The 144179-nt window shown below is 43.1% G+C and overlaps 2 protein-coding genes across 6 annotated transcripts; both read right to left on the bottom strand.

The window, feature by feature from the left end:
* Positions 1-11549: 11549 nt before the first annotated feature.
* Positions 11550-118049, bottom strand: NMNAT3 (nicotinamide nucleotide adenylyltransferase 3). Of its 5 annotated transcripts, XM_053599442.1 has the most exons (6): positions 117716-117833; positions 70922-71190; positions 64636-64785; positions 24328-24511; positions 18884-18966; positions 11550-12768 (listed from the first exon to the last, which is right to left on the bottom strand). In XM_053599442.1, the coding sequence occupies exons 3-6, from the start codon at positions 64742-64744 to the stop codon at positions 12386-12388; spliced, it is 759 nt and encodes a 252-aa protein (XP_053455417.1). In that variant the 5' UTR covers positions 64745-64785; positions 70922-71190; positions 117716-117833; the 3' UTR covers positions 11550-12385. The 5 variants fall into 5 exon arrangements, with proteins under 5 accessions (XP_053455417.1, XP_053455415.1, XP_053455418.1 ...); XM_053599440.1 differs by lacking the exon at positions 70922-71190 and having other exon boundaries at positions 117716-118023; XM_053599443.1 differs by lacking the exons at positions 64636-64785; positions 70922-71190 and adding an exon at positions 28829-28896 and having other exon boundaries at positions 117716-117777.
* LOC128591745 (60S ribosomal protein L6) lies at positions 37563-38426 on the bottom strand. The gene has a single exon (XM_053599445.1). The coding sequence runs from the start codon at positions 38269-38271 to the stop codon at positions 37588-37590; it is 684 nt and encodes a 227-aa protein (XP_053455420.1). The 5' UTR covers positions 38272-38426; the 3' UTR covers positions 37563-37587.
* Positions 118050-144179: the final 26130 nt, after the last annotated feature.

Below are 144179 nucleotides of genomic sequence, written 5' to 3' on the forward strand. Positions count from 1 at the left end.
ATCTTTAGAGACAGGGTCTCACTCTTGCTCAGGCTGGTCTTGAACTCCTGACCTCAAGCAGTCTACCCATCTCAGCCTCCCAGAGTGCTAGGATTACAGGTGTGAGCCACTGTACGTGGCTATACTTAAAAGTTTTAAGCACAAGAATGTCACCACGAGCCTAAGGAGAAAAGGAGAAAAATGCAATCTTATAATGGAGCTGTGTGAGTGAGCTTCGGTGGCAAGCTAGCCTGCCCAGAGGAGCAGAGTGTGCTGTGGGGGTGCAGCAGGCAGGGAGAGGAATGTCCTGCCTGCCAGCAGATGGCAGGGACTGGACACGAGCAAGTACAGGAGTCTTGTTCCTGTGCCACCTGTGCCTGGACTATAGGGTTGAGAGTAGGGTGTAGATGTCCTCTGCCCACCCACCCACAACTCACCATCCTCAAGATACAAAGAATTGTATCTTTTCAAGTCTTAAAAGAATTATATCTGCAGGTAGGCTCCCAGGGCTCTTGACAAAGTATTTGCCTTTATTTTTTTTGGCAGACCAGTTAGTGGATGTGGAATAGCCTTGGACAAGATATAGCAGCACTTGAGTAATAGATTAGGATATAAGCATCAAATAACAGCTCAAAAATTGTCCATCCAAAAAGACGAGGAGGAGGATAGACCCAGCCACTGTTTAGGTGGTCACTATGTAACATCATATTGCAAATGTTATCTAATTTATTCCTTGAACTATACTGTGGGGTATGTATTCTTTTTTTTTTTTTTTTGAGATAGAGTCTCACTATGTCACCCTCAGTAGAGTGCGGTAGCATCACAGCTCACAGTAACCTCAAACTTTGGGGCTTAAGCAATTCTCTTGCCTCAGCCTCCCGAGTAGCTGGGACTATAGGCACCCACCGTGACGCTCAGCTGTTTTTCAGCTGCAGTTGTCATTGTTGTTTAGCAGGCCTGGGCTGGGCTGAAACCTGCCACCTTTGGTGTATGTGGCCGGTGCCCTACTCACTGAGCTATGGGCACCGAGCTAAAATCTTATCACGCCTATACAGATATAAACAATAAAATCTAGAGAGCATAAGCAATTGGCTCAATTGCACACACATAGCTTTAAGTAAAGAACATGGTTCTCACCCAGTTCTATGTGATTCTGAAGCCCATACCCTTTTCTGTTGTTGCTATACCGTGGAGTCGTTTATTTGGGTTGCCTCTTGGAGGCATGGGATAGGGTGTGATCTTTGTTGAATTTACAACTTTCAGTTTTACTTTCATCAGTCTGGGATCCACCCGAGAAACTGAGGATGGGGCTCTGGATGCCTGGCAGCCACGCTGGGTGTGAGGGAGTACGTACAGTATAGCCTGCACAGGGAGAAGACAGGAGCAAAGAAAGGGGTCCAGGAAGGACAAGGCTGGTTGGTCAACTCTGGGCATAGGTTGGGGCAGGATACCAACTGTGCCACTGAGAATTGATGACGTGGGCTGGAGACTCTGAGAGTTCACTCAGCATTGGTCTGGAAATCAGCTGTAGTCCAGCTACCTGGGAGGCTGAGGTGAGAGGGCCACTTGAACCTAGGACTTCAAGACAAGCCTGGGGACCAGCCTAGGTGCTGTAGCAAGTCTCTAAAAGAAAAAACAACAGAGTTGGTCTGGAATCTGCCCACTTGACCCCCACACCCTACACCCAAGTCTGTCCCAGTCTTCCCAGGTCAGGCATTTTGAGTGGATTTCTCCTCGTCAACCCTCTGACATTCCCTGATTCAGGGACAGAGAACCTCTTGTCAGCCTTGACCATACGTACAAAGTGACACCAACTTGAGTGCGAGGTCAGAGGAGGGGAGCGAGAATGGGGAGGAGGAGTGTTCTGGAAGATGCGGAACTTGAGATGGTCTCAAGGACAGATCTGTATTAAGAGACTGGGGAGAGAAGGGAGGGCACTGGGGACCAAAGAAGTGGGCATCTTGACCCTACCCTAAGTCCAGAGGTTGGAAAGTGGGAAACACATGATTTGTTACAGCGACAGAGAAGATCTCTAGCTGTCAGGGGAGGGAGTTCACGGAGAAACAACTGGAGACCGGACAGGAGTGAAAGGGGCTGATGAGACTGAGAGGCACGTTGGCTGGGAAGCTGCTTGAAGTTTGGACACAGAGTGACACCAGAGTGACACCACCTGTGAGGATTTTTGGAAGGAATTATCCTGGGATAATGGATGCATTCCCTCCTCTAAGAGCTCTGCGGTCCTGCGGGAGGCCAAGTTTGCTCCTGGTACTCCTCCTCCCTTCTCTCAACTCCCAGTGTCTCCCAAAGAGAGAGACTGCTCACTTCGGAGCCCTAGGCATTGTTAAAACTCAAATTCCTGGGCTTGTCCGGCTCGCTGAATCACAGACTAGATGGGCATGGCTAATGTCATCTTTGCCGAGCTCTCCCTGCTCTTTGGGGCCCTAAGCCCTGACATCTGTGTAGGTCAGTGACCCTGGCACCAGAGAATTGCTGGGTGCACTCTAGATCTAGGGAGGCTCTCCCAAGGGCCTGGGAGCAATCTGAGGGCCGGGGCCTTGGCGTTCCCGTCTATAACAGAAGGAGCTCAGTAGTCATTGCTTCCAAGGCAAGGGACAGCACAGGCCTGATGACATCTGTGAAAGCTGAGAGAATTTCCTGAAATCATTTCCATGGCTGGCCCAGTATTAACACAGATTTCATGCCTGGACTTGGCCTGGCTATTCCACGAAGAAAGGATAGCCCATCATGGTCATGACTACCATTGTCCCCTTCTGTCCTGCTGATGGTGGCCTGCCAGCTAGGTTGTGGCCTCTCTCACTAAGGGTTTGGGCTAGTTTTCCTCCTCTCCTCCATCCTATCTAAGTTGCAGCAATGACACAGATTCTGGAGAACTTAAATAAGAAATTTTACTGGAAAGATTATAAAGACAGGGTGACCTCATACTAGAAACCGGTTAGGACACAGCCAGCAGGACAAGTCCAGTTTTCTTATCTGCTACTGTGCTCCAGGTCTCGATTCTGGAGGTAGCATGTGGAAATGCACCGCCAGGTGAGGAAGAGACGCTCTTAAAGAAACCCTGAATGCTGTTAGGAAGGGGGAGTGGATGCCAGCCCCTCGCTGGACTCCCCAGAAGCCCACTCCAGGGGGCACTTGGTCTGGGCACTGTGAGGCACCGAGCTGATTCCAGCACAGCCCCTGCCCTCACCAGGTGCAGACTACTCCAGGGAGGTGTCCATGCAGACAGTGCACCAGGGTACCAGGCAGGGACATGTAGGGACCACAGAGGAGAGGCTACCCTCCAGCTTTGGTGGGAGGGAGGTTGGGCAATGTCAGGGGAGACAGGTCTCCAGATGAGACGACATGGTGAGACGAGAGGGAATCCCCCTCATGAATATCCATTTGTAGATATTTGCCACCCAGTTGAGTTTTAGACAAATTAGGAATCTCAGAAAATTTGGGAGGGACAAGATAAGGCCGTGGCGCTGCCGCAGCGGACTGAGAGCCTGCCCCTGGCTCAGTGCTGCAAGTCCTTTGTTCGACACCTCTTGGGCAGGAAGACCCTGGCTCTCTGCAGAACGGGGCTGAAGACGAGATTCACCAGCTGGCTGCAGTCCCTTCACTCTGCTGCCCCTGGTGTAAGCCAGGCTCCCCTGGCCGACTTCTCTCAGGGCTACAGTGCCTGGGCCCGGAGGTGCTCCCTCCAGCTTCTGCCCCACCTCCTCTACCCCAAGTCCTCGCTGCCCACATGGAGGGACGACAGTGGAGAGGAGTGACTGACACCCCATGGCATCACCTCTAAGCTTCCCTGTCTCCCTCCTGGAATGTGCTTCAGCCACCAGCATCTCTCCCAGACCACCACCTGCAACAAAGCAGGAGCAAGGGGGCATATCCACCGAGTGCTGGCTGCTCGGGCTGCCTTGTGATTTTATGGGCACTTAAGTGTTCAAAATGCCCATTAATCCCTTCCTTCCTGCCCACCCTTCTCCCTTATAGAAACATCACTGCCATAGTTTGAAGAAGAAACATGTGATCTTGCCCTGCCAGCTATGGCTACCTGCACAAGTTTATCCAGGACCAGTGTGTGTCCTTGGGAATCTGGAATTGTGCTACTGAGATGCGGGGTGAGGAGGGAAGCTCACCTGGGCACAGGAGCCAAGGCTGCTGGTCAGTGAGCAGCTGCTGAGGAGCAAAAAATCCAGTCTGGATGGAGAGAGGGAGGGGAAAGAGAGGGGAGGGGAAGGAGAGAGATAAAGGGAGAGAGAAGGAGGAAAGAGAGAGAAGGGAGAGAAAGAGGACAGGGAAGAGGAAACTTTAATATCTTCTTTTATTCCAGTTTTTCCTGAAATGTGTGTATGTGTCCTGTCCTGGATCCTTCCCATTCCTGACATTGCTATGGCATCTGATGCTCCCACTTCCCCTATTTAGGCTACTTTGAAGTGGTCCTTTTTGCCAAAAAGAAAAAGTAATCCTTGACTAAGGCACCCCGCAAACAGCGGGATCAGTGTCTACCCATGAATTGATATGTTTCTTTCTGGCACATGAGTTCCTGAAAGTCTTCATCACAAATTAGGTTCTGAAATAAGGAAATGGATTTTGCTTTGGCAAAGGAGAATGAAGGTGATTCTCTGAAAAGGAATAAGAAAATGAGAATTTTAGTGGCTCTGTATGATTCTGCTTCTTGAAAAAAAATTCAACTTAAAATCTAGTGTCTACAATGTAGCAACATCTTTTAGAATAAAAAGTACGCACACCATTTGACCCAGGAAATACCACTCCTGGGAATCCCTCCTACAAAAGCACTGGCTTGTGAAAATTCATGCGTAAGGCTGTTTATTGCAGCATTGTTTGTGGCAGCACAAAACTAGAAAAAAATTTAGATAAGAACTTCCTAAACCGCTCCTCTGAGTACAGTGTTCCACATATTATTAAGTATATGTGTATAAAAAGAGATTTGGTGTGCAAACATTCTTCAAAAACACTAGTTTACACAAAGTTAAAGAAGTTTGTTTATCATGGGCTTCTCAGGACTATTCAGATGCTTACTGAGACATTATTTTATGAAATATTTATTGAGCGCCCACTGTGAGCCAGAGCCAGCTGGGGGACAGTCAGCAATTTCAGGAGGTAAGAGTATCACAAAAGGAAGGGCAGGGGACTTCCTGCAAGAAGGGGTTTGTGGAGGAGAGAGCTGGAGAGGAAACAGGAGTTTGCCCAAAGCAGGGGAGAAGAGTGAAAGCAGGCCACCCCCTGGATGGAGTAGGGAGGGAAAGACCTGCGGGGTGCAGCCAGCCACCCTCGGAGGAGTGGGGTCTTCCCTCCTAGGCTGAGCAGAGGAAGGCCAGGAGTTTTCTTTTAAACACTTTTACTGAAGTGTAATTTAAATACCACAGACCTACCCATTTTATGTGTAGTGTTTGAGCTTTAGTAAATTTATACAGACAGTTGTGCAGCCACCACCAGCACTAGTTTTAGAGCATTTCTACCACCCCCAAAGTTCCCTCCTGCTCACTTGCAGTCAATCCCACTTCTATCCTCAGGAAGCCACTAACCTGCTTTCTGCCTCCATTGTCTTGCTTTTTCTAGAAATCTCATATAAATGGAATCGTATAAGATGTCCATCTTCTGTTTCTGGCTTCTTTCGCTCCGAGGACCATGTTTCGAGGTCCATTCATGTTGTTGCAGGTGTCACTAGTCCTTTTTAAAACTGCCGGACAGTATCCCATTGCAAGGATATAATACATTTGCTTACACATTAATCAGTTGTTGGAATCTGAATTCTGTCTTTCACCACAGCAAATAATGCTGCTATTCATACTCGCGTATGTCAGTCTGAGAGGACACGTATTTTTAGCTCTGTGGTGTAGATACCTAGGAATGGAATTATAGATTGCTTTTTTATTTTCTTTTTTTTTTATTAAATCATAACTGTATACAATGATATGATTATGGGGCATCATACACTGACTTCATAAACCATTTGACACATTTTTATCACAGTGGTTAGCATAGCCTTTCCAGCATTATCTCAGTTACTGTGCCAAAACATTTACATTCTACATTTACCAAGTTTCGCAAATACCCCTGTAATATGCACCACAGGTGTGATCCCACCGATTCCCCTCCCTCTACCCACCCCCCCCCCCTTTCCCACTTCCCCCTATTGTTAAGTTGTAGCTGGGTTATAGCTTTCATGTGAGAGTCCCAAATTAGTTTCATAGTAGGGCTGTGTACATTGGGTATTTTTTCTTCCATTCTTGGGATACTTTACTAAGAAGAATATGTAGATTGCTTTTAATAGTTCTCATGGCACCTCACTGTGGTTCTAGTGTATGCTTCCTACTGACATTGAAAGAGTTGAGCATCTTTTCCTGTGTGTATTATCCATATTTCTGTATAGGGATCCATGTATCTTTGGGGAAATGTCTTCTTTGGAGGTTCTGAAGACCTCACAGGCAGTTATCCCCGGGGCACTGGTTATTATGGGGAAAGGATTTGAAATAGCAGGTAGAAAAGTGTTTTTCAACTTTTTTTTTCTTTTTTTTTGTAGAGACAGAGTCTCACTGTACCGCCCTTGGTAGAGTGCCGTGGCGTCACACGGCTCACAGCAACCTCTAAGTCTTGGGCTTACGCGATTCTCCTGCCTCAGCTTCCCGAGCAGCTGGGACTACAGGCGCCCGCCACAATGCCCGGCTATTTTTTGGTTGCAGTTTGGCCGGGGCTGGGTTTGAACCCGCCACCCTCGGTATATGGGGCCGGCGCCCTACTCACTGAGCCACAGGCGCCGCCCGTTTTTCAACTTTTTTTATCTGATGGCATGCTTGAACCTATAATTAAACTTCCATAGCACACTTAAATTATGTTGATCAATAAAAAAAAAAAAGAGTAAGAGTATACTTAACTGTGCTTTCAAAAAGTAAGAGTATACTTAACTGTGCTTTCAAAAAATAATCAATGATCTTTACAAATTTTCACAGCACATCTAAGATCCTCTTGTGGCACAGTGGTTGAAAATCATGGATGCAGAGTGTGGAGGGGTCCAGGTGCAGGTTTTCAGCTTCTCCCTCTGGGGGCAGAGGCTCACATTCAACATGCTTCTTTCTCGAATGGTCAAAGTTAGCAACAGTGTGCATGGTCTCTGCCCAGGGGAGCCTGCTGGAGTCTCTGAGTACAGGAATTTTTTTTGTGGCCTGGTGAGGTAGGCACTCTCTGTCACATGACCAACGTTGATTACTGAAATTCTAAACTCTGAGAAGGAAAGCAGGTGTTCATGTAAATCACACTGTTTGTATAAACAGTCTAGGCTGGCTGGTGCAGCAGGATTCAGTACCCCAGGAAGACAAAACAGCTGTATCAGTTAGAAACACAGGTAATGTTCCCAAAGCCAAGTTCTCAGATGCCAGGGAAGGACCTGCCCCACAAGCAAACCCTTCTGAGGATCACTAGGCCTGCTGTGTTAGCCCTCTCCTGCACATCTAGTCGCATCTTCAGATCATTTTTTAAATTGGGTAGTCTTTTTATTTTTGCTGCTGGGATTCTTTACGTATCCTGAATATGTCATTTATCAGATAGGTGTTTTGCAAATGTTTTCTCCCAGTCTGTGGCTTGTCTTTCCCTTTTCTTAATGGCATTCCTGGAAGGAGTTTGGGAAGGGAACTGATGAGCACACACACATTGGCTCTGGCTCCTATGTGGAGAATGGATTACCGGGGTCAGTGTGGATCAGGGAACCCTGTTAGAAGGCCGTTGCAGGAGTCTAGGTGAGAAAGATCATGGGAGCTTGGATGGGAGGTGACAGGAGGAAAGATTTCGGAAAGCGGCTGCATATGAGGGCCGTGCAGAAGCTAACACTCACTGGGCACGCGAAACGCACACTGCAGATTTCCGAGAACGAAAGGCAATGCTCCCAAAGTTGTCCACAGAACACATTATTATTACCGTTTTGATAGTGAAACTCCTGTTCATTTGCAGGATTTGAGTGTTTGGTAATTTGGAAATGTGGGACCTGATGAACTTTAGGGTTCCCCTTTGTCCTTACAAATGTATAGTGCCACATACAATCTTTTTTTTTTTTGAGACAGAATCTCACTATGTCGCCCTTGGTAGAGTGCTGTGGCATCACAGCTCACAGCAACCTCAAACTCTTGGGCTTAAGCGATTCTCTTGCCTCAGCCTCCCGAGTAGCTGGGACTACAGGCAGCTGCCACAACACCCAGCTACACAAACAATCTTTAGCGTTTACTTTAACAATACTAAAATATTCGGAGGCACAGGGCTTGGTGTATTGTTAGAGATTGTTTGTTAGTCACACATGTATATCTATAATGCCAAGTTTTGGCCCAAGAAAATAACTTCATGCCTGAAATTGCACACAATCTATGCATGAAGACCTTTGCAGAAAGGAAAGGCAGAAGCATTGCTAGCAGAGAAATCATGAGGATGGGGATGAGGAAATTCATATTCATGCATTAACCCAATTACCAGACATACCTTGCAAATCTGGACTGCTGTCAGCTTAATATGGGATTTCACATCATTCCATCCCTAGTGACACAGATGGTATTATAAATGAAAAATCCTGTCCCCAGGCTAGATCCAGAGCTGCTCTTGTTTGGGCAGCATATGCTATCACAGAAGAATCTTTATTTAAGGCTGGAAATTCTATTTACCCAGGAGCCCAAACCGCTTTTTTTCAGTTCTTGCAAAATAAACAAAACACCCTGCAAAGTAGATGCAGAGAAGACCTGAGGGAATGGAGAGGAATGTGAAATCAGGTGTGCGGGTCAGTGTCAATGCAATAAATCAGGAGTGCAGCCGAGAAACATTTTTTCTCCTCTGATACTAAAAAAGGGAGGCCCCATGAATCAGTGAGACAAAGCAAGAGTATAGAAATTAAGATATATTTATGCACATCTATTTTTAATAAAGTAAGTTTCATTGTATTGTTGTTTTCTTTTGAAAGAGACAATGGAAAGGCTCTGAAATTCCTGTTTTGCCTGGTGGGAGCCGCATGATACAGACATGGCTCAGGCAGACACAGGCATCACTCCAAGCCTAGTTCGGCCTCATGTCCTGAGTCTATGGAAAATTTGGACAGGAGGTGGTGGCATTCAGGGACATCTGACTCTCCACTTGCCACTTCCTCAAGGAGGTGCTGCCCAAGGCCTTTGTACCTGCTGCTCCTTCTTCCTGAAAGCCCCTTGGCTCCGCCTATCCCCACGTCTTGTGAATTCCTCCTGTGGGTCTGAGACCCAGTGTCATCTCCCTGTTGTCTGCACTGTCATCAGGGAGAATGCATTTTAAGGAATATAAACCTTATACGATGTTGAAGGCCACTTTTCAGAAAAAGAATGATTATATAAATTTAAACTTAGATAAGCAAATAATTAGGGCCCTTCTGGAGCACTGGAAAGGGCCTAGTGGGGGAGACTGAGGCTGAAGTTTTGTTAGCTTTGCAGTGAACCCACTGCCTCTGGGGCTCCACGGAGCACTTGCCCCCAGAGTTTGTAATCACATGTGCACTTGTGTCATTATCTGGTTCCTGCCCACTGTCCACAGGACTATAGTTCTCTTGAGGGTGGAGATTGTGTCTTTTTTGCTCACCATGTTTAGTCTAGTTCCTGGCACAAGGAAAGTCCTCAGTAAATGTGATTTGAATCACTAAAACCTGAAATTTAAATAATAATAATAGTAATAATAATAATAACAACTGGCTCCCATTCATTGAGACTCTCCACTTGCCAGACCCTGGATGTCAGTACAGAAGGTCAAGAGGGTGTTGACTCCTCAGCCTGTAAAAACATGGACGAGAAAGCCACTGAGGGGACTTGGGATGAAAGGGAGCGTCCAGCGGTGGGAAGGGTTGCCTGTGACTCCCAGAGGTGTCTTCTAATTCCTACTGTGGACAGCACGGTGTCTTCCCAACCCCAACTAGTCCTTTATATAAGGAGACTATGCTAAAGCTGATGCTTCCTGATTTCAACCGTGAAACAGAACCCGGCTTACATACACTCTTCACAGCCATATCCTTAAACCAGGGGTGGTTATTTGGTGCCCTGCATGATATCTGGCAATGTCTTGGGGGCATTTTTGATGTCATGATGAGGGGATACTACTGGCATCTGGTGGATAGGGCCAGGAAGCTGTTCGGTACCCTAAATGCACGGGATGGTCCCATAGCCCATGAGGTCAGTACTGTGGAGGCTGAAAACCCACAGCCTCCCTCTTTATCCTTTTTCTGGACATGACAACTATCTGAAGTTTGTTTTTTTCTCTGCCTTCTGTACTGAAAAGCGGGGCGATATTGCTTTGAGGATAAGGGAGAAGATATTTATTGGAGTAAATATCATGTAATTTCTTTCTTTATTTTTTTTTTTGGTGGGGGCTGGGTTTGAACCCGCCACCTCCGGCATATGGAGCCGGCGCCCTACTCCTTTGAGCCACAAGCACCGCCCCAATATCATGTAATTTCAATTGTACATTCAAGTAATAAAAATAACTCTAATACTTGTAATGGGCACTGTTCAGTGAGTTGTATTAAAACACCGGTTCCAAGTCAGCAGGGTCTGTGGTGGGGCCTGCATTCTGCCTCTCCTTCTAGCTCCCAGGAATGCCAATGCTGCTGGCCTAGGGCTGTGCTTTGAGTAACACATTTCTAGGCACGTGGGCTACATCAGCCAATAAAACCAAGATGCCCTGAGCTTGAGAAATTTCTAGTCTGGTTAGAAGTGTGCTAGACTCAAGGAAGGCTAGATAGGATGAAGTCAGAGGCACTCAAGAGTCTTAGAAGATCAGAGCTAACAGAGAATTTGGAGGATGTCTAATCAGACCCCCCATGGGAGAGGCAAGGGGAATGAAGCTCACCGTGGGGAAGGGAGTTGGGCAAAGGCGCACAGCTGGCTGTGGCAGCTTAGGGACAGGGCTGTCAACTTCCTGTTCTCCAGAATTATCCTTAGTGACCTCTTGGAGAGACAGCTCAATCAGGGTAGGGAATGGCCAGTAGCTTTACTAACTGCAGGGACGGAAGTCTGGGGACATTGCCCCACTGCTCTGGATCTAGGAAACTCGGATATTCCACTTTGCTCATCTATTTCATGACACACACGTGAACCCTGAGATATTTTAGGGGAAGATACTAGATTCTTTTCAACTGGCCCTTTGTTTTTCTTCATGATTAAATTTGGATGAAACAGAGGCAAACTACGGAGAAGTAAGTTCTGGATGTATTCAGTTGTGTGGTCAGCAAGGGTAAGGAGTACGCCAAACAGAGTGAGGCCAATCACAACCTTTTCTAATCTGGGAGTAGAATGACAAAACCCGAACCCTCAAGAGGCTCCTGTTCTCATCTTTCCAGTCCCACCTGGAAAGAGCTTGGATTAGAGCACAGTTGGCATGGCAGTGAAAAGCAATTGCTTCCTCCACTTCGACTACCTGGGAACACAAACTTTTAAATTCATATCCACTTGACTCAAACAGTGACAAATGTCACGGAATAGCTAAAGAGAAGAGCAATAGCTGGCATATCGGGCATTAATAATATAACAAAAGAAGAAAACGGAGAAACTTTGCATTAATACTTTTTGATGTCAATTTATTATTCATCCTTTTGCCAATATTCAAACAGGCAGGCAGTCATAAAACATTCAAAAACATCCTTTAAAAGAGGCATCTGTTTTACCTCAGTTCCTTTGTAGAAACCTGGAAGTCGAGGACCCTGGCATTTATGGTATAGGCATGTAAAAAATAGTTGTTATTAATCTATCAAAAATATTGCTTTAGGGTCACTACTTAGAAAATGTTTTGTTTAAATTTTATGAAAGGCCAGCAGGCAGTCAGACAATGGTTTGTAAGGGAAAATTCAGTGTAAATCAGCAAGGTCCTGTTAACAAATTTTTGACTCCTCAGTTAATATTCTGTTAGAAACAAGAGTGTTGACAAAGCCTACTGCTCAGTAATTAGCATCCTGTCAAATCTCTCCAATCAAGACCAGCTCACTACATCTGGTCCTCGTTAAAAAATGCATCGTGGGCAATTCTGAGCTGACCTTCGGGGCCCCCGCCATGCTCAGAACCGCATTCAGCGTGCACGCCACGGTTACCATTTACACAAAATAAGAAGGCCTCTTCATTCAGCAGTGCTAAGGGATTTTGCCTAATCCTGACGATCTGCCACACCATTTTAACTTCTTTGATAAATGTCTATCCTTGTGATGTACACATTTTCTGTCCTCATAATAAGGTATCTGTTCCTGAGACAGACAACTCCTCAGAAGTTAAATCATTGTAGAAATAAAAGAAATGAAAAATGGAAAAGCAAAAATCAAAGCAAAACAAAACAAAAACCTTGACTGCCTTCTCCCCAGCAGGAGTTTGGTGGAGGAAGAGTGGCTGGCATCCTGCTGAGTCTCTCCCTAGCTTGTTTTGCCCTCTTTGCTCTGGGTGCTTTTGCCTTTCCGGGAGCTGTCCTTGGAATAGAGGTTGTGGTCCTGGATGTAGGCGATGACAGCATCAGGGAGCAGGTACTTCACGCTCAGGCCCTGGCCCAAGGCTCGCCTGATGTACGTGGCGCTGATCTCGTTCTGCACAGGCTCCCTGGCTAGGTGAATGTTGTGCTGGTACCTCTGCAGGATGGGCGACTCTGCGATGTATCCCTTAGGGTCATAACCCATGCGGCCCACGCACACCAAGCCAAACTTCTCCACTATTTCCTGGATGTGTGCGTCCTTCCAGAGGTGGGGGGTCTGGAAGGTCTTCAAGAAGTCTGCCCCGCAGAGGAGCTTCAGCTCAGGCACAGCTGTGAAAACAAGGATGGACCCAGCAAAGTTACAAAAGGGTCACTGCCGGGAAAGATTAATCACATTCCGCTGGAAAGTCCCACAAAATGCTTTTTGTGGAGTGTATTGAGAATTCAGCATCTCTGTGTTCATGAGTTAAAAAGAATGAGCGTGCAAACGAATGTGGAACTACTGTAGGGAATACAGTTGAAATTCATAATTTTATCAATACATAGTTTGTTTAATATTGACAAAGTGCCAGGTTATACGAAGTTTTTTTTTTTTTTTTCAGTGTCATAGCAGAAGTCTGTCTGTAATCATTTGAGCCGTGCCAGAGGGCTCCCAAGGTGGCTGTGCTTCATCCAGAACCACATCTTCTGATGGAAGGTAAGGTTCTTAAAATGCTAAGACCAACAAGCTGTGGGTCGCAGACAAGTGTCTGCCCTATTTGAAATCTATTTCAGCCACTGTGTTACTGAACAGTACTAGTACCTGGTACATTTATATAAAAACCTCATCATAAAGATTAACAATAAAGGCTCTTTGGATAACCAGAGAGCTGGTGGCCTTTTCATTTCAGTTTCAAAAAAAAAAAAAGAAGGTCTAGAACAACTGATCAATGTGGATAATCCTTTAGAATTTGTTCTAAAAGAATGCTGATTATGATGCTAAAATAATACCTAACATTTACTGGTGATTTTTATGGGCACTATTAGCAAGTACTTTGTGTATATAACACGAAGAACAGTTTTATGAGGAAGGTATTCTGTGCCCATTTTGTAGAGGGGAAAACTGAGGCCCAGAGAGGCAAGTGGTCACCAAGCCAGGATTCAAACCCAGGCAGCCTCCTGCCACCCAGGGCGTTTGTAACTGCTAGGTTCTGCTGCCGCCTGCTGGTAAGAATCTGCACTTGCATCATAATCGAGAAGCTGCCCGGGGCATGCTATGGACCAGACTCTGATTCTCCCAGCATGGTTCCTGTACCTCCTTAGTGGATTAATCTAAAAAGGAAGAATCAAGTCCACTGTAGAAGCAAGCTGCAGGTCCTTCCAGAGGCTGCTTCCAGCTTCTGTAGATGGCAAAGGCTAGGCTCTTAGAGCACTGACATGACTCAGTCACTGTGAACTCTCGATAAGGAGGGCTTCAGGGCTACCAACACTGTGGAAAAGCTTGGTGTAAATGGATTTACACCGAGTTTAGGGTCCCTACTGACCTTAAATGGGCACATGCTGCTGTGGGACCGGAGCCAAGACTTTTCTTCCTCTGGGCCTCAGGTTCCCCACCTGTGAGATGATGGACCCTGGACTCACTTAAAGCAACAGATGTAATGATGGAAATACAGTTTGAAAATGCTCTGGAAGCATGATATTGGTATAGTAAATGACATCCAAACATTCCTTCATCATTCACATATGAATTCTTAGTCGTTACTATGGCTGTAGAGCTAGACACCTTAGAAATTCTGGTTCTGCCATTCAAAAGCATGTGCGATCTCAACTTTAAATGAGGATTATTAATAGCACTAACCTTACAGGGTTATTTCAGAATTGAATGAGTTTATAAATGTAAGGTACTTAGAACAGTGCTTGACATGGAATGTGATGTGATGTTAATCATTCTTCCTTCCTTCTTTCACATATCCATTTACTCATTTATCTACCAATCTATTAATCAAAACATCCATTCAACATTTATAAAATATCTCTTTCAGTATATGGCCTTTTAAAACCACTAAAATTGCATTTACAGTTAGTCAGCTGGGAGTTGTGGCTCCCTCCTGTACTCCCAGCACTTTGGGAGGTTGAGCGGGGAGGACTGCTTGAGGCCAGGAGTTCAAAACTAACCTAAGCAACATAGTGAGACCCCAACTCTATAAAAAGGTAGAAAAATTATCCGAGTGTGGTGGTGCATTCCTGTATCTCAGATACTCAGGAGGCTAAGGCAGGTGGCTTGCTTGGGCAGGAGTTTGAGGTTGTACTGAGCTATGATGATGCCATTACACTCTAGTCTAGGCAATAGAATGAGACTGTCTCAAAAAAAATTGTTCAGTAACTCACACTTTTCACTAATTTTAGATGTTCCTATTGCTCACAGCACATATGTAGATTTGAACAGTTCTTCATCTGTGAGATTTTACTCTAATTTCTTAATTATCCAACCACTATAGTAGACAAAAGACCAGTGTTTGGCTTCTCACACAATTGGGCGGTTTCTACATGGTCCTCCTGTAGGGGAGGTTCAGTGACATGCATTTAATTTCAGGGTCTGCTGGGGCCTGTGGTGTAACCCCTCTGTTCTCACAGGCCAGAGAACAGAAAATATACCATTTTCTTCTCACAGTAGATTTTTTTTTTTTTTTTTGTGAGAACAATTTCTACATATCAGCCTCTGTATTGAGTACCATTTGATTCATGACAGTGACAGTAAGGAATACTATTCACTTTGAGCCTTGCCTGGAGGGAACAAATGCCCACACTTCCCTGGCTCTCCCAAATCAAAGGCACATTTGGGAGGCTGGTAGTGCCTGTGATTCCATGATGACTGTACTGTGGGCTGGATCACTTCTCCTACGGCAGCATGTGCCTCAGACCCCATCTCTAGGGAGTCTTATCTTCAGGGATCACAAAGCATTCACACATTTCTTCTAAGTCCATTCATAACATGGCTACGGAATTTTCAGACCAAGTGATTCTGTCCGAGTCCAAAGTATGTAACTCCAGAGTATACAATAAAGGCCGCCAATACAATTTTTCCTAACAGTGAAACAGTGACATAAGCAGGATGACCTGTTTATATAGGTATTGGGGGGCAGTGTGTCCTGTCTTTAAGGAGCCAAGGGCTTTAAAAGCAGATAAAGAGGAAATTTCCATAGACTGTGAAGAAAAGGCCATCGGGATCTTTTATTTGAATGTTTGATTGTCCTAATTCTATGACATCAAAGAGCATCAATTTTGAGGTTAGATGGCCCTGGATTTGAATTTTAGATCAGTTGGGACCTTGGGAAAGTTCCTTAGCCTATGGACCTGTTTCTTTAGCTGTAAGATAGGGCTAATAAAATCTACTTGGAAGTTATGAAAGTTGAGTGATGGACAGAATGCAATGTAAATTTCTTGCCTGGTGCAGCATGTGGATGTGGCCACCATGAGGTCTGTCAGGCACCTCACAGATACCCTCAGAGATGAAGCATCTGCTGGGTGACACCCACACTAACCACACAAGGCCACCTTGGGATAGTCAGTGTGAAATGGAAACAGGTAAATTGCCTGTTTGTGTGGAAGAGAAATTCTCTGAACATTGCTGATCTGTGCTCAGCCCCATCAGTCAAAGCTGGGGGCCACCTTCACAAAAGACAATGTTGGGCTGTTAAGGGTGGGAGGCATCATCTATTCCAAAGTGTCATACCCAAGCAGCCCAGAATTTAGCAATTCATACAACTCTGGGTGAGTCCAAGGAGGACTGAAAATCATAATGGTGATGGGTAGAGGCAGGGCTCTGCAGCCATCGAATGCTGAGTTCATCACGTACTTTGCAACCCCAGAGTGTATCAGCACAACAATAAAATACACAGCCCACAGAATGGTCCTGTGAAAAGATGCCACTAGTAACATGCATGCCATCTTATCAAAAGCCAAATGTGTGCTAAAAAAATCCTTGACCTTCCTTTTTTTAATTGTTCTAGTTTTCTCCAATCACAAACATGAAATCTGTGTTCGTTATGAAATATATGGAAATATGTAAGTACTTGAAGTAGGAAATAACAACAATAATAATTCTGATTTTTATAAAACCCCCACATACTTTGGTGTGTTAGTCTTTTCTACATATTTAGATATGCATACAGATGTGGAAATATATTCACATTTTTACATACTTGAGATTATATACATTATTGTATCCTGACTTTTTCCCACTTACTTTATAGTGTTCATCAAAAACTTTATTTGGGTTCTTCATCCTATGCATACAATATAATTTACTTATACATCCTTTTCTATTTACTTATTAAGACTGAGTCTCACTCTGTCACCTTGGGTAGAGTGCCTTGGCTTCATAGCTCACAGCAAACTCCAACTCCTGGGTTCAAATGATCCTCCTGCCTCAGCCTTCTGAGCAGCTGAGACTACAGGCATGTGCCATCACACCTGCCTAGTTTTTTTTTTTTTTTTCCTTCTATTTTTAGTAGAGATGGGGGTCTCACTCTTGCTCAGGCTGGTCTTGAATTTGTGAGCTCAAGCGATCCATCCACCCTGGCCTCCCAGAGTGCTAGGATTATAGGTGTGAGCCACTGTGCCTTGCCCTCTTTAAACATTGAGTTTGCTTTTATTTTTTGCCACTGTAAAAACTGCTATAATAAACATCTTTCCGCATATATCTTTGTCCCAATTTCTAATTCTTTCCTTAGCCAGATTCCTATAAGGGAAATTTATCAAGAAAAGATCTCAAAGATTTTTAAAGTCTCTGATATATTTTGGTAAATTGACAAGCCCGCTTTTCATTCTATGAACTTCCTTTTTTAATACTTACTTCAGAACAGAGCATGGTAAGTAGGAGTGAGGGTCTGAATAGAGAGAAAGAGATAAGGGACAAATGCTCAACAATATAGGGCCAAACAGAACAGGCTTGTAGCTCCTAGGAAAGTATATCTGAAAAGAATATAGGAAGGGCTTTGGCAGAGGGAAGGAGCCCATCCATATTAATGACTGCAGCTGGGACTGGTTTCACAGGGAAGGTAGATTCGGAACTGGGCTCCATTTACACCCCATCTCCAGCTTGGGGCAGGAGTCGATTGTTCCTGTTCTCAGCCTGAGCCCAGACCCTGTCCTGGGAAGGTGCTCAGGGAGTATCTGCAGAATCCTTTAAGGAGTGCCTGCTGAGCTGTAGGTGATGCAGAAAGGAGGCAGAGGCTGGGAATGAGCCCTGGGCATAGTGCCCATAGGGGTGGGAGGGAAGGAGCTTGTACTTGACTTCTGAGAGCAGACAGAGAGACCAAAGGATACAGTAAATTATATGTGTAGATAGGAGATTCTGTAGCTCCTTCTGAGACTCCTCTAGCACACAGTTCCCAGAACTGGCTGTAGAGCAAATCCCCAGAGTGCTTATTAAACATCCAGATTCCTGGGCCCCACCCCCACTCTGGAGGTCTGGAAGAGGCCTGGGAATCAGGGTTCTCAACAAGCCCTACCTTCTGCCGTGTGTCATCCTTTGGCCAGCATTTGGGGATTGCTGCAGGGCACCTTTAGGGCCTGGTGGCGTTTCCCACTCCTTTTAGAAGACTGTTTCCTAATCATGTTCTAGGGAGCACTGGTTCTCGGAAATACTAATAGGCATTGAAAAAAAATTCATATAATGCATATGGCCATAGGAAAGGCTCTGAAAAGTCCTGAAGCAAAGAAACCATTTTATATATGATTAACCTTGGCACTCCTGAATCTTTCTGATCTGGAAGTAGTGTTCCACCAACCAAAGTTGTGAGACCCTGCTGTAGGGAAACTGCAGATGGGGGCCTTCTAGAATCTTCCTCCTGAGACCACACAATGCTCTTGCCTATTTGCCTCAGAGGGCTATCCATTTGACCCCAACATCAAGGTAGCTCATAGGCTGAAGTCACAGCCAACAAGCTTCCATCAAATGCCAGGAGATAAGAACAGGAGAGAAATCCAGGCTTACAAATTAAGATAACCCAAATTGATTTTAAATCCCTTTAAAAACAGGTTTCCTCTCCTGAGCAAACTATTGAGTAACACTGCTATAAAGTGTTAGTCTCTTTGTTCAAGTTTTATAATGGCATAGTTTATACTCAAAGGGCTAAGGCTTTAAAAAGAACTCTAGCAGCGCTCATTAGTTTATCCCTGTGTGGTTCTGACCGTAATCCATGTCATAAGCACACGTCACAAGGGTAGGTAAACTCCTTTGGGGCAGAAAATCCCAAATTAGCACAATAATTTACAGTGGGTAGTAGGAGATTGTTTAATCTGACCTTTCAACCTCAGAGATGTCACCCAACCAGGCAGGCCTCTAATGCCTTTCCTGTGCCCAGAAGTCCTGGGCTCAAGTCCTCTGCAGCTGTGACCCGACCCCCACCCCAGGTCTCACAGAATCCCTGACATCTTCTACAGACAAGGGGGTCGCACCCACCTGCATGGCCCGGGGAGAGTGCCTTGCCGTGGTCTGGCCCTTCTGTCTGGGGTGGAGATCTGAGCAGTTTGCTGTGATGATGCCTGCATTGTAAACACACGGCTCAGGGTGTCTGTCCTCTAGCCTTCAAAGCCACCCAGGGCTTGTCAGATTTTAAGTCTCAACCTGCTTTTATCCATTCTAGTTTGCTCCTTCTGTAAATACTTGTTGAGGGCCTACGAGGTGGCAGGCATCGTGCCAGGTGCTGGGATAGAAAGTCACCTAAGATCCAACTTAGTTCACTGCCTTCTGTGCCTCCTGCGTGAGAGCAGGGAAATTAGATCATTTCTACTCTTTTTAACATTTTCCTCAATATTTTTCACTTTAAATAAAGGAATCAGTATTGAGTTGGGTTTAAAGATGTGGCTATGAGACCTGAGTTCATAGCACACGTTTTTGTTTGTGGGGCGTGGATAACACCACCAACTCCTTTTAGACTTCTGTGAAGGCAAACACAGTACGTGCTGGCATAGCACATGGCCTACTGCTGGCTCCTAAAGAATCTGCTCACCCTTATTAGAAGCTAGCTCTTCAGGAGGCAGTGGGTGATGGCCAAGCAGGGCTTGGAGCCAGATGGCCTGGGCTGCATCCCTGATCCCCTACCAGTTGGCTGTATGACCGTGGGTGAGTGATTGCAGCTCTTTATGTGGAAGGTTCTGCGTCTGCCAATGAGGAATCGTGATCATGCCCACCTCTGATGGGTGGTCATGAACACTAGAGGAGTTAACACCTGCCAAGTACACCGAGCATTTCAAGTGTGGTTAGACTTACACCAGTGTGGCATGCCCAGCGTTTAAAGTGATCTATGTTCTGCAAGTCAAGAGACGCCTGTGCTTTCTTTTCTTATCAAACACAGGCACTCACCATGCACCCCTTGTTTGTATCAATTTGCTTTTCCATCTTCCACTTACTGTATTATGCTGTTGCTAGAGCTGTATTTGGGAGGGAGCAGTGCCTAGCGGAAAAAGCATACACTTTTCAGGCAGATTGTGTGGGTTCAAGGTCAGGCTCTCTTGCTTGAAATGATCCTGGACAGGTCACTAACATTCCAAGAGGAGAGGCTCCCTGGCCTCACCTACACACAGTATCACAAGACTGATGACAAAGTGCTTCTCCCTGTGACATGCTAGGCAAGTGGCCTGCTGCGGACTGTTATTTGGGGAGGAGGGCGCAGTGCAGATGCTAAACTGTAGAATTACTGTCTGGTTCTAATTAGTGGCTGTGGAATCTTGGGGTCTCCAGTTTGCCTACCTGTAGAATGGAGGGTAGTGACAGTACATAACCCAGAGAGCTGCTATGGAGATCAACTGAAAAGCTTAGCACTGGCCCATCCAGAGAAACAGCCCAGTCAATGTCAGCTGTTATCATTGCCATTACTCGCAGTCTGTCTTCCCACCACATTGTGAACAGGGCCCTCTTGAATTCATCTTTACATTCTTAGCACCCAGGAAAATGCTCCCCTCCAGTAACAGGAAGGACTGGACGCGTGAATACATTTAACCTGCTCCAGAGCCCTTCCTGATTATCTCACAGGAAGCTTCTTACACCCTGGCTGGATGCTTGCTTTAATCGTTGTTTTATTACTTTGGTTTTGATAAGCTTCATTTCTGAAGATTCATTCCTTGGTTGTGTGGGCTCTTCTGTCAGACTGAAGTACATTTGAGTCTCACCTCCACTCTCTAAAATCTCCATTTTCTCATTTGTAAATGGGGCTGCATCCACCACCTCTCCAAGTTGCTGAGCTGACTAGATATAATACACGTGAAAGAGCTTGGCACATAGAACAGATGATCTAAAGGGTGGTGACTGGCATTTAATTTACTTACCTGGAAGCTTCTAGCTCAAGTTGACCCTACTCTGAATACTAGCTGAAATCTCTGACCTTCGTTGTGCAAATGATCACTTTTAGTACAAAATGCACCCTTCCCACAGACTTCCCTCTGCCTCTCTGAGGCAGTGGCCACTGCTTCCTCTTGCTGCCTGCCTACGTGATGCCCTGGGCCTGGGGACTGACACTAGGAGCGTGTTCTCTGTGTTCTCTGCAGCCTCTGTGGTCTTGACCCAGTAAAGGGTACCTGTGGCAAGAGCAGAGTCAGCTGCGTCATGTCCCTAGTCTGCAGATCCCTGCTTCTGAAGATGGCCATGCCTGCAGCTTCATGGTTGAACAGATTGGGGCTTCACCTCCTCCTTATTCGTTGTGTGACTGTGATTAACTTAGCCTCTCTGAGCCTCAGTGTCCTCATCTGTACAATGAAGACACCATAAGACCGTGTTTGCAAAGGACACATGAAATAGTGATGATGACGACGACGACGACCAGCCACATCAAATGGCTTGCGAAGGCCTTCTCCCCACGACACGGGACACGGATAAGTGAAGTAAGTTATCAAATGGCTTGTGAAGGCCTTCTCCCCACGACATGGGACACGGATAAGTGAAATGTTATCAAATGGCTTGTGAAGGCCTTGTCCCCACAACACGGGACACGGATAAATTAAGTTATCCAGTGCCCTAAAGGTAGGAAAGTTGGCTTAGAGTTTAAAAATTACTATAAAACTAAACCATCTGACAAAGAGAAAAATAATCTTCCATAAGCCCTGCAGTGAATTTATATCCTAGAGAGATCTGCTATGGTCACTATGATGGAGATTTGCCGTGGAATTTATCAAAAGAATATTAAATGCAGCAAAGGATGGCGTGAACGTCTACCACACTTCTAAAACCACCTGACTACAGTTTTTTTTCCTTTCTTTTTTTTCTACTGACAGGAATCAGACCAATTTACTTGACTACAATTTTAATCAGGTTTTTGATCTCAAAAAAAAAAAAACAAACAAAACCACTTTGGGTAATTTTAGGAAAATGTAATCAAACACAGTTTCTAACGTGATTGCAATCTTTAGAGATGCATCTAATGAAGCAAGATGAAGATGAAGCTCACTCTAAATAATAAAATCTTTTTTTTTTTTTTTTTTTTTTTGAGACAGTGTCTCACTTTGTTGACCGTGGTAGAGTGCCATGGCTTCATAGCTCATAGCAGCCTCAAACTTTTGGGCTTAAGTGATTCTCTTGCCTCAGCCTCCGAAGTAGCTGGGACTATAGGCATCCGCTACAATGCCCAGCTATTTTTTAGAGATGGGGTGTTGCTCTTGCTCAGGCTGATCTCAAACAGCTGAACTCATGCAGTCTACCCTCCCCAAGTGCTAGGATGATAGGCATGGGCAACCACAGCTGGCCCTAAATAATAAAAAAATCTTAATCAGCTATTTGGTAAAACTGTGTTTACAAATTTATATCAATGATTTTTAACCTTGGCTGCACAGAATAAATAATCTTGGGATCTTTATAAAAATAGTCATGTTTAAAGCCCACCCCAGACAAATCAAATTCTCTGGGGGTAGGGGTGGGAAAAGGTGAACATTTAAGAAAAGCTTCCCAAATGATTCCTACAGTTGGGTTTGGATGGTCTCAGTACTAACCGTAAGCCTCATTCACATACTTGGCAACTGAATCTGTGGGGACCAACCCCTGCCATACATTAGAATCACCAGAAGTTTTTAAAAACCTGATGTCCCAACCCAGACCAGTGACATCTCAGTCTCTGGGGTGAGACCCAAACATGAGTACTTTTAAAAGCTCTTTAGGAGATTCCAGTGTACAGCCAGCATTGAGAAGAACTAGACTAAAGGATATAGTAAAAGAAAAAAAAAAAAAGATTGTGTTCAGCATAATCTTCGTTCACACCTACATTTTGCAGCAGAAAGCGCCAGTAACCATAAATGGTATTATGTTCAACTCCTATCCATGAATGGCTTCTTTGCTTTAAGGACAAGTGACAGGCCAGGGTTGGGGATGCAGGGAAGGTGGCACGGACCATGAACCAGGTGTTGCCTGCATCATCTCATTTAATTCACGCAGTGTCCTAGTGAAGCAGGTGATATCATTTCCATTTTATTCGGTGAGTAATTGAGGCTCAGGGAGGTTAAATCACTTCTATTAAGTCACTCAGCTAGTAAATTGGCTCCAAACCCTGTGCCCCAGGCCACACTGCTTCTCACGGGGGGAGGAAAAGTGTCTGTTTCTGCCTACTTACTAATGCTGAATTATTTGTTGTACTGTCCATTTCTTTTGCTTCTATTCCTCTCTCTCAGCCTAGAGAAATGAGAGATGACTGTATGACTCATTCTAAAAGAATGGGTATCAATAAATAGGGTGTCAGTGTATTCCTTATGTAATTTTCAGTAGATGAGTCTTTGCTTACATCAATGGGTAGTTTAAAAAATAAAAGGAAGCATGTAGCCTAACAATTATTTCATATTTGCTTTCCTTTTAATTTGGCAACAGGCTCTGAAGCAGAATTATAACTGCTGAATGTTTCTGGCTGGCTCTTTCCCTAGTAAAAGTCAAGTAATAAGAACCAGAATATGGAAACTAAATGTTTGCTTTTACTAAAAAGGTAAACATTTTTCTCCCAAGTGACTTCGAAGTAAAAAATGAAAACCAAAACACATTATGAACAAGCCTGCCAATAATCACACCTTGCCCTTTAGGCCCCCGGTTCCCTGCCAATGCAGGTGCTTCCAGACAGACAAAGGACATGGACCACAATGTGCAATCCCCTCCAGCGGAGCTGGCTGCCATTAGTGATGAGGGGCCTGCCTCACAATCCCCTCTGACAGCCAGGGCAGGTGGGACTTTCTGCATCTTTGTCAAACTCTCGTTGTCCTAATGTGAAGGGATGGCTTAGGGGCTCTTAAACAGTTACTCTACTTATGCTGAACACTAATAACAATTCCAGAAGAAAAAGATAATTCTAAGTAATTATTTCTGGATTTACAGCCTTTTTTCCTATTTTACATAAAAGCTTGGATTTATAAAAGCCAGGAATTGTATAATTATAAAAGATGGCTTATTATGTAGATGCAGTTTTCAACTGAGACAATGATAAAAATATTAAGCGATCCCCCTCATTGAACATTATTACATAATTATGGGTCAGGAAAGTTATTTACATTTTAAAAATCCTCATTAGATTTTATCATCCTCATTTTGCAAACGAGGAATGTGTGTTCAGAGAAGTTAAATCGCTTGTCTATAGTCACACAGTCATTGAGTGGCTGAACTGAACCCTGATGCCACAGCCTTCAGAAAGAAGATTGAGTGTTTTGACAAAGGGCACCTTGAAAGACAGCTGTTTATAATTTCTTTTCTTTTCTTTCTTTCTTTTTTTTTCTGCTTAGGGATCTCTCTGAGAATGTGAATCTTTTGGGTCTTTTTTCTCTTAAGTACAAGTGCTTCCAGGATCTTGGCTAAGAAGGCCTGGCTGAAGCCCTTCTCAACAATCTGTTCTACCTTTCACCTGTTGGCTCTGCAGAAGTCTCCCATGACCCCAGACCCCTTGTTACCTCAGCACCTTCACCGTCTCCATCCACTGTGCCTGCTCACTCTCCCAGGGATCCACCCGGATCCAGTTGGATGTCTGCAGGGCCAGATGGGCCATGGCCACTCGGTGATGGGAAGGTGCAAGGTCTTTCTTCTCATAGCTGTCGTTGACAGGAGAGATGATGCCCTGGACCACCTGGTACTTTCCTAAGGCAAGGGAGAACAGTGATGTTACACATGTGGATAGATGCTTGTTGCCTGGCAGCTGAATTCAGGCAGGTGCTAGAAATCCCCATGCCTCTTGATGAGAGCAGTTGGTGGCATTCTCTCTGGGGGTGGGGGAGGTTTGCCTTACGCAAGAGTAAAGTCACTACTTCAGTGATCACATGCCTCCCCTCTACAGTCTTCTACACCTGGGAGTGGCACTTCTCATGAGAGGGTGGTTGTGAGGGTGGAGCTCAAGCAAGGGTTCCCTATGGCAGGGTGGACAGTTAAGGTCAGAATGTGCTTGAGGAACATCATGACTGCCCTTTGAGGGACTTAACAGGAGCACTAGTCTTCTCTTCTAATTATGTGTGCAACAGTATTTATAGTAGTGTCTAAGCCTAAATAGAAATTTTAAGTATGAAAGATGAAGGGATAGGATGTAGCATGAGCTAGGGTTGGTGGATGATGGGCTGTAGGTGAACTTTGCAGGCCACCATTGACTTTGGAAGACTATGCTGCCAGTGGGATGGTAAGATCTACTTTGTAACAGGTGTGGGTTATGCTGATTAGCCATGGAAACTGCCTTATACATCTCTTGAACCTACATGAGATTTATCTGATGAGAGATTAAATATATTAAGCCCTTGAAATTGAAAGATTTATTATCATAGCTAGCCTACTCTGCTTTAGCAAATATGTTACTTTAAGAGACATTCCCTATCATTCCTAGTCTAAGAGCTTTTGTCAAAAATGAATATTGAATTTTATCAAAATTTTTTTGTAACTCTTAAAATGATTGTGTTTCTCCTTTAGTCAGTTAATATAGTGAATTGCACTAATTAATTTTCTAATCTTAAACTAACATTGTATTCCTGAGACTGAACCAATTTGGTTGAGATATATTATCTTTTAAATGCATTGGGTGGGTTTGCTTTGCTAATTTTTTATAGAAAGAAAGAAAGATCTATATTTTTCCTTTCTCTTAACTATCCTAGTCAGGTTTTGGTATCAAGGTGATGCTAGCCTTAAAAATGTGTTGAAGAATTCCCTCGTTTTCTATGCTCTAAGAAAGCTTGTGTGTAGGGCTAAATTATTTCATAGAACTCGTCAGTGAATCTTAAGAGGTTAGAGTTTACATTATGTGAAAAATTTTGATTACTGATTTCTTTATTGATTATAATTCAGACTTTTTTTACTTCGTTACAATTTTGGCAACTTATATTTTATAGGATTTTGTTCATTATACATAAGATTTGAAATTTATTGGCCTAAGATTCTTTATAATATTCACTTATCTTTTTTTAAGCATTTAAATGCTTAAAAAAATGTACATTCTGCTGTTGTCAGAGAGCTCCATACACATCAATTACAGCTGTTTCTGATTGTTCATTCTTTCTGTATCCTGGCTGATTTTCTGCCTAGTAGTTTTATGTATGAGTAGTAATTGCCAAGAGTAGGGTATTGAGGTTCCCACCTATAATTGTGAATTTCCCCGTTTTGGTTTTCACCTATATTAGTTTTGCTTCATGTATTTTGAGACCTATTGTTTGGTGTGCACACAATGTAAGATTACTATGTTTTCTTAATGGGCCTTCATCAAACTTTCAATTTTGTTTTAGTCATCATTTTTTAGAAATTCTGAAAGGTTCTTCATCACATCTGGTGAGTCATGTTTTATAGTTTCCTTTTTCTTCAAATGTAACCGTAACTTTTAAAATCTGCATCTGATAATGCACATTTTAAAATCAGAACAGGTTATTTCTGCTATCTGTTGTTTCTTCTAGTTCTTAGTCATTTTGTTTTCTTTTATGCTTATTTTTGAATAGTTGCTGGTCAATGTCAGACTGTGTCCATTATTTCACTTCCATGAAACAGTCAACAGTGTCCATTCTGATTCTCACGTCCAAGTTTCAACTTGCTCGGCTTGTTGGTGTTGCTGTGGGGGCTTCATTTGTTTCCATCCATGTGGCTTTTACGTTTCTTGATTTTTGTGTATCTCAAAACTTTTGTAATGACTCATGTAGATATGCCTTCCTCCAGGGAGCCTTCATGTTTGTTTTTGTCAGGCACTGGAGTTGTTAAAAGTCATGGATGAACTTGACATCAAGTTCCCAGCTTGAGCTATTTTGGCTAATACAAGCTGAGGGTGACAAATCTGAGCAAGGACCCATGTGTGGCCTTTTCTTCCTAGGATATTTTATCCTTTTGTTTTTCTTCTCCTGCTTGTCCAACACTAAGGCGCCAAGGCTTCTCTGAAGTCTTCTAGGATTAGGGCGGTGGGTTAAGACCTACTTTACTCTGGCCCCCAGGGTGTAGTTCCTTGGAAAGGGGGGCATTTTAATGTGGGGGAAGTCAACTATGAGGCTCCTCAGCTTGGGGGAGTTCCAGCCTTTGGATTCTGTCCCGCCTGACCTGGCAGCTGATTTCAATCCCCAGTGAGCAGTTCTGGAAAGAGCCTGCAGGGCATCAGCACTCTGCTGCCCCAGTAGCCTCATCACCTTCCTGGTTATAAATGTTTATCTCTCAGCTTTTCAGCTTTGAAAGTGAAGTTTGGGAAACATTCTAACCACCACTGCTTGTTTTTGTTGGAGAGCTGATCCTAAGAGTGTAGCCTTGCCCCATGGAAGCTGGAAGTTCACAAATGCATTTTCCATCCCTAGTAATCCTAATTAATGGGGCCCTCCTTCCTGGGGCTGAGGTGTCCATTGCTTCAAGGGCATGGCAGAATCTGGCAGAATCTAGCCGAGAGAGGTGATGTTCAGCTTCTGACTTCTTTTTTTTTTTTTTTTTTTCTTTTTTGTAGAGACAGAGTTTCACTTTATTGCCCTTGGTAGAGTGCCGTGGCGTCACACAGCTCACAGCAATCTCCAACTCCTGGGCTTAGGCGATTCTCCTGCCTCAGCCTCCTGAGTAGCTGGGACTACAGGCGCCCGCCACAATGCCCGACTATTTTTTGGTTGCAGTTTGGCCAGGGCTGGGTTTGAACCCGCCACCCTCGGCATATGGGGCCGGCGCCCTACTCACTGAGCCACAGGCGCCACCCTCAGCTTCTGACTTCTAGAACTGACTCCTAAAACTCATTTCAGAGGCAATACTTGTGAAGGGTAGAGCTTTCACTGATAAGAGCCAGGCTTTGTTGAGAGAGATACGGTTTATTTAATTTTTAAAAGTTATCTTAAAAGAAAATCAAGGACCAGAGCCCAGGGAATCAGAGTATACGGTTTAACTAAAATCTAAAGAGTAGTAAGAAGAATACAGTATCACATGGAAATGAAAGGACCTCTTTGGGTGGAGGGTGGGTAAGGGGGAAGAACGGGCACCAGGGCAGAAAAGATCTTGAGAGAAAAGGGCCATGGTGACAGAGTTTGGACACCAGTTAAGGCCTGCTGCCTATACTATTCTGCTCTTCAGAGATAAGCCTCGTTTGTGTTGGGGCTGGGAAGGGTAGAGTTAAGAGGCCCAGGTAAATGTGGAAACAGTACAGCAGACAGCCTTATATTTTGCATTCCACTGGAGTTCGGGGAGGAGGCCATCTTGCATTGCTTGTGCAAATAGTGAACATGGCAATATGGCATGCACAGGCAGAGGGGCTTTGGGACACATCCCTCCTTCAGCTGCAGGAGGGCCTGGCACAGGCTCCTAGAGAGGAGTCATGAAGGAGGTTGAGCACTAACAGTCAGTAGGGTTACTTGGCAGGAGGTGCGAGAAGTGCAGCCCAAAGCCAGGGACTGGTGTTGGCAATACCAGAGGGAGCCTGGGCACAAGCCTAGACGGTGGGGACATCGCACCTGAGACAGGAGAAGCTGAAGAGGCTTCAGTAGTCGAGGCAGAGAGAATGGAGGCCAATGCCTAAGACTGAGGCCAGACCCCTCAGCTAGAGGGTAGTGAGGGCCAGCTGCCCCTTTTTGGCTGCCAGGATGCTAAGCTACCTAGGATGCTTCAATTCCCTCTTGGGGAGGTAGGCAGGAAAAGATAGACATGATTGATAATTGGCCTATAAAAAACTAAGCTTAAAATTAGAAGATATTTCACAATGAAACAGCAAATTGTTTCACCATTCATGGAAATGGTGCTTTAAGAGCAAGTTCAGTGTTATAGAAAGCAAATTAAGTCGCATTTCTGTACCTCTGAGTCCTATGATGTCATACATGGGACATTTATGCTACTTCTCTTTTCCTCTTTAAAATAAATGAGGGATGGGAGGGCTAACTCCTACTGGCTACTGACTCTCTGGGCAATTTAGGAACATTTAATCTTCATATTAATTTCTGTTTTACAGGATGAAATGGGATGGGAGACAGGGGCTTGTCCAGGTACCTTTGTTGGGCATCTTGGATACCCAGGTGTCACTTGTGATGGTTTAGCTCATCTTGATAGGACAGGTCCTGGATGAGAAATCAATAGCACTCAGGAGAAGAGAACCAATAAAAATAACAACTTGAGCTGAAACTTCATCTTGCCCTCCAAATGGTTGTGAGTCTAAGCCTTTTCCCTTCCCCATTGCTCCTGGCCACAATGCCAGTGAACACCTCCCTCTGCCTTCCCCTCATTAGGTGCAGGTACTTCTTCTGTGACCCTCTGCTACCCTGACAGCACTTGTATGAACACGATTTGTCTGTCCTTGTCTTTCCCATGAGACTGAGAGCCCTCTAAGGACATGAAATTGTTTTTTAATTCTGGGTAACATGCCTAGCACTTCAGTTAGCATGACTACCTGCCATCGTAAATGGCAACAGAACTCCTTATTTATCTTCACCCCTCTGAAGACATAATACAATGGCAATAAAGAAAATTTTTAGAAAGTATGAAATCATAATGGCAAAGAGTGAGAAAAGAGAGCAATAGTTGGGAAAAGTCAACAACATGTTAGAACTGGAAGAGCTGATAAACAATGGTAACAGACCAGGCCAAGCCTATAAACAGAAGGGGCAAGCTGTACATTCAGAAGCCTGGAGTGGCTCACAAACTGCAGGAGCCAGTAACTGCTCTAGGTGGAGGTGCCAGAGGGCCTGACAATTGAAGGAAAGGTTGAGAGTTGGCCTAAGGAGACCTTACATCCATCCAGGCCCTAATCACCTACTTATTCTCCCATCCTGGCAGAAGGCCAGATAGCTGCTTTCTGCCTAGGTTGGACCAGAGAGAACTATGACTCCCAGATACAGGCATAGCTCAGGGAGGGGGAGTAACATCTTTAAGATAGGAGGATTAAGTTTGTCTCCCAGATACCAGATCAGGGTTGCCTCTCTGGGGAGCAGACCCACCCGGGAGAAGACGTCCACATGTGCTCACATGTAGGGGTCTTGATCCTAGGGACTGATCGTGTGGCCATGGGGCCCACTAGCTTCCCCTGCACACCCAGGGGTTCCAGCTTGGACTTAGGGCTTGATCCACAAATACGAGTGGACAGCCTAGGAAGGAGCACCTTTTAGAAAAGTGCTACCATGGAAGATAAAGACTAAAATCACCACCAGGAGCAAAGGAACTTGGAACACAAAGGCAATGCAGAGAGCAACAGGAAACTTCAAACACCTCCCATAACATTGTCAGAAATTCGCAGAGATAACATCCCATCTGTGAAACAAGAATGGGGTGTTTCACAGAGGAACAATGAGGGAACAGGAAGAAGCTTTTATAAACTAAAAAGTATTCACTCATTAACAATATCCACCAACTGCCTATTACATGCCAGACACAGTGTTAGATACTAGGGAAATACAGGGGTGATAAAACACACCAATTCTTGCTCCCCTGGACTTTACATTCTGGCAGGTGATAGCAGCAATAAAATCAATCAGTGGAAGAATTAAAACATTAATTTGAGAGAATCATATGCTAAAAAGATAAAGTTAGAGGTCTGATCCAAGGGATGTAACATTGAACTAATAGAAATTTCTGAAAGAGAAGAGAAAAATAGAAAGGAAATCATCAAAGATAGAAGACAAATATTTTCCCAGACTAGAAGGATACACATTTTCAGAATCAACAGCCCTTTGATATAAAACAACACTTAATATAAAAGAAGGTCCACACAATGGCAAACCATTATATTAATAAAATTCCAGACAACAAAGAGAAGGTCCTAAAAGTTCCCAGAGACACAACCAGAGGTCAAATACACAGGACTGGAAAGCAAGTCTGGAATTCAGAAGATAGTGAAGCAGCTTTCAAAATGTTAAAGGGAAAATGATTCCCAACTTAGAATTCAAACTACCAATCAATTAGGACAGGGGTTGGCAAACTTTTGCTATTTGGGTAAAGATAGTAAGTAGTTTAGGCTTTGTAGGTCACATACAATCCTTGTTATATATTCACTCTTTTTAAAAGTAAAACAACATTCAACCATTCATTCATTTATTTAAGATGGGATCTTGCTATGATTCCCAGGCTGGTCTTGAACTCCTGGCCTACAAGTGATCCTCTCACCCTGGCTTCCTAAAGCACAGGGCTGTGTCTCGCTAACAACTTTTAAAATATAAACAAACTATTCTCAGCTCACAAAATGAATAAACACATGCTACAGGCCAGATTTGGCCAGTGGGCTATAGTTTACTGCCCTTTGAATTGGGCATATGGCAAAGTTGTGTTCATATATACAAGGTGTCATAGAATTTACCCCCTGTATTTTTCTCTGAAAAATGCTGGAGATGTACTCTACCAAGACAAGTTAACAAGTAAACCAAACAGAGTGGAAGGCATGGGATCCAAGAGACAAGGGTTTGAATCAGGGAAGCCCAGGATGCTAGTGGGAGGTAGACAGAGAGAGCCAGCTGCCTCGATAGGGGCTGGAGGGCTCCAGCAGGGATGTGAGCAGAACAAAACTGAACACACAGATCGGCCCAGGAGCCTGGACTAAGAGGACTTGTGGAGATCTTTTGGAAAATTTGTGGCTGGATTAGTGAGAGGTATGAGGAACTAAGGTAAAAAATGAAGCAATTAACTCTAGAAAAAGCCAGGTATCTATGAGAGACCAGAATCACAGTGAACTGCGTGGTTGAGTTCACACTATTTACATCGAGGTAAAGGTAAACAATAAACACCAACTGAACCCAAAGCTGTGAGCTAATCAGTCTGGGAGCATGTTGTGGTGCTGAAGTGTGAACGTGAGGGTGGAAGTGTGAAAGAGCTAAATCCTCATTTTTCCTAATTGGAAGCCAAAAAAGATAATAGCTAAATCTCAAAAATCAAGAAACTACAGGATAAGCTTGTTATTTAGAAACAGGGAGTCACGTATGAGAGGAAAGTCAGTTTCTAGAGCTGAAAGTCCAGTGATTGCTCTGGGAATCAGGAATGGGGAAGGATGAAAGAAATAGCCATAGCAACTTATCTTTTATAATATAAAAGTTTATATACATATAAAATTAGTTTAATGCACACGGCAGAAATACTGCAATATTAAGAGTAGGATTTTCCATATTGAAAAGCATAAGAGATCAAAAGTTGGTCAAACCTATCTAGGAGATTAATATTGCTATATTTCAGTTCATTCCCTTTTTCTTGTGTATTTCCTTCATATAATGTAATTCACTTTTATATCTTCTTTATTTAGATAATACCAGTGTTTTTCTCGATTATTAGCACTCTTGAAAACATCAGTTTTAATGGCTGCATACTGATGGAGATAAAAAATAATTTTTTGGGGTGCTAGAATCCATATAGGACCATCTTTATAGAATTTGCTTGCAATTTTTAATATTGAATAATACAGACTATTAGGAAAATTACTGGCTTTAACATTTTGGGAGCTTTGCTCCATCTTGCTAAACTGTTTTTTAGAAATTCTGAACCAGGGGAAAGAGACACTGGCGTGAAACATTCCATGTCACGGCATGCTGGCCAGTGTTGGTTCCACTCATTTAAAAACATCTTTTCTAATCTGTAGGAATTTTTTTGGTGGTTTCAAATTTGCATTTAGAATTTCTTGTATGATTTTTATTACTTATTGGACATTTATATTTCTAGCTTTGTGAACTACCTGCTCACATTCACTGCTTATCTATCTACTGATACGTGTGAACTCTGATTAAGACGTGCATTTGTCCTTCAGTATCCACAGGGTCTTAGTTCCAGGATCTCCCATGATACCAGAATCCATGAATACTCAAATCCCTTATATATAATGGTATAGTGTTTGCATATAACCTACATGCATCTTTCTATATATTTAAAATCATCTCTAGATTACTTATAATATCTATTACAATATAAATGCTATGAAATAGTTGTTATACTGTATTGTTTTGTTTAGGGAATAATGACAAGGAAAAAAGTCTGTACACGTTCAGTACAGATGCAACCATCCATTTTTTTCCCCTAATATTTTTAATCTGTGGTTGAAGACAGGGATGTGGAACTTAGGGATGTGGAGGGTCAACCTTGACCATTATTATTAACATCGATTGTTAATAATTTAGGCCCAATAATAATAATACTAAAGGCCTAACAGACCTTTTGGCAACCATTGAGAGAGGATTCTCTTCCAAATCCTGGGTTTCTCTCCCCAACTGCTGTCTGGCTGCTAGCAATTAAGCCCATGTGCTAGATTGACTAAGTGTCCCTGCTTTATGTGAAGTGAAGCCTCAAGTGTTTGTCTTAGGGATTACTTCTGTCATTTCTTGGATTGTTATTTACTTCTCTGCTCTACTGTCTTGCATCAGTTTTCTGTGTCTCATTTTAAAATCTTTATCTCCTTATCTTTTTCTTGAGTTTTAGAAGAATTCTTCAGATTGGTGTTCCAATTCTCTATTTAGTGGCTAGAAGTAACTTCCCTGCTGCCCTGTCACCCTTGAAAACTTAATTGGTCAATGATGTCATTCACTCCAAAAACATTTCACTGTCCCCAAACTGCTCCCTTTTCACCATGGGCTGTTCTTTCACCATTATCACATTCTCCTCTTGAGCCTCAGGGTGAATCAGAAATTTAAAAATTTTATCTTCGTCTTAAGTAGAGGGCCAATTGCCCCAAATCTACAGCCTGGGCGGGCTTTGAATTCCTTTGTTGTGTGACCTGTTATTTTTCTCTCACTGGTCAGCCTTCTCTAGAAAGGTATATCTAGTATGGGCAGCTGGGTGACCCTGTCAGAGCCTGGGGAGGTCTTGTTTAACTATTTTATTCACAGCAAAAAGATAAAGGCAACTTTTAGGTTTACTATAATAATTCTTTGCATCTGAGAAATACATTGCCTGTGTAGTTCAAAGAGGAAGCTGCAGGTTAACAGGAAATTCTATCCACTTATTGGTTTTATCCGTAGTATTTTACTGAGTGAAATATATGAAGTAGGAAATCCAATTGCTTTTTTTCCTTCAAATACTTGTGACTGTCTTGTTTCCTTTTAAGTAATTCCCCCCCCCCCTTTACTGACTTTTTGTTTTTCCCTTGTCATATATTATCCTTTTATAAGGACTTTATGTTCCATTATGCTCTCTGGGAGTCAGTATCACATTCATTTAAGCACTTTAAAAAAAAAACATTACAGTATAATATCTGGGTGAGCCTTCTGAGACCTGGTTAGTCTTCCAGAGAACCTCAGGATACTTTTCCTAAGCTAACTAAATAAAAAAAATACCTACCCATTGGTGCTTCCTCTAGAAAGCCAATCCAGCGATGAGTGTTGCTGGGAGGAGCTGGTCATGTTTTTATTTAGCCAAGTTTCTTAGCTGAGCAGCAGAGCTGCTGTCCTCTGTGCCCTTTACAAAGCTGGCTCAGGGTAGCTCCAGAACATGCGTCCTTGGCAGTTTCTCTTGTGAATGAGGTCTTTCTTCTCATATTTTATCATGTATATGTATTTTCTTCAATGCATTGTATTACAGCTGTTCTACATGGTGCAGGAAACCCTGTACTTTGGCTACTTTGAATCTGGGCTATCCTGTTGAACTTATAAGTTCTATTAGTTTTTCAAATGCTTCTCCTTCATTTTCTAGGGATATAGTAAAGCCACCTGCAAATAATGAAAACAGAGTCTCCTTTCTGCATTTCTCATTTTTAAATGATGACATTGGAAAATGAGCGTGGTGAGTAGGCCTTCTTTTCTGTCCCCTGGCTTCTGTGGGGATGCTTCTGAAGTGTTATGCCTCTGTGCATCACACTTAACAGTTCTAATTTACTAAGAGCATAAAAAAAATCCCTGAGTAGATGTTGGATTTTATTGAATGACTTTTAAGTGTGTATTGAGATGATGATTTAGCTTTCATAAAAATATATTGTCTTAGTAATACAATATATTAATAGATATCTTTATGGTATATTGTCCTTGAATACCTGGGATAAATGCTACCTGGTCTTGTTGAATTATTCTTTTATTAGCAATTTGATAACCTACTACATTATATGGGTATTTTGTACCCCAGATTATACTGTTAAACACTAGCTGTAATGCCACAATATCCTTATCCAATTTTCTTTGTGCTAGGAAATAGCTGTGGTTAAGTGAATTATTGCTCCCAATTCCTCACTCTGCCATTTTAGCACTACACACCCACATCTCTGCCACAGCCTCACAAAGGCAGAATGTATTTCCCTGCCCCTTGACTTTGGGGTTTAGTCGCGAGACTTGTTTTGACCAATGGGGTAACAGCAGATGGGACATAAGCAGAAACTTAAAACTTGCTTGCTTGGTGGGGCTTGTAATCTCATGCCTGAGCTGTCCCCTGGGGAAGAATACATAGGGTAGTCACTGCCTGTCCTATCCTCCTAGCCCCCAGAATAGCAGAGGAAGAACCCATCAGTCCCAGCTGACCCACAAGATCTGTGATAAAGCAATAAACTGCTTATTATTGCACGCCATTGATATTCAGTGATTTTTATGTACCTGAAGTTGACAAATATAATGTCTTATCTGGAAACAAACAAAACACTCTGTGTATACTACTTTTAAGACCTAAATACATTAATTAAAATTAGAAAACATATGAACAGTTTGTGGCACTTTGCTGGTGCTCAGCAATCATAATTCCCTCCTCTGCCTGGCCTGGTGGGCTCAGCAGAAGAGAGAATAGTGTCAAATTATTTCTTCCAAACGTGGTCATAACATCATCCCTGGCCTGTACGCTCTTCTAGAAACTAACCACTCCCTAAATGAGAGGCGAAATCTGTGTCCCTCCTCTTACACCAGGGTGGGCATTGGTGACTGCTTTGCCCAGTGGCAGAAGAGATACTGTGTTGACTTCCAAGGCCAGGTTGGAAGTCATTTCCATCTCAGGTCTTGGCTGTAGGACCCAGCTGCTGTACACAAGGAGCCCACACAGAGAGACCCCACAGAGCAGCCACATGTGTGTCACGGTCAGGATCCCGACTCCCAGCATCAACTGCCAGGTGTGTGAGTGAAAAAGCCTCCAGAGCAGCGGTTCTCAACCTGTGGGTCGCGACCCCTTTGTAACAATGAAAATACATCGCAGCATTAGGAAGGTTGAGAACCACTGCTCTAGGTGATTCCTGCCTCCAGCTGTCCAGTCACTTCCAGTGTGACTGTCTCTTAGCTGAGTCATCAGACATCATGTAACAGTGACAAGCCACTCCAATTATGCTGTCCAAATTCCTGACTCACTGAATCTATGAGTCTAACAGAATGGTCCATTTATACCACTAAATTTTGGGGCGGGGGTTGTTATGTAATAAAACAACTAGACCAGAAACAGAGATTTGAAAAGGATATGTGATTTTCCCATGGTGATACTACCAGATGATGGCAGGGTTGGGATGTGAACCCAGGCCTGCCTATACTTTTCCTACTGTCCTGTTGATGGACAGTGAAGTTTACAGAGGTGATGGCTAAGCCAGGCAAGGCCAAAAAGGGTACAAGGAGGCAGCCCCACCTCTGTGCAAACCCGGTCACTCTGGGTTATGATGGGGAAATTGCTTCCTCTGTAGCTGACCCGAAAAATGAGACCAGCAAGACTGGCCTTCAATAAAATGTTATTGCTGCTTAAAATGCAAGCAGCCTCACAGACTGTGAAGCAAAGACTTAATAGCATTCCAAACTGTAAAGACTTCATTATTTCCACAGAGAATGCCTTGGCACATTTATCAGCATTTTACTAAGAATTTCCATATATATTTAAAACAAAACTACATGCTGTTTTGAGAAAAACATTAAGTAATGCTCAGAGGTGGCTGTCCTGTAGTGTAGACTGATTACAGTTCTCTTCTCTTTTGCCCATTTTGGTTCTGGGGCATTTGCTGACAGCAGCTCAGCATCTTACGGGCAAAAGCAGCATCTGGCCCTTACTTATGTCAGGCACCCTTTTGTTCATTTCCTTCTGTCTTTGGTTGTGCTGGCTGAAAGGGCACCCCGGGAAACAAGGCCTTGAAAGGCAAAAATCTAAGAGATAGCAGCAACTGTTGCAAGTGCTATTAGGAATCAAGCATCAGGGAGGGGAAGCTGGAGTAACATAGCAGGTTAAAAAAAAATGAATCTCAGGGAAATGGTTATCCATGCTTTTAAAAAGAGATTATTGTGATTAAATTTTTGCCTCCAGGCTGTATGTGGAAAAAGATGATCAGACTGAGGTTTGGAGGACATTTGGCACCCTTTTCTTATTTTCTTCATCAGATTTCAAGCTTATTTAACAACTTTTACAGCCTTTTGTTTCTTCAGCTTTTATCTGTTATGGTCCAAAGGAACCTGAGACCACCTATTTTCCGCTCTACCCTGCACCCTGCTGGCCAGAAGCACCCCTCAGTTGCAAAGGCCACTTCCTGGGTGGAAGCCTGGAACTGGGAGAATGGACCCAGGTATTGCCATTACCCAGCCAAGGCCTCTGGCACCACCATACGCTGGCTGGACCCATGGTGGCCGTCACTGCAGTGCTATCATCTCCCTCCTGCAGTGCCCTTGGATGGCGCTGTTCTTCTGTCTGCCCTCAATTTCCCTTACTTCTTTCTGTGTGAAGATTCTTTGAATCCACAAACTTAGGACACACTCTGGAACCCCCTCTGGTCTCTAGAATCTTTCAATGCCTGAGCTTGTCAGTTTGAGGTTTCTCTTTCTTTTATTTCTAAACATCCTGCTTTGTGTACAATTTCTTTTATTTATTTATTTTTTTTATCTATTATCCGTTTAATTAGGTTCTCTTTAAGAAATTTAAAACACCATTTTATGAGGGTAAGCTCCATTTGTCAGGGCAAACACACATCGCAGGTAGCCCTGGAGCTGAGGAATAGCCTTGATCTTCGGTAAAATTTGCGAGTCCACAGCTTTTTGATCAACCTTGCGCTGTTCTGTTATCTCATATTTCTCTTTTTCTGTGGTGAAGATCTCACCTTCCTGGTGTCTGGGCTTCCGGAGCTTCTTCTTCTTGAAATAAGCATCAGTAAGATGCTTCGGGATTTTAACATTACTGATGTCAATTTTTGTGGTGGTGGCGATGACAAATTTCTGGTGTGTCCTTCGTAGAGGAACTCTATTAAGGGACAGAGGTCCAGTCACAAGTAGCAAGCCACTGCCCAGTTGCTTTAGGAAAACCACTCTCTTGCCTCTGTGGCGTCCAGTGAGGATAATTAGAATGGTCCCGGGTGTGATGCTAGATCGCAGTTTTCTCACATGCTGACTGACTGTTTTTTTGCCATGGCTCAATAGCTTTCGAGGCACATCTTCAGTGGGATAGTATCTAGGCATTTTGCGAAGTTTAACGACCCGAGTACCACCATTCTTGTCCCCACCAACTGGTTTTATAACAGTGGCAAGGACCTTCGCCTTCTTTTTCTTTTCAATCTTGGATTTAGCTGCTGAGTATTTCCTCTTATACATAGCCTTTCTCGAATACATGGCAGATGGGGAATATCTGCCTATTCCTCTGACAAGAACAGGATTTCTGCTGCAGTGGGGCTTCCCCTTCTTGGCCTTAGCCCTCTTCTCTTTATTAACAGGTTTCTTCTCTTTAGAAACCGGCTTCTCAACTTTTTCACCCGCCTTGCAAGACGGGAAAGAGCTACAATTTCTTTTAAACTTGGCAGAGTAAACAAAAAAATAGCGATATTTCACAGGGTTTCAACTTCCTCTGGTCCTGGATAGAAAGGATGTTTTTGTTTCCTCTCTCCCCTGCCCCTTTCTCTGCAGTCACCTGAGTCCCAGGCACGTGGTGCTGGTCAGCTGCAGCACCTCTGTGTGTCTGAGCACTGACAGAGCTTCTGGTGGAGGCAGAGTTGGGGTCCTACCTGCTTTCAGGGTATGGGAACCTCTTTCTTTGGGATGCCTCTGTTTTCCACCATTTAACTCCCAGCTGTGTCTCTCTGCCTGCTGAATGGAATCAGTGTCCTTTCAGAGTAGGTGGGTTTGAAAAGGACTCACTTCCCAATGGGGGAGTCCCAGGCCTCCTCAGAAACTCATTACCCTCTTTTGGTAGGCACCTTCTTTTGGGGTGCCCTAAATCAGGGACTTGCAAAGGAGGAAAGGCATGTGGGCGGGAGTGGGGACAGGGTATGTAGCTGGCTGAAGGATTCATGGGGAAGCAGCACCACAGCACCCACTATATGTGGAGTCTGCAAAATAGCTGTTCTCCATTAATAAGTAACTGGTGTGTGTGTGGGGGGGGTGGGAGTCACCACGTGGGTAGCCCGTGCTGGGCAGAGATACATGGGGAAGCTTCAAGAGCCTGAGAGAGGCTCTGAACAGGCTGCAGCCCATTTTCTGAAGGATGAGACATCCTGAGTCCCTCACAATGCAGAATACAAACGGTCATCTAAGAAAGGTGAAGCCTTGTTAATCAAATGAATTCTTTGAAAAGAGACTTAAAAAAAAAATCTTCAGAACAACTGAAGTTGATGATACCTTGATTCTGCATTAATATCCTTGCCCATTTCTTGATACATTTTCAGTTTACTTTCATGGTAATTTACACTCAAGGAAACAGTCCAAGATCTGCTCGGGGATTCAATAAAATAGGTCATGGAGTTAAATGCTGTGTTGAAACACAGGGCTTAATTTTATGGATAAAATTTAAAGTGCTTAGCTGCCTTTTTTGCATTATTCGTGTTAAGACTAATGATTACTCAGTGAATGGGAGGAATCACTATGGAAATCAGGAAACCACTTTCCTAATTCCTGCAGCACATCTGGCACACTCGTGAACTCTGCCTCCAGGTTAACAGACATCGTATTAGGAATGAGACCTGAGTGGCCCACCAGGCAACCTCCCCGACCTGGGCTGCTCCTGTAGTTGCTTTACGAATAGGAAGCCTGAAATAGGGATTTTTCCTGAGATTGACATTGGGGAGAATGAGCAGGAGGAAGACAATGTTTTAACATCAGTTCTTCTGATATTTTTCAAAGTGAGGTCTGCATGTATGTCATTGTTAAAAATGCAAACTGAATTTGCTATGTGGTATACTGATATCCCCAGAAAGACAATAACCTGAGTTATAACAGAAGGAATACCTAAACAAGTTAAAAAAAACCCCAAAAACCATTAATAACAATTTTGCAATATATACAGACATGTGTCTTTTTATATTTTCAATAATAAGTTTTCCATGTAGAAATACTATATATTTCTGAAGAATTAATTCTCTATATTTCATATTTTGTGTTGTCACGCTAACTTTAATTCTCTAATTGTTAATGGTATATAATGGATATTTGTATATGGAACTTTAATCTAAAAAAATTGCATCAGTTAAAGAAATTTAACAGTCATAAAAAGAAAAAAAATTGCATATTCCAGGTTGCACCCAAACCTGCTCATTGGCAGTGAGGCTTTTGAACTTTAATTTTTCATAAGCATCTCAAGTGAATCTTGTGTGCTAGTGTAGAACCACAGGTTGGCACTGACTGTAGAGATACTATTTCCTTTCTGATATTCAAGTTTATTTTACTAACCCAGAACTGGGCACCAAAGTAAACAAGGGAAATTTTCCTACAATGATGAAATTACCAATTTTGTGAGTACAGAATAAAAGGATATGGGTTTCATAGGCTGTAAATGTTTTATGAAGTTAATGAATTTCATTTTCGAGGTTTGTTTCTACGAATACCCTTGATTTACATGTCTGATATACTCCTTGGTCAATACTGATTTAAATAAATTTAAGATGATCTTTTCCACTTGTAAAATAAGGCATAATTTAAACTAATCTAAAGCTAACTATTCTCACCCAGTACCTAAAAGGTAGTCCCTGTGGGGAAACTTTTTTTTTTAAGTTTTAGTTTTCTTTTCAAGTATTGTTTGTATTGATGCTTCTCTAACTTTTTATAATAGGTACCTATTACCTCCCCCAAAGAACTAGGGTTTAGTGACCAAATGTGGTTGGGAAATACTGGGGTAGACAAAGTGAAACATATTTTTAGTGCAGACTGCAGACCCTCTGAGTAGCCCTGATGCATGGATGAGAGCAGGCACTTTCTCAGAGGAGGACAGGAATCCTAGGGTTTACCTAGCACATTTAGATTTTTTTTTTTTTTTGAGACAGAGTTTCACTTTGTCACCCTGGGTAGAGTGCTGTGGCAGCATAGCTCACAGCAACCACAAACTCTTGGGCCGAAGTGATCCTCTTGCCTCAGCCTCCCAAATAGCTGGGACTATAGGCACTCACCACAATACCTGGCTATTTTTTTTTTTTTTAGAGACAGGGTCTAGCTCTTGCTCAGGCTGGTCTCGAACTCGTGAGCTCAAGCAGTCTACTCGCCTCAGCCTCCCAGAGTGGTAGGATTACAGCTTGAGCCGCTGCACCTGGCCCTAAGCACATTTAGATTTTGTGGGTCATTCTGCTGGATGAGTGCTCAGAGGAACATACTATGTGAACTACTCAGTTAACACTACCGGCAAATTATATCAGGGATCAAGCTGTTTCCATTTGGATGCACTGCCCAGGAGACCCAGGCCTAGGAAAGTATTTTCCAGTTTTAGGAGTATATGAGATCCTTTGGGGTAGCTTCTTCAAATACAAATGTCTCAGTCCCTGGATTAAGTCACATTTAGGCACTGACTTAAATTATGGGAATCATGACTTATTTGATCATCACCAACACTGTCACTATCATCAAATCACATTAGCATCACTGACCAACACCATGATATCCACCACCACCATCTTACCATGACCAACAAGATCACTGCCATGAAGGGCGCCGTGATTGACAACATGCTACTACCACTACCACCCCCCATCACCAACGACTACCAACACCATCACCACCATGCTCTGATTAACCAACACTGCTGCCGTCACTACCACAATGATCCACACCACTGCTGCAACTAGAGCAAACACTGCCACCACTGCAGCTACCAGAGCCGCTGTTAACACAACCACCACCACCGTTTCCACTATTACCGTCACCCTGCCCATGTCCAAATGATGAAAGCAGATAGAAATCACAGTGTCATTATTCTAGCTTGTATTCAGAAGTCAGGAGGCTACCCATAATAGCACGCATTTTCCCCTAGTTACTATGGCATCCCAGTAACCATCGAGTGGAACCAGGTATTATATTGCAGCAGAATTCTGGGATCTAAAGTCTAGAGTCAAAACAGGACCTCTGATTCAAGGCAGGAGTGCCTCAATTTCCTCCCTGACAAGGGTCAAAGCTGTCACACAGGGCTGTTAACTAACCTCACTGGGAGACTCAGCCCCACGCTGCCTTCAGAAATGTGGACTGTGGACTTCAGCGAGTTGTTAGGGAGCAGCCCCTGGTGCCAGCCATGCGGATCCACAAAGGGGCTTTAAAACCAGCACAAAAATGAAGCGTATTGCTGCTTTTGAGAGCCAGTTCAGGGGTGGGAGGTGTCCCCACAGACAAGTCCTTAACTTACGCAACTAAGTGCTCTGGCTTATGAAATTAAGCTCTTCTGAAGTTGTATCTTCAATGTATGTATTGCTACCATTTATAGCACATACATAATTACATAATATTAATAATGGGTGGCATATATGAGTGCTAACAAAGTCGCAGAAACCGTACTAAAGGCTTTAATCCTTACAACTTCTATATGAAGTGTGATTATCATGCCCATTTTCTTAATGCACAAATTATAGCATCGAGAAGCTAAATAACTAGCCCAAGGTTATAAAGCTAATTAATTGTAGGATTGAGATCTAAATGCAGGTAATCTGGTTCCAGGCACATGATCTTAACCAAAGATCTACCCTGTTAACACACTGTCTGAACACAGCTTACGAACAGACAATGTGTACCAACATCATCTGTATCCACATCATCCTGCCTGGGGTGATTTAGGGATGTTCAAGGGCATTGTTGATTATATGTGATTTGTCACATGCTGACTTTTAAGCCTAGACCTAGAGGAGAGGCAAGTCCACTGAAATCTAAGGGGAACAAAGAGAGACATGAAAGACCACCTAATGCAAAGCAATGCGGTGCGAAGTATGGAGCAGCGCCTGCCCTGGCAAAGGCCATGTTCTCATTAATTCATGCGCATGAGTACGCAATGAGGGGCTGTGGTGTGCAGGGCAGTGGGCGGGCAATGTTGGTTCTCCTGGTCCTTCCACAGCTCATTTGGTGTGTTGTAATCCTGAGAGCGACTCAAGGAAAAAAACAGCTTCAGTTTGAATAGCAGTAGAGTTTGCCAAGCACTTCCACAGATAGCAAGCATTAGAGATAGATGTGGGATGATTCCAAGGGCAGAGCAGAGGATGCCACCAGGTGATCATCAATCCTTCCACCTCATCCTGTTTGCTCCTTAGATATCTTGATATTAGAAATGACTGCTTTACATATGTACTACTTACCTATTGTTAACTTTAAAACATGTAATTATATGCAAACATTTGTACATTCTATATATAGAGAGAGGGACATGCATGAATTTTTTGTTTAAAAAGAGATAGATTCCCTCAGAGTTAAGCTGCTCTCCACTCCACAGTGTCCACAGCAGGCCAAGGACCACTGCCAGGGGTGCGGCCCCTCTGTACACAGGGAGATTGCTGGGCTGAGCTCAGAGATGCCCCTCAGCTCTAAGGTCTCGTCACCATCATCACCCTCACTGTCCTCTCCTTTTTAAGTGCCCAGGGTGTGCCAGGCTTGTTGTTTCTAAGTTGTCTTTAGAGGTTCTATCCTCACAAAAATCTCAAAAGGTGACTGATGGAATTCCTGTCAGGTTTCTCAATTGGCATAGCCAAGGTTGCACAGGCTGGAAATAGTAGTACTGGGGTTTGAAAGCAGGTCCGTTTGACTGGTTTTGAATCTTTTGCTTACTTATGCATTTTGTACTTTCGTTATACCCAGTGTCTCTTAAATTAAGATTTCATCTCTAAAACAGGAGAGAAATAATGCCAACATTATGAGATTATTTTGGAGATTAAATAACAGGATATGTAACTCCTAAAAGGTAAGGAGTCACTCACCTGTAATATTATTACTATTATTCCAATTTCATGTGATAAAGTTTTTCTTTGCTATAACAAATTTACTCAACTATTTAGATAATGATTTTAACATGACTTGCTTACTTTGTAATTCTACATATTTTCCTTTAATTTTTTATTTTGAAATACTTTTAGATTTAAAAAGTTGCAAAGATAATACAAAGGATGCCTATATATCGTTCATTTACCTTCTGCTAATGTTAATATCTTGCATAACCATGGGGGTCACTGGCCTAACCCAGTAAATTAACATTAATCCAACACTATTCACTAATCTTGAGGCCTCATTACTCTTTGTTATTGTTCCAGAAGGCCCCCTTTCTGGTCTCAGGTCCAGTCCAGGATCTCACATTACACGTGAGAAGTGATGCTGTCCCCCCTTCTCAGTGCATCCTATTAGGGGCACATGATTTTGATTCATCTTGATTCTGGTGACATTAACATCGATACTTGGTTCAGGTGGTATCTGACAAATTTCTCTACAGTGAAGTTATTGTTCTCCCTTGTGTATCTATAGTGAGTAGCTCATGAGAAAATGCTTTGGGACTATGCCCAATGGCCTGTTTCCCATCATACTTTCCCCACTATTTTTAGCATCCATTGATGAATCTGGTCTACGATAATTATTGGAGTGATGTCTGAGAAATGGTGATTTTTCTATTTCTGACATTCCTTCTACAGTAGTAGAGTTCTACTGTAAGGAAGAACTCCCCTTTCTCCTACACTTACTTATTCAATCACATATTTTTATCGTAAGTTTTATGGACTTATGGGTATTTATTCTATGGATTGTAATATATTATCATTGTTTATTTTGCTCCTTAGAGTATCTCCTTTAAGTTGACTCCTGTGCCTTTTTGCCATGCTCCCATCATTTACTAAGCACTCCTTGCTTCTTTTTATCTCCTTCTATCCTTGCCCTATCCCTAGAATCAACCATTTCTCCAAGAAGTCTTGTTTCTTTCTTGGAAGAATGGCATAGAAACCAAGGGACTAGTTTCATGTACCCATTGGGACTGGGGGTTTCATGGTGTCAAGTGCCTCTGAGAGGACAGAGCTAAGAAGTTTTATATATATGTAAAAAATTATATACATAAACATGTATAAACTATATCTTTACACATGTATATACACTCCTCTCTGTATTTATTTCTAAAACTATCACTCTATGGATATATTAAAAATTGTGTTTATACTGAAGCCTCCGATTCTAGTGCAACACCAAAGAGTTTAATTCTAGCTTCTCCTTTATTTGTAATTCCTTTGTTCAGTTGCAAGAAACCTGAATCTATCATCCACAATAATTTACCTAATTGCTCAATCCTAGTATTTACATCTAGTAGATTCAAGATTGCTCACCCCTACTCTAGTGGAAAACAAATTTACTAACTGAGAACGGTACTTAGCAGATGCTTTTTTTTTTTGTACTTAGTCTTGTCTACCCAGTCATTGGTCATAACGCTGTTTTCTGTTACTGAGGTTAAGCTCTTTCCTTTCCTACTACCTTCAGTGTGATTATGTATTCATTTGCAAAAAAAATAGGTTCATTTATTACTGTTTTTACTTCATCTTGGGTTCCCTCTGTCCTGGTTGACTTTAATTGTATATTTAGTTTTTTCTGGCATGTGATTCCACGGTTCTGAGTCAGAACTATAAAAATAAGTATCCTCAGGGATGGCTCTCTTTCCTCCTCTCAGCTCCTACCCCCTGGCCATCCCCTCATTCTTTGTACTCCATTCCCGTCCACCTCTTGTAAGCAACCAGGCTCATTCATTTATAAAATCTATTCTTAAATGATCTTGTCCTTTAAGATTTACTTTCTCTATAATTATCAGCAACATAAATTTCACTGAGGCCTAACTCTGTCTTGACAATCTCATCTTTAGGAATATTTTATTCAGATACATCTATTCAATTCATTTTAATTAATGCCCTTTGTGCTGTTGGGAATTTTACTTCACTGGCTGTTTTATCTGACATCATTCTGGGTTTTCTGAAGGCTCTCTTTATGATCTGTTTAGCCAAGAAGCCAAATGCTGGTTCCTGGCTCTGAATGATTGTCACTTCCCATGTAGAAGACAGAGATGGCTACTGGCTGAGGCCTGTTAACCCTGAGCTGTCTCCACGGGGAGTTAGGAGTTGGGCCTGAATGCCGGGCATGGCAGTAGCAAGGAGCAGTGACAGCACGGTCTGCTCGGGAGCAGAACCACCCCATGGCCAGATGACAAGGGCACTGGCTGTTTTCAGCAGCAGCAGCAGCGGCGAGGCAGTAAAGTCCAGATTACAGGGGCCTCGAGGGGTCTGAGGGTCTCCACATAAAGCACTCTCACCTGAAAATGCTGCTGTTGCTAGAGTACGGACACTGCCTCCTCCCAGATCCATTTGAGATCAGTTTCATTTAAGCCACATTTCAAGGCAGACATACAAGGAAAGGGAAAATGCTGGTTTGTTATTAAACCAGAAAATCTCCTCCTTTTGAATGTAACAAGTTTAACCTCAAATCCTTAAAGCCTCACACAATAGGGAAAAAATTATCTTGGCCCCAAACAATTGCTGAGGTAATTTAACATTCTTAAATTTATCTTCTCCAGAAAAATCTTTTGAACTAGTAATGGGAAAATGAACAGTTTTTCAGCTTAGGCTGGAGAACTGCCCATGAATATATATTAAAATCACTGTTTGATTAATAAATGTCCATGTGATTCCAAGATGAAAGTAACATGCTGAGCTTATATAATATTTACTCAAGCTCTCATGGTATCTCCTGAGGCCCAGAAAACCCAGAACTGAGGCTGTCGCTGCCTTAAATGGAATTATTACAGCTTAATTTCCCCCTTATCTCAGATTGTACTGAACCACCTTATCGTAATGCATTTAATTCTCTCCACATTCACTGTGTAATCAAGAATTAAAATTAAAATTACAGAGGTAGCAAAGGTGACGTGCATTATACCAGACCCCGATCAGACATTTTTATTTAACACAGGAAGTTGCTGGTAGAAATGATATTACAATAAATATGCTTCAATTTAAAATGCAAGTCACTGAGAGGAAAAACGTAGAGCCATAAAATCCCTTTCCCCTCCTCAAGGTTGTCCAAGGGTGGTAGGGGGAGGACAGGGCTTTGGACTGGGTTGTTATCTTTACGATGCAATTTAATCTGTGATGCCACAAGCATGTGGGGCAGGATCATTAGGAAATAACATCATAAAGTTTCAAGAACGGGCTAAAAGAAAACAGGAGAAACCGTTTTGTGGTTTCTCCCTTCCATGCGTAGATATGAGATTATTATGTTAACTGTCTGGTCTTGGCCACAAGAATGGGAGATGCTTTAAGCCAGCGTTGAGTTAGGGCCCACTCGGGATGCCAGAGGAGAGACTAAACGCACACTGAACGCGTTGCTCAGACTAGACCGTTTATGCACATCCTCTTATTTAAGCCTTATAATAAATACCCTGTAAGATTAGGAGATATTATTCCTAATTTACAACTGGGGAAACTCATGCTAACGGGGTGGAGCAAACTGCTCCTGGTCATGTAGCTGGAGGGTGAATCTGACACCAAGGTTGACTCCACAGCCAGCGACCTCTTTCCGTGACACCATGGTCGTGAGAGGAGCAGTGTCCCAACTGAAGTTCCTCACCATTCTGTGGTTATTTCTTTTGTGGGTAGTGGGATCTAAAGGAAAGCGTAAATAGAGAGGAGGATCCCAGGGCTCAGGAGCGACCAGGACAGAGCTGCGCTTAGCTGGGCCGTGAGCCAGGGTTTGGTAGGGGGTGTCTGCGTGCTGGGAACTATTAGGAGGGGGTGAAGGGGAGAGAAGGAGGGAGGGAGGGAGGAAAGACGTAGGGAGAGCAGAGAGGAAGGCAAATATCCTCATCCTTTCACAGCTCTAGGGATAAAAATTAATTTCCTTGCCAAAGGCCTGCAAGGCTGTTAAGGTCTGTCCCTTTCCCTCTTTCTTGCCTTACTCCTGCGGCATTTCCCTTTGCTCTCTGCTCCCCAGGCCCCACCAGTGGCCAGTTTCTCGTCTACCACAGGCCCTTTTCACATTACTTTCTTGTGCCAAGAATGCTCTTTCCCTGTATCCCCTGGCCCCAGCCAACCTGGCTTTTAACCCAAGAAGTGCCTCATTGTTCTTCTCCACTTTAGTCCTTAACACTCTCAAAAATGCCTTCCTGGGATACTCTGTCTGTGTCAGACTGCCACACTGTCCACAGCGAAGGCATTGGGAACATCCCCGTAGTGGCGTATGTCACTTTGGTATTTTTGCCTCTGTGGGATTCAATTAGTGTCCGTCCTGTCCAGGAGCACGGGGCTGCTTGCGTTCCCACGTGTCCTTGCATCTAGCACAGCACCCACCACAGACAGTCACTCAGGGAGAGATTTACTGACTGCGTGGAGGCAGCACGGCTTGGTGGTTATGAGCGTGGGCTCCGAGGCAGACCGGCTGTTATTAATCCCCTGAGTCTTAGCCTTAGCTTCCTCATCCGTAAGACAGGCAGAATAACTACCCACCTTGCAGGGTTGTTATGAAGATTAAATGAGTTCAGCTAATGAACTTAGAACACTACCTGGTAAACAGCAAGGATGATACAACTTTTTGTTAAATACAATGAACAGGAGCTAAATAGTTGTTAAATGATAAGTAGCAATTAAACTGACAAATTATGGTAAAAATAAAAGTAGCCAATAGAGTTAGGCCAATAGCCAAATTATGTTGACTAGAAATAACGCAGGGGTCCTCAAACTTTTTGAACAGGGGGCCAATTCACTGTCCCTCAGACCATTGGAGTGCCGGACTATAGTTTAAAAAAAAAAACTATGAACAAATTCCTATGCACACTGCACATATCTTATTTTGAAGTAAAAAAACAAAATGGAAACAAATACAATCACACCACTTCATGTGGCCCGTGGGCCGCTGTTTGAGGACCCCTGGAAAGAATAGAAAACAGAATTTAAATTTAATTTAACCTCCATTAGGAAGTTTGCTGGGAAATTTATTTACATGTTAGGATAACAACCATTTACAACTGGGAATATATCCAACATCTTAAGAGCAATGCAGGCTGAAATTCCTAATGTCATCAATGAATGCTGTAGGTATGTCTGGAGCTATTTAACTAGTCATATGTTGGACTGAATCATGTCTGTCAAAAATCAGTAAAATAAGAACAAAAGTCATAAACTAACTTTTTAAAAACCACCCACACTCACTACATAAATACATCCATCAAGCGTTTGTGAATCCCCCATGAGTCCACATAGCATGTGACGTGAGGCAAGGGTGTACCTATGATTAAAAGCCCACCCTGTAGAGTACAGAGAATCCACAGACAGCACACATTCACACGGACCCATATCTTATTCTCCAACATTCTTTCAAGTAAAGGAGTGTGAAAAAATAGCTGGGCTCAACATTTTATCCCCTGAGCATGTGTAATTTTGTATATTATCAACAATGAAAAAAATCTATAAATGTAGACTTCTTTTCATCTAATGTATACCTTTTTCATTATAAAGAGGTATGTTATCACAAGACTAAAATTAGATAAAAGTTTAGATATGTTATAGTGCCTCTAAGTTTTTAAGATTATGTTGTTATCTCGCAAGACAAAGGAAGAAATAAAGGAAGGAAGGATGATTATAGAGTGAAGCGATGCTTGTGAAAGGGGAGAGAGTTCAAAGCAAAAGAGAAGTTAGAGCTATGGCAGCAAACAAGGAAGACACCATTAAATTCTATTTAATGATACTAAACAAATTGCTTAAGCTTGCTTAATTCAATTTATATGCATGCAATATTGAATTAAAATTGTGAGTTGTTTTAGTGAAAACATACCAACAGAAGTGAGATTTAGTTTCCTTCATGAGAAAAGAAAAACTGGGGCCCAATTTTCATTCAGTCTTAATTGTGAGTTGATTCAGATGGAGAGTAAAGGAATTGTTTAAGTATCTGTCACTGGAAAGACAATGGGTTGGCTTATGTTGCAGTGCACAGACCTACCGGCTATAGGAGGCTGTGGCCTGTGTCTGGGGCTGAGGGTAGGAGTATATGATATTTGACTGTGCAGAGAAGGAAAAATCATACCACATAACCCCTCACAATGGTAAGAAAGTCCCCATCTCCCAACTGGGTCCTCCCTACCTTACCAATATTGACCAGATTGACCATATTGGATATACTATTTACTACTGGATACTATTGGATACACTATGTACTATGTACTATTGACCATATTGCACACATTGAAATAGGAAAATAGGATTCTCGTCTGTCTCTGTGTTTTATCAATGCTGCTTTTTTTTTTTTTTTTTTGCCTATGCTGCCTCCTAAACTGTGCCTGGCTAAATCTTTTACATTCTTCAAGTCTTGGCTGTCACCTCCTCCAAGCCCCAGGGGGAAGATGCCTCTCCTCTGCACCTGCCACAGTCACCTGCTACCATGCAGCAAGTCTCTCACCACACACGCTGGGCACTCCTTCTGGGCAGGGGGTGTAACTTAATCAACTCTATTTCCAGCAACAGTGCCTGGCCTGGAGAAGATACAGGAAACATCTATGGAGTATTGAAAGGTCACGACCCAATGTACAACATTCAAAGATATAGACAGACGAGTCCATTCTGGACTTTCAAAAATGACCAGTACTTTCTGTAAAGAGAGGACTAAAAATGAAGAGGGTGACTGAGGTCATATGTGACCAAGGCCCTTCTACCTATTAATATTCCAAGTGATAGAAATCATGTATAATATAAACATGTAACACATAGTATATCCAATACGGTCAATTCTCTACGCATTCTGTGGTTACCACAATCTTTGGGACCAGGAGTACTCTCTGAAATCTCACTGGGCCTTGCCAAAGCCTACTCTGAAGGCTAAAGGAAAGCCTGTAAGAACATCCAGTGTCTTTCATCCCCAGCACAGTGTAGAGATGGAGCTGTCTGATGGGCAACGCAGAGCACAGCCCTACCTGTTGATAACCCTCACAACACAGACAAGCCACAAAGCCAGGGGCTTTTCTGATGAGTCAAGGCTGACAGGAAAAGCCACCCAGTGGCAAAGAGTCCAGCAGATGTTTATATCAGGCCAAAGAGAAGTTACACACTCTGAAAATAAGTTTAGCATGATTCTGCACACTATTTTATGATACAGAGTGAGTACAGCCCTTTTCCTCCTGTGAGACCAACAGTAGAAAATTTTTCCTAAGAGATAAGTAAGACATGTTTTATTTTAACACAACAGCAATACCATATTCACCTTAAAAATTAAACAATAATTCTTTAATACTATCTAATTAATACCCAGTCAGTCTTCAAATTTTATAGTTGATTTGACTGAATTAGGATTCAAATGAAGTCCAGACATGGTATTTGGTTTCTACCCCGTTTCCTTGAACGTAAGACATCCTCCCAAAATAAGACCTACTGACAGGAAAGATAAGATGTCCCCTGAAAATAAGACCTAGCACATCTTTGGGAGCAAAACTTAATATAGGACACTGTCTTATTTTCGGGGAAACAGGGTATGTCTCTTAAATCTGTAAACAGTTTCCAAATACTCATTCTTGCTATTCATCTGTTGAACAAATCATGCTGTCCTAAAGAATTTATTGCATTTTGGGCGAGGTGCAGTGGCTCACACCTGTAATCCTACCACTCTGGGAAGCTGAGGTGAGTGGATTGCTTGAGCTCAGGAGTTTGAGACAAGCCTGAGCAAGAGCAAGATCAAGACCCAGTCTCTACTAAAACTAGAAGAACTAGCCAGGCATTGTGGCTGGCATCTATAGTCTCAGCTGCTCAGGAGGCTGAGGCAAGAGGATTGCTCAAGGCCAAGAGTTTGAGGTTGTTGTGAGCTATGACACCACGGCCCTCTACCCGGGCAACAGAGTAAGACTCTGCCTCAAACAAACAAACAAACAAACAAACAAATTTGTTGCATTTTATATATAACCGAAACAACCTGATAGAGTCTTTTTTTCAGTTTAATATTTTTACTGAGGAATGACCAATATGTAATGAACTGCACATATCGAAAGGGTATGATTTGCTGAGGCTTAACGTATGTATACATCCATGACAAGCAAGATGGTGAGAGTAACAAGCTGCCTCCAAAGTTCCCACTTCCCTTCTGGCCTATGCTGCTCCCCTGCCCCCCCAGCTCCAGCTCCTTATCTGTTTGTTGGCAATGTCAGTTAAGTTGCACTTTCTAGAATTTCATGTAAATGGAATACATACAACATATGCTGTTTTTGGTCTGACTTCTTTTACTCAGCATAATTACACTGAGATTTGTTTCTATTGTTGGTTCATTCCTTTTTATCCCTGAGTACTATTCCACTGTAAGGATAACCCACCATCTATTTAAGAATTCACGTGTTTATGGATGTTTGGCTTGTTAACAGTTTGAGGCCGCAATATTTAAAGCTACTCTGAATATTCAGGCACAAGTTTTTGCATAAACATAAGTTTTCACTTCTCTTTGGTAAGAGTCTAGGATCAGAATGGCTGAATCATGTAGTAGGTGTGCATTTAATCTTTAAGAAACTTCAGGCTGTCTTGCACAGCCACTGCACCATTTACATCACCACCAGTAGTGTATGACAATTCCCAGCACTCCAACTCCTTCGCCATACTTGGAATGGTCAGTCTTTTGTTTTAGTCATTCTTTTAATAACAGGGGTACAAGTAATATCACATTACTTAATCTGCATTTCCCTTAAGCCAGTGAGCACATGTTTTCATGTACTTATTTGTCATCTCTATATCTCTTTGGTGAAGAGCGTGTTCAAATATTTGGCTCAGTTTACTGGGTTATTATTATATTCTTTTTTTTATTTTTAATTTTTTTTTTATTAAATCATAGCTGTGTACATTAATGTGATCATTTGGCACCATGCACTGGTTTTATAGACTGTTTGACACATTTTCATCACACTGGTTAACATAGCCTTCCTGGCATTTTCTTAGTTAAGACATTCATATTCTACATTTACTAAGTTTCACATGTACCCTTGTAAGATGCACCACAGGTGTAATCCCACCAATCACCCTTCCTCCGCCCCCCTCCCCCTCCCTCCCCTTCCTTTCCCCCTTCCCTCTATTCTTAGGTTATAACTGGGTTATAGCTTTCATATGAAAGCCATAAATTAGTTTCATAGTAGGGCTGAGCACCTTGGATACTTTTTCTTCCATTCTTGAGATACTTTACTAAGAAGAATATGTTCCAGCTCCATCCATGTAAACATGAAAGAGGTAAAGTCTCCATCTTTCTTTAAGGCTGCATAATATTCCATGGTGTACATATACCACAATTTATTAATCTATTTGTGGATCGATGGGCACTTGGGCTTTTTCCATGACTTAGCAATTATGAATTGGGCTGAAATAAACATTCTGGTACAAATATCTTTGTTATGATGTGATTTTTGGTTTTCTAGGTATATGCCTAGTAGAGGAATTATAGGATTGAATGGCAGATCTATTTTTAGATCTCTAAGTGTTCTCCAAACATCTTTCCAAAAGGAATGTATTAATTTACATTCCCACCAGCAGTGCAGAAGTGTTCCCTTTTCTCTACATCCACGCCAACATCTCTGGTCTTGGGATTTTGTGATATAGGCTAATCTTACTGTAGTTAGATGATATCTCAAAGTAGATATCATTTAATTTGCATTTCTCTGATGATTAAAGATGATGAGCATTTTTTCATGTCTGTAGGCCACGTGCCTGTCTTCTTCAGAGAAGTTTCTCTTCATTCCCTTGCCCAGCCTGCAATGAGATCATTTGTTCTTTTCTTGCTTATACATCTGAGTTCTCTGTGAATTCTGGTTATTAAACCTTTGTCGGAAACATAACCTGCAAATATCTTCTCCCTTCTGATGGCTGTTTGTTTGCTTTACTTACTGTGTTCTTAGCTGTGCAGAAGCTTTTTAGTTTGATCAGGTCCCAGTAGTATATTTTTGAAGCTGCTTCAATTGCCCGGGGGGTCCTCCTCATAAAATACTCGCCCAGACCAATTTCTTCAAGGGTTTTCCCTGCACTCTGTTTTAGTATTTTTATAGTTTCATGTCTTAAGTTACATCTTTTATCCAGTGAGAGTCTATCTTAGTTAATGGTGAAAGGTGTGAGTCTAGTTTCAGTCTTCTACAGGTTGCCAGCCAGTTTACCCAGCACCATTTGTTAAATAGGGAATCTTTTCCCCACTGAATGTTTTTAATTGGCTTATCAAAGATCAAATAACCATTAGTAGTTGGATTCATCTCTTGGTTCTCTATTGTGTTCCAGACATCTACTTCTCTGTTTTTGTGCCAGTACCATGCTGTTTAGATCACTATCGATTTGTTGTATAGTCTGAGGTCTGGTAGCATGATTCCTCCTGCTTTGTTTTTATTTCTGAGTAATGTGTTGGCTATTTGAGTTTTTTTCTGATTCCATATAAAACAAAGTATTATTTTTTCAAGATCTTTAAAGTATGACAATGGAGCTTTGAAAGGGATGGCATTAAAATTGTATATTGCTTTGGGTAGTACGGACATTTTAACAATGTTGATTATTCCCAGCCATGAGCATGGTATGTTTTTCCATTTGTTAACATTTTCAGCTATTAGGTGGCGCCTGTGGCTCAGTGAGTAGGGCGCCGGCCCCATATGCCGAAGGTGGCGGGTTCAAACCCAGCCCCAGCCAAACTGCAACAAAAAAAATAGCCGGGCGTTGTGGCGGGCGCCTGTAGTCCCAGCTGCTCGGGAGGCTGAGGCAAGAGAATCGCGTAAACCCAAGAGTTAGAGGTTGCTGTGAGCCGTGTGACGCCACGGCACTCTACCCGAGGGCGGTACAGTGAGACTCTGTCTCTACAAAAAAAAAAAAAAAAAAAATTTTCAGCTATTTCTTTTCTTAGAGTTCCATAGTTCTCTTTATAGAGATCTTACACGTCCTTTGTTAGATAAACTCCCAAATATTTCATCTTCTTTGGCACTACTGTGAACAGAATAGAGTCCTTAACTGTTTTTTCAGCTTGACTATTGTTGGTATATATAAAGGCTACTGATTTATGAATGTTAATTTTGTAACCTGAGATGCTGCTGTATTCCTTGATCACTTCTAAGAGTTTTATAGTAGAATCCCTGGTGTTTTCCAGATATACAGTCATATCATCTGCGAAGAGTAAAAGTTTGATCTCTTCTGACCCTATATGGATACCTTTGATCACCTTTTCTTCCCTAATTGTGATGGCTAAAACTTCCATTACAATGTTAAAGAGCAGTGGAGACAATGGGCAGCCTTGTCTGGTTCCTGATCTGAGTACAAATGATTTCAATTTAACTCCATTCAATACGATATTGGCTGTGGGTTTGCTGTAGATGGCGTCTATCAGTTTAAGAAATGTCCCGTCTATACCAATTTTCTTAAGTGTTCTGTTCATGAAGGGATGCTGGATATTATCAAAAGCTTTTTCTGCATCAATTGAGACAATCATATGGTCTTTGTTTTTTAATTTGTTTATGTGCTGAATTATACTTATAGATTTACGTATATTGAACCAGCCTTGAGACCCTGGGATAAAACCGACTTGGTCGTGATGTATAATTTGTTTGATGTGTTGCTGGATTCTGTTTGTTAGGATCTTGTTGAATATTTTTGCATCTATATTCATTAGTGATATTGGTCTATAATTTTCTTTTCTTGTTGGGTCTTTTCCTGGTTTGGGGATCAGGGTGATGTTTGCTTCATAGAACATGTTGGGTAGTCTTCCTTCTTTTTCTACATTTTGGAACAGGTTGAATAAAATAGGTACCAATTCCTCTTTAAAGGTTTGGTAGAATTCTGACATGATGCCATCTGGTCCCGGGCTTTTCTTTTTAGGGAGGTTTTGTATGGTTGATGCTATTTCAGAACTTGATATGGGCCTGTTTAACATTTCCACTTGATTCTGGCTAAGTCTGGGAAGGTGACGTGCTTCCAAGTATTGGTCAATTTCCTTCAGATTTTCATATTTCTGAAAATAAAGTTTCTTGTAATATTCATTAAGGATTTTTTGGATTTCTGAGGAGTCTGTTTTTATTTTGTCTTTTTTGGTTCTGATTGATGAGATTAGAGATTTTACTCTTTTTTTCCTGGTTATGTTAGCGAAAGGTTTATCTATTTTATTGACCCTTTGAAAAAGCCAACTTTTTGGCGGCATCTGGCTTAGTGAGTAGGGCGCTGGCCCCATATACTGGAGGTGGCAGGTTCGAACCCGGCCTTGGCCAAACTTCAACAACAAAAAACTGCCTTTTTGATTTATTGATCTGTTGTATAATTCTTTTGTTTTCAATTTGATTTAATTCTGCTCTAATTTTGGTTATTTCTTTTCTTCTACTGGGTTTGGGGTTGGAATGTTCTTCTTTTTCCCGTTGCTTGAGATGTCCCATTAAGTTGTTAACTTCCTCTCTTTCTGGTCTCATGAGGAAGGCTTGCAGTGCTATAAATTTCCGTCATAGGACTGCCTTTGCAGTATCCCAGAGGTTCTGATAATTCGTGTCTTCATTGTTGTTTTGTTCAAAAAATTTGTCAATTTCCTTCTTAATCTCATCTATGACCCAGCTTACATTCAGCATAAAGTTATTTAACTTCCATGTTTTTGTATGAGTATGCAGGTTCCTGTTGTTACTGAGTTCAACTTTTATTCCATGGTGGTCTGAGAAGATGCAAGGAATAATTTCTATTCCTTTCAATTGACTGAGGTTAGACTTGTGACCTAAGATGTGATCGATTTTGGAGTATGTTCCATGGGCAGATGAGAAGTATGTGTATTCACTTTTGTTGGGATGAAATGTTCTGTAGATGTCTGCTAAAATCCAAGTGTTGGATGGTTAGGTTTAAATCTAAAATTTCTTTGCTCAGCTTCTTATTGGAGGATTGATCCAACACTGCAAAAGGGGTGTTGAAATCTCCAACTATTATGGAGCTGGAGGAAATCAAGTTGCTTATGTCTGTTAAGAGTTTCTCTTAAAAACTGAGGTGCATTCTGGTTGGGTGCATAGATATTAATAATTGAAATCTTATCATGTTGAGTATTACCCTTAACAAATATGAAGTGACCATTCTTATCCTTCCTTACTTTTGTTGGTTTAAAGCCTATTGTATCTGCAAATAAAATTGCAACACCTGTTTTTTTCTGATTACCATTTGCCTGAAATATGGATGATCATCCTTTCACCCTGAGTCTATATTTATCTTTTAAGGTAAGATGTGACTCTTATATGCAACAAATATCTGGCCTGAGTTTTTGTATCCAGTCAGCTAACCTGTGCCTCTTTAGAGGACAGTTTAAAACGTTCACATTAATGGAGAATATTGATAAGTCTGGTAAAATTTTGGGTATCGAGTTTTTTGAAAGTCCAGTGGACATTTTTAATCCTTTCGCCACTGTGGAAGTTGGAGTTTGATCAAAAGTTTCTGAGTGAGTTTACTTTTGTGGTAGAGGATTGGGCTGGTCATTATGGAGGATAGGTCTGAGAATATCCTGAAGAGCTGGTTTAGTTATGGCAAATTTCTTCAACATATGAATGTCTTTAAAATATTTAATTTCTTCATCATAAATGAAGCTCAGTTTAGCTGCTTACAGGATCTGGGGTTGAAAGTTATTTTGCTTTACGAGATTAAAAGTCGATGACCACCCTCTTTTGGCTTGAAAGGTTTCAGCAGAAAGATCTGCAGTCATTCTAATATTCTTCCCTTTGTAGGTAATGGATTTCTTACATCTGGCTGCTTTCAGAATTTTCTCCTTCATATTAACTTTAGTGAAGTTAATTATGATATGCCTGGGGGATGTCTTATTGGGATTGAGTCATGCTGGGGTTCTGAAACTGTCTGCTATCTGAATTTCAGAATCTCTTGGCATGTCTGGAAAATTCTTTCATAATTTCATAGAGAAGGGCCTCTGTGCCTAGCAAGGCCACTTCATCACTTTCAGGGATTCCAATGAGGCGCATATTAGCCTTCTTTGAATTATCCCAGAGCTCTCTGAGAGAATGATCCATTTTAGCTCTCCATTTCTCTTCCTCTTTGAGAGTTTGGGAGCATTCAAAGGCTTTGTCTTCAATGTCAGAAATCCTTTCTTCTGCTTGCTCCACTCTGTTACTGAGGGATTCTACTATATTTTTCAGATCTTTGAGGGCTGCAAATTCTTGCTTCAGTGCATCCAAATCTTTGGTGGGTTTGTCTTTAAATTTGTTAAATTCTTGAGACAACTTTTGAATTTCTCCTCGAATTTCTAATTCCGACTTTTGAATTGCTGCTCGAATTTCTAATCCCAATTTTTCCTTCATTTTATTAATCTTGTTTGCAATCCACATTCTGAATTCGATTTCTGACATCTTGGCCAGCTGTTTATGAATGGGATCTTCAGTTACATCTGCCATATCTTTCCTTGGGGGGGTTGATCTATTCTGGTTATGTTACCAGAGTTTTTCCGCTGATTCCACCCCATGATTGTTTTTCACTGTTTGATTTTTTCCCCTGGAGCTTTGTCAAGGACCCATACAGTGCTATGGCCTGAGAAACTGGTGACCTGTTTAGTGTGGTGGGGCTAAGTGGTTCTGTCTTGTTTTCAGCTGGTCTCTGTTCGACCCTAGTGAAACAGTTACTCTGGGTTGAACTCTCAGGTGTGGAGAAATACCAGCAATTAAGTCACCCCGCCCCCCACAGGCAACAATTGTAAAAGGAAAATCAAACCTTCCTACAACCACACACCCAGGGCACCACCTGAATAGTACTTGGGTGATTGGCTCAATTTAAAAGGTCCAAATCAATTGTCTCAGTCAGCATCTGTGTCAGGTGGGAGAGTTTGAAAGGTCTCTGGCAACTGGATCGCAGGGGTCTGGTGACCACTCTGATATGGCTTGCTCCAGTGCTCTGTGGAGTCAGGAGGACCCACCCAGCAAATAGATCAGTCTGGGAAGTTTGATGCCTCCTTCCCCACCTTGCACCTCTGTCACACCCAGTCACTGATAGTCCCGCAGGGCTTTGACCCAGTTGCCTGTAGTGAATAGATACTCCAGGGGTTTGCACCTGCCTGAATCACAAGGAAATCTATTTCTGCTCAGCCAGGCCGCTGCGCTCTGCCTCTATCTAGCAGGGGAAGGAGAGGCCTGACAACGTTGGGCGCTTGATGGAGGCTGGGGGGTGTTCACTCAGTTCTAGCCCCGCCCGTGATTGATGTTACTGACAGAACAGAACAGAACAACTTTGTGGGAATTTGTTTCTGTCCCTGCTAAATTCCCCTGCAGAAGAGAAGCTGTTTTGAGTTCCCAGAGCCTGCGCCTCAGGCCCTGTCTTTGCTCCTGCAGGTTTATATTCAGTTACCTGTCAGTTCTAGCCTCCTGTCTTCCTTTGTCTATAGTCTGACGATCTCCTGAGGGCCGGTGCGTCTTTGGGTCAGTAAAGCAGTCCTCTGGGTCAGCCCCGCCCTGGGAACTTCCCAGCTCTGCGAGTGCGTTTCTAGTCCCCACGCTCCATCCAGGCTGGTACCGCACCAGGCAAACCCTTTACTCACGGGGCCTGTGTTTCCGACCCAGATCTGTTGTGTGGTAGAGTAGATGCCAGGCCTCTTCTGGTTGCCCAGGGTGACAGGGGGTGTGGCTTCAGAATATCCGGGAATGAGCCCTATTTTTACCAAAATATACCTGCTGCTCTGTGCCTCAGGGCACTGCTGCTATGGTGTGGTTCTGTCTCAGCCAACCATCCTCTCCTCACTCCCATGCCCCAGAGTCAGCACTGACCAGCTGCAGTTTAGGCCCTGTCCACAACCCTTGAGAAATTACCCAAGAATCTGGACTCCTGGGGGACAGGCCTCCAGACCTCAGAGTGAGAGTGGAGGGGAGTGCTGGGAGCTCAGAGTTGCAGGTAGAAAATATATACAGTTTTATATAGTTTTCTGCCTGGCAGGAGAAGGCCTGGCACCCTATTAGGGGAGGTAGGTCCAGTTTTTAGAGGGTCTCTCCCTTGGAGTGTAGTGGGAGGACCTTTGAACTCTGCTCGTTTGTTTGTGGGGCACTCTGAGCCGTTCTCATGGGGGAGGGGACTCTCGTCCGCTTGGTGATTGATTTTGTACCTTTTGTTTATATCCTTGGGGTCGCAGCTCACCTCAGCGGGGTTGATGTGCATTCTTTAATCTTCTCTCTTGGTGCTGCTCAAATCCACCAGGTTACTTGCTAAATTTCTGTCCTTTAACTCTCCTTCTGGATGGGAGCCTCTGTGGAAAGCTGGCTTCAGTCAGCCATCTTGTCTCTGGGTTCTATTATTATATTCTTAACATAAGTTCTTTATCAGATATATCACCATGCACTACTGTAGACTTTATAAACACTGTGCATCAGGCTACACTAAATGTGTATAAAATATTTTTCTTTCTTCTCTAATAAATTAACCTTAGCTTACTATAACTCTTTTTGCTTTATAAACTTGCCATTTTTAAAAACCATTGCCTCTTTTGTAATATTAGCTTAATGCACACCTTGTACAGCAATACAAAAATATTTTTTCTTTATATCCTTGTTATATAAGATTTATTTAAAACAAATTTTATATTTTAATTTTTTAAATTTTGTTAAAAACTAACACATAAACACACATATTAGCCTAGGCCTTTACAAGGTCAAGATCATCAATACTATTATCTCCCATCTCAACACCTTGTACCACTGAAAGGTCTTTGTGTAGTAACATGCACAGAGCAGTTGTCTCCTACAAAAACAATGCCTTCTGTTGGAAGACTTTCTGAAGGAACTGCCTGAGGCTGTTTTCCAGTTAACTATTATTTTTATTAAGTAGAAGGAATACACTCTCAAATAATGATAAGTATAGCACAGTTAATATACATAAGCCAGTAACATTGTCATTTATTATCATTATCAAGTATTATACACTGTACATAATTATATGTACTATACTTTTATTGACTAACAGCACAGTAGGTTTACACCAGGATCACCTCAAACACATGAGTAACGCTTTGTACTACAATACTATGACGTCACTAGACAATAGAAATCTTTCAGCTTGGTTACAATTTTATGGGGACTGCCATTGTATATGTGTGTACACACGGTCTGTCGTTGACTGAAATGTTGTATGGCATATGATTGTATATCCTTTCTTCTGTTTATTTGGTAATTCATCTACTCCTAGTTTCTTATGGTAGAAGTTGAAATCATTGATATGAGACATTTTTTCTAATGTAATACTTAGTACTATAAGATTCCTCCTAAGTACTGCTTTATTGGTGTCCTAAATTTTTTATATAGTATTTTCATTTTCATGCAGTTTAAAATGTTTTCTAATTTCCATTTTGATTTCTTTTTGTGAACCACAGGTTTTTAGAAGTATGTTATTTCATTTCCATATGTGGGGATCTTCCAGAGATCTTTCTGTTACTGATTTCTAATTTAATTCCATTATGGTCAGAGAATAGACTTTGTGTGGATTCAATCCTCTATTTATTAACACTTCTTTTGTGGTTCAAGATATTGGTAAATGTTCTGCGTGATCTTGAAAAGAATATGTATTCTGCTAATGTGTGGCAGAGTGGTCTATATGTCAATTACGTCAACTTGGTCGACAGTGCTGTTCAAATCTTCTATATCCGTATTTTCAGTGTGCTTATTCTACTGATTTGTGAGATCACTGAAATAGCTTACTATAATTGTGGATTTGTCTTTTTCTCCTTGCATTTCTATAAGATTTTGCTTCCTATTTATTTTGAAGTTCTATTATTAAGTGTAAAAAGGTTTAGGATTACTTCTGCTTAAAGAATTGACCCTTTTGTAATTATGAAATAACCTTTTTTTATCCCGGGTAAAATTCTTTCCTTTGAAACCTACTTTCTCTGATAATAGTACAGCCATTCCAGCTTTCATTTAACTGGTGTCAGCATGGGATAGTTTTCTGTTCTCTTACTTTTAACCTATTTGTGTCTTTATATTTAAAGTATGTTTCTTATATATAGTTGAGTCTTGCTTATTATATTGGATCTAACCATCTTCCTTTTATAGAAGTCACTAGGCTATTTATATTTAATGTGATCATTGATAAAGTTTAGTTTGAGTCTCATATTATTTGCTTTCTATTTGTCTATTTCTTGTTCCTCTTGTCCTCTTTCTCCCTTCTCTTGAATTAACTGAGTACATTCTGATTCTGTTTTAATTCCTTTGTATGCTTATTAACTATACCTGTTTGCTTTCTTATTTTAGCAGTTGCATTAAGTTTTAAACTATATACCTTTAACTAATCACAGTCTACATGCAAGTAGTATTAAACTACTTTATGTATAGTATTCTTCTATTTCATCCCTTCAACCTTTATGTGACTGTTGTCATATATTTTTACTGCTACGTAAGTTATAAATCCCATAAGATATTATTTTGTTTAAACTGTCAGTTATCTTTTAAAGAAAGTTAAATAATAAGTAAAAAATATTATCCAGTTACCCCACGTGGTTACCATTTCTGATGCTCTGCTTTCCTTTGTATAGATCTATTATTTCTATTTGGTATCATTTTCCTTCTGCCTGAAGGAATTTTGCATTTTTATACCATAGGTTTGCTGGAGTTGAGTTCTTTCAGCTTTTGTGCATCTGAAAATGTCTTTGCTTTTGTTTTTGAAAGATATTTTTGCTAGATAGAGAATGAAGATAGAATTGTAGTTTGACAGTTTATTCTTTCGGTTCTTTAATGATGTTATCCCACTGAGTTCCCTTTTGATGAATTCAGTAACAAGATTATCTGCTGTCATCCTTATTTTTGTTTTTCTGTGGCTACTTTTAAGATTTTCACTTTATTACTAGTTTCGGGAAATTTGATTATCATATACCTTGGAATTTTTTCCTTTCTTATGCTCAAAAGTTTGTTTTATTTGTGTTTATTTTCATAAAATTTGGAAAAATTTTAGTCATTATTTTTTCATATACTTTTTAGTTCCTTTTTTGTTTTCTCCTTCTGGGGTTCTACTTACAAGTATATTAAACTGCTGCAAGTTATCTTACATTTCACTGGTAATCTTTATTTTTAAAATTCTCTTTTTTCCTGTATTTCATTTTAGATAGTTCCTATTGTTATATCTTCACATTCACTAATCTTTTCTTCTGCAATGTCTAATATGTTAATTCCATCTAGAGTATTATTATTATTTTTTTTTTTGCAGTTTTTGGCTGGGGCTGGGTTTGAATCCACCACCTCCAGCATATGGGGCTGGCGCCCTACTCCTTTGAGCCACAGGCGCTGTCCCTATCCAGAGTATTTTCATCTCACACATTGTAGTCTTCAACTCATGAGGTTTGATTTCGGTCTTTTTTTATATTATCCATGTCTTTATTTAACTTGAATACATGGCATCCAATTCTAATTGTTTTCAGCTTTTTAACTGAAATAATTCTAACATCTTTATTTATTCTAACATCTGCATAAGCTCTGGGTTTGGTTTATATAGAATGATTTTCCTCCTCATTATGGGTGTGGATATAGACTGTAAATTTTTTTTGTCCAAGAACGCCAAATTGTCCTCCAAAAATGTTTTATCATTTGTTCTATCACAACAAGTACATCAGTGTATCTATTTCCCTTTTTATTCTGCCAGCATTGAATTTTATCAATTTTTAATCTTTGCCAATCTTGTAGCTAAAACTACTCCTGTAACAGATATTTATTGAGCACCAACTATAAGCCCAGTGACAGATGGTGGCAATTCTGTGATGTTCAAGCAGCCACAGCAGCTGCCCTCATGGTGCTTTTAACCTTGTGGTAGTTTATCATATTTTTATTTGCACTTTCATTGATAGTGATTTTGAGCATCTTTCCCTAAGTTTATTGGCCACTTATTATTTCTCCTTTGGTATACTGCCTACTGATGTTCACTGACTAGTTTTAACAGAATTGCTTGACTTTTTTTACTCCTTTGTAAGAGCTATTTATTTACTATGATTGACACCTGTTTTCACTTTTCAATAAAAATGCTTTGCAAATTAAGCCATTTTCTTGAAAATAAAGTAAAACTTGTACATGATTTACTTGAAGAAATGATTTACATGTTAATCAAATACATTTTGCTATATTTAAAGTAAATATGAATTGATTGTGGTGTGAATACACTACCCTTACACTTATCGAAAAATACAAAAATACAAAATACACATATGAATACACAAGACACACATAAATACATAAGTAAATAATGTCACATATAAATGACTTATATTCTTTAGAAATTATCTTAATAGATATCAAATGCCATTTTACTCCCTTAATAATGAAATAGAAAGTAAAGGGGATAAAACATTCCCAGATTATATATTACCAGCTAATTAAATATTCTTGGCAAAATCAAGCCATCTATATTGGAAATGCCATAGACTGTTACTTTCTAATAATCTAAGATGTATTTCATGTCAAAACTGCCACATTGAACATTTTCTTAGACATTAAAAAGCATCAGAAGTTTTCCAAGGGACATGCTGCCTATTCATCTGGCTATGTAGGTAAATGTTGGGAGCGCCAGGGAAGACCTTCTGAGGCAAAGGTTCTATTAAGTGCCTGGTGTATTTTTCACATTCCTGGACAACATGAGGCCCTGAGATGTGTCCAACTCAATGGCCATGGATATTACCTGTACGTGTCATAAGACCATAGGACATCAGCCCTCTGAATATGATGGAGAAAATGTATGCCACCAGTTATACTGAGCCATTTTAATACTCGTGATGATGACAGCAGTCTGCAAAGCCCCGTGAGGCCCAACCCACCAGTTCTTCTGTTGGACTTGGGGCCCCCTGACCAACCTGTTTGGTGTAGGTGATCTCTGGCCACCTCAAACAAGCGCAGGTGCATGTTGGTGATAGGATTGAAGGAGCCACAGGCCAGGAGCACCACAGGGATTCGGCTCTTCATCTTGTCAGGGACATCCACACCCACAGCAGTGGCCACCCTGCCTTTATAGCAAAAAAACTCAATTCAGGGAGCTGGCACCAAAACAGTTGTTCAGATCAGTATCTCTAAACCACACACAAGGCATTACTCCTCACTTGTAAGATTACCAAGGAGGCAATAAAAATAGTAACACTTACGGAGGCTCACTATGGGCCAGGAACTATGCCAAGTGCTACACCAAGGTATACATCTTCTCTTGCCAAATCCTTTTTAACAACCCTGAGCGGGTTACTCACATAGCTCAGGGACCTTAGAAGCTGCTGGGCCAGGATAAGAACCCTGGCTGCCTGACCCCAGAGCTTATGTTCTGTTTTTAACCTCCACACTCTCCCTGCGCTCTGGTGGGTCACCCTGGAACCAAAAGGAAGTCTGTGGGCCTCCCATAATATCACCTCGGATATCCAAATAGATCTCACCAAGTCCCAGAGTAGACCAGCACTTTTAAAAACTTTTATTTTGAAATAATTTCAGACATTGAATAAAAGTTGCAAACTTTATACAAAGAATTTTATATACTTTTCACCCTGATTACCCAAATGGTAACATTTTACGAAATTTGCTTTATCATTTATTCTTTCTGCATATGCACACACCTGTATACACCTGTAACTATTTTTTCTAAAATGTTTGTAAGTTATAGATATGATACCACCTTACCTCTAAATACTTCAGTATGTATTTTCTAAGAACAAAGACATTTTCTTTCACAATTAAAAAATGATGATTAAAATCAGGAAATCAATATTGTTATAGGACTACATCAAATTTACAGAATGTATTCTGATTTCACCTGTTATCCTTTATAACAGGCTGAGCCCAAGTATTTTGAAAGGGCTCAGCCCATCCTCTGGTCTCTCCACTTGTTGCTTTCAGCACTGTGGTAAGGTTAAGGGTGAGAAGGACCTAGCCTGGGCTCCAGGGCAGGCTGGCAGATATGGCTCTCCTGCCTCTGAGATGCTGCCTCCTGGAGGTGGTGGAGAGCTCTCCTGGAGGTGGGCTTGGGTCTGACTGCTAGTTCTACCTCTTACTGGCTGTGAGACCAAGGGAAAATCACAGCCCCTCTCTGAGCCACAGCTTCCTCATCTGCAAGGTGGGGATAATATTACTTACTCTTATAAGGTTGTAGGGAGGACAGATGAGTTATATGTAGAAAGTATCTATGCATAAGAAGTATTTAATAAATAATTTCTGTGGCTGTGCTGCTGTTGATGAAAAGGGTAAAGAGATGCTGCTGGTGACCCTGACAAGGGAGAGGAGAAAGGAGGTGGCAGTATGCTGGTACAAGGCAGCTTTTACAGTGGTTCCCAATGATCTTCCTGTAGGCACCTTTAATCCTTTCCCCTTGAGTAAGGGCTTCTAATGAATAGAATACCACAGAAGTAGTGGGATGCCATTTCCAAGATGAGTTTATAAAAGGTGCCTGGCTCCCTTTGCCTTGCCTCTTTCGCCTTCTCCTTGACTCTGATGAAGCCAGCTGCCATGTTGTGAGCTACTTCACGGAGAGGCCCATGGACCAAGGAACCAACAGAGACTTCTGGTGGCCACCAGCCTATGAGGAACTGTGTCTGCCATCAACTATGTACATAAGCCTGGCTGTGGATCTTTCCCCAGTCAAGTTTTCAGATGAGACTACAGCCCTGTGAACACCCTGGTTGAAGCTTTATTAGAGACTCTGAGCCAAAAGATGTAGTTATATTTGCATTCTTGACTAATAGGATCTGTGAGATAATATAACAAACAAATGTACTGTTTTAAGCTACTGCGTTTTGAGGTAGGTTGTGATGTATGATAACTGATACAGTGACCAACAGGAGGGCAGCATTCACTTCCTTCCTTTCATTTTGCACTATGGGGGCCTTGGCTGCAATCCTGCAGTTCTAGGGATAACACAGAGAACTCTCAGTCACTGAGCTTGAGACCCTCTTGGTATCTAAGGAATGTATTTAACCTGGCCCCCATTGTCTACCTCTCCAGTCTTTAATCCAGCTTCCTATTGTATACTTCAGCAGCGATGAACTATCAGTGGTTTCTTTGTGAGTGTGTCACAGCTTCTGCTTCAAGTTTTTGTACATGCTACTTTGGTTTCCTCTAATCAGAACACCCTAAGCACACGCCAATCTGTGAGGACTCAACTCAGATGATCACATCAGTTGTGACACCAATCACTCTTTGATGACTACCTACTAGGGGTCTGTATCAGCTAGGGATGCCTTGGATGCAAATCCCAGAAGGCTAATCTTAGTGGCCTAATCAAACAGGTTCACTTGTTTCTCACTTGACAAAAAGTCTAGAAGTGGGCTGCTGATGGCATTAGATCATGGGCTCAACAATGACCTGCAATATTGCTGCAGCTACAGCCCTCATGACCTCAATTAAGGTGAGGAAGAGGAGCAGGGAGCTATAGCAGACTGGGTATCCCTTTTAATCAAGGGTGCAAAACCACTCCAGCTATGGGAGAGGCACACACTGAACTTTACATCATCTCTAGTGGGAGCCGCAATGAAAGGGGGACTGGGTTAGATGAGCTAATCCATAGTGGCCACCACCGAGTTGGGGATCCAACTGCCTGGGAGGTGGGAGTGTAGAAGGCTGCTGAGATGGCTTCTCTGACACCCAGCTTGTGTTGGTTTATCTGACTTATCTGGAGTAGCTTGAATGCCACATTCTATTGAAAAACCCTGCGAAGGTATCTTTCCTATCCACCAGACAGTAAAATCTTTAAGAGGGGGTGGTGGTGTTTTCTTTGCCTTTGATCTCAGCTGCAAGCACAGAGGCTGGCCCAGTGCTGGGGCTCAGGAAGACTGATGCAGAGTGCTGACCCGCTCGGTAGAGGCAGGGCCTGCTGCACCTCCTACTGTACACGGAGAAGTTGTTCTGGATGTATTATGAGCTGTAGTGTGAAGATGAAAGCTCTTGGCTGAGGCAGGCTTCGTCTGTTCAAGCTTCCTTTGAGGTAGCAGGAATACACCGCTCCTGCATGGGAAGAAGGCAGTCAACAGGCTGCTGCTTCTTCCCAAGGAGGTTGGATGATTTAATGAGATATTATTTGCAGAATGTGCCAAGCTATTCACAAGAGCAGCCTTATGATGAGCATATTTGAAGATGGTGGCTATTTTTCACAACTATTATGAAGCCTTTCAAAATTCTTTTTCATTTTGACAAAATATAAATTGCAAGAGCCATTAAAACGTGTAACCGTAGCATCTCAGGTCACCTGGGATTTTGACCCATTTTTCCAAAAGTTCCCCCAAACTGTAAATTAGAAAATTTGTTTGAATGGCAGTGTCAATCACAATGAAGTATGATACTGGGAAGGAGAATAAATGACCTTTATTGCGCACTTCTCTTTTTCTTTCCTTGCTGTGGGCATACTAAGACACACTGCACTAACAGTGACTGTGCCCGGTCCGGGCCACATCTCAGGCTGAAGGACAAAGTGAATGCACATTCCCAGGCTTAGTAACAAGGTCACGGTGCTCCTGTACCATGTGTATATGCCACCTTGTTTCAACCAAACACTCTTTCAAGCCAAACTTAGAGATAATGACAGCACTGAAAAGGACTCACTCCAGGGGTCCACCAGGACAATAAATGGGTCTGATTTGAGGGCAATCCTAATTAGACACACAAGGCAAGATGCAGGCCATAGAAGTGACCCATCTGCTCTTACCGTCAAATAATAATATCTGGGGAGATGAAGCAAGTGAGAGAGACCTTTGCTGTTGGGAAAGGATTCTCATCAATATGCATTTAATGGTGGCCCACAGAGTGAGCGGCGATTGCTGCTGCAGGATTTAACCAGTTGAGAAGGCAGCATGTGGGCATCTTGGAATTTATCATTAAATTGGAGACAAGGCAAACGGTTTCCTCCTTTGGTCCCGCTCCCTTTCCTGAACACCACCTTTCACCTCACAAGTATCCAGATAGCATTTCATCCTGCTCCTCAAACACAACATGCTGCTTCTGCAAATGTGGTTATGACCACCTGAAACACCCCTGTCACCTGATCTGCCTTCGTGGCCTCTTCCTGGAACATTTTCTCCTTCCCAACTGTGCTGACACTGTATGTTACACATTATATCACTTTTATCTCTCGTCACCATGGCATTGTCATTGCTTCTTTTCCATGTTGCTCTTCCTCAAGTAGAAGGTAAACTCCTAAAGGGCAGTTTTTTATTCATCTTGATCCCCTCAACTCCTGGCCCTGTGCCTAGCACATAACAGGTGCTCAGGAAATGTGTGTGGAATGAATGAGTGACTGTTTCTGACCAAGTGTTTTTGTCAGTTACCACCTCCACTCTTTGGTTCTCTCTTAAACATTAAATGGACTGGGCCTTGCAGAGATATAAAGTGAATTTTCCAGCTTCCTGGAGATGCTTAAAATTCCTCCCCCCACCCCCAGCACCATTCTACCCAATCCAATCTGAAATCAAACAAGACACCCCACCTTGTTATGCCCTCTTCAACGGTAGGGGGTCCTGTCAACAGGGATATACTGAGGTCATCCCTCAGCCCAGGGTAACTGGATGGCTGCTGCTTTCCCAGGACAGAGCCTGATTCCTTTTAGGTTCCACCTCCCACGCACTGCCTGCCCTTTCTAAGATGCATCACTATACCAGTGCTCAGAGACAATCCAGTTTCTCCCTACCAGCCAGGCCTCTGGCATGTCCCTACCCACCATCTACCCACTGGCAGCTGTTTATTAAGTATGTACTATGGGCCAAGCCCTCTTCCAGGTGCTGGGACACAATAGGAGGCAAAACAGATGTGGCCCTGTTCTCAGAAAGCTTGCAGTCACCTTTGTGAAGGGCAATTCAGTGCACAGTAACCACAAGAGTGAGGGCTCAGGGCTTAATGCCTCACTACAAGAGCTGAAGATGGCCACCTCCTAATCTTTGGAACCTGTGAATATGTTACAGTACATGGTGAAAGGGGCTTTGCAGATGTGATTAAGAATTGTGAAATGGGAAGAGTATCCTGGATTATCCAGTTTGATCATGCAAGTCCTTATGGGAAGGGGAGCAAGAAGGTCAGATCCAAGGAGGAAGATGATGTGGCAGTGGTTGGGGAGAAGGTGCTAGGAAGGGGCTATGAGCCAAGCAATGCAAGCGGCCTCTAGATTCTAGAAAAAGCAAGGCAAGGACAGTCTCTAGCGCCTCCAGAAGGAACGCAGGCCCGTGTTTACTCCTAACCCCCAGAACTTGGAGAGAATAAACTTTTGTTGTTTTAAGCCACACATTAGTCTCCTCCAGCTGTTGTGATGATCTGTTACAAGGCCAGAGGAGGCGGACACACTCACCTAGGTAGGGGCAGGCTGTTACACATGAGCTGGGTCAGGGCAGGGAGAGAGCAGGAATTCAGATGTGGAGGAGCATCACGGATGCTGTGTCAGGCACAGGGAACAGCACAGAAAAGGCCCACAAACAACCACCACAACCAAACAGCTTAAAGTGGTGAATGAGCGAAAAGTTCAGCCTGGTGGCTTGAATGGCTCAAGATGAAGCTGCAGAGTGTGGAAGGATCACACAGACCCTGGGGGCCTCCAGAGTTTAGATATTATCCCATAGCCAAGGAGGAGCCTCTGAAGGGTTTTAAACAGGAGTGTGACTTACTTGGATTTCTGTTTCAGAAAGAACACTCAAGTGCTCCCAGAACGGTGCATCAGGAGGTTCAGGATGGCAGGGAGAGCCTTGGGAAGGCCAGCTGCCCCTGGGCTCTTCTGCCTGGTGAAGGCTAGGTGGTCCCAGCTTCTTGGGGGTGGCCTTTTCTGCAGCTCACATCTGGTCCCCAGCTTCTTGGGGGTGGCTTTTTCTGTGCCTCACATCTCACCTCAATGTGACTCTGGCCAGTGCCCCACATGTACTAAATTCTAACTTGGCGTGCACCCCTCAGCCCATTTGTCACAGAGGCACAGAAAGGAAGGCAAGCTGGGAAGGTTAAGTGCTGTCACTGTAGATGTAATGTGCTAATGCGCACCGCTTGGGAGGCAGTCAATTTACCTTTCCTTGCAGTGAGCACCTCTAACTGGCCCAGGCCCCGGGAAAGTGGCTGAAAACATTCCTGTTTATTATAGACATAAAGCAGATGGCTTCAGGCAGAATGGAAATGGATTCTACAAACATCTTTCATTACACAGACCTCTTGACCGGACTCCTCATCTTAAAGAAAACAGGAGATGCGGTTTGTATGTGGGGTTGACGACCACATTTTTCAAGAGTCGGAGAAATCATTTCCATCTGTACAAGGGTGTCAGCTTCTCCAGGGCAATCAACCTTCCTGCCAACTCGGTACTTTCTGTTTTCAACTTTGCTGGATTCGCCCACTGTTGCTATGGGCACACAGCACTGCTGAGAACAAAAGCAGCGGAAGGCGTCTCTGTTGGTATGAAGATCTTCTGTCAGTCACTCCTTGGGGTAAACAAACATGTCAATTAAGCAGTCATCTTAATTGTGAGGCTCCCAGAAAAGCTGGCAGACTGCTCTTCAGTTTTGAGAACTTTTGAAAGATTTGAAGGAGTTCAAGGAATGGAATGAAGTCTCTGTAATGCCACACTCATGAGTTTGGAACTAATTTCAATTGCTATCGTAATGAGGGAATAGATTAGCAGCTACTGGGCTTATTGAGTGATAGGTTGGGTACTGTGCTAAAAACTTTATACATAAGGATGCTAATTCTTTCAACATGCCTAAAAGAGAAGGGTTTGTGCTTGCTTTCTGGTGAAGAGCATAATCGACTTCCCTTCAGCTCTGTGAGCCACAGGGAAAATGTGGATAATTATTTATATTATATATATGCATATATATATATTTTTATATACATATAAAAATACATATATGTGTATATAAATATAAATATAAATATACACATATATGTATGTATATAATATACACATAATATGTATGTATATACACACACATACATACCTAGAGCTCTGTGAGAGTTTTTAGAGTTGACTCACCTGGCACAGTACCTGGCTCATAGGGGCTTCTCCAGAAGCATTAGTTGAGCATTACTCTTTCCTTTCATTATGTTTAAAACCTAATTCATTCTTCCCTACACCTGCTTCCAGATGTTTATTTACCTTGCATGAAAAAGACCATGGCGCTCTTTTAGTCACCTGTTATCCAGCTCTGGCAGCCCTGGGCACACAGTCATCACCTCCTGCCTATGCGGAGGCTTGCTCAGACCTGCCTGGCCTGGAGCTGTCACTGTGGACGGGTGCTCTTGAGGAAGGCCAACCCCACATACTACTGCTGTAGCCTTTCATCTAGCTCCAACCATAACTACTCAGCTATGAAGCATCACTTGTCCCTTGTCAATACGGAAAAAGACAGGAATACGCAGTTAATGTAATTCTGATAGAAAGAAGATCCTTTGAGGATGAAAAATAAATGTGCCCAAATCACAGATGACTTTCCAACTTGAAACAAAGAAAGCAGAAGAGGGGGACTGAAGCCTGGACTCTGCTGTAAGGAATACAACATAGTAGATCATTAAAAACACAATCTACCAGCTACTGGGCTAATGCCTTGGAGATAAGGGATAAATAAAGTCTGTTCCTGTCCTCAAGAAGCTTACAATCCATCAGGAAGAACAAACATGGAGGACATCTGGTTGTACCTTGATGGTAGAGTCTGATGGCGACTTCTCGATACCCGTTCTCCCCCTTTTTAGTCCTAGAATCTCTGTCTGTAGCTGGGCATATTGCTACCTTTCTCTGTGTCCTTGACAGTAGGTGATGCCACGTGACTAAAGTGAACTTTGCACAGAAGTGTGATACTTCCAGGAACTCTCCTTACAAGGGAAAGCCCTGCCTTTCTCCTCTTCTCCATCCTTGCTCCCTGGAATGTGACGGCTGGAGTGTGGCAGCCATACTACATTTTAGACCCTGAGAACAAGGACCAATTAAGGTTTGACAAAGAATAATCTAAGAGGCTGGGCATGGTGGCTAATGCCTGTAATGCTGGCACTGTGGGATGCCAAGGAGATAGGATCATTTGAGCTCAGGAGTTCAAGACCAGCCTGAATCCCTGGTGTTTTCCAGATATACAATCATATCCCCCCCCGGCAAATGAAACAACATCAAAAATACACTACTGGGACCTGATCTAACTAAAAAGCTTCTGCACAGCCAAGAACACATAAGTAAACCAAGCAAACAGCCCTCAGAATGGGAGAAGATATTTGCAGGTTACGTCTCCAACAAAGGTTTAATAACCAGAATCCACAGAGAACTCAAACGTATTAGCAAGAAAAGAACAAGTGATCCCATCTCAGGGTGGGGACTTGAAGAGAAACTTCTCTGAAGAAGACAGGTGCATGGCCTACAGACACATGAAAAAATGCTCATCATCCTTAATCATCAGAGAAATGCAAATCAAAACTACTTTGAGATATCATCTAACTCCAGTAAGATTAGCCCATATCACAAAATCCCAAAACCAGAGATATTGGCGTGGATGTGGAGAAAAGGGAACACGTCTACATTGTTGGTGGGAATGCACACTAATATGTTCCTTTTGGAAAGATGTTTGGAGAACACTTAGAGATCTAAAAATAGACCTCCATTGGATCCTACAATTCCTCTACTAGGTATATATCCAGAAGACCAAAAATCACATTATAACAAAGATATATATATACCAGAATATTTATTGCAGCCCAATTCATAATTGCTAAGTCATGGAAGAAGCCCAAGTGCCCATCGACCCATGAATAGATCAATAAATTGTGGTATATGTACACCATGGAATATTATGCAGCCTTTAAAAAGGATGGAGAATTTACCTCTTACATGTTTACATGGATGGACCTGGAACATATTCTTCTTAGCAAAGTATCTCTCGAGAATGGAAAAAAAAGTATCCAATGTACTCAGTCTTACTATGAAACCAATTTATAGCTTTCTTATAAAAGCTATAACCCAATTATAGTCCAAGAAGAAGGGGAAAGGGGGGAGGAAGGGGAGAGGCTGGGTGGAGGGAGGGTAATTGGTGGGACCACACCTACGGTGCATCTTCCAAGGGTACATGTGAAATTTACTAAGTGTAGAATATAAATGTCTTAACACAATAACTACGAAAATGCCGTGAAGGCTATATTGACCAGTTTGATGAAAACGTTTCAAATTGTATGTAAAACCAGCACATTGTACCCCATGATTGCATTAATGTACACAGCTATGATTTAATAAAAAAAAAAAAAAAAAAAGACCAGCCTGAGCAAAAGCAATACCCTGTCTATAGTAAAAACAGAAAAATTAGCTGGATGTAGTGGTGGGCACCTGTAGTCCCAGCTAGTCGGGAGGCTGAGGCAGGAGGATCACTTGAAGCTAAGACTTGGAGGTTGCTGTGAGCAAGGCTGATGCCATGGTGACATGACACTCTGGCCTGGGCAACAGAGTGAGACTCTTGTCTCAAAAGTGAAAAAAGAAAAGAAAAGAGATTAAGCTAAGAGAAAATTAGGACCCTGATGACCCTGAAGCTATCTCACCAGTCCCAGATTATCTGCACCTCCTGATCTTTTACTTGGAGAAGAAATAATCTTCTAAGCCACCACTATTTTCCATTTTTTTCTGTTAAATGTAGCTAAACTTAATTTTTTTTTTTTTTGAGACAAATTCTTGCTCTGTTGCCCAGGCTAGAGCGCCATGGCTTCAGTCTGGTTCACAGTAACCTCAAACTCCTGGGCTCCAATGATCCTCCTGCCTCAGCCTCCTGAGTAGCTGAGACTACAGGTGCCCACCACAATGTCTGGCTAAGTTTTCTATTTTTAGTAGAGAAAAGATCTTACTTTGCTTAGGCTGGTCTTGAGCTCCTGACCTCAAGCCATCCTCCTGCTCAGCCTTCCAAGAGTGCTGGGATTATAGGTGTGAGCCACTGAGCTCAGCCACTAAATTTAATTCTATCTGTTATACTATATCCAATAAATATTGAATAAGTATATAAAAACAGAAAAGTATATACACTTTTAGAAGTTTCTATTGCCCTAGACAAATCTATTTTATATGTAAAAACTCAAATAGATATTGTTTGAAAGAGAAAATATACCTACAAAAAAAAACTACCACAACTTAATTTTTTATATGAATTTTTCATGGGAGGAAAATTCCTTACTCAGGACTCTGCAAGGCTGAAATGCACAGCAGCAAATCTTCTTTCCTGTAGATCACAAAAACCAGACGCTGTCCTATCTACTTACCCCCGAAAACAGATTCATTATAGTTCGTTGTCACACTCTGCTTTGAGTGGGCATTTGCCATATGGCTTGGCAGTTTAATGGTTTTCTGATACTTGACAAAAATGAAGCACAATTATTTCACAAGGAGCTTGCATTGCTAGATGGGTCTTTTCCAAATAACAGCTGTGCCTTAAAATTGAGTTACTCAATTTGCAATTTGTGGACAAAATACTCAAACATTTACAAGTGAGCAAAACCTCAAATCACTTGGGCTATTTCCAGGCATCAGAGTTTATGAAGTTTTTAGCAGTGTTATGAGTGTGCAGCTGTCAACAAGCTCAAGCCAACGTCTCTGAACCACCAGGTCCTGCAGGCAGCAGTGATGCCCTACTTAACAGGCCATGTGGAGTTGGCCACAAACCTATGGGAAAGAATGAACATGAGAGATGGAAGCATTACCCCCAAGGCCTATAGATCACATACGTATTCCTTTCTTTCCATTCCCTACCACGTTGGTGTAGATGACACACAAATCTACGACTCCTATCTTGACCTTGCTTGTGGGCTCTTACGATCCATGGATGTCCACTTGGCATTGGCTTGATAACAAAGCCAATAGGCGCTTCCTAACTGAGTGACCTTGACGGAGTGTATCAGTCAGGAGAGGGCAGGTGAGCTATATTAACAAGCAGCCTCAGAATCATTGTCCTAAAACAACAAAGGTTTATTTCAGGTTCGTAATACACACTCCTTCCATGCTAGTTGGGGGCTCTGCTCTGTGGCATCTTTGTCCCTTAATCCAGGACTCAAGATGACAGATGAGCTACTATCTGGAATATAGTCAACCACTATAGCAGAGAAAAAGGTGGCCCTGGAAGGTCCTTCTCCAGTAATTTTATGCTTGGCCCCCAAATTGGCACATGTCACTTCCATAGACCCCACCAACTACAGAGAGCTTGACAGTATAATTGGACTTGTTGTGCTGAAGGTAGAGAGCCAGAAATATTTGGCAAATATCCTTTTGCTTACTACAGTGACTTAATCAACCACTTTGAGCCTCAGTGGCCCATATGGAAAACAGAGATAGTCACATACATGTTGGTACCTCCCAGGATTGTCATAAGTGTTATCAAAGTTGACCCATAAAGAGCACTCAGAATAGTGCCTGGCTCATAGGAGTTTCATCCAGAAATATTAGCTCCTTTTCTTTCCCTGTGTTCAAAACATAATTCGTCATCTCCTACACCTGCTTCTAGTTGTCTGTACCTTTTATCTGAGAAAGATTCTGGCATTTTTCTAGTCATCTATGATGAAAATCTGCTAGTCAGCTAAGACATCTCATCCCTCATCACACCCCTCTCCACCCCAGGCAAATTAGCCTCCAAATACAGCCAATATTCATTCCTTGCATAAAGACTTCACTTTCCACTGCTACTACTAAGACTAAGCTACTATATGTAGGACTTCATTACCTTATTGAGTCCACTCAGGAGTTTTTAAGTTGCAGACAAGCGAAACAAGCTCTTGTTACCTTGGTGTCCCTCCCTATCAAAGGCAAAGCAGTGAAGGAGCACGCAGAGTTGTCAGAAGGCTGCCAGCCATCTCACAGAATAAAGGTAGAGGTGAACACGAGATCTCGGGGTGGACAAGGGGCAGGACAGTGCCACGTCTCAGCATGGACAGGGTCTCATGGTACAGCCATGGTCACAGCCTTCACAGTGGCCACACCACTGGACAATGCTGTTCCTCTGGAAGGGTGATTGATTGTGGGTTGGGACAGCCCCCTCCCCATCCCTGTGAAGGCCTCCACACTTGTTAAGGTGACAGAAACTCTGGAATCCTTTCCCTATCACCAGTTTGGCCCCGTCCAATTTATTCTCAATATGCTAAAGCCTGGGTTACCACTCAAACTAATGCGATCAACTATTGGGTGTTTATCATGCACCCACTATTGTATAAAATCTGGGCTCTTATGTCAACCCAGTGATAAACTACTGAGTCATTTTTTCTCCACTGGCATTTACTTGCTAGGCCATGTCCTTAGGACTTTGGAGATTTCGGCCTCACTCTACTGCTCCTACTTGTCCCCCAACCTCTCTCTGTATTCCCTGCACATACTCCATATCCTCACCACGCTGGGATCACGTACCACTCTCGGATGGGTCTTCTCAGCGTCCTGTGTCTCAGGCCTCTGTGTTCTCTTTCCTGCCGGCCTTCCTATGGGCTTCCCTGGTCACCCACCTGGAAGTCAGTGCTATCCCCCCCAGCCCCCGAACTCTTAAAGGTAACACTGTCCATTCTCTACTTTTGAGCCCCCATTCTTTTCTTGCCTAACACACTGTAAATCCAGAGGGCAGGGATCCTATGGGGCAGTGGTTCTCAACCTGTGGGTCGCGACCCACAGGAACTGTATTAAAGTGTTGTGGCATTAGGGAGGTTGAGAACCATTGCTATAGGGTCTCAGGAATATTCACTTCATTCACTGGGGGACAAGGTCAAAGTAAAAAGCAGATCCACATGGGAGCCAGGGAGCAACAGCCACTTCATGGCAGGGACCAGGCTGAAGTGGGTCGATGTCTAAGCAGCTGAGGAAGAAATACCTCCTACATCAAAATAGCAGAGCCCGGGCTTGTCCACTCTCCCATCCCCATTCTTGCTTTCAACATCTGGCACTTCTGGTTTTCCAGTTTGCTTTATCCCTAGAGAGTTTCTGTGTCTTAGTATGGGCTATCAGTTCTTTTCTGAACTTAAATTTTGCTCTCATTGCATAAACTGTGTCTGCAGCCTTGGCTGCACCCCACCCAAGGACCCTGATTCCTGATCCCCACCTCAGAGGCATCATTTGATTCCTCTGTTTTCTCCTGCCTCTGATCTGTCTAATTGAGGCCCCATTCCAGTCCAGCGGTGAGCAACCTGTTTAGTGTTGGGAACACAGTTCTGGGCCCTCTACAGCCCCAAGGGCTTCCCTGTGCAGCAGCAAAGTACAGAAACCACCATTCATAATGTGAAGAGGCTGGGAGGCATTTGGCCTCTTCCCTCGTCCTAGCCTCGTCAGCTTGCCAGTGCCACCTCTGCGGTATCTTTATTATCCATCCTCTCTCAAACCTCGCCAGCCTGCCAGTGCCACCTCTGCGGTGTCTTTATTATCCACTCTCTCTCAGACTCCACAGTCGTTGCCTTAGATCGGGGCTCATTATTTTTCAAGTGGACCTGTCTCCTGCTTCCAGCGTTACCTCCTCTGATCCTCCACACCGCTGCCTAAGGAATCTTTATAACATGCACATCAACATGTTGATTCCCTGCTTAATCCTGTTCTCCACCAGCCACATTCTGGATAATCTTGAAACTCTTTAGTGTGCCATCCACAGCCCCTTATCTGGTCATCACCTATTTTTCCAGCCTTATTACTTACCCTCTGGCCCCCTCCCATGTCTATTCCATCGGTGCTTTTTGTCTTCTCTTAAGCACTCTGCTCTCTCTCAACTGTTTAGGATGAGACTTTATTTATTTATGGGCTACATCATTTAGGGTTCACCTCCTCCAGAAAGCTTCTCAATGCCTATTCCAAGCTCTGTTGGGGTCCCCTTGTCTGGCCTTCCACATCCCTTTGGACCCTTCTCTCTTATATCTAATCCCATCTTCCTTTACTCTCTGTCCATTGTCTATCCTACTGGACAATGAGCTACTTGAGGGCAGAAGATATGTTTTGTTTTTATATATCCTCAGCTCCAGGCACAGAGCCTTGCACAAAGTAGGTATAAAACGTGTGTGTGGAATAATCAAATGTATGGATGTGTTCAAGGCAAGGACAGTGTTGGGAGGCAATTATTCATGGATGCTCATGTTTCCACATATCTTTCAAACAAGGCATTGACTGCTCATTGCTCTGAACTATCGTTCAAAGAAATGTGTACAGCCAACAGCAGCAATGGAAGATAGAGATACTGTCTCCTGCTGGGCCAAAGGAAGGTTTAGTTACTGTCTAGTATAATAAAGATAATATCTCTCTTTGGAGCAAAGCAGAGGCTTGTTTACTGCCCTGATAAAATATCTAGGTTCTCTAGTCACGAGCTCCCTCTCCTGTAACACAGCCCACTGTATGTGTGGGTGCCACCTGGCTCTCTTTACTTCACCCCGTGTGGCTTGGGGAAGTGGCGCAAGAAAATGCTGACATCAGGCTTCTGTTGTTGTAGTGAGTAATGAAATCCTTTGTCTCTGGGCCAGGTGCTTCATGTCTTCTGCCAGCATCCACGGAGCTGTGGTAGGTTAACTTGTCAGACCCTTGATAGTTCTTAACAGATAAGAGAGTCAATTCTGGACTGCTTCTGGTGACCCAGGAAATACCATAGCAGGAGAGACAATCTAGAAAGATGTTGAAAAGATAACAGAGGTCACGAGGCCCTGGACTCACTGCTTCCACGCATAATAAAATTCTCATATTTTCGTCAGGAAGAAACTAAGAAAAAAACAATTGTCTACAACTGTAGCATAGCTGTCCTCATGTGGAGGGGTCAGGGGAACCCCTTTCTCAGTGAGGAAGTGCATGGTGGGACTGGAAGGTGGCCGGCAGCAGGACAGGTTGCTTGGAGCTGTGCTTGCATAAGCATCCTAGAACTCTCCAGTAGAATGGTAACATGAGCATCAGTATGGGTGATGGATTCTGGACAAGAGAACAAAGCCCAGGGGTTAGGGGCCCAGCGTCTGCTCTATGGGACCTGCCCTGTACCTCAGTGGGCAGAAGCAGCCTGATGGGGAAAGAACTCAGGAGGCCAACCAGGCAGCTTTTTGGTTTCGAGGAATGAAGATTTTCTGATAAAAGAGAATGAAAAATTGCTGAGGAACATAGGGTAACTGCTGTCTCTCCTATGCTACTGTCAGATTCCTAAGATTTCAAATCGCCTTGGACTGAATTTTAGGGCCAGGTCTAAAATGTAATCTAAAAATTCGAACAAAAAGCTCACCTTATTTTAGCTTGCTTGTTTGTTCCTTTCCTCAAAAAGAAAACAAGATATCATTGCTACCAAGCTCTGCAGGGCAACAGAGGACAATAAAGAGATCCTGAAACACCTGGGAAGGGAGGAACTTGGCGGGGTCCTCCATGATGACAGAACAGACCAGTGGGGACCCAGCCAATCACAGCAGGGGAAATGGAAGCAACAGTCTTAATGCTCAAGGATAGCAGTTCACCTGAGCATTTCACTGGGCAGGTGCCATAACCAAGTTCAAACCCATTCTCTTCAGTCTAGGGTAATATAATTTCTTCTAGAAAGTAAAGGCCAAGCAGTCCATCTTTCCTTCTTTATTGAGATGAACATTAGCTTCTGCTGTGGTGATGAGCAGAGAATTACAAATCTGGTCAGTGATCTATGAAGTCAGAGGAGACCTGAGCCAGGTTTGGGCTGTGTTTGATTAAATTTTTTAACTGAGTTCTTCCAATATATATTTAATGATATGCATAATTGCTATTGTGTTGGCGGGAAATTAGGCCAGAATGGTGGGCAGTTCATAGTAACAACTATAGTCTATGACTTTTAAATAGATAAATCTTATGTTATCTCTTCCCTCAGTTATTGCTTCTCAATCCACCAGTAGGACTGGCAGAACAGCCTCTGTCCCTGTCCTCACCAAAGCCTCTGCACAGGCGAACATCCTGTGTACAAAAAGATAATGCACACTCAAAACTGTGACCAGCAGGAAGCATCTCTCTGGCCTTGAACTGAGGTGGCCTGTGCTCACACATGGAGGACCTCTAGAGTGGAAAAAGCTTGGTATTCATGAGCTACGTGACCTTGAGCAAACCCTTTAGTCCTCTATAAAATGCACCTATGGGGGTTCTGGGAAGATGAACTAAAAGACATCTGAGGACCATGCCTCCTACACTTCTTTCCATTGCACAGCCAGGCAATAGGATTTACCTGTGCTAACCCCGTGACAAGACACTGCTATTCATGACAAAGTCCACCTGTTCCCTCAAGAGCAGGCCAAATGAAGTCATTATTTGTGTGAGGGGGTCCAGCCCTGCATAGCACACAAGTGGAGATTTAATGGATTCAGTGTTCTAGCTAACTTGTGCCTTCGTTGGAAGAGTCTAAGAAGCCAGACACATCTGCCAGCAAGTTATACATAAACCTCTATGAAATGAGGACTTATTGACCTTCCTATGTATTAAAAACTAGCAAAGAGTTAATTTGCTTCCATGATTTCCAAAGAAATAATGTATTTATCTGCATACTTGGTCAATGGCTTTTTCTTAGGCCACTGTGATACCTGGTGATCTATAAGTGTATACATCATACACACAGAATTCCCTGTAGTTGGAGCAGACAGCCTGCCGAGGGGTTCAGGAAAGGAGAGGCCTGGCTACAGATGAACAGGTAGATCCCCAGGCCTTAAGGTCAAAGAGCAGAACAGGAATCCAGTCAGGCCACGGGACTAAAGAGTATTCCATGCCCAGAAGTTGTGCTAAAGTCCAGGGCAGACATCTGGACATACCAGCTCCAAAATTAACACAATAAAGCTTTATCCCACAGGCATCCAATCATGTGAATTCACCTAAATGGGCTGGCCTCATCATATCAATAAAATAATAATTTAAGTCTAAAACATAGGCTGACATAAAATGATTTAGGCTGTCTTCCAAGAACAGATGTTCCAGAGAGAGTGTGGTGCAGCCACACCAGTCCTTCCTGCAGCACAGCAACTCCCATTTCTCCTGGCTAACACATCCTGATTTTGTTCCACTTCAGGGATGAAGGGTACAGATCCAGACAGGAACCAAAGCACCTACCATGGCTGTCCCATCACTTTCCAGGGACTGCTCAGGTGTAGGCATGTGGCTTAGTTTTGGCCAATGAGATAACAGAGGAAGCACCTAGAGACCTATGGAAAGATTTTTCTAGGTGCTAAAAGAATGCTGATAGAAGGCTTCTTTTCTACCCTTTCCTTCCTTTTTCCCTGGACACTGGTGTAGGGATTTGATGCTTGGGGCTACTGCAGCCCTCAAAAGACTATGAAGGGAAGCCCTAGAGCACTGCACTAATCTTGTATAGTACTCCTTTCTCTAGACTTCTTATTCTATGAATTGCTAAACTAGCTTTACTGCTGAAGCTCCTGCTAGTCAGGTATTCAGGGACTTATGGCCCAAGTTATCCAAAGAGATACACTTCTGAGGTCTAGGTTCTTGCCATTCTTTCACAGTGTGTGCATTTCCATAGGCTTAATGTGATTCCAGGATATAAAGAAGGTACTTTCTGTATAATGTGGCTCCTAAAATCAAGGCAGCTACTTCATCTTGGTTGTAGTTGAAGAGAGAATGCACCTGTGTTTGAGGAAAAGTTGCTGTGTATGACCTAGGGAGGGTATGTTGAATCCCAAGGTGGCCCTGCACTGGGAATTTTTCAGAGACTATTTTGAATAAACATGATTTTTGGTTGATGTTGTAACCTTATAACCTCAAGGAAAGCTGCCTCCTGAGCCTCTTAACAGACTCATCTGAACTGCATTCAGTGTCCCCATGGGCACCATAGGGACCTTGCTGAGGGCAGCTCTGTATCAGGATGGCTCCTTTCTTGGTGTTGGCTGCTTCCCTATTGTGATTTATGGCCCAACGCAGCCCTGTGACTTGAGGAAACCTGAATGTGGCTGTACCTGCATTCTGTCACCTCCATGCCTTTGCTCTTGCTGGGCCCTGTGGCCAGAATGCCCTGTCTACCCATTTCTACTATTAAATTTTGTTCCCCCAACATTCAGCTAATTTTAGGCTGCCCATAAAGAGCCCCTTTACTTGACAATAACAATAACCCCCCAAACAACCAAATTAAAAAATGGGCAAAGGACAAGAAAATATTTCTCTAAGGACATCCAAATGGCCAACAAACACAAGAAGATTCCCAATCACTAGGAAATGTACATCAAAATCACAAGGAGATACACCTCATACCTACTAGTGTGACTATTAACAAAAAAATACAAAATAAGTGTTGTAAGGATGTGGAGGAATGGGAACCCTCATGTGTTGTTTGTGGGAATATAAACTAGCACAGCTGTGATGGAAAACAGTATAATGGTTCCTCAAAAGATTAAAAATAGAATTGCTGTACGATCCAGCAATTCACTTCTGGGTATATACTCAAAAGAATTGAAAGCAGTGACAAAAACAGATGTTTCTACACCCATCTTCATGGCAGCATTATTCAAAATAGCCAGAAGGGGTAAGGAACCCAATTTTCCATTGAATAAATGGGTAAATAAAATATATGCTGTATGTATATAATACAGTAGTATTCAGTCTTAAAAAGGAATGAAATTCTGATATGTGCTGCAACGTGGATGAAACTTGATAACATTATGCTAAGTAAAATAATCCCATCACAAAAAGACAGATACTGTATAATTCTATTTATATGAGGTACATAGAATAGTGAGATTCCTAGAGATAGAAAGTAGTATGGTACAAGGGGCTAGGAGGAGGGGGAATAGATGATTATTGTTTAATGGATATAGAATGTTGGTTTTGTAAGATAAAAAGAGCTCTGAAGATTGGTTGCACCACATTGTCAACGTACTTAACACTACTGAATTATAACCTGAAAATGGTTAGGTTAGTAAATTTTATGATATGGGGTATTTTTATCACAATTTAACATTTATAATAAATGCTCTCCTTTTATAAGTCTTCTCGGATGCCCGGCTTCAGTCCCTCTGCACTGCTTGTCAACCTCCGCTTTGATGCCTTGTTTTCTGTTCTATCAGGATTGGTTTGAAAGTTATCCAGTTGCCAATACCAAGAAAATCACAGAGAAATAGTGCTAGAGCCCTGGCAGAACTACTCTTAAAGTCAATCCTATCTGGGGCACTTCAATTGTGGAAGCCAATCAATACCCTTTTTATCATTTGGCTAATTTGAGTTAGTGTGACGCAATCAAAATCAACCTAACTGATAATACACTTGGTCTGAAATATCAGAACACTAAGAATAAAGAAAAGACCCATGAGATTTCTAGGGAATAAGAAAGTACCCACAAAAAAGAATGAAAATAAGACTTGCCTCTGACCTCTCATTTGCAATATCCCATGCCGCAAACAAGGAGCGGTGCCCGAATACTTCTTAGAGAAGATAACTTTAAATCTAGACTACCAATTAAGTCTGAAGATAGAATAAATACATTTTATACATGAAAGGACTCAAAGTTTACCTTTCAGAAGCCCCTTCTTGAGAAGTTCTATGATAATGTGTTCCAGCTTTAAGGAAAACAACAACAACAACAACAACAAAAAGCATAAGTAATACAACCCAGGAAGATGGTGAAGCTGGAGTGAAAGGTGTGCAGGCTGGGGAGTAGTAGCCTACGGTGGAGTGTGAGAACACGGGGCTCTAAGCAAAAAGGTGAATGCTGGAAAGGCTGGAAAAACTGAGGACATGGTGAAAACACTTCTCTCTCAACAACAACAACAAATCCAAGTAAAACAAACCATAAGCTATATAAGTACCATGGCCTAAATATTATGTAAACTAAAATGTGACATAATGTTAAGGCTTGGTGAAATATGGGAAAATTAGGAAGCTCCCTTTGAGTGACCCAGGGCTACTTGACCTAGGAGTAAGCATGCATGAGGTCATAATGACCTAAATCTTATTTAATGATGTTAGACTTTTAGAGTCAATCCAGTAAAAAGGCACAGAAGGCTTAATTGTGATTACAGACTAGAAAGGTAATGTTAGCATCATTGGTAAAGAAAGAATAGAGCAGCCAAAAGAGGAATAGTTGGGGAAAGAATGATGGGAAGAAGGGAGAAGGATTAATATTTGCCTCATGGAAACTATAGATACTAATTAAGCTGATTAACAAGATGGAGAAAATAGTGCCTTAAACCATTCAAGGCTTAAACTTCTCTCCCATAAAATGAAGTTAGAAGGTGGGTAGTTCAGGGCTAGTGCTTTATCTGATGGCATTAATTTTCCCAGGATCTTGTTAGATTTTTTTTTTCTGTCATTTTTACAACATGCTTTCCATCTACCTTCCAGATTGTCTCATGGTTACAGAATGGCTGTTGCAGCTCTAGCCATTACATCTGTGTGCCAAATAGGAAAAAGAAAGAGGGGAGAAGGGCAAAAGAAATCCACCTACTGAGTCAGCCCCCTTTATATAAAGGCTGAAGTCCCACCCACCAACTTCTGCTTACATTTCATTGGCCAGAGCACAGTGACAGGACAGCTATCATGAGAAAAACTGAGAAGTGTAAAACAACTATCTCACCATCTGTGACTCGAGAAAGAAGTATATAATTTAAAGTGAAAGGTAGCCAATTAAAGAATAAAAATTGTAATAGAACCACCACAAATGGAAGAAAGGAGAGAGGGTAGGGTGTGGAGACTATACATGAGTTAAATCTTTATCTTTGATAATGGGACTCAGTGGCATAACATTTAAAGCTTGGGTGCATTTAACCTCCAAAATAATTGAAAGGTTTGAATGTCTATCAGGGGTCCTCAAACTGCGGCACATGGGCCACATGAGGCGGTGTGATTGTATTTGTTCCCGTTTTGTTTTTTTTTACTGCAAAATAAGATATGTGCAGTGTGCATAGGAATTTGTTCATAGTTTTTTTTTTTTTTTTTGAACTATAGTCCGGTCCCCCAATAGTCTGAGGGACAGTGAATTGGCCCCCTATTTAAAAAGTTTGAGGACTCCTGGAAGGAACTCGCCTTTGGGATGAAGGGGTGATGGTGGTAAGGAGGTAGGGACAGAGCTATAAATTTTCATTAAAAATCCTTTCTATATTACTTGATTAAAAAAATCCACATGTAGATATTATTTTGATTAAAAAAATCAGTGTTTATTACATCAGAATTGAGACACTGCTATATTTCCTTTATCCTTGGCAAATTGGTTCTGGGGTAGACATTTTTTAATGTCTGTTTTTTAATTCCTGTTACTGGCTTAGAAAGTGATAAAACTCAACCATATTCAGGGCTTTATGTATTTTAATTCTTTCAATTGATTTATCTTTTAAACTCTAGCCATTCACGTTTAATGTTTTTATAAGTGGACAGACTCTGGCAGATCCATCACCCTCTGTTCCTGGAGGGCAGGTCCACCTATCCCTGTTTTCTGCTTGAAGTGAGGTAGCCAACATGTCCCACATTCATTCCCCTGAGCCACTCCTGTATGCCCAGGGGACTCTCTGCAGGGAAGTCCATTCTGCACCTGCCTGGTCTGCACTCTCAAATCACTGCCCTAATGCCCCTATAATATATTAACAGGCAGTGGCCAAGTGGAGTTCTGCTGAAATAGGCAGTAGTTTGGGCCATTTTGGACTAAATCCTAGAATGCACACGATAATGCTGAGCAATGCAGTTTAATTTATGAGTGTGCAGGTCTGCTGTGAAATTGGGAAATGGACGTATAAGACATTAGCATTCACATGGCAAGGGTAGGGCCAAGCCCCAGACTGTAATAGGCTTTTTACAGGGAGGACTGTGGAGTTTGAAGGAGCAGACGTACTGTCCATTAAATGTGTGCTCAGGAAACTCGTCTTTGTATTTCAATGCTGTGAACTGCCTCAGAGATATGCACTTCTCCTGGACTTGAGCCTTTAATTATTGTCCAGCACCCTCCATTGTTTTTAACAGTGCAATACCTGTATGCACATCTGGGCAGATTTAAAAAAATAATTTCATGGCTTGGGTGTGGTCTGATCTGCGAGAAGGAAGGTGGGGCAGATGGCTTCTCAACTTCCTTCAAGCTAGGGCATACAAACTATTGTATGGCTAATTTATTTCTAAGTTAAAAAGGGAAGGCAGGGACGTTTTTAATTTAACTCATTGCAATCATTTGTGCTATTCATTCCATGCAGTCTCTGGTTTAAGGAGCTGGTAAGCCAGAGATTTTTTTGGCTGACCTTGATTTTCTCATGTCACCTTGCTCACTAATTTTTTAATGCACAGAGCAAAATAACATCTATTTCTGCCTTCCTTATGAATGAAAATATGTTCTTCCAAAGGACTCAAAGGAAATATCAAGTGCACCCCAGCAGTACGTTAAAATAAATTAGAAAAGAGGCTGAAAAACTCCATCAAAGTAGGCTGAATAATATCCCGCAAAGATATCAGGTCCTAATGCCTCAAACCTATAAATGTTACTTCATTTAGGGAGGGTCTTTGCAGATGTGATTAATAATCTGGAGATAGGAAGGGACTAAAAGCAATCACATGTATCCTTCTTAAGAGAGAGGCAGAGGGAGATTACACACACACACACACACACACACAGCCATATGAGGATGAAAAACAGAAAGTTGAAGATGCTGGCCTTGATGCAGCCACAAGCTCAGGAATGGCTGCACCCACCAGAAGCTGGAAGCAGCAAGGAACAAATTCCCCCCTGGACCCACCGAATGGAGTGAGGCCCTGCTGACACCTTGACTTTAGCCTACTGATATTGATTTTAACCTTTTGGCCTTCAGAACTGTGAGAACTGTTGGTTTTTTTTTTTTTTTTTTGTAGAGACAGAGTTTCACTTTATGGCCCTCAGTAGAGTGCTGTGGCCTCACACAGCTCACAGCAACCTTCAACTCCTGGGCTTAAGCGATTCTCTTGCCTCAGCTTCCCGAGTAGCTGGGACTACAGGCACCCGCCACAACGCCTGGCTATTTTTTGGTTGCAGTTTGGCCGGGGCCGGGTTTGAACCCGCCACCCTCGGTATATGGGGCCGGCACCTTACCGACTGAGCCACAGGCGCCGCCCGAGAACTGTTGTTTTAAACTACCAAGTGTGTGGTGATTTGTTACAGCAGCTGTAGGGAACTAATACACGTATACCCTCACAGAAGTGCTGGAGGGAACTAATATGTGCCTACCCTCACAGAAGTGCTGGAGGAAGAGTTTCAGTTTGTACAAAAGCTCTCCCAAACATTGTATGGTTCTTTGATGGTATTTGAAAGAATTCAACTTCCTGCCTCCAGCAAGTGGAATATGAGAGAGTTGAATGCATAGAGCAGGAGGCTGAGGGCATTTTAAAGCAAACATTTGACAGGTAATTGTGCAGGAGGTAGGGGAGGACAAGGATTTATGAAACTTCCAATAAATTGACCCCAAAGCTCAGATCAGGCTGTGTAGTTATGTGTCAGGGAAGCACATCTTATAAGCAAATATAGCATAATTATTAGCAAATATGGCCAGATGCCCACAAATATATGTGATTAGATTGTTCTCTGAGGATTTACCTATGATAGTGAAAAATTATAGACGTGAATGTCTAGTAACAGGAGAATGGTTAAATTCCACGTAATACTATGAAACTGTTAAAAAGAGTGACATATTTCTACATACACAGGAGATTATTAATAATAAAAATGCAGACAGTATTATAATATTGCCTCTATGTTACTGTAATATACAGAAAGAGTATCTACTGTGTATTCACACACCTATATAGGTTTATAAATTCATTAGATGGGTGCATATCAAACAGTAAGTCATTACCTCTAAGGATTGTCGGGAAAATGACCAAGAGTGGACAGACTTGGGCTTTATTAACATTATTTAATATTAATGTGTTTTTCCCCAAGCACATACTTTTTCTGTAGTTCAAAGAAACAAAAAAAGATGAGAATGCAATAAAAAAAAATGCTATGAGAACCTTGTTTAATACGATGCCTGGTAAACAGAGGAGACCTTCAGTAACTGTGCTCAGTCTAGAGTTGAGCAGCAAGTGGGCTTAGAGACTGCCTGTGGCTTCTGGAGGTTTCCTGTAATCCAGCTAATGCCACAGAGCAGGGGCCAAAAAACACTGGCCTTTACACCAAGCTCCCTGGTGGTGCTGCCATGTTTTTATTTTAAAGAAAAAAGGCCCAGTCAGTCGCCAAAGTCCCAGGCAAGCATGTCTTTTGTCTCTTCCACAGAGTGGGGCAAAGTCACTATTCACTGACTCAGCAGTTTTTCATAAAAGCCAAAGGAATCTGTCTTTTGAACACTTCCTCCTAAGAAATTCTATATTAGGATGTTTCCAAAAGCTATCTTACCTCCTGGAAGGGTGGTTTTCTCACCAGTGAGCAGTTTCTGCTTGGTTAGCTATCGTACACAGCCCTCCCTGTGTGTGTGAGCCATACGCTAGGAAGGCTCACGTGAATGTCCTTTGAAGAGGACACTTGTGGTCCCACAGCTTAGCAAACACCGGAAAGGACACACCACCCATGCTCTACTATAGAGTCCCCCGTACTTGCTGATGTGAAACACTGTTTTGGTTACTGCACAATCAGGTTAGTCAATGGTAATCTCAAAAGGCACCGATACAGCCAGAGGAAACATGTACCATCCTTACAGCATTCCTTTCAGGGGCACTGGAGAGATGAGTGACAGTGTGCTCAAGATGCCAAAGCAAAGATGCAATTGCTGCTCAACAAGAAACCATGAGCCCGATTACCTTTTAGATAGATAAAAGCAGGAGCATGGGTTACATCTATCTCAAACACATGCTACATGAGTATAGGGCTACGAAGGGGACAGCTCTCTGCAAACGCTACTTAAGTGATGGCTCTTAGTGAAAAATTACCACTTTTTGCTGAATGAGAGCAACTGATCCTCTCTCTCCTCCATATGACATGAAGTGTTTATTTCTCAAGGTGTGTTTCTCCAAAGGTTTGCTGCAAATCATAAACGGTCATGGCACTTTATAATTCCTTATTACAAATTTTAGGAAACTCTTATCTTCTGTATTTTAAAGAAATTGTTACAAAAACACAGAGATTGGGAGCTAAATTTTTCCTTAAGCAGAGGGAATGCTCTGTCTAGAAGGCTCATGTTAATCAAAACCAAAGTATTCAACCCTGTTGGTTTTGTGCTTCCATTTGCAGAATGTTAACATCTGGACCCAACCCTCTATGTTACAGTTGAGAAAACTGAGGACCAGAGAGGGGATGCTGCTTATCCAAGGTTACATAGTAAGTTAATTACAGAGCTAGAGTCAGAGCTCCAGGCTCAGACTCCCAGCTCAGGGCTGAGACCCTGTGACCCTGCCTTATAAACCAAGCTCCTTGGTTATGAAAATGTTCAGGTTTTGCTTAAGAATACATCCTGACACGTTAACCCTCATCACTAGACCTGATGACAGTGACACTCTGGGACAAATGTGGAAGATGTGGGAGGTCCCTTCTGTGAAGGTAATAAATGCAGAGAAACATAAGGCTGGAAAGGACCCAGAGGGATCTTCTACTCCATTTCCCTTCCTCGAGGCAGAAGGTGCTGGCATTGCACCAAGGGAGAAGTATTTATTTTTTTTCTAAAACCCTTCAGGGAAGATCTCATAACCCACTCCCGAGAGGGAGTATCTGATTTTCTTTCAACTGTAGAATCCAACAAATAATCAGAGAAAATCACCACACAGTTTTTTAAATTAAAAAAAAAAAATCTTCCTCACTTCAGTATCTCAAAAGTGATTATCTACGGTGCATCTTACAAGGGTACATGTGAAACCTACTAAATGTAGAATATAAATGTCTTAACACAATAACTAAGAAAATGCCAGGAAGGCTATGTTAACCAGTGTGATGAAAATATGTCAAATGGTCTATAAAACCAGTGTATGGTACATTGCATTAATGTACACAGCTATGATTTAATAAAAAAAGGCTTAGAATAAAAAAGTGTTCATTTAAAATGACCTCCTAGTTTAATCCAACAAGAACAATTCTACTGGAAAAGGGAAACATTTTAGAAAATAAGAGCCCGGAGTTGTCATGACACCTTCACTATGATTTTCGTAAGAATTGATAAGAGTGTAAGAGACTCACTCAGGCCTGGTCTTGTAAAGAACTTTGATGGAAAGTATAATATATAGATACTGTGGAGCATAAATCATTTGAAACACAAAAACTCATGACTTAGAAACAAAATGGCTCCCACCATGATTTCCATTTTAAGCTTCACGAGTCCCCATTTATTTTGCAAAGTAGTTTCTGTATTAGCTTAAAGAAGGTACATTCCCAAGTGATTGGAATGGAAAAGCAAAATACAAACAAAATAGATTACAAACTATTCCACATATATTCATGACAGATGATTCAAATGCCAGAGGTTATCTGGAGAGGAGGAAGCCTGCCTCCCACTGTGATATTAAGAGAGAAGAAGCTAATCACCATGGTAGTTTATCTGCAGTTGATGCTGCTGACCCCCCACCAGTGGCTTCTAACTACTTTTCCATTAGAATTGATAAGGGTCCAGGCTCCTGAAGATTAAGGGATGCATCTCACAGGCAGCAGCTGGCATTAAGGTGGCCCACATCTGTGGGGGAAGCTCAGGCTGTCCTGGCCTCAGGGTTCCAGGTTCTGGGCAAAGGTGCAAGGCTGCCTCCCTCATTTATATCCCCCACTGCACCCCACCCCACCTGCCAGTGGCCCTTCCAAGCTTCTCCCTCCCAGCCATAACTCAGGGCTCTTATTGCAGCTCCTTCTCCCCATCTCTGCTGTTGCAAACCAAGTGTTTCTCTGAATGCTCCCCCCCACCCCCGTCTCCTCCGGTAGAGGGAGACTGGCAGCCTGGGGACCCACAGCTTCCTTCCCCGCCCCCAAGACAGCACAAAACAGCATGTCTTGACCACTCTTCCATCTGTATGAAGCCCCCTTGGTTCCACTGAGCTTCAGGCATGACAAGGAAGGTTCTAGAGCCTCACAGAGAGGCGATGCTAGGAAAAAGCCAGGGGAACAACTACCCTGAGCCAGCTCATGTCCAGGCAGGTGCAGGTCCCAGCAGATGCGGGTAGGGATCCCAGCAGATTCAGCAGCTCTGCCACCCTGTGACAGTTTGGGGCTGGTGGAAGAGCTATTAGAGTCGGCACTCATAATCTGGTGAGGTGTGATCATCTGGGTCCCCAGATAAATCAGGGGGGACTCAGAGAGGTGAGGCTGGGTTGACAATCCAAGTAACACTGTGGCGTGAGCATTTGAGCTGGATAATATTACTGATCACTTACGGGGCACACATTTCACTTAGATGCTATTACTCCGCCTTTGCAGATAAGGAGACTAGGACTCAGAGAAGTTAACTTGTTTGCACTTCGCAGTGAGCCCTTAAGGGGCCCCTGTTTGGACTTCACTGCTCCATCTCACAGTTCTCAACAGCACAATATTTTTAAGTGAAATTGCAAAACTTTCAAAACCGAACATTACATCTAATTTTGAAATAAAAAACAAACAGATGCCCTGCATCCTCCTCCCCTAGGAGAGGGAATGGAGATCCAATAAGCCACCATCTCTTTCCTCCCTCAAGACAGGCTGGGTGTCTCTTAGAAGCGAATGCAGCTCTGCAACCCAGGCAGCAAACAGTGCCGGCTGAAACTCTGTGTGTCCAACAGGAAGTGCAACCAAGGAAAAGCTGGGGCTTGATGCACTTAGCAGGGAGAGGCACATTCGCTTAAGAGAGGATTAAAAAAGATTAAAAGTACAAAATGCATTTTAATGCAATAATGGAGATAAAATGTTAAAAGACAGAGGATGGTGGGGGTGGGATGCCAGAAGTTCTAGTTTAAGGAATCATTGCTTTCATGAATTTCACCTTATTGGTGTTATTCCATCATTTTCTGTGCCTACTGCATTTTATAAAAATACTTATATTTGGATTAAATGGCTCCTAGGAGGTCATCCTGAAAATACAGTGGGACTCAGAGGTGTTTTTTTCTTTTTTTTAATTCAAATGTGGGGCACAGTGGCTCATCCTAGCACTCTGGGAGGCCAAGGCGGGAAGACCAGGTGAAGCCAGGAGTTTGAGAGAGCCTGAGCAACATGGTTGAGACCCTATCTCTACAAAAATAAATAAATAAATGATAAATAAAAATTAGAAGAATTAGCCAGAAATAGTGGTGTGTGCCTGTAGTCTCAGCTACTCAGAAGGCTGCGGGAGCAGGATCACTCGAGCCCCAGACTTTGAGGTTGCAGTGAGCTATGATGACACCACTGCACTCTAGCCTGAGCAACAAATCAAGACCCTGTTTTGAAAAGAAAAAATTCAAATGCAAAAATCTCACAATTTGCAGTGTGTCATGGAATAATGTAAAAGGTAATATTGTTAAAAAATCCTCATAATGAAAAAAACCTGTTCAGATAAAAAATAGAAATGAGAAGTTATAAAATGCTTATATGAATTGAAGCCATTATTTTCTGAGCAAACAGATCATTTATCAGCAAAACTGACTCCTTTTATATTCATAGTTCCATCAGTTTATGTTATTGATATAAAGTAATGCAACCATGTTGCTAACAATCATATCTGGCACCAGCTCTTCTGGAAACAACTGACACACGTGGTAGGGGCAGGAGGGTGTGGGCAGTGGGCTCAGCTCTTTGCCTTCAGGGTCTCTGTGCCTAGCCCAGGGCTGGAACATAATCCAGTCTTAGGAAATGCTGGCTGACTAAATACACTAGCCTCCCCAGGGACCAGTCTCACCCCAGGCCACGGAACTCCTCCAGCAAATCAAGGTTGCCCAGACGACGCTCCCTCCTCTCCCTACTTTGCTCTGGCTGCCTGAGTCAGGCAGTCAGCAGCATGTTCTGACTCAGACCTGGAGTGTGACAGCCTTTCAGAGCAAGGTGAAAGGGACCAGAGGCATCTTCTAGTCTGCGTCACCATTCCATAGGTCAGAAATTTGGAGACAAGCTCAGAGATCTGGTCAGGGGCTCAGAGTGCCATCCTCTGCCCTCTTGGCCCTTGGTCTACAGAAGTAAGTAAGCGCACAGCACAGAGAGGCCGGCATTGGGACAGCCCCCGAGATGAGGATGACTCTAGCCTCTAGACCAGCAGTTCTCAACCTGTGGGTCTCAACCTCTTTGTAACAATGAAAATACATCCTGCATATCAGATATTTACATTATGATTCATAACAGTAGCAAAATTACAGTTATGAAGTAGCAATGAAAATAATTTTATGGTTGGGGTCACCACAATATGAGGAACTGTATTAAAGGGTCACAGCATTAGGAAGGTTGAGAACCACTGCTCTAGACTATCCTTGCTTGCCACATCTTGCAGGTGAGATCCTTTATGGAGGACTCATACTTGACTGCCCTCTTCTGCCTGAGAGCCAGGGAGGGGCATGACAGGCACCTGAGTAGCTGAAAAACAAAGTATTTGGCAATTAACCTGCAGAAAAAATAAAGTCAACTTCAAACCAAGTCAACACTTGACCCATGAGCCTGGAACTGACTCAAAATAGGGGTGGTGAGGAAAAACTCAGCCACTGGCAGTGTGTGCCCTCTCTGGCAGAGGCATGAGCCTTGTGGCCTCCCTGGGAAAGAGAGCCAAATGCTGAGCTACAGAGCGAGAAGAAAAGTGGGAAACCTTGCCTCTTGTGCTCACAGCTGATTCATTAATAAGGCTGACCTCCTTTTGATGCTGAAAGCATTTGTGTGTCCTTCAATACTTCTAATAATATCACAAAAATAAGATGCAAACACAATGCTGTCCTCATTATAGTACAGAGGCACAAAGAATTTAAGGCAGGGGCAAAAACGTGTCTCTGAGGAGGCCTACCTCATGACCCATCCTGAGTCCGTCACAAAATGAAACCCGGTCCAGAGGATCCAAGGATGCCGGTTGGCTGTGGAATGCATTACAGGATTTAGTTTATCAATGACTCTGTATCATAACACTACTTTTTCAAAGACAAACTTTGAAATGGTTTCGAAGTCCTTGACTGCCATTAATCACCCTTTCATTCAGCAAACATCAAAACAGTGGCTACTGTGTGTCCGACAGTATGCCAGGATCCCAAGAGACAGGACACACCACAGTCCTGCCTGGAGGCTCACCTGTTGTGATGATGGGGGGTGGAAAGGCTCGTGATGGTCACTATCCGGGTTGGTGAGAGCTGGCATAAATGGAAACAGAGGAAGCTTGGGTGCAGAGCCGGACCCCCAGCCCTGCCAGGTTGAGGGAGGAGCTCCAGGAGAATGTAAGAGGTGTTTTGAGTTTTGAAGGATGAGTAAGAGTTAGGCATAATTGAGTTGGGAAGAGGAAGCAGTCTGCAAAAGACTGGGCATGTGAGAGGCCGAGGGGTGTGCCAAGGCCATAAGAGGTTCCACAGAGTGGCTAAGGTAGGGGGATAGGATGCTTGCCACAATTGACCAGGTTGACCTTGATCCTTGTGGTGGCTGGTGAGCCTCTGCCTGGTTTTACTCAGAGGAATGATCAATCTACAAATGATTACCTGAGGGTCCCCTGAGCAGCTGAGCAGCTCCCAAGTATGCCTGTCTTTATTCATTGCTCCCAAGGCAAGCAACTTAAAGACCTCATTAGCAGGCAGGTCTCCAGCTAAGGACTAAGCCTGCCTTCCCCTCCACAGTGTCTTCTCTTTGAGGCCACAGCTATGTTCAATTGCATTCTAATTTCAAGAAGTGATAAACATATGCTCATGTTTCTATTTACAAGTTTTTGATTATCAGCCTGGCATTGTAGCTGCAAATTGCCCATTTCCTATTATAATTATTTTTACTTCTCTAGATGAAGAAGGAGAAGAAGCACTTTTAAATTACTGAAGTGCCTGAGCCACAGAGGGAGGAAAGTAGTAACCACCTTTGCATCTTTTGCCAACGGCAACATAATAGCAAGAGTCTGAAGCAGGCTGTGTTAGGCCAGTTACTCCCTGCGCTGCCGTCAGCCTATCTAAAACCTGGCCTGGATTGCAACAAACCAGGTGAGAGCTCAGCTGGCAGCAGAACTGCAGCTTGTGAGGGCTCTCCAAGAGCAGCTCCTTGGGACTGCCCTGCTTTAGGTGACAGGCAGGCCGCTCACATTCTTGGGCACTGACTCTTGCTTTTTCTACTTCTAGCAGGAATTTTAAAAGATGGGAATGTCACTAACTCAGAAGCATCCAAGCAACCACTCTGTTTGGGTGTATTATGATCGGAATCCAGCCATGCTAACTTGCATCATGATCCCTCCTAGAGAAGACACAGGGTAGGGTAGGGTAGGGCAGGGCAGGGCAGGGCAGGGCCAAGTTTGGCTGCCTTTCTGTTCTGGTAGCGGGTGGTTAGCAATGGGGTTGGAGATAAGCCTTGGTAATTAATGGATGGGAGGCCATGAATTCAGGTCACTGGCTGAAGTGAAAAGAATTCCACCATGCAGAGTTGTAAACCTATTGGCAGCTTAACATCCCATTTACTTGGCAGGTACCATTGATTGACAGACTAGCATGTAAATAAGAACATGACCATGGCTTTAAAGGTGCTGTGGGCAGTGTTGTTTCTAAAGTGTAGCTCAGTTTAAACAGTTTTGCTATTGGGGTGACTTGCTCATTAAGAAATCGTGCTAATCATCCCAGTTCCTAACGTCTTCCATGTGTGACTGTGATCAGTCCTGTGGACAGAGGGGTGGAGGATACAATCTCTGCCTTCAAGAAATTCATGTTAGTGGGGTAGTCAGATACACAAATAACAACCACCTGCTACTTAAAAGTTCAGAATTCCATTTGTGGTAAAAATAAAAATCATATTCCAAATATTACTCTTTTCATATTTTAAAGCTTCATGGATGACAATAATAAATCCTAATCATAATAAATCAATGATCATAGTCACAATAACAACAGCTAAAAGTGTACTATGGGCAGCGCCTGTGGCTCAAGGAGTAGGGTGCTGGTCCCATATGCCAGAGGTGGCAGGTTCAAACCCAGCCCCGGCCAAAAACCAAAAAAAAAAAAAAAAAGTGTACTATGTGCTAGGCACTTTTTAGGTCTACTAATTCATTTTGGCAATACCTCCCCTGTGGCTGTCACTACGTTGTATTTTGTGTTATCTTTAGTCTTTGCAACGGCTGTACAGAGCAGTGCAGTCATCTTGTTTCTGATGGGGACTCTGAAGCTCGGGTTAGGGTCAGGGTGCTAAGGTGCAGCAGTAGGAAATGGAAGCAAGTGAAAGCTCCCGTATTGAAGGGCTACCCAGGCCACTGCACCCCAGCTGCTTTGGGAGGTGCAGAAACCAACAAGAACCCCCAGGTGGGCTCCCACCCAAGCCATAAACTCTTTGGTATTCAGGATGAGCTTATTCATTTTTATAGGAAACGATAGATGTAATCAGCATGTTAACCATCCTTTAGACATCGATCATAACTCCTTCCCTCAAGAGTAAATTACCCTCCTTCCTATGTATCTTGAGATCCTTGCCCAAGGAAAGGATGGAAAAAGCAGGTCAGCACCACAGGCAGCAGAAAGTACCCCCCCACCCCACTAGCACAGGCAAGGGGGCCTGGGCTCCAGGTTCAGTGGGGGTGCATCCCACAGGAGTGTGCTGGGGATGTGCTGTGGAGAGTGTCGGGGGGAGCTTCTGTGATGGGAAGTCTGCTGTGGGGGTTGATGGAAGATGGGCGTACAGGGTGTCTCATGGGGAGATGTGCTGAGAGCAGGGTGGGATGGGGGTGTTGGGGGGGTATGTCATGGGGATGTGCCATTAGGGTGCATTGTGGGGGGCTGTGTGTGTCTGGGGTGCAGTGGGCATGTTGTGGGGCTGCACTGTGGGACCCCCTTGAGAGATCCTCCTGGCTTGAGAACACCATGCTTGCCCACTGAACCTCTCTGGTCCCCAGATGGTAAGCTCAGCTCCAGCACCCCCACCCATACTCTGTCCCCAGCCTTGATACATCCTGGGTCAGTATAGCCAGTGAGACATCAGGCATGGCATGTTTTGGGGTCCTACTGGCTGGACAGCTTGGGAAGCAGCCTGAGGAGGTACATCTAACCTCCTGCAGGTCACATCTAACACAGCATCTGCAGGGCTCGCTGCCCAGGTAACCCGCCCTGGAATGCCCCCATGACCAGCACAGGTGAGGGAAGGAAAAGCCCTTGGCGCCTTCCCCTGGCAGTGGGGCTCAGCACCAGGGGAGCCTAGGTTCAGAGTCCTCTCCCAGTGAAGCAGCCTCTCTTAGGGGACCTGCCATCCCACTCCTGGCTCATCCCTCCAAGCTTCCAGTTCATTCCTAGCAAGGCCAATTAGGTGGTAAACGCTGAAGACAGCAAACCTTTTCTCTGTTTTGAATGTGATGTGTCAACTTTCCCACAACCATTATTAGGAAAGATTTTCAAACATTCAGCAAAGTGGACAGGATTTTAAAGTGAACATTAGGGTATTCACCACTTAGAGTCGATGCTGAATATCTTACTATGTTTAGTATTATTTACCCCTCTACCCTATCAGTCCAGATTATTTTTTTTGTGCCTTTCAGAGTAAGTTGCAGACAGCAGTGTACTTATCCCTATGCGTTTCAGCATGCATGTTATTAACTAGAGTTCAGTATTTGTTTAGCATTCTTCTTTCCTGCCTTTGTACATACAATGAAATGGATACATCTCAAGGGTACCATTTGATGAATTTTTACAAACACATGCACTCATGTAACTCCAACCCTCATCAACATACAGAATATCCCCTTTACCCCAAGAATCCCAGAATCTGCACTCAGTTTCTCTGTCAGCAACCACGACTGTCGGTTTTCCATTACAGACTAGTTTTGCCTGTTTCACAACTTTACATGTAAATGAAATCTTCCGGGTCTGGATTTATTCAGTGCACTGTTTCTGAGATTCACTCATGTTGTGTCAGCAGTTTGTCCCTTTCCATTGCTGAGCAGTACCCCATTATTTGGCTATACCATGGCTTATTCTGCCATTGATGAATTACTTTTTTTAAGGGAAAGGCTTCCCCGAATTGAGGCTACTCTGTAATACACACTCACTCTTCCTTGCATTCAGACCTATTTGTCTTGTCAGGCAGATCAGGTGTGGTCAGTTACCATAGCCCTTGGGTCTCCGGGAGTGTATAAAGAATGGAAGTAGTATGTTTCATCACCATTGTGATAGAAAAAAGAAAGAAAATCACAGTTTTAGAATAAATACTCCCAAAGCATGATGAGAAGCAAGATGATTTCAGGTGAGAACGTAAAAATGCCAACAGATAAAGTATTTCTACAAAATTATGCCCTATAACACTAGTTTTCCTACATGCAGGGGATATATAGTTTGTTTTATTTTATTATTTATTTTTTTGAGATAGGAGCTCTTGCCCAGGCTAGAGTGCAGTGGTGTCATCCCAGCTCAAAGCAACCTCAAACTCCTGGGCTCAAGTGATCCTTCCGCCTCAGTCTCTTCAGTAGGTGGGGGAGACATGAACCACCACACCAGGCTCATTTTTCTGTGTTTGTGTAGAAACAAAGTCTTATTATGTTGCCTAGGCTGGTCTCAAACTCCTGGCCTCAAGTGACCCTCCTACCTTGGCCTCCTAAAGTACCGGGATCATAGGTAAGAGCCATGGTCACTGGCATGCTTTTTAAATAAACGTTTTTACATGACAAAACAACTTGATTTAAAGAAAAATATTTTTCAGAAGGGGGGTAAAGATATTAAAAAATTTGAAACTTGTATGCAGATCTGTGAGGCATGAAAACATTCTAGAGCACTGTTTTTCAACCATTTTTATCTCATGGCACACCTGAACCCACAGTTAAACTTCTGTGGCACACGTATGTTCAACAATAACAACAACAAGACTATACTTGCTGTGCTTTAAACTTCTTCTGCAAATAATTAATGATCTTTAAAAATGTTCACGGCACGGTGCCTGTGGCTCAAGGAGTAGGGCGCCGGTCCCATATGCTGTAGGTGGCGGGTTCAAACCCAGCCCCAGCCAAAAACCACACAAAAAATAAATAAATAAATAAAAATAAGGTAACAATGTCAAAAACTCAGTGGGTAATATAAATAAATATTGGGGCAGCACCTGTGGCTCAAGGAGTAAGGCACCGGTCCCATATGCCGGAGGTGGCGGGTTCAAACCCAGCCCCGGCCAAAAAAAAAAACCACAAAAAAAAAAAAATGTTTACGGCACACCTAAGACCCTCTCATGGCACACTGGTTTGTCGAGGCACACCTGTTGAAAATCACTGTTCCAGAGCAATACTTGTCAATCTACAGAGGCACGTTAGAACCACCTGGACAGTTTAAAAAAATACCCCTAGGGGGTCCCACAACCCAAGCCTTGCATATAATCGGTTCAGGTGGATCCAGGCATCAATAGGTTTTAAAAGCTCCCCAGGTGATTCTAATGTGCAGCCTAGGATGAAAACAAAGACCAGCAATATGAATATCACCTGGGCACATGTTAGAAATGCAAATTCTTAGGTCCCACTCCAGGTATTATCAATTAGAAATTGGGGCTGGGGTCCCAACAGGTCTTAACAGCCTTCCAGGTGGTTCTGATGCCTGAAGTTTGAGCCCCACTACTCTGGGGGATGGGGGTAATGAGTCCTAAAAGGCACATCTGCCTTGCTGCCAAGACTAAGGTCACCATCATCATGGAACCGATGCAGCCAAGGGCAGCCAGGTCTGCCTGATCCAGCCCCTATGAAGCCCTTCCCCTCCCTGAGTCAGAGAGGGTGGGTGAGTGTCAGGTGGTGAGCATCTGCTGGCCAATTACCAAAGGGATGACATCTTAGGGCCCACTGTGTCTTAACCTCAATCCACAAAGCAGTTAATCAGCCCCTAGAAAATTGTGTTGACTATAATTTTATTTTCACCATGATTTTTGATTATCAGTGACCTCCTTCCACTCCACTACCCATGTTAATTGAGAATTGACTACACAGTTAAAATGAATGTTTCCTCCACTAGCAGAGCTGTACCAGATTCATCTTAAAGTCCCTCACAGCTTAAAAAAGTGACTAGTCTGCAGAAATATTGATCTTATGCAATTCATTTCACCAAGAATTTATGAAATTACCACTGAGAGATCACCTGTTGTGCGTTCATATGTCCAACGCATATATTGTTCATATAGCAAAGTAACAGAGTTTTATTTGCAGGATAACACTGTATTTAGAGAGCTAAACCCCAGAACTTGGCAAAACCTGGCCTCTTGATTAGCACTGATGTCTCTATTAAAAGATGCTCAAGACAGTTGTTCACATTTGGTAAAGTCCTTGGAAATATGGTTACCTTACAGTTAGAGAGAAGATAAGGTAAGAACAAACCCTCCCTCAGCTGCAGCTCCTCACTGGCTGGCCATTTCGATAAGGAAAAATACAAAGTAAGAGGAGGCTAACAGGAGATATGGAATCTGATTATCTTTTTCAATGCTAACTTTGAAAAATGAACTTTCATGTAAAACCAAAAAGATTACAGAATTTGCCAAAGAAAACATACTGGGAAATCAGAAGTGACAAAGGCAATGCCTATTAAGCAGTATGTACCCTGAGAAAATGTCTCACAAAGCCCCACAGGCCTTTTCATATTGTAATACAACAAAGGAATAATGCCACTACCGAGGGAAAATCTGCCCACCTATTTGTGGAAGGACAGTCACACGGTGCAAGGAATCTTTCGATGATCAGGCGTGCAAAAAAAGACGCATCCAACTGTTCCTTATTTACTGGATTCAGGAATGACAATAAAGAGCTTGACAAAAGCACTTGGGCAACTGGCAAACTCAGAATCAGGACTGGGAAAGGACCTCCTTGGGGAGCCTGCCCCTCCACGGCTGCCTCATCCACTCTGCTCCTAAGTCCTGTCCCACCATCAAGGTGCCTCTTCCATTGATATCAATGGACTTATTTGTGGGTTTTCTTCCAGAGTGCAAGCTTGTGTCTAGCCTGAGACTGAACATGCCCAGATGCTCAGTGAAAGCCTTTTTTAAAAACATTTTATTATGAAAAATTATAAACATACAAAAAATAGAGGAAATGGTACAATGAACTGTGGCTTAAAGGTCCCCAAATGATCATTAACTCCTTTCCATATTTATTTCATATTTTCTCCCCTAAAGCGTATTGAGGCACATTCATTATAAATGCCACAACACTTTACCTCTAAGTACTTGAAAAATAAAGACTTTCTTATTTACAAGATGATAACATCTGGCAATATTAACAATTAACAAAAATTCCTTAATATCATCCAATAGCAATCTAAATGTCAGTGTACAGCTTTTGAAAAGTAAAACACAGATACGGTTGCAGTGACTCAGAGAATGGTGGGTGTGAATGCCCCACAAAGTCCCTGAGAAGCAAGTGTGCCCCATCTCCATCCCGGGATTCCATTCCATCATTCCCAGAGGTATACAGGGACAGGAGGGAGTATCCCTCTGGTGGGGGCATCCTCCTGGAGATCTGGGGGCTCTCATTCCCACAGGCCCACAGCACCCAAACACGGCACTCCCAAGCCCCTTCCAGCCACCTCCCTTCCATTTGGTGCCCAGCTGTGTCCATGAGGCTGGATCTGGAATCACATAAACCTACTTTATAATCCTGGCTTTGCCACTGATGAGCTGTTTGACCTTGAACAAACTGCCTAACCTCTTGGACCCTCTATCTCAGCGGTTCTCAACCTGTAGGTGGCGACCCACAGGAACCGTATTAAAGGGTTGTGGCATTAGGAATGGTGAGAACCACTGCTCTATCTGCTCATTTACAATACGGGAAACAAAGATCTGCCTCAGAGGCCTGTCATGAAGATTAAGTAGGACAACAGTCACAGGGCACCTACCATGCTGCCTGGCCTGTAGTAAGTTCACTGACATTCAGCTTCTTTCTGACACTGTGGGTGGCCCTGTGAGTAGCCAGTGGCATTAGGGTGAAGGCCAGGCAGATGCTCAGGACTCAGAGAGAAGCCCAAATCTCACCAGATGCCCATGCACGCCTCTCCTTGATAAAAGGGTCACAGGGTCGGCCCTTCCCAGCTCTTGCTTCCTCTGATGTAGGGGGGTGCTGCTGGGGTTGGAAGTGCTGAAGAATTGAAGGAGGAAGACTTTGCCGACCCTAGCAGCATGGGGTTCCTACAGGTTGCTTTTGGCCACCCACTGGGCCATCTGGAGTCTCCCAGTGGCCTCTTTGTAGGCCTTAACTTCACGGCAGAGGCACCAACTTCAGTTTTTCAAAGACACCTGCCTGTCAGCTACACTCCCTTTTCATGACCTCCACTGCCTACACCTACCACCACGTCCACTATCAACATTACTGTTTATTAAGCATCTACCATGTTTCAGGATCTTTGCTGGGTAATTTTCAGAAATTTAACTCCCTCAAGCTAAACGCCAATCTTTTTAGGAAGGTATGTTATTCCTATTTCTAGGTATGCCAGTTTCCTATTGCTGTTGTAACAAATTACCTCAAGCTTAGTGCCTTAAAACCACACATGCTTTATTATAGTGTAGTTCTTTATTATATTGAAGTCAGAAGTGAAAAAGGACTAAAATCAAGGTGTTGGCAGGGCTGTGTTCCTTTCCAGAGGCTCTAGGTGAGAACCTGTTTCCAGTTTCTACCTTCCCCTTCCACCAGCAATGACCCACCTGATTTTTCTCACGCTGCTTCTCTGATTGACTCTCTTCCCTCCATCTTTCACTTGCTAGGTCCTATGTGATTTGCTATGTGCTGGATGATCCAGGGTACACACCTCTTCTGAAGGTCAGCAGATCAACAACCTTAGTTTCATCTGCAACCTTAATTCCCCATTCTACGGAACCAAACACATCCGTAGGCGGTGGGATTAGGATGTGGACATTTTTGGAGGGCCATTATTCTGCCTCCCACAACAGGTGAGGAAGGTGAAGCTCAGAGAGGGAATGGAGTTTACTCAAAGTCACACAGCTATTAAGTGGTACTGACTCCAAAGTGAGATTATGGGCACTTAAACCTCGCTCTGCCCCTGCTACTTCACTGTGTGACCTCTGGCTTCAGCTTCCTTACCTATAAAATAAAAAGGCAGCCTCAACACTAAGATTTCCTTCACCAACCAGTTCATGACCTTCTGAGCCTCTGGGCTTCCCCCTAACTACACCCACAGATCAAAAAATCTGTCCCCACTCACCCATGGCTCAAGTAATTGCCTGTGAAAGGTGGGGATGCAGACGCACGGTCACAGCATTGACATCCCTCCCTCCCAGCTGGATTTTCTGAGGCTTTCGTCCTGGGAACCATGGAGAAAGGCCCTCACCGCCTGCAAACACACCACGCAAATCTAAAGTCAAGTACTGTCTGTTTTCTTCCTAATCCCCAGCTTAGAGGAAAGCAAGGATTAAGGGTTCTTTGTACAGTGAAAAGAAAAACATAGAACAAGAAAATCAGAGAATAAATGTACAGGAATGTGAAGGCTTGTTTGCTGAGAGTTCCCAAAACAAGACAAAGAAAAGCTCCTCTTCTTTTTTTATGCTTTTTTCTAACGAAAGCACTTTTATTATAGACATCTTCAAACATAGAAAGGTAGAGAGATTAGCATAATGAACCTTTTCTTAACTCTTGAGTCAATCATCACCAATTCAGACACTCTTCGCAGTCTAAAATTCAAATTTTGAATCACCATCCAGGGCAGGCAGTTCCGTTGTGTTGGTCTTGCAATACCTTTGTTTTGAAAACTGCTCAGCTATCACTCTTTATGATTCTGGAAGGTCAATCAAGATAGCCAGAAAACTTCAACTTCCTGGAAACAAAGATTAGTCTGGGAGTGGACACATGATTCCTGAAGAACAAATCAGATCCCCTTTTCAACCTGGATGCTGGACAGGAGTGTCTTCAACGGTAAGGGGCTATAAACTCCATGCAAACCTGGACCTGCCATCTTCCTTACCTTAGAGAATAAACTGAATGCAGAGGTAAAAAGAGCATTAAGACAGAGCAGAGATTGCCTGTGCCATCATCTGTCTGATTACCTGATTATCCAGCTGGGTCTAATGTCCCTCAAATGATCTATTATGATGGCCATATTCCCAGATTCACTTCCTCTAGATTTAGAGAAGTTTCTCTTCCCTGCAATAGAAACAATCTCTAACTTAAGTTCTCCTAGAAAGCCTTCTTTAAAGCAATAAACACACTGTCAATCTTCCTTGTGGAGATTAGGGTTAATTTAACAAAAGCAATCCGCATTCACTAAAGAATGTTCCATGTGATTGAAGAATACTACCTTGACAAGGGAGAAAGAACTCCATTTTGTTGGATTTTTATCAGGACAGCGATTCATCAATGAGATCTTTAGTACTAGGTGATGACCCCCGCCCACATCCTCTCTCACACCAAACCCCTGCTGGTGCAGGGAGTAGTCCTGGGCTGAGCTGGGGGACCACAAAAACTGGGCTTTGAGTACAGCCTTCTGGGGTATCCCCTGTGCATGATGCCTGGCAAAATAGTCTAGAACCAGATGCCAGTTTTGCACAGGCCTGAAGAGGTGGTGCCACTAACGAGTGTGATTCCAGGGGTAATGAGAGGAGGGAGAACAGGGCCACTCAGATGCCTGTGTCCGTCCCCTGGCCTGCTCTTCCTTCCTCCTCCCTCCTCACACAGGCTTCCTCTGCACGGTGTGGGCCCAGCTCCCTGTGCTAGGCAGCGGGGAAACCAGCTACAAAGGCCACAGTCTATAACCTCTGGGAGCCCATGGTCTGCTGAGAGGGTGGTAGGATGAGATGTAAGGCACTGGGGCAAGAGGATGCTAATTTATTTGCTCCCATGCATGACGGCATATGTGTGTTATTTACATCAGCAATGCTGTGACATTTCAGTGCCCACAGAAAACTAAGTGATATAAGGTAAAGCCACACAGTAGAATACTGTGGGAGAGAGAGAGAGAGAGAAATTGATTCTGTGTACTGATAATGATATCATTTCCAGATATATAGTTAAGTGAAAAAAAAAAAAAAAAAAAACCAAAGTGTAAAGTAAGAATGTTTTGTAGGAACAGGGTGAAATATAAAAGTACCCGTAAATTCTGAAAGGATATAAAAAACATTTAACAGTGACTGTCTATGTAGAGGTAGAAAATATTTTCACTGTATACATTTACATTTATTTTTCTTAACTTTTGAATCATGTAAATATGGTACCTATTTTTTTTTTTTTTTAAGCAATAAAACAGAAACCTGTGACATTTTGTGTTGAGGGCCTGTGGCAAGATACATTTTTCAACACAGGCACAATAGTATCTCCTGTGTACGTGTTTTTCTTACAATGTGACCATCACACTTTGCCATCAGAAGGTGGGTCTAGGTCCCATCCCCTTGAAAGCAGGCAACCTTGTAAATGTGGCAAAAGTGAAGCCACCAGACTCCTGAGGGTAGATTGTAAGAGGTGATACAGCTTAAGTATCAAGTTACAGTTAAGGCACCAGTTTTCTACTGGTGCTCTGGGTATACTTGTTTTTGGAGCCCTGCTACAATGCTGTGGAAAAATCCAGGGCACAAAATGAGGTATTCTAGACAACATTCCAACTGAGGTCTCAGCTGCCACTGTACATCAACTGCCAGGCACTAAAGGCTTTCCTTAAAAAATAAAAATTCACTGATACATATTGTACATATTTATGGGGCACTTATGTTGTTTTGATACATGAATACAATGTGTAATGATCAAATCAGGCTAATGAGCATATCCATCACCTTAAACATTTATCATTTATTTATGGTAGAAACAGTCCAAATCTTCTCTAGTTACCTTAAAATACACGATAAATTATTGTTAACTACTGTCACCCTACTCTGCTATCGAACACTAGAACTTATTCTTACCCCTACCTATATTTTTGGACCCATTACCTGACTCTCTTCATTCCCTTCCTGTCTTCCAGTATTGACCATTCTATTCTCTACCTTCATGAGATCAACTTTTTTAGCTCCCACATGAATGAGAACATATGATATTTGTCTTTCTGTGCCTGGCTTATTTCACTTAACATAATGTTTTCCAGTTCCATCCATGTTGCTGCAAATGAAGGAATTCCATTGTTTTTTTTTGCAGTTTTTGGCTGGAGCTGGGTTTGACCCTGCTACCTCCGGCATATGGGGCCAGCGCCCTATTCCTTGAGCCACAGGTGCCGCCCGGAATTCCATTCGTTTTTATGGCTGTATAATATTCAGCTGTATATGTGTACCACATTTTCTTTACCCATTCATTCCCTGATGGGCACTTAGGGCACTTTAATATCTTGGCCATTGTAAATAGTGCTGTAATAAACATGGGAGTGCAGATATATTTCCCTGATATACTGATTTCCTTTTTTTTTCGCAGTTTTTGTCCGGGGCTGGGTTTGAACCCACCACCTCCGGCATATGGGGCTGGTGCCCTACTCTGTTGAGCCACAGGCGCTGCCCCTGATTTCCTTCCCTTTGGATATATACCCAGTTGTGGAATTGCTGGATCATATAGTAGTTCTGTGTTCAGTTTTCTGAGGAACCCCCATATAATTTCCATAGTGACTACAGTGTACTAGCATCTTTGCCAGCACTCGTTTTTTGTCATTCTGATAACAGCCATTTTAACTTGGATGAGATGATATCTCATGGGGGTTTTGATTTGCATTTCTCTGATCATTAGTGATGCCAAACATTTAAAAACAATGCCTGTTGGCCATTTGTATGTCTTCTTTTAAGAAACATCTATTCAGGTCTTTTGCCTATTTATTAAATTTGGGGCTTTTTGGCTATTGACTTGTTTGAGTTTGGGGTTTTTTAAATTATCAACTTTGGATTTTTTTGGCTATTGACTTGAGTTTCTTATATATTCTGGTTATTAATCCCTTGTCAGATGGATAGTTTGAAAATATTTTCTCCCATTCTGTAGGTTGTCTCTTAAGTGAGGAAGCCCTTGAGGTGGTGCCGGCCCCAGCCACCATCTAACTGCCACTGAATGAGAGACCAAAAAGCAAGAACTGCCTTTCTGAGCCCAGTTCACCACTAGAATTGTGAGAGATAATCAAAAGATTGTTTTTACTTTAAGCTCCTTAGTGTTAAGGCACAGTTTTTAACTTGTGCCCTTGTCTTATACTTGATTCTCCAAGACAGTGCTTTCTCACCAGCTCAAAACAGTGTACCTATGACTCCAAGGAGGTAGCAGAAACAACCTGATGGGGACAAGTATTTCATTGGCCCTGTAAAAGGAGATATGGTCTAGATCTAAAACAAATGAAACCTGTTGATTCTGGATGCCTCTGGCAGCCACAGGAAGAAGGATTCAACAGGCTAGCATGCTAGACATAGGTCTAGGCTCCAAAAAGGGATGTGATGGAGGTCCGAAATGGGATGTATCTGTGCAAAGGTTATAGTGAAAGTCCAAGAGTGTGGATGAAATTGTCTAGGTGGATCGTATGGATAAAAGTAAGAGAAGAACATCAAGGGAGGAACCCCGGGGATATCCCTCTGCAAATGCAAGCAGAGGAAAGACAGCAGGTAGAGAAGTCAGAGAAGAAACAATCAGAGAGGAGGGAAGAAAATCCTAGGACGAGTTCAGAAGGAGGACATGGTGGGAGGTATCAAATGCTGCATAGAAAATACAGACAGAGAAGCCTGGAGGATCTGACAACGTGGAGATGGCTGGTGAACCTATGGTAGCATTCCTCCTGGAGTGGTAGAAAAAAAGTCAAAATCTGAAAGCTTGTCCATTAATACAGGTGACTTCAACTAAACTTTATAAGAGAAAATAGCAACTAACTTCGGGCTTCCCACTTTACCTTCTGAGCAACATTACAGGAAACAAAGAAGAAAGAAAAAAATCAAAATGCACATGGCAGAAGGAAAAACGGAAGGGAGATGGTCAATGACAGTCTGACTACCTGTATCTGCATGACAGAGCGGTGACTAAAAGGCGCCAGGTGAGCCAACCAGCTGCCTCCAGAATTCATTCTTATTTTGTAGTGGGACTATAAAAGCTTCCTTTGTTGACCATTCCCAGCAATGGCAGGAACAGATAAATAGCTGTGCAAGAGCGTGGGGAGTCCCGAGGCTTCACCTAGTGAACCAGTTGTGATGATGGTGCCGGGGCCAGGGCCGCACGGAACACTTTGTAGAGGATTCAGGCCGAGCATCAGCCAGTGTTGCCTGCCATGTACACCAGGCGTGGGGATAAGCATGGACACCAGTTATTTGTCATTTCAGCCTTCATGAAATGCATCTTGAATGACAACTGGAAGGGAAATGGCTTTACTTCTCAAAAACGCTGGGATCTTAAAATCTTTCTAAGCAAATTCTAAAATGCCCATAACTCAAAGCATGTGAACTTTAGCCACTAAACCCTATCGTGCCTGCTACATGATTTACAATTTTAAATCATTTCTTAGAGTAAAGCCTTCATTTACAGTGACAAATGTTCTAATACACTTAGTAAATACATGGAGAGTGTTCCTAGAATCTGCATTATGCTCCAAATTTCTATTGCTATTCCTCCTCCATGCATAGAGGGGAAAAAAGCATATGAAATGGACTGGGGCCCATGAAACTATGGAGTGAATTAAGCTGAAATGTCAACACAACCATATTGCACGCCCCAATTGAGAATAGATATTTTGACGAAGAGCTTACTAAATCTTTAATTGGAGATGGAGTGTTTCCATATAAAGGCAATGACTACAAAACATTAATCCCAGTGCCTAAAGCCGTAACTACAGAAATTCTCTGCCATCCTCTGGTGTTCGTGAGTACAGTAAATCCAGTATTAATATTAAAACATGGCACTATAGAAATATAATCATGGGTGGATACAAATGAGGCTAAATATTTTCTCCAAGTAAATTTTTCTTTTAAAATCATCTTAATCTACTAGAGAAATAAGAGAAGTAATCAAGCTACAGACAAGGAGAAAACACTGCCACGATAAAAATAAATCTTATATACCCAGGCCTTCTTTTAAAGTGTTGGGTCTCAAATTGCACAGCTACAGAATATTAGCATTCAGCCACTTAAATCAAATAGTGGTAGTCTGTTCCAATACACTGCGAAGATATGGTAATATTTTTCTTATTTAAAGTTTCCTTCCCATGATTTTTTTTTTTTTCCTTAAACTTTTGCGCTTGGTTACTACTTAACAACAGTCTTCAATTTAGTGTAACCAGGGCTGCGATTTAGTAGGGAGTTATGGATCTGGTTATCTTCATCTCTGTAGAACACGGGTAACATTCAAGGCATTTAGAGAAGGACAGTACAGCAGACACTCAGTGCTGCTTTATCACCTTGGAGCAAACCAGCCTCGCTTCCAATTGCCAGCATCTGTATCTCTTTGCCCAGGGGCTTTATCTAGCAATTGGAACCTGCCAGAAAAATCCAAGAATTAACTCCCCACAAGGAATTAACACTCAACCACTGACTGACAGAATACTGCGTGTACACCCAGCCTCCAAGCCCATGAGGGGATAACTCTGGGATGGGTGTTGTACCTGGACTTTGCAGATCCCCAGCAGGATCAAAGTCCAGTTGCCCACGTCCGTCACCTGCTTGATAGTGCACTTCCCTGGCTCGTCTCCCTACTTCTTACTAGGGCTTCTTGGGATCCCCTCCCAAATAATCTACAGGGATTCAAATCTTGTGTGATAATTTCCCAATGTGTGGCCAAAGGAAGAAAGTCAATTTAGAGCACACCACTGTCCATGCACTAGGCTTTGGCCAGGATTAGGTAGCAAAAAATGCATGTAGATAGGGCCATCACAGGGAAAGCTGGCATTAAGAACATAATATCCAGTTCCTGGGACACTAGAGTACCAAACCTGCCAGACAAGAAGCCAGAATCATACGTGGGTCACTACAAAAGTTTCGAGACAGACTGTGTTATGGTCTATCATTTTACTTCCAAGAAACACAGTTGACAGTGTCCTGTCTGATTCACCTGTGCAAGTTTCAACTTCGCTGGCTTAACAGTGTTGCTGGGAGGGCTTCATTTGTTTCTGTCTGTGCAGATTTTATGTTTCTTGATTTTTGTGTATCTCAAAACTTTCATAATGACCCATGTGCAAGGCTACCCCAGGTGACTGCTAAATGTGTACGTGTGTGTATGTATGTGTGTGTTAGGGATAGAGTGAGATGAAACTTCACCAATGAGGCCTCCAAAAGTTGTAATTCCAAATCCCCTCCTCCTCCCTTGGTCCCTTGAAAAAGACCGAGAGGCAGAAGCCTTCTTCAATGTAAAAACCGTGAGAATCTGTGTCTACAGATCCAAGATGAGGTGACCACACCTACAGGCCATTCAGCCAGAGTCCTAACATAAGTCCCTGGACTAGAAGGACTAATTGAAGGCAGGAAGGCAAGCCTGGTTTTAAAGATTTGATCAAAGATTTAAGTCAGGTAGGGCCACAAAGGTAGTGCCTTTTGCCAACTTTGAATAGCAGGAAGGTCATTATTTAACTTAGTTCATTTTATGATTTTTAAGAAGTTATAGCAGTAATAAAACAATATAGAAAGGTTAAAATATGAAAAAAATACTATGCATAGTTTTACTACGTATGCGCATCATCCTTTTGGAGGGTTCCCTTCAAGTCTGTTTTTCTGAATGCGTCTTTAATGTAATGGCACTCTGTTCACTGAACAAGAAGGTTTCCGTGTTTCTAGTCTTCACCTTTTTAAGCACTGCATAATATTCCACCAAAGCTGATGTTCTGTAATTTGACTATCCTCCTATAATGTATATTCAGATTAATCCCAAGTTTTCACCATTAGAAATAATAATTCAAAGAGTATTTTAATACAGTGGCTCCTCCTATTTTTCAGATTATTTTATTAAAGCAGAATCCCCAAAGAAGCCAAAAGGTAGTAGCATTTCAGTGGCACCTAAAAGAGGCAACCCCTCAACTTTTATCACCCACTGTCCTTTGATTATTTACAAAATACCAAATGGGTAACAGACATGAGCCTCCTTTTTCTTACAAAAAAGATCAGAAACAGCCAATAGCATCAGAAAAGTTACATAGAAGAAGGCCAGATGGGGAAATTAAAAGCAAAGCAGTTTAAATATAAGGTTTATGCATTAAACACCCACTTCTCATCTTTAAAATGAACGTTTCAAAGTCAACAGTAATCTCAAGTTAGACTCTTACACACTAATACATATAACAGGCATTCTGTCCTAATGATCACTGGCTCACAGAGAAACTTCCAGCCTTCTAACGCTTTCTTTTTATCTGACCTGGTATGATTCTCTCACTGACACTGACATTCATTCTCTCCCATCTGCCACTTACTGAGCCCCAATTCAGGTTAGTTTGCATCAGTTGTTTTCATTATTCTTTTCCCCTCCAGTTGCACACTGTTTTCTGTGAGCAGCCTGATGGCAGAGTTGCTGATGGCTGTGGTTAGGATGCAATTAAGCTGAACCGTATTTGTCAGCCCTGCTCCAAACTCTTCTCTTCAGAACCCTGTGACTAGGGGGAAGTGCCAGAATCAAGGCACGAACCTCTCCCCGCTTGCCTTTAATATACTAACTCTACTTCTTCAAGGCAGCAGTTCCAACCTCCTCCCTGGGCTCTGTCCTGCTTTGACACTTCATTTTTATAAGAGGAAGCAAGGGTAGGGGAGCTGACGGAAGGGGGAAGGTAGAAAGAAGATTGGCTCTAATTTAAAACCATCTTAGGAGCACTAAAAGTTCCAGGTTGACTGATGGACACATTTACTCCTCAGAACCCTTTTCATAAATATCTACCACTTAACATGCACTTTCAAGAGGCATAAATATCGTCACTGTGTCAGCCTTTATGGAAGGGAGATTTCCAGAACCACTTCTTTTCTCCATGGCTAAGAGCTGCATGATTATAAACCTATTAAAGCTGTACCCTGAGAACACAGCCCTTCCCCACCAGCCTTCACAGGGCAGTCAAACCCACCCCACCAAGGGTAGCGTGGAGGCCTTCTCAATCTTTGTGTGGCCATGCTGGTATCCTTCCTTTCCTGTGGGGAAGATGGTAGTTCATCTCTTACAATAAGGTCCGCATCTGAGACTGGTAGGGATTGGAGATGTATTTTGTCAAGAATTTTTGGCCAAATAAGTAAAATAACTCTCTAGTAATATTTAGGCATGCAGAGGGAATGTTTCCTGGGCCTGTTTGAATTGTGTCTTATTTAAAACAGGCTGTAGTGTTATTTTCTCCCTATTCCCAGTGGAACCACGGGGGCTTGAAGGCAAACATGGTGTCCCCCTGGAGCACTGCTAGTTTTTCATGAGGGGCCATGCTGTGATGGCACGGCTCTGCGTGGATAGGGTCACTGCCGGCTCACCCTGCCCCAGCTTCGGCAGACAGGTGGGCCCACGCTCTGGACAACAGCAGTCAGTTTCACCCTTCTTCCCTTTCTGATGGCAGGCACTAGCCACAGCGTGATGAAATCTATGTTGGGACCTCAGCCTGGCGTGTCTGGGGGGTATCAGAGAAGGAGAAAACCGGCCCCCGGGGGGACTCTGTCACTTGGAAGGGAAAGCTCTCGTGGCCCTGCCTCAGGATCTTCCCTCAGGTGAGCCATTGCCACCCCCTGAGACAGACAATCCTGAGAACTGAGCACCCAACCAGTTGGCAGCAGGGGGTTCTGTAAACTCTCAGGGGTGAGTGGATCGGACATTAGCATGATTTTCCCACCTCGAAGCTGAAGTTCAATTGTTTTTAAAAATACACATTTTCAGCCAGGCACAGTGGCTCACGCCTGTAATCCCAGCACTGTGGGAGGCTGAGGCGGGAGGATTGCTTGAGCTCAGGAGTTCGAGGCTTGTCTGAGCAAGAGTGAGACCCCGACTCGTGAAAAAAATGGAAAAACCCAGCCGGGCGCAGCGGCGAGTGCCTGTAATCCCAGCGGCCCTGGAGGCTGAGGCAGCAGGGTGCCCACAGCAGGAGTCCGAGGTTGCGGTGAGCTCTGACGCCACTGCCGTCTGCTCAGGGCATAGGGTAGAACTCTGCCTCGACAAAAAAAAAAAAAAATACACATTTTCAGTAAGATTACTTTGGCAGCATAAAACAGAGTTTACCAGAATTTACAGAAAAATACCATCCAGTGGTCTTCAAAGGTATATGAATAAATGGGCATAAGGGCCCACCCCAACCGGACTGATACGACCTGTATTTCTCTCTCTGTCCCACTTTCACACACTGCCAGGGCACACCAAGTTTCTCCTGCAGGGCAGTGAACCCAGTCCTTGCGTGCTTATGTGCTTAATTCTGTCTTTATTAAATCTGCCTCATGATATGTGTGGGTTCTAGTGTCAGGACTGTGTCATTCTGACACACCATTGATATTCCCAGGACACTATTTGAAGTATTTGTAGAAGAAAGGAAGAATGGGAGGGGGGAGATGAGAGGGAGGGCGAGAGGACAGTGTGTCTGTGGAAGAGCTCACAGCCCAGCAGAGGAGGTCATTCAGGGCAGCTGGAGCAGGGCATGCTGGTAAGCGCTCAGGTACTATGGGAAGGCACAGAGGCCTTCCTGCAACAGGCTCTACCTCTGCAGCTGCCCAGGGATTCTGGCTTTACAGCAGATCTGGGCAGAGGCAGGACCAGCAGGGAGACAGAGACCCAGACCAGGCACTCGCTGGGCAGGAGAGCAGGCCCAGAGATGGCACTACTGGGTAGAAGAAGAGCAGATAGTTCTGACTTCCAGAAGGTGCAGGCACTTTACCCCCAAAACCTAGATTTTCCTTAGATTTTCCCCAGAGTCAATTTCCCAGATTCACAGTAGCAACACAATGCCTTATTCCTAATTCCTAGACTGGCATGTGGGTGTGTGTGTCCGTGAGAGAAACAATGAAGAAAGAATCTTGAATCCACTGTGGTTTGTTAAACACCATCATGGAGAACTGCATGGCTAAAACAACGGGGCAGGTGCTGCCATCCTAAAGCCTGCACTGTAAATGGGATCTGTCCATCTTTACTGGGGAACTATGAGAAATGAGCAAAGACAGACACTGGTCAGGATAAGCCGCTTTATTTAAGAGCTTCGACAGCCCAAAGTGGTCTAACATGGATGCATGGAAGATTTATCTAGATGATAAAATACCTGAACTTGAAAGGCACATAAATTATAATTTTGCAGTTTCTCTCTGTTTAAGATTTCACATAGTCAAGTGCTTTAAGTAATGAATGAGATGCATTTAAGGTTGACTTCCTTTCACACAAGCTATCTAGTTAGTGTCTGTGGAGTTTGACTCCAGTGGGACTGAGTTCAGAATCAGTGCCACCCATCCGTGCTTGTGGCAGTCAGTCCCTTTATCAGAGTAGAGATCGTGGGAGAACTGATAAATATAGTAACCGCAGCTATTGTTGACTGAGCACTTACCTTACTGCACGTGAACTGAGGGCAGCCCTTCACAAGCTCATGATGATTAATGCTCCTAACAGCCCTATGAAGTAGATGTAAAGATTCCCATTCTACAGATTCCCAAACAGGTTTAGAGAGCTTTGGTGATGCATGGGAGGTCACACAAGCAATTTTACCTGAATACATAGCTGTGGTCTTCACCCCTAGGCTGCAACATACATGAAAATGCTTGTCTCTCAGCAAATGCTTAAACACATTAGTTCTCTTTCCCTATTTTCATACTCCTTTAAAAAACACACACCCTTAATACACAACAAAAAGTTAGCTTCTTGGGCTTGTGTTCATTCATGCACACATGTCTTTTGGCATGCCTGGTTGTCTGCTATTGCAGGGCCTTCTGACAGTGTAGCTGCCAAAGAGGACCTTTATCAGGCAGAACATCCCTCTCTGCCACCAGGCTGATGCTTTCTGGCAAAACAACTGCACCAGATAATCTAACTCCTCAGCTAATCACCCTGCACAGTCCCTTATACCCTCCCCTCACCACCCACCCCTGCCTTGTTTCAATTTTTGCCCAGACTAAGGAATAATATCAATTGTAGTCAACTCCTACATGTCAGGTGCTACTCTATGTATTTTAGGTACATGTTAAATCCTGGCAATAACCCTCTGAGATAGGCAATATTATTATTTCCACTTTAGTTCATTCAGAGGGAGAAGGTGAGTAATATTTCTTCAGGGCCAACTACATGCCACGCATGTGTCAAGAACACATAATACTCACAGCTCAGACACAGCCAGAAAGTACCACGTCTGTGACCACCAGACCTGGAGCTTCCCTTCTCTCTTTGCTGGAACACTGCCATGGGCTGAGAGGTGAACAAAGCGACTGTACAAAGGCTGCCCTTTCCCCTTCTCCCTCTGTTCACGTCTGTCCTCCATTTCCTACCACTCCCCACGAACTATGCCAGACTCCACTCTCAGCTGTGTTCCCTCACCCTCCAAATTATGCCAGATTCTCCTCTCAGCTATGTTCCCCTGCCCTCCATACCTCCATCCAGGTTTCATGGAACAAATCCTGGGTCTACATCAATATTTTTCAACTTTTTTTTATCTCATGGCACACTTGAACCTATATTTAAACTTCCGGGGCACACAATTAAATTATGTTGATAAAAAAAGAATAAAAAATATAAACTTGCTATGCTTTGAACTTTTTTTGAAAATGATTTAATTAGCGATCTTAAAAAATTTTCATGGCATACCTAAAATCCTCTCATAGCACAATAGTATGCCTCAAAAATCACTGGTGTACACTAATGGTGTGAATAGAGGCAAAGAAATTGGCTCAAGCCAATAAAATACAGCAAGCAGCAGACGGGGATTTTCTAAAGCCTAAAAAGCTCTCCCAAATCCATGGGGTCGCAAGGCACAAGGGGCCCTTGGCAAGGGACTACCAGAGTTGCAGCGTCTGGGGAGTGTTTTGGCCAGTTTTAGGGGGGTTGACATCAAAAGCTGAGAGTGACCAATGAAAGTAACTGATGTTCAGTGGAACAGCATGAACCATGCGTTTGGGGGACTCAAGAGTTGGTTTTCTGGGAAATGTATACTTAGCAGGAAGCAAAGGCACTTTCCCTGGCAAGGCTAGAGGGTCACAACTTCTTTTGGGCTCTGTCAGGCTTTATTTCATCTGGCTCACCCACCACAGGCTTCAGGAGGACAGGACCTTGTCTGATTTCTCTCTGATCTTCAGAGCCCAGTTAAAGTGGGCACCAGTGAAAGGTTTTGAGAATGAACAACTATACTAGTCATCATTTTAGAGAACAGGCTGTTTAAGAGATTCTACTCAGAACTGGGTATTTGATAGAGGAGGAAACAGGACCAAGGGAGGGGAGTGAGTTTACTCAGAGGCAGGCACACTGTGTTCTGCACAGAACAATATCCAGCCTCCACCCAGAACATCTTCATCTTTGCTTCAGTTACTGAACCCCCAAACCAGCCATAAGTCATTTACATTCTACTTTTCCATCCTCTATGGGCAGAACAGTTCCATCTCACACAGAAGGGAGTTAAGGAACTTGCTTTCCCCTAGCTTTCTGCAGGTCAGCCCCAAAGACACTCCTTTTCTCCAGTAAGCCAACATTCTCTCCCAGCAAAATGCATTTGCTCTGGGATTCTCCAGCCTCGAATTCTCTAAAGTTTTAGTTCCAGCAGCCTTTATAGCTGGGGACCCTGCTAAAACGTCTCCAGCACCCTGCATTTTCTATCTTCATAGCTCTCACCACAGTTTAAAGTTTACAGTTGTTTGCATAGATAACCACACTGGATTGTGACTCCATGGGGTGGGCCCCACGTTACTTGGCTTACCTCTTCAACCCCAGCACTTAGTTCAGTGGTGGGGGCTCAGTGGCACACGGTAAGTTTGTGTTAGATATTGTGCTTATTTTTAACTGGTGAGGGCACAAATGCTGAAGGTGGGGTGTGAACTCATGTGTGCCAATCTCGGGTCACAGTCAAAGGGGTACTGAGGTCGATAACGGTGCAAAAGCAACCGGTGGCGCGCAGAGGGCGGGCGGGGCTGTTCCTGGCTCAGTCTGACCCCGGACTGGCTCCGCACTCCGTCGCCACCTGTCGCCCAGAAACCGGCGCCCAGGTCTCCGCTGCGGGCCCGGATCGTGTGGGCCAGGCGTTCAGCCGCCATCCAGGTTCTCGCGGGCGCGGGCAGGAACGAGATGCCTGGGGGCCCAGGCTAAGCTTACCTGCGCGTCGTCTGGTTGAACAGCAGCGCTCGGCGAGTTTCGGGGACTGGGGGATCCACGGCCGAACCGGGCTGTCGGTCAGCGCGCGGCCCCACACCCGAGGACCACCGGGCATGGAAGGCGCTGAGTCTCACCACGCCAGGCCGCCTTCCTGCCAGGCAGCCCGACTCTAGCCTGCCTTGCCTCCGCGCTGGGGGCGGGGTCTAAGGTGAGCTTGACCTTGCCCTCCCTCAGCTCCCACTGGAAGACCCAGTCTGAGGGCGACGGTCTGCGCCCCGCCCCCTCGCTGAGGGCGGGCCCCAAGGAGACCCGCCCTTGACTCAAGCCCCGCCCACGGACTCCCAACCGCTGAGAGCTTTTTGTGCTGCGTGTGCAATTGCTTTTTATTTTCTTATGTTTTGTATTCCGTTTGTTCCCTACATTTATTTAATTTTGCCTTCTATTTTAAACAACTGAATTAAAAATATAAAAGTAACGTACGAGCACTTTTTACAAAACAAAATTACCTGGATTTGCTTATAATGAAACCAACAGGCCCCTTCTCTGTTGCTTCCGGCCACAGCCCTTTTTAACAGTTCTTCCGTTTAGTTCTGGTGGTCACCCCCTTGTCGCTAAAAAAAAAAAAAAAATAAGCTTATATAGCGATTTTTTGATTTATCTATTGACTTTCTGCCATGTTAGATGAGGATTTACTCTTACTGCGCTGCCCCGCTTCCTTCTGGCAAATTTACACCTCTATTCCCAAGCCCTGCACTGGTGAGTGCTGACACCTCAAACCAGTAGTGGATGAAGGTTTTCTGGAGCCTGAAGCTTACACAATTGTGGGAGAAGAGGGGAAGAGAGGACTGTTTTAGAAAGACAATACAGAATTTATGGCATGCAAGTGAACATTTATGTAGAATGAGAAAAGAAATCATAAAATCTTAAAGCCCTGGAGATTGGGCTTCCTATACCATGAGATTTCCTTAGGTAATTTAGGTCCGGAATTTGCTTTCCTAATGCAATCTGACTTTCTCTGCCTACCCAGAGCTTACTAACTCCCAGCTGCTCACAGGGGTTTGGTAGGGAGGGGCCCAGAAGGCCAGGATTCCACCAGCTTCTGCCAATAAGATTTCCTAATGGACTGAATTGGAGTGCCAAAAAAGAGAGACATCAGGATGATGTCAAGGTTTTGTGGTTGCTGGGCAATTAATTTCCAGCTTTTCTGGCCACAGTGACCTTACCACTTCACCTTAGCATGGGGAGTGTTTCATAAAGTTGACTCTAGACACTGCCCCTCTCACCTGAGCCTCAGTTCTCACCTGAGGTTGGCTGGGCAGGAACACTGTCCCCACTCTGAGGAGGGTCAATAAAGTTTCCCACTTGTATCAGCACAGGGGGCGTGCAGCTAGCACCCAGTAAGTACCCAGGTAAAAGGTACCTCCTGACTCACAACTGGAGACACAGTGTCTATACCCTCTCTAATCCTTTCTCTTGCTCCATGAGGTGACCGTGGGCAAATCACTTTACCTCTCCAAGCCTCAGTTTCCTTTTGTAATTGGAGATAACCCCTACCACACTGGGTTTGGGGGAGGATTAAATGGCTTAATATCTAAATGTGCAAGAATAATTATTTTTGGATATTCTCTTATTAATTAAGTCAATCTGTCTCCCAGTAGGATGGGAGGCTTATGAGAAAGTTTAGAGATTTCTAAGAATCTGTGTATAGCATGTGATACCACAGGTTGGTTAGAGCCCTAGGATTAGAGTAAGTGAAGATACAAGTAATGATTTCCACAAGTAGGGAAAGCTTTCTTTTCCTGGGGTAGGGAAGAGGAAGTCTTGGTCCTGGAAGAAGCCTGGTGTTCTGGGGTGAGAGTAGTGCCCCCTCATGATGGGGCCAGAACCTTGGGGTCAGAAGCTTGGATAATAGCCAAGCTTTACCTAAAACAAGTAAAGCGGGGAGGGGCCAGAGCTGAGAAATCCATTCTGAAGGAAAAACTAGCTCCTAATTGTTCAGAAGGGGGAATACCTTGAAGCAAGTCCTGTCCTTTGCTTAAGTTCGCAAAGGACTACCAGATCATGAGTATTATGGGGATAATATTTTTGACTCTCCCTATATTGGTAAGCTTCATTTCTCTGGGATCCTACCTGCCATTATAGCCCAAGGAGGGTGGCCATGTAATGCCGTATCAGGAAGGAGGAGGATTGTTCATAGAGGATGTCTCAGTTTGAGTTCCCCAGAAGCAGATCCCAAGATAAGAATGCTCATGCAAGCAGTTTATTTGTGAGGTACAGGCAAGCAGCAGGGGAATAGAGAAGTAATACAGGGCAGGAAAGGGAGTCCAAAAGGGATTGTTAAACCAGCAGCTATAATAGGTGATTAGAGTTTAATTCTGGGGGGAAACTCTAGAAAGCGTGTTAAGAATATGCCTCAGAATTATTATTCCCACCCGAGGAAACACTGCGGGAGGCAAGTGTCTAAGGGGAAAAACCTGGAACTGACAGATTAGCTCATAATTTTGAACAGTTAAAACATTATTCTAGCAACAAAAAAATGTGTTTAACAAGATAAGATCAAGCTACATTATAATAGTATTCTGCAGTTTTCTTATGAAGTTTTAGTAGTAACACTGGAGGCAGTAAACAACACGTGATGGTTTGTCTTGGGATGAGGTCTGAGGACCTTCTAGAAAAGCTCACTGTGGGATACTGTAGGACTGTAGGCTATGTCAGCCTCTGGGTTTGGATGAGTCTATTCTAATCTGGACTTCTGAGCTTTCACTGAGAAAGAGCAAGCTTTGGCTGGGTAAAAATAAAATGTGAAAAGGAGACTGATGGACCATTTTCAAATGGTCAAAGAGGGCAAGCTTTTCAATTGCCGCAAGTACTTTAGAAGGTGGGTGTTTTCTTACATTGAAAAGATAATGCTCATGAAAAATCTTTCTTATTAGAGCCATTGAACCACGTCCCCACTAGAAAACCTTCATTCTGTCAACCTGGCTCTGTTGCCCATATTTACTACAGAGCTAAAGTGATCCTTTTACATATGACTCAGTTTGTAATAGTCTCCTGCTCAAACCTCCCAGTGGCTTCCACCGCAAATAGAGTAAAATCTCAAGTCTCCCCAGGGCCTGCAAGGCCCCCACAAGATTGGCCTTAGAAACTTCTCCACCATTGGCCATCCTCAGGTCAAGTCTCCTCAGCTTTATTGCTGTCTCTTGGACACACTGAACCTGTTTGCCCCCCAGAGCCATTATGTTGCTATTCTTACCGACTGAAATGAAACAGTCCCCACTTTCAAGATACCTCACTCATTTCCTTAGCTTTCTAATAGACCACCCTATTGAACAAAGTAAGGAGCACTCCCATTCTGATAACACCTCTTTTATAGTACTTATTACCACTCATTGGAGTATATTTTTATTAATTACTTCTTTCCCTTACATAAATGTAAGGTCCAAAGGAGGCTGAGTCTTTATATATTTTGTTCTATGACATATTACCTTACCCAGAACTGTGCCTAGCATCCAGTAGATATTCAAGAAATACTTGCTGAATGAATAAGTGAATTGAATTCAGCAAATGAAAAATATAATCAGTAAACATACAAATAAAAATATTCTAGAATGCAGACTTTCAACTAATCTAGACTGGATTCCTCTCAAATTGGAGAGAATTGTTAGAACAAAAGAGAAAAAACAAAACAAAGTGGCCAAGTTATATTTCATAATCTTACATATAATTATGATTAAATATTTGACTGAGAAATTTTGCTTTTTTATATTTGACACAATGTCTGTGTTAAATATTTAAGAGAAGGTTAGTTTGAAAGGCTACATACTCATTTAAAAGTAGTAAAAACAAAAAAATTTCTCCTAGTCATTTTAATAATAATTCAGGATAGTGTTCTGCAGCTTCTGTTGGGGTTTGAGAGGCTAAGATGGTAACCAGTTACCTGAAAATAGAGGCCTTGACCAAATATTTAAGATCTCAGTTATTTTCATTTTCTGCCTATTTTTTATTCCTATTTCTCACATTTTATTTTTACCCATTCTTTAGTCACACAGTTCACACGCTAATATTAGTAGAAATATTTCATGGATTATTCAATGCAGCTAAGTAGTAAGAGTTTGCTAGAAAATAAGGCCAAAATGGGGCCACCTCGCTGTTCTAAGAAAGTAATTTTTTCTTAAAGGCACAGACAATGAATTTACAGAGGTCTCTACCCTTTATGCTGAGGTTTTGTAAGACACACGCATGTCTGTTGCAAAAGAGGCTTTACAGTGGAAAACTCTCCCTAAAAACATGTTTCTTGGTGGTGCAATTAAGATGTCTTATAAATAAGAACAGTTGAAACTATAGAATTGACACTATGGCAGGAAAACACTAAATAGTGCCTGTTTACTAATGAAAATTTTGCACTTGGGTGCCCCCAGCAGTAAAGTTTTGGTTTGCATCTGTCTGGGCTTAATTGTCTAAGGAATGCTCCAATAGCAGCACTGCATGCTATAAGTTTTTCCCTTCCTCCCTTCCTCCCTCCCTCCCTCTCCCTCCCTCTCCCTCCTTCCCTTCCTTTCTCTCTCTTTTTTTTTTGACAGAGTCTCACGCTGTTGCCCAGGCTAGAGTGCCATGACCTCAGCCTAGCTCACTGCATCCTCAAACTCCTAAGCTCCGGCAATCCTCCTGCTTCAGCCTCCCAAGTACCTGGGACTATAGGCATGCACTACACCTGGCTAATTTTTCTGCTTTCAGTACAGAAAGAGTCTTGCTTTGCTCAGGCTGGTCTCAAACTCCTGAGCTCAAATGATCCTATTACCTCAACCTTTTAGAGTGCTATGAGTACAGGCATGAGCCAGTGCACCTGCCGATAAGTTGTCTTTATTAATGGATCTTTTTATTCTACCCTTGTTGCTAAAACCCTAATCCAGACTTTGAAGTCCATTTGGGCCTACTTGGTACAAAGAGGGCTTCTGGAGGTATTCAAAGCTATAATACCTTGTTTACTTTGGGAATACCCCATCCTTTTGTGATAAGCAGAGAGTACCCAAAGACGTTTGACAGTTTTCTTAAGATTACACACCGTTGGCTGGTGGTGGAGTTGAAGTATCAGTGAAGATTTTTTGATTACAAGTAACAGAAACAGTCTCTTAGCTGAGTAGCAGGGAACTGATAGGTAGATTGGGCCTTCAGAACTTACAGGAATGTTGGGGACCCAAGCTTAGCAAGGGGTGGGAAGAAAGCCACACCTGTGGCTCAAAGGAGTAGGGCACTGGCCCCGTATGGCAGAGGTGGTGGGTTCAAACCCATCCCTGGCCAAAAAAAAAAAAAAAGAAAGAAAAGAAAAAAGAAAGAAAAAAGAAAGCAGCTCTGAAAAACTAGAAAGCAAAACTCCTGGGAATAATCTCTTGTCAGAAATAGTCTAGTCAGGATGCCACTGCAGGGATAGATGATTAAATTACAGAGGTTTTCATGCCCTTATTTCTCTCAGGTACAAGTTAAAGTCATCAAAGTCGCAGGAAGGGCCCTTTGCCCTCTGGTTGGCCCTGGTTGTCCTGGAAAAGTGTTTGCAAACTTCTTCAACTTCAGATATAGAAGGAGAATCATCTGAATGTACACTCCCACTAGGATTCTCACAGTAGAAAGAGGAAATTCCTTAAAAGGAAACCCCAAGAGATGCTGTAAGGAGGAGGGTAGGGTTGCAGAGAAGCCTGGGAGCCCCCCAGTGCCTCCTTGCAAATCCCCTTTCGTTTGACATTAACCAGAGTCAGTTTTTGTTCCTGGCGTCCAAAGAGGCCTTAGTGATAATCTTGATCTGTGCTCAGCTCCCTAAACACACATGTGTCAAGCAAGTCATGGGCACTGGTTTGTACCTGTGTCTCCAAGGAGCTTGCCTGTCAGAGCTCAGATCAAATATTATCTCCTCCTCCTTGCATTCCTCTCTGATCTAGGTTCTTTCAGCTAAACCATGTTGGTCTTTACTGTCTAAGCAAGGCCTTGACCTGCCATGGTCCCTAGGGCCTGGCAAACTCAATGGACTTTTCCTATGTGAATCTAATGCTCACAGTCAGACTAGTCTGGGTGTGTCCAGTCTGTCCGAGTGGTCTAGCAGAGCCAAAGGTCATGTCCTGATCTTCTCCACTTGCCTAGTGCCTCCTGTCCTGCCTCTGATGAGAACTTTAGAAAGCGATGACAAAGTCACATCCCTCAACTTTGATCTGTCTTCTGAGAAGAGACTGGTGAGAAACACTGCTCACAAACTTCAGAGAACCTGGCATGAGAGGAGCTATGCAGTCTTTCTTTCTTCCTTCTTTTCCTCCCGTTCTCTGAAACTCTTTGGTTCTCCAGGAATCAGATGCTGAGGTAAAGTACAGGTACAAAGGCTTACAGGGAGTTAACACCTGTGCAAGCAAAAGTGCAGAAGAGGATTGGGCAGGGGGAACTGTGAGGCCATGATGTAGACCCACGAGAAGAGTCCTGCATGGGGCAGAAGTGGCCGGGCCCCCACGAATCCACTTTGCTGAGTTATGGGCCACCCTGAGGATAGCATGGCCTCAGCTGGGAATCCTGAGGCAGGCCCTGGAGAAGCTAATAGCTAGAGACTGTCATAAAACCATGCTTCTTCCCCCAGGGAGAAAAGTCTTTTCTGAAGACAGATCTGAGCAGTACATCTTCATGTCAGCCACACCTTCTTACCAACCAGTATTTGTTGACAGGAGCTCATGGAGTGGCCTGGGTCTCAGCACATGGCTCACAGCTCTGGGCCAACATTTTCAGCAGAGTGGGACAGGTTAGGGCTATATTTGTAGTGAGAAACAAATTTTGTTCATATTCCAGATCTTAAAATAATAGCTAGAAATGAGGATTTCATCACTGGGTTCTTGAACCTAGTAGCAAAGTCTCGGCCATCAGCCCAGGCTCTGTCTCCTTCCTCTGCTCGCTGGGGCCCTGCCCTGCACACTTGCTGCCCCTCCCCCTGCTCTACCTGCCCTGGACGGACACTGTGCTCAGAGGACCCACTGGCTGAGTGAGAGAGGGAATGACTGAATTCTGGAATTAGAAAAGAATGATAGTCCAGGTGAAAGAAAGCTGTGAGAATAGAACAAATTACATAATGATACTTCCACAACAGAACTCCCAACTGAATCACTTAGGGATGGGATGATCATGTTCACCCTCAGGGATTCTCTGAAAAATTACTTGACTGTTCATTCAGTGGCAGAGCAGTGTCTGCTTTCTTTCCTGCCTGCCCCCCAGTGATGACAGTGATTGGTTTAGTCTGAACCTGCAGCTCTTTGGCTAAGTTGCCATTCCTCCCTTGAAGGCAGCTTTGCTAAAGGCATGGAGAGCACAGATTGTCTGCAAAGGCGTGTGGCTCTATGGATCTCAGGCCAGGAGGTGGTAATTGACTGCACTAGCCTGCCTTCTGTCCATCTTTATCCCATCACACTTTGTTTGGATGGCACCTGAGCCTCAAGCCTCCAGTTGTGCCCACAGTTGGTTGAAGCACAGTGCCCCTTGAGGGGAGGACAGCAGGCGGAATGCGCCCTTTCACATGGTCCTATAATGACTTAGAGCCATGAACTAATTGGCCTGGCTTTCCTCAGGCAGTTCCAGAGACTGTGATTGGGACTGATCTGACATCCTGCCCTACCAGAGAGCATGCTGTGGGAAGACAACCATGAGGAGAAGCTAATTCCCTCAAGATCATTTTTAGAAAGGACAGGTGGAATTTCACACTAAGGCTTTGGTCAAGACTGCCCTATTTTTTCCTTCCAAAATGAGGAAGTCAGGAACATATTAGTAAGTGCTTATCCATTTGCAGTTTTACACATATGGAGTTGGTCAGCTCAGGTTAAGTCACACTGTGCTAACAAACAAACTCCACATCTCAGTGACTTAGAAAAACAAAGGTCAACTTCTGGTCCCGGCCACATGTCCATCATGGGTCGACAACGGCTCTGCTCATTCTGCATTTACACACTCACCCTCTTGGGGACATTGTATTATGACAAAGGGAAGAGAAGGACATGGAGAACCATAAGCAGGATCTTAACACTTTTGTGCAGAAGTAACGTCATTTTTCTCCATGTTTTGTTAACCTGAGCAAGTTGTATGCCACTTTAGGTTGAGCAGGCTAAGGAAGTATACCCCCTCCCATCCCCCAGGTCACAGGGCCAAGTCCAGTGTCAATGGAGTGAGAAAGTAGACTGCTCCTGCAGGGAAAGCTAATCTTGTGAATTTACAAGTTTTACACATATGGAGTTGGTCAGACCATTTACATTTACAATGAGAAGCCGGCTGAGGAGGTTCAGACAATCTAGTAAGCTTTCAGGTATGTGTAAGGCTCTGCACTTGCAGATGAAGGCAAGGGTGGCCTCTCCACAAACAGCATGATGGAGTGCCTCAGGGCCTGAGGTCTGAGGTCTCCCTCAGCTTCTGTGACCTTGAACAAATTGGCTAACCTTTCTGAAACTCTACGTGGGCATATTAATACCTCTCTGTTAGGGCTGTTGTGAAGATTAAATCATATATCTGCAGGTGCATAATACATAGGAGATTTTATGATAAAGTAGTTCATACTTGCTGTGGACAATTTGGAAAATTCAGAAAAACAGGAAGGAAAAAATACACTCAACCATTTCTTGCCACCTGAAAACAAACAGTGTTAAAATTTTGGCATATTTCCTCTGAATGATAAAAGCATGCTATTTTTAAAGCTGCAGCTGTTTCTGCATTTGGGCAGAAGGACAAGGAAGACATTTGTTTGGGAAGACACCTTAATGGGCCTATGAGTTCCCCTCTCTTACTTTCTTTGGCTAGGCTGGATGGGAAACTTTACAACAGAAGTTTTCTAAATTCTTGGCGTCTTATCTCCCAGAAGTTTTTAGCCCTCTGTTAAAAGCAGAGAAGAAGGGAGGTTCTAATGTGGGGGCTCTGGAAATTGTAAAAGCCAGGATGTGAATGCGGCGGGAAGCCCAAGCCTAAGAGAGAGATAGACATAGAGAGAAAGTGAGGGATACGGGGAGAGGGGCTGGCAGCCATGAAGACGGAGAGAGATGAAGAGGGACACAGGAAGGCACAAAGAGGAACACACAAATGGTGGGGAGGAACGGATGCATGTACACACGTGTGTACACAAATACGTATGCACACACACACGTATGTGCATGGAGGCAGAGCAGGAAATCCAGAATGAGAGTGACAGCCTGCCCCCTCAGTAAAGATGTGGCAGGCAGGTTTTGCCTGGGGCCCTGCATGTCCAACTTCAGAGAGGGAAGCCTGATGTTCAGTTCTTAGCATTTCCCTGCCCTGGGCCACAGCACCCCCCTTTTAATTATCCTCAAACCTTTAGAATAAAGTCTGTTGCTGGTGCTATAGGGAACACAGGAGAGGGGTCTGGGTCAGGAGAACAAGAAAGCAGCTTAGGGACAAGAGCAGGGCCCAAAGGGACAATGCTGAGATCTCTCATGGGGATTGATAACTGAGCTAAGAGGAGTGCTTAGACAGTGGATCTCAACCTTCCTAATGCCACGACCCTTTAATATAGTTCCTGTGGGTCGCGACCCACAGGTTGAGAACTGCCGGCTTAGAACAAGGGGTGACAGGCCACTCCTGGAAAAATGAAATCTCCTTTTCTCAAAGTGTCCTTGAAATATCAAGGAGAAACCTTCAGATTCCTGTTGTTCTGTGAGATTGGGGGTTGATTTATCCTATTTTGATATTAAATCTGTGACTTGATATGTATTAAATATAAAAACGATGGCTATATTGATATATGTATAAGGCACATGTGTATCTATGTCTATTCAACATAGTTGAAATCGCACTGTCCATGTATCTTTTTTTTCTCCTAAGTACTGCATTTCAAACATTCTCCCACATTATTAAAAACTCTCCATAAACATCATTTCAGGGCTTTTACCTTTTAACAGCCATTGAGTTGCCCTCCCTCTGCCTCCCGCTCCCTGGACCCCTCCTTTGTCCTGCGCCCACTCGCTTTGTTTCATCAATTCTCCCTGCAGAGCTGGAGGAGGAGCCTCTGACAAGGTCTTTGGTGGGCTCAATTAGGGAAAACATGGACCGAGTCTCAAGAAGGGTGATTGCTGTGTCCCTCCCCCTTGTTACGGGAGCCATCACCCAGATGCTTCCAGAGTGCAGGCACAATTTTGTTATTTGCCATTGTGGTTAATGAAAAGATGAAATTGGAGCCTATGAACACAACATGTAGGCAGTACCATAATTAGCCCTTTGGAAGGTGAAGGATCCACTTTAAAATAAAAGAAAATAGCTTTACTCCCACAATGAAATGGCTGCAATTTTCCAGCTAATGCAGAACCTGCGGTATTTCTGTAATTATGTCCCCCAGGACTATTATTCACTGTAATTTCTTCTTTTCTTTTTCTTTCTTTTTTCCTCTTTCTTTATTTTTTACTCCTAAGTAAATTCCCTTCAGTGAAAAGAAGACTCGATAATATTATTTGCAAACAGAAGGACAAAGCTCTTACCTACATGACGAATGCATTTATTTTGAAAAGTAAAAAAATAAAAGGCCGAATAATTAAGTTCTTAACGTAGTAGAACTGTGTTGTCTAAAATCAGTCAAACTTGTACAGGCGAGACGTGGCCTTATTTCCCAATGAAAGGGCAGGTGGCTGAACAAGGAAAGGTGATTTTTCTGGGAGTTGAGCAACCCTATGGCAAATCACAGGTAGGATATGGAAACAAGGGAGGGGTTGGGGCAGACAACCCAGCAGACCCCAGACCAGACCCGAGACCATCACCTCACCTCTCTGTGCCTCAATTTTCTTATCTGTGAAATGCATAAAAATCCCCAAAAAACATCCTCAGCTTACAAGCTGGTCTGAAACATGCAAAAGTGCCCGGACCTGGCTCAGTGTCTAGAATGTGGTCAGGGCTCAACAATAGTGATTATTTTTTCTATTGAATGAAGGAACATTTAACACAGACTGAACCTGAGCTAACAATGACTCATTGGCTTCTAATGACTGATGGCTCCACAAATGCAGGCGATGATCAAAGTGAGAATCTTCTGATTTTCTCAATGCAGCACTTTGAGGGATTTTACAGCAAAGAATCTTGCATGACAGTGGCCTTATCCTGTTTTACACTTGAGGAAATGGAGACTCAGCAACTTGCCCAAGGCCACGCATCTTATCAGTGGCTAAGCCAAGACTTAAATTCCATTCCATCTGATTCCAGAGTCTACACTCATTTCTTAGCTCAAACCCTGTCCTGGCTTTACTGTGTGCTTATTTTTCATCTGTGAAATGGGCGTGTTGCTTGTCAGCATGGTCAGATGCATGGCTTTTGTTATCAGGCAGACCTGAATTTAAGCTCCACACCTTCCATTTCCTAGCTGTATGACATCAGGCAAGGAACGTAATATCCCTGAGAGCACTATCTGTAAAATAAGAGAACCTAGGTCATGGATGCTGTGGGCATAAAAGAGATAGTGTTTGTAAGCCAGTATGTGCAGTGCCTAGCATCTTGTAAGCATCTAGTAAAATAAAAGCTTTTATGATATCATTTTCTATGTTGCTATTGTGAGGATTCATGGAGGTCACAGACATGAAAGTCTTTAAACTTGGGAAGCCCTAGATTCATAGTGGCCCCCATCACAATTTTTTTTTTTTTTATCAACAACTTCCAAGCCTCTTCTGGTAATAATAGCCATGGGGCCCTTATAACCCATTGTGAGTAAACCATTCCTACACCTCTTAATGCTCTCAACTCATAACTGTCCCCAGATATGTAGGGACAGTTACCAAATGAAAATGTTTGCAGGAGGCTTCAGCAGCCAGTGCAGAGGCTTAGGCAGCAATCCCCTGTCCAGATTAGTTTTACTGCAGAGCCTAGTCAAACAGAGTCCCTGTTCTCTCAGCACACTGGCACCAAGACCTGGCAGGGGCAGGGAGAGGGGGAGCGGCTGATCTGTGATTAAAAATTCACTGTGGATCATCAGCTAACAAATCATCCCCTTCGGGAAGACTAAAAATTGACTGCAGTGTCAATTTACTGCCCCAGCCTGGGAATCTGTGCCCCTGGTCTGGGGACGGAGAAGACACAGTAACTGTCTCTGTTGGGTCTGAGGGTGGTGGTGGGGAAGATAGTACTGATAGGTATATGATGGTCTTTGGGGGCCCCATCTCCCTCTCTCCCTCCTTTCCCTCCATTCCTCCTCCTCTTCTTCCCATAAATAACTGCTGAGTCCCTGTTGAGCTGTGTGCTGGTGTAGGCTCTGAGCTAGAGAATGAATCTCACCTGGCTCTGTTCTCAAGAGCTACAGAGATATAAAGGACAATGGCACTCATTGATCAGCCATCCTGGAGGGAAGTGCAGGAGACACCGAGGGCGCTCAGAGAGGCCTCAGCCTAGGGATGGTGGTGGGTAGGTGTCCAGGAGAGCATTCCAGAAGAAAAGGCATCTGAGCTGAGCTTTGGGGAGTGTTGGAGGTGGCATTTAGAAGAGCCTCAGCAATGCCTTGGTGACACTTGGGGGATACAAGTCATTTGGCATGAATGGAGGTGGATTAGCAATCCAGGGAGAGCAAGTGTGGGGACGGTGAGGCCAGAGAACAACATGGTAAAGCCAGGCTGGGGGACAAGAATGCATCGGGCAGGCCTGTTACGTGTCTGATGGCCTCAAATCCCCATCCTGCTATTTAGCAGCTGGAAAACTGTGAACAAGTTTGTCACGTGGAGAAACTTGGTTTCGTCATGTGTGTGGCCCACCTCATGGGGACAAATCTCCAAGCCAATGTCTGGCTCACTGGGGCACTCAGCAAATGGTGCTTCAGTCTTTCTTCCAGGTGTGGGGATTGGAGAGCTGTGGGTTGGGACAGCAGGCTCACTCATGACTGGCCAGTGGAATTACCTATTGCCCAATTCTCTGAAGTTCATACTGTAGGTGGAATGATAGAAACCACAGTACCTCCGAGACCTCCCTGTGGGGTGTGAGGCTGAAGAGGAGCCCCGCGTATCCATGCAGCCCTGAGGCAGGCACAACCATCAGTCAATGTGGTGTGTGTGCCCCATGGTAGGGGACTCCACTGCAGAGAGAATGGAGATGTTCACAGGCTGAATGAACGCCTATGAGCCTTGAGTTTTATTTGTTTATTCCTACAGCATAAAGGATCTTTGCAGAGGAAGCAGAGTACGCTCCCACATTCAGCAGGGCCTGGCACAGAGCGCAGTAGGTGTTGGGAGAATGGCTTCATGAACTTTCCTCTCCTTCCCATGTACTGTTTCCCTCCAGTTATGCCTGCCCTGCTCAGTACTGTCGGAAGCCCCAGGTCACAGGGTCTGGGGAGGTTATCCTAGAAACCGGTCTGTCTGTTGCCCTCCAAATGTCCTGTTTTCCTCTGCATCCAGAGAGCATGGTCGGTAGGCTTGGCCAGGTGAGTCTGGGCATGCTCCATCTTTTCAGAAGGGCCCCCTTCCACAGTCTAGTTAGCATGATGTCACCTCATCAGGCCACTGAGGCCTGGGACAGTCAGGTGGTGGGGTAGAGGTACAGCTACAATGCTACTGGGTCTAATCTAGAAGTAAGTCCTATGGCAGACATCAAGAGAGGAGAGTCTGACCTTGTCTGCTTTTGCCAAAAGGCCAAATATGCCATGTTTTTACCTTCCCTATCAATCTCTTGTAAAGCCCTCCCCTAGTCTAGCTCTAAAAAGCCCTGTTAAATGGTGTGGCTTTTGCTGCAGGTCTCATCAGAGATGGCCTGGGAATGTACATCACATACTAAATACCCCTCTAACATATGCTTTCAGCAGCTGCCCTTCTTGCCGCCCTCTGTCCTTTCTCTCAGCCTCCCCTCCTCGGCCTTTTCAGGTATGCTTTTTCTCTCTCACTTCAGGGTCACTATGCTGCACAACTCTAGGGGTGCTATTCACATCGTAGTCCACGTATATGGTGTCCCCATCCCATGCGAGGCTACACGTGGTTGTCCTGCTATACCTCCTTCAAAAACCCAGCACTAGCACATCAGCCCAAGTTGACCAAAGCTACACCAAAAATGTTTGCTGCCCCGAACCTCGGCCCTCCATCATTCCTACCTCTACACTTTCTAATGGTGACTGTTCACCATAGGCCTAGGTGAGCCCAACCTCCTGTAAGGTAGTGGATGTCTGGAGGCCATGCTTTATGTCTCCATTTTACACGTGGGTAGACTGAAGCTCCAGGACAGAAGTTACACAGGACACAGCTGCCAAGAGGCACTCCTGGCAGTCACTCTCCTCCAAGCCCATGCCCTTCCCCATTGCACAACACTTGTCTTTTTTTTTTCTTTTTTTCTTTTTTTTTTTTTGTAGAGACAGTCTCACTGTACCGCCCTCTGGTAGAGTGCCATGGCGTCACACGGCTCACAGCAACCTCTAACTCTTGGGCTTACGCGATTCTCTTGCCTCAGCCTCCAGAGCAGCTGGGACTACAGGCGCCCGCCACAACGCCCGGCTATTTTTTTGTTGTTGCCGTTTGGCCAGGGGCTGGGTCCGAACCCGCCACCCTCGGCATATGGGGCCGGGGCCCTACTCACTGAGCCACAGGCGCCGCCCTAACACTTGTCTTTTAATTTAGAGTATGGAGGGAAAGACTGTGCTCTGTATTTATATTTTATTATTCCTTTAAGGGTTTTTGCAATGCTACACACTACAAACTGAATGAAGGACTATGTGGCAAAAAAAGATCAAAAACCTTTTAGATCACTGATGCTACAATAGCATGTTGTATTTTTATTTTATAAAAGGAAGTAGCATGGTGACTTAGTACATAGACTTTGATACCAGACAGCCCATGTTCTAAGCCCAGCTTTACCATTGGCCGGGTGACCTTGAGCAAGGTGGTGAACCTTTCTGTGTCTCAGTTTCCTTGTCTGTAATTTGGAGGTAATTACCTTATATAATTGTTGTAATTGACTAAGTTAATAGGTACAAACACTTAGAACAGAGCCTGCATTTTAGTAAGTGCTGTATAAATTTAAGTTATTGTTATAGCTAAAATGTGGGTTGTTCGTTCTGCAGCTTGACTATTTTGAAGAAGGACCAGAAAGCAAAAACAGTAGCTAGATCTTGTTCATTCAAGACGCCTTGAGGTCTGGGCAATGGTTTTGAGGGTGTTTTAACAACTCTGCTGATTAGTGAAAAAAAGAATTGATTAGGTAGCCGAACCACACCAATCTTGGCCTAGGTGCAAATTCGATTATAACCGCAGCATCAATCATAGGCTCTTGCCGCCCCAGGCAGCACAGGCTTCCTCAGGCCCTGGCCCCTGGGCACACGCCACTTTGCATGCCTGTATTCAAGTCAACAAAGTAGTGAAAGCAATGATGATGGCAGAGAAAATCAGGAAATTTCTTTCCTCTTCTTAAAGGAGTAGAGTCCTTTAATGGAATACCTGAGCTTAGACATTCATTACTTTAGGACACCCACTAAAAATAATAAAACTCACATCCCCAAGCATGGAAATTTCATTGACAAATGCAAGCTATACCAAGATAGGGATCTAAGCATCTAACATTGTCACTGGAATTTTTAACTGAATGGATAATTTTATGAAACAATAGTCTAACTATCAAATCATATGCTCAGCTTCTACAAAAGATTGAAAGAGATGTTTCTTCTACAACCCCATTTCCAACTTTCCCCCCATTCTAGAATACTATTTCATGGCTGGCCAAAGGGCCAAGCAACCAGACTTTCTGGAGGAGAGTTCTTCCTTTTTAGCCAGTACCTGGGCTTCCCTGATAAGTCCTCTGTTTCTGGTATGGAAACAGCCAAAATAATCATGATGGGTAAGAATAGCTTTGGAATAAGTTCTGCTCCTCCCCTTTTTAGATTGGTGGCATTCACACCGTGCCACAGGATCCTGGCCCAGGCACAGAACTGGTCCTCCCCAAGCACAGAGCTGGTCCTCCCCAGGAGAGTGCCCTGTAGGATGGCATGCCCAGTTTGTCACAAAATTATGCATCATTTTTGTTGTTTGCAGGGCTACTCAAATCCGCAAATCCGCAAATCCAAACAGGCAAGGTGGAAACTCTTCTGGAGGGAGTAGGGATTTTCCTTTCACCACAGAGAACTCAATACATAAGCATTTGCTAATACTTGCTTCCCCAGTTAACACATCCCAGCCTGATTTCCAAATAGCTCTGTGGCCTTAATGGGCTGCAAGGGCATTCATTTTTGTTAATTTTGTAGCCGACAATTTCTTCACTGGTGTAGATGGCCTGCAGACTATGATTTGTTAGTTCTCATTAGAAGGGAAAAGTTGTAGTCCTGTACTCTCTGGCTTTCATAAATCACATTTCAGGTGGCGTTAGCATGCTAGAACATTTCTGAGCACAGGCCCTGACGTGAATAATCCCAAGGATGTGGATCTGTGTCCGGCAGCCGGCACTTGGAGCACTTCTATGATCCCATCTGTAATTCACCGAATATTCATGCTGAAGCACAGACAAAGGTGAATTAGTTCCTGAAAAAATGCAGCAATGCTCTATTGAATAGTCAATTATTAAACACATAATGGAAAATATGGTGAGCAAGGCATGCTGAAGATGTGCCGTGTTTGCACAATTTCTAGAAGGAAGGTTAGCTTATAATTTTTTTTTTTAATTTTTTAATTTTTATTTTTAATTTCAGTGTGCTTGTTCATGTTTGTTTTGAAGTACTCCTTTTTTGTTGATTTTCTTCTTTCTCCTGCGGTGCTGGCTGTTTTTGATGTTGTTAGTAGAGACGGGGTCTTACTCTGGCTGACTGCTGCTCATATGGGTTTTGAACCTCTGAGCTCATGCAATCCACCTGCCTCGGCCTCCCACAGCGCTGGGACTACAGGCGTGAGCCACCATGCCCGGCCTAGACATTTCATATAAATGGAATCATAGAATGTGTGGTCTTTTTTGTTTAGCTTCTTTCATTAGCATCATGTTCTGGCTGGGGGGGTCTATCCATGTTGTAGAACGTATCTTATTCCTTTTTACTGCTAAATAATACTCTATTGTATGCAAAATCCCATTTTGCTTACCCATTCATCAGTTGAGGGACAGTTGGGTTGTGCCCCTTTGTGGCTTAATTTTTGTTGTTGTTGTTTAGACAGTCTCACTTTATCACCCTTGGTAGAATGCCATGGTGTCACAGCTCTCAGCAACCTCCGACTCCTCGGCCTAGGCGATTCTCCTGCCTTAGCCTCCCAAGTAGATGAGACTGCAGCTATTTTTTTTGTTGCAGTTGTCGCTTTAGGGGTTCAAACCCTCCACCGTTGGTGCATGTGGCTGATGCTATAACCCATGTAATATGGGCACAGAGCCTAAATTTTTAATTTTAATAAATCCAATTTGTTGATTGTTTTCTTTTGTCACTTGTGCTTTTTGGTGCCAAGTGAAAGAAACTATTGCCTAATCCAGGATTGTTAAGATTTATACCTGTTTGCTTCTGAGTTTTATAGTTTTAGCTCACATTTAAGTCTGTAATCCATTTTGAATTAATTTATGTATATGTTATGAAGTACGGGTCCAACTTTATTCTTCTACATTTGGATATCCAGTTATCCCCAGAGACCATTCTTTCCCCAATGAGTAGTCCTGACCCCACTGTCAAAAACCAACTGACCATCAGCTGGGTGTGGTGGCTCATGCCTGTAATCCTATCATTTTGAGAAATCAGCCAAGGCGGAAGGATCACTAGAAGCCAGGAATTTGAGACCAACCTGAGCAACACAGCAGTTCTACGTCTTTGCTTACACTTTGTATGTAAGACGTTTTTTCTTGCCTCAATCTACAGATGTGAAATCAGAGTTCTAATTTATATTTCATTTGTTAACTAGTGAAATTGAACATCTTTTCATATATTGGCCATTTAAATTCCTGTTCATGGGCAGCACCTGTGGCTCAGTGGGTAGGGCGCCGGCCCCATACACCGAGGGTGGCAGGTTCAAACCCAGCCCTGGCCAAGCTGCAATAACAACAACAAAAAATAGTCTTGCGTTGTGGCGGGCGCCTGCAGTCGCAGCCACTCGGAAGGCTGAGGCAAGAGAATCGCCCAAGCCGAGGAGTTAGAGGTTGCTGTGAGCCGTGACACCACAGCACTCCACCAAGGGTGATAAAGTAAGATTCTGTCTCTAAAAAAAATAAAAACAAAACAAAATAAATGCCTGTTCCTGTCTTTTGCTCATTTTCCTATTAGGTTGGCTTTTTCTTGTTGACTCACAGGTGATCTTTATCTGGATTCTAGAACTTTTGTTGGAAGTTCCAGACAAAATGTATCACAGATCTTTTCTCCCAGTTCATGACTTGCCTTTATGCTTTCTTTATGGTCTCTTTTACGGTTTTTTTTTTTCCTTTTTATTCTTACTCTTCTTTTTCTTTCTTTCTTTTTTTTTTTTTTGGCTTATACTTTATTAAGCATTATTTTTTATTTCAGATCAATGTAAGAGTATAAACAATTAGATTATAATGTTTGCTGTTTTTTTTTTGAGACAGAGCCTCAAGCTGTTGCCCTGGGTAGAGTACCGTAGCATCACAGCTCACAGCAACCTCCAACTCCTGGGCTTAAGCAACTCTCCTCCTCAGCCTCCCAAGTAGCCGGGACCACAGGCACCCGCCACAACACCCAGCCACTCTTTGGTTGCAATTGTCATTGTTGTTTGGCAGGCCCAGGCTGGATTCGGACCCGCCAGCCTCGGTGTATGTGGCTGGCACCCTAACTGCTTGAGCCACAGGTACCGAGCCTATAATGTTTGCATTTGTTAGATAAAATCCCTGTTGTAGTTGTGTCCTGCCCTCAGGAAGTGTGCCATAAACCCTTACATTGTGCCCATTAAGTAGGAGCACACCAATCCCTTTCCCCCCTCCCCTGGCTCCACTTCCTAGCTTATAATTTTTGAAAAATGCAACAATTCAATGATGAACTGGAAAACATATACCTTTCCTTAGAGGAATGTCCTTATGTCCTTATGTTCATTATTCAAATTTTCTTGTATTTCACCCCTTAATTATGCCTTGGAGCTATCACCTCTTAAAACTCAACATCAGCATTTCTGAAGGGAATAAATGGGAGTGAATTGTCCAATGTGGTAGACCATCCAACAATTTTTATATTTTTGGTTTGTTTTGGCCTTTATTCAACTTATTTGTGAATATAGATGTGTGTGCTCTGAGGGCTCCAAGCAAAACAGTGCACATCTTGCCTTCCTACTGGACATCTGTGGTTTCAAAGTCTCAAGTGGAAGCAAAGCACCACCTAAGAGGCTTTCTTCTCTCCAATTTAGGCTGCTTCCACATCGCTTCAGACTGTCCTGGGACAGAAGAAGCTGTTGGGTGGTTTAGATTCAAAGCACCACCTCTGCAGCCCCAGCTATATTATTAAGGACAATGCTGGGCACAGGTGTTTCCCTTGACCTTGTCAGGAGTCAATGGGTGTTAATCCTTCTAAGTTTTGCCACTAGCTATATGTCTTTGGGGAAACCACTTCTCCCTTTACTCATCTATAGAATGCTGAATTTTTAAAAATAAGGATTATTAAAATAGTATCTGGAGGTTCATTGAGTAGTCTCAACTCAAGTGGGGTATGATCATGACTTGATTTCATTTTCTCTAACCATTGCTTTCAGTTGTGCATGTTGACTCTTTTCTATTCTTAGCAACATTCTTGGGCAGATTCTATCACACTTAGTTATTAGAAGTTAAATCCAATTTAACATTTTTATCTGAAACTCAGTTTAGGTCTCCTCCCCTCTCCTGTGACTCTAGGAGTATGTAGGAGGTAGGTAAGTATGACTTTCTCCTTTGCCTGTACTTTAGAGCAGGGAATCTGCTTCCCTCCATCCCCTGCTCCGTGCCCTCCAAGGTCGAGAGCAAGGAGGAGGAAAACGGAGAGCAGAAGTCTTTCCTCATACCTGAGAACTGGTCAGTAGAGGGGAGGCTGGTGCTGTTGGTCCCTGAGGTTTAGGGAAGCCCCAACTCTGGCTAGTGGCCAGTACGGTGGTCCTCACATCAGTGGCATATATGGGCGTCAGGGACAATGTTCAATTTCCCTCTAGCTGAGGGCTTATCCATAGTGAGACAGCCAGAATTTTCTTCATCGTATTCCATATTCCATATTCCTAACTCCTTTTTGGGGGGCCATTGGGAGGAGTCCTTTCTTGTACCAGCTATGTGTCACACAAGGTGGTGAGGGTAGTGGGGAGCCCTCTATACTATGATTTTCATTTTTGCTGCTGCTATGGGCTGCTACAGCCAGCCTCTGATTTTCAGGAGGAGTGAAGCAGGCCCAAGCCTCTGTCTAGACCAGTTGTTCTCAACCTTCCTAATGCCACGAGGTATTTCGATTGTTACAAAGGGGTTGCGACCCACCAGTTGGGAACTGCTGGTCTAGACGTATACACCTAAGTGCAAGGAAAACATATCAAACTTTCCCCCCAATATATTACCAGGTCATATGTTAACAGGTGAGTGCCAAATTTACCCAAGCCATGCATAAGTGTAATGCTTTTCCTAAGGGTGGTGCCTGTGGCTCAAAGGAGTAGGGCGCTGGCCCCATATACCAGAGGTGGCAGGTTCAAACCTGGCCCCAGACAAAACCTGCAAAAAAAAAAATTATAATAATAATGATAATAATAATAATAATGATAAAAAGATGCTAGTCCTCTCCTCCTTCAGCCTCCTCAATCTCTATGAGTTTACCCATTGGAGCCTCCTGTGCCTGGATTAGGCAGGAGAGGGTGGTCTTCTCCTCTAAGCTCCTTTCTCCTTAGGACATTGCTCTTCATCCTTTTTAGATAGACTGATAAAGGAGAGGGTGGCCCTGGCTGGAGGTAGAAGGCATGGCTCTGCCCCATAGCCCTAGGGCAAGGCAGGGTAGGGATGTCTGGCTGTAATTGCTTCAGGCCCTCCATACAGCATGTGATCCATGGCGACTCCATTCCACAAGTGTTGGGTTTAGCTGATAATCCTGGAATCATGAGAAAGATCCACGGGTTCAACATTTTTTTTTACAAGTGTGTGTATTAGAGTTTGTCTGACTTCATTGCATCCTCACAGAGTCACATGACTCAAAAAGATTAAGGACTATTGAAATATATGATGTCCAGTGAACTTCTAGCTTTCACAATTTATGACTTTAGTTGGAACTGAGTTTCATTTGTATTTTAACATTAATGAGGAAGGTTGGTGAGACAAGGTCACCCTTGCTACCCCTGCCCCTCTGGCGGAGAGTGAAGGCTGAGTGACTGTGCTGTCCTCTGAGGAGGACCCATGTGGAAGGGAGACCCCACCCCTCGGGGCAGGGAGGCCTTGTCGAGGGTAGGTTTCATCCTAGGCTTAAGAGATGGTGCTGTGGGACTTTCCATGTGGACAGAGACCAGGAGAAAGAAGCCACCTGGAGGGAGCCTCCCCTCTGGAGAAGAAATGTTCTGTGAGGTGAATGGTCTCCAGTCCTGCCACTTGTACTTTATTTTCTCTGGGATTGAAGCCTCATTCAGGGGGGCCTTTTGTGATCTCAGCATTATTGAAAGGTCTTTGCATCTGTGTTGCCTCTCTGTCTGTCATCACCTCCTAGCTCCCCTGGACTCCAGTGTGAGGACAGTAGCTCTTTTTAGTTGGGGTAGGCCAGGCTATATTGTAATAATGAACCAGTTCTCAAATCCCAATAACTTAGCACAAAAAGAGTTTTTTACTTTGATAAAGTCTGGCATGGGTCAGCAAGGGCTGGCCTTCTCCTAGTGACTCAGAGACTAAGCATCCCTCCCTGCTGGGATGCCGTCCTCTTTAAACCTGTCTGCTAAAATTTCTATGGTAGAGAAAGAGAGGGATGGAGGAGATCTCTTCCTGAGCCAACCTTGGATGTCTTGGGCTTTAATTAAAGAAAGCCACATTTCTTCAGAGACACTTCCAGGCATTTTTTATGTCCAATGGGTTATTTCTATCTCCACAATAGATTATTGTAATGTACTTGCCCAATTATGTTACAATGAGTTAGAAACAGACTTGTCTGGGCTGCCCTAGGTCTGGTAATGATATTGTACATTTATATAGCACTTTCATTTTTCAAGAGCTTTCAGATTTATTGTCTCATTTCACTCCTTCAACATCTTTGTGAGGACTGATGGGCCACTTTCTCCCCTGTGTTGTCCAGTTGGAGAAGCTGGGCACAGTAGGGTTTGGTGTTTCCCTTCTGCTCCCACAGATAGATTTTGAAGACATGTGAGTCTCCAATGATGTAGTAATAATGCAGTTGACTCTCATTCAATGCTTGATGACTGGATCCTAAGTGGAATATAGGAGGTTTCAGTTGTGGAGTGGGTGGGGCAGCTGAATGTAATGGCTCTTGAAATCCCCAGAAGAAAATTTTCAAAGGCTTTTAAAAATGTGTAAGAATTGTCAAAAAGGAGATTTGGCATTATAAATTGTTAAATACAAATCACAGCACTGTTTGGTATGAAACATCATAAAATTGCAATTTTTTAAACAAAAGAAGAAATAAAAATAGAGACTAGGATTTAATTATGGTGGTTTGCACATATACATTTATCCCTCCTCTCTCCTGAGATATCAAAGATAGGCAGAAAAATCTTCCATCCTTTCTTCTCAGATTCTTTCTTTCTTTTTTTTTTTTTTTAGACAGTTTTACTTTATCGCCTTTGGTAGAATGCTGTGGTATCACAGCTCACAACAACCTCCAACTCCTGGGCTTAGGCAATTCTCTTACCTCAGCCTCCCAAGTAGCTGGGACTACAGGCACCTACCATTATGCCTGGCTATTTTTTTTTTGCAGTTTGGCCGGGACTGAGTTTGAACCCACTGCCCTCGGTATATGGGGCTGGTGCCCTACCCACTGAGCCACGGACACTGCCCCCTTCTTCTTGGATTTTTGTAGTGTGAGAAAAATGCTTAAAGATATTGGTACAGAGAAAAAATTACAAAGACCCCAATAGCAATTACAGCAACAACAAAAACACATAAATGGGACCTGATTAAGTTAAGAAGTTTCTGCACAGCCCAGGACACAATCAACAAACAGACAACCTACACAATGGGAGAAGATATGTGCATGTTATACATCTGCAAAAGGGCTGATAACCAGAATCTGCAAGGAACTCAAGTAAATCAACAAGATTAAACAACCCCATTAAAAATTGGGCAGGAGATGTGAATAGAAACTTTTCTTTCTTTTTTTTTATTAATATTAAATCATAGCTGTGTACATTAATGTGATCATGGGGCACCATACATTGGTTTTATAAACAGTTTGACACATTTTCATCACACTGGTTAACATAGCCTTCCTGGCATTTTCTTAGTTATTGTGTTAAGACATTTACATTCTACATTTACTAAGTTTCACATGTACCCTTGTAAGATGCACCACAGGTGTAATCCCACCAATCACTCTCCCTCTGCTCCCCTCCCCCCTTTCCTTTCCCCCTTCACCCTATTCTTACATTATAACTGGGTTATAGCTTTCATGTGAAAGCCATAAATTAGTTTCATAGTAGGGCTGAGTATACTGGATACTTTTTCTTCCATTCTTGAGATACTTTATAAGAAGAATATGTTCCAGCTCCATCCATGTAAACATGAACGAGGTAAAGTCTCCATCTTTCTTTAAGGCTGCATAATATTCCATGGTGTACATATACCACAGTTTAGTAATCCAAATTAGTACATTCCTTTTGGAAAGATGTTTGGAGAACACTTAGAGAGCTAAAAATAGACCTGTCATTCAATCCTGTAATTCCTCTACTAGTTATATACTCAGAAGACCAAAAATCACATTATAACAAAGATATTTGCACCAGAATGTTTACTGCAGCCCAATAGAAACTTTTCTTACAAAGATAGACTAATGGCCGACAAACACCTGAAAAATACTCATTGTCTCTAATCATCAAGGAAATGCATATCAAAACTCATTGAAGTATCACCTAACCCCAATGAGTATGGCTGACATCATAAAGTCCCAAAACAACAGATACTGGCATGGATATATAGAGAAAAGAAAACTCATACACTGTTGGTAGGACTGAAAATTAGTACATACTCTGGAGAAAGTAGTATGGAGATTCATCAAAGAACTAAAAGTAGACCTATCATTTGATCCTGTAATATCATTACTAGGTATTTACCCAAGGGAAAAAAAGACATTTTGTCATAAAGATACTTATACTTGAATGTTTATAGCAGCACTATTCACAATTTCAAAGATGTGGAAGCAACCCAAGTATCATTCAATACATGAATGGGTCAATAAATTATGGTATATGTATACCATGGAATATTATTCAGCCATACAAGATGGAGATCTAGTATCTTTGGTAACAACCTGAATGAAACTGGAGAACCTTCTCCTAAGTGAAATATCACAAGAATGGAAAAACAAACATCACATATATTCAATACTAAATTAGAGTTGATCAATACCTATGTGCTCAGATGGAAGCAAAACTCAAGGAAATTTAAGTAGGGGGAGGGAGAGAAGGGGATGGGCAAATCCCCACTCAACAGGTACATTGCATGGGCATACTGCACACTTTCTGGGTGGAGGACATGCCTATAAGAGCAAACCTTATAAGAGCAAACTATGTAATCCAAACATACATACCTCCATAAGAATATGAAATAAAAAAAAAAACAGATTTGGAAAAAAAATCTACATTAAAATCTTTTAAAAAGGCAGAAAAAAGAAATAAAAATAGTATGAATCTTCAAAGACAAAGAAATAGGAGCCAAGATGACAGTGGGTAAGAGAGCCCCATGTTTGGGAAGGTGAGACATAGGTGGAAGAGAGAGCTGGAATGCACTGTCTGGGTGCAAGAAGAACCTGACACTTCACACCCACAACGGAGGGCCAGGGACAGGAAGGTGCTGCTACCTCCAAAGACAAAGGTAAGCCTCACACAGGAGATAGAGGATGTACAAGGTGCAGGCTGGCCCAGACCTCCTCTATGCCTGGACACAAGAGATGGCCCCAGAGAAACTGTACCAGCAAGGCCCTGAACTCAGGACATTCAACACAAAATACAAGGGCATCTGGGGAGATGTCAATGAAAACAGGGATCAAATAAAAGTCTGCAGTTGATTGAGGAGAGCCAAGCTCCTTTCCTTTGCTCAGCTCCGACAAGAATACTGACTTCCTAGCTTATCACCTCCATGCGATAAGCATTCCAGAATGGAGAACAGAAAAGCAGAAATAGGAAGGAAGGAAGAAAGGGAGGGAAAGAGCAAGGGAGGGAGGAAGGAAGGAAGGAAATTATAGACTCAATTTGTGAGGTATAAACCTACCTAGTAGGAGTTCCAGAAAAGATTGGTGGGAGGAAATTATTGAAGCAATACTAACAGTACATTTCCCAGAACTGAAGGACTTGAGTTTCAGATGGAAAGGGCTTGCACATGCTCAGCGCAGTGGATGAAAATTGACCCGCACCAAGGCCAGAGTACCAGAGATAAAGCAAAGATCCTAAAAACTTTTGGGAGGAGGGCAGAAGGGAGAGGTTATATAAATCAAAAGATGCTTAACAAGGATGCTTCTCTCATGCTTTTCCTGTCCCAGTGTTCAGTTATGCATGACTCCTTGGCACAAAGAAACCTCCTCTTAGCCCTAGCAGCCATCACAGCTGTTGTGTCAGTGCCTCTAGGAAGTGGAAGTCCCTGTTTGAGGAGAAAGCTCCATTGGTAACTTTGATGCATTGCTTCAGGTGGCAGGGCTCAGACCAAAACCCAGGTTAGAAGGCAGGGAGGGGCATCCACTTGCTGCAAATTTTTGTGGAATAGGGTATCTCCCTTTCTTCAAAGTCATCTAAAAGGAAGGAGATCTTTTTGTCAAAATGCTTCAGTTGTATTTGACCATTAAAAATGTTTCAAACACATTTGATGGGTATGCCCCAAACATCAATTGTGTCCTGTGTGCCGGGCATGGTACCAAGCTTAGTGCTTGAGAAAATCCAAATGAATATTGGAGGTTCCCCAAATGAGTAACACCCAGCCCTGCCCTTAAAGACTCTATGACCCAGCACTCAGACTTGTCCAGGTCAGCTCAGCCTTGAAGCTGCCCCCACCTCCCAATGTAAACTGGACACTTCATGCAAACCAGGCTCTATTCTCAGAGTTGGGAAGTCAGACACAAATGTAAAGGCACAGTTACTGCATTCTGGAAGATCACTGTCTTGCTAGGGGCCATGGAAGACAGAAGAGAAATCTGAGTAGTCTCTGCTTCTGACAAAGCTACAGTTCATCTGTGAATACAGAGCACAGCTGTTTAAATCTAGAGTTGGGTGGAATGGAATTCAGGGTAAGTGAAGGACATGATTACAATTGGGGGATTTCTTGTAGATACAGTTTTTGTCTTTTCTCTTTTCCTTATGTTTATTAAATTTACAAACATGAAGAAAAATCAAGAGTACACATGTTCTTTAATTATAAACACTATTGATCAAATAAAGTTGAACTATAAATCATTGAAATTTCCCCTGTCCTGGGA

This window comes from Nycticebus coucang, chromosome 8 (genome assembly GCF_027406575.1).
Source record: "Nycticebus coucang isolate mNycCou1 chromosome 8, mNycCou1.pri, whole genome shotgun sequence".
NCBI classification, from domain to species: domain Eukaryota; kingdom Metazoa; phylum Chordata; class Mammalia; order Primates; family Lorisidae; genus Nycticebus; species Nycticebus coucang.

What these genes read in the sequence shown, in the direction of transcription:
- LOC128591745 (XM_053599445.1), bottom strand. Translation starts at nt 38,271, where the DNA reads ATGTATTCGAGAAAGGCTATGTATAAGAGGAAATACTCAGCAGCTAAA.
- NMNAT3 (XM_053599440.1), bottom strand. Translation starts at nt 117,830, where the DNA reads ATGCCCGGTGGTCCTCGGGTGTGGGGCCGCGCGCTGACCGACAGCCCG. An exon ending in TTCAACCAGACGACGCGCAG is followed by an intron (nt 64,786 to 117,715) that starts GTAAGCTTAGCC and finishes TTTGCTATAAAG; the next exon opens with GCAGGGTGGCCACTGCTGTG. An exon ending in AGATCACCTACACCAAACAG is followed by an intron (nt 24,512 to 64,635) that starts GTTGGTCAGGGG and finishes CCCTTGCCTTAG; the next exon opens with GAAAGTACCAGGTGGTCCAG.